Source organism: Lactuca sativa, chromosome 9 (genome assembly GCF_002870075.4).
Source record: "Lactuca sativa cultivar Salinas chromosome 9, Lsat_Salinas_v11, whole genome shotgun sequence".
Classification (NCBI taxonomy): Eukaryota; Viridiplantae; Streptophyta; class Magnoliopsida; order Asterales; family Asteraceae; genus Lactuca; species Lactuca sativa.
The window spans coordinates 82,992,133-83,136,311 of record NC_056631.2 but is presented as its reverse complement, the minus strand read 5'-3'; the positions used below and the strand labels follow the sequence as shown (position 1 = coordinate 83,136,311).

Genomic DNA, 144,179 nt, shown 5'->3' with positions numbered 1-144,179 from the left:
GTAATTTAATATTTTTAATGTTGGACTTATGGTGGCTATGGCGTGGTGATGGACTCCCACAACGTGGCCAAGGCCAAAGTTTCGTGGCCACTAAGCTAACCTCCACGGCATGGCATATATCCGCAAGGATGTGGCTGCTGTTTAATGGAAAACCCTAATCTGGGGTTTCAGCCTTTCTTTAAGGGAATATGATAGCTAGGGTTACCCACCCTCATGCTCAATCACTTTCTCTCAACCTCCAAGAGAGAACCCTAGCCCCCATTGCTAACCTTTGAGTTTATTGTGTGTTTGGTGGTGTTTTGAAGAAGAAGAAGAAGAAGAAGGCACCTTTGGGCTTTTTTTCAGCAAGAAACTATCTATATCCCTCTTATGCATGTTGTCGGACTCTTGTAAGTCCTCAAGATTCAATGTTTAAGTTACTTGTCTCAAGATCTAGCCCTTCTATCCCTTAATCTTCATGGTGTGAGAAATTGGAAGGTTTGATCTCATAAAGTTGGGACTTAATGGATCCATGTGGTTATTTTAGTGCCATATGTTCATATTTGCGGATATATGGAGTTTTTGGTCCCATGTTCAAGCTTGAGTTCCTTATTGCCATGTTTTTTTTACCTAAAATGGAAGGGACATGCATTGGGCATGCATGTCCATAGACCTATGAGTTTTTTGGCTTATTGGGTGTAGGAAACCCTTCTGGAAACTTTGTTTGAGCAACTCTAGAGATTGGGTGCTTAATGAGTGTCTTTATGAATTTAGTCACCTTTAAGGATTTAGGGTTTGGGATCTTGACTTATTGAGGTCTCTTAATGGTTAAAGTTGGAAACTTTATCCATCAAGGTCATAGGAAACACCAGATCTGAGCTTTGGAGCTCTTAGAGTTGTCGAAAAATGGCTTATGGATTAAGTTGCCCATACCAGTCCTGACAACGTGACCTTAGGTTGCCATGGTGTGGCGATTGCATACGATCCCGTCTGCTTTGTAGTTTAGAGGATACGGTGTGGTCAAGGATGGCCACAACGTGGCGACAAGCTGGAGCTTGATCTTTGAGTTTTGACCATTGACCATTGAATTTGACCATCTTTCACTTTAGGTTATTTAGGGTATTTTAAATAGTAGGTTGAGGCTTGGTCCCTGTGTGTAGTTTAGGTGACCCGTAGAGCAGTGATCAGTTTAGCTATAATTGTAGGTGAGTCTTCCTCGCTGTACTCGTGGGTCGAAGGCACCAATGTCGGCACTCTAGGCTATGTATCCTGGTATATAGGATAATGGCATGATGATTGAATGTTAGATTGGTAGATCTTTATGATTACCTATATTCACTGGTTATATGTTACATTGGTAGATTAGTATGATTATCTGCACTTATTGTTATTGGTTATCGTTGCATATGTCAATATGTTATTGTTTTGTTCGGTTGCGGCAGTCATTCTTTGTGCTGAAGGCCAACATACATGGGCGGTCCATTTGATATTTTAGGCCCAAGGGAGCTATCCAGCTTATATTGTAGGCTTACGAGTGGTCCAGCTTGTAGCTAAAGGTTTGGTGGCGGTCCAACCTAGTGATGCAGGCCTGGTTGTGTGCATTGTATTATGTTGCTGTGTGTGGTACTTTAGGAAAAACTCACTAAGTTTTAGCTTACAGTTTGGTTTTATGGTTTCATGTACATCAGAAGACAAGGGCAAGACGAAGGCGTGATTGTGCACATCATCCTGAATTTTCATTTGACTTATGATTTTGGGATACTCTGATTCATAGTCTTGGTTTTAACACTATGTTTTATGTAATTGTGGATTTTGGAATGGTTTTAAAGATGAAATTTTTGTCATGATTTTTGGAATATTACAACTCTTTCATAGTTGTTGGAACGAAAATAAAATTGCATCAAATCTTGGGTGTTTACGCTAAATAAATTGAATCGAATCTTGGGTGTTTACGTTGAAGCTTACAACCTTAGAGCGATGTAAAAACTTTTACGGATAGGAGCTCTTTTGTCGTCTCCGTGCAGTCGACACGGATTGACATCAACTACTATGAGGTTAGTTTTACTTTACAATTTCATATTTTAATTTCGTCCGATTACGGGAGAGTTAATTTGCTTCTACCCCTTTATCATAAACAAGATCTGATTGTGAATGATTGATCTGGTTATTAGAAAAACTCGGATTTATTATTCACAAACCTGGATAGAGATTGATGGGTCACCATCTTCGGTCGTCATCACTAGGTTGGTGGCTAGAGAGGGTATCATATCCGTCCCCTTCTAGAATATTGAGGTTACAAGCAGAGAATTATTTTACGCGCACCAAGTACTCCACATTGTTGATAACCACAGTCACATGATTAACAATAATTGATTCTCTTTTAGTACTTATGCACATTCTACCATAATTGATATTTACATTTTGATCATCTTCGATAAACAAAAATCTCGACACGTACTCATGATTTTTTTAAACGACTTGGACCTCATGCACACAGAGGCGACCCATCAATCTCTATGGAAATGATACGTTCATCGACAACAAAGTTCCTAGATAACTGGTTTAATATCTTTAAACACCGAAATGCATCTTGGTTCATAAACTGAATCCACAACCATAAACTTCCAACATATCATCATACAATCAGATCAGTAAACTCGACGTTTAAGAAAATTTTACACATGTTTATGATGTAGTTAACATCTCGTACCTTATCCAGGACTACCTTCGAGGAGTCATTGACTGTAAGGACATCAGTTTTTAATTCGACAGAATGATTAATTGAGGGGCTCGTTGACATTTTTCTTATTATTATACCACTCCTCACCGCCTATGTATAAGTCTTGTTTCAAGCACTTTTTTCTGATCAGAAGGAGCCATGATTCGATAGGTGTCCTCCTGTGATCTTCCCCTTAATTTGGAACCCATCTACCGCGAAGAGATCTACATATATAAATAAATCATTATTAATAAAAAAATTCAAATACGAGATCATCATAAGAATAAGGGTTCCAACGGTATCTCCTTTGTAGATATTGATTTTCAAATGAATTATTAAAGTATTTGCTTTTATAAATATTATAAGCAGAAATAAGTGAGACAATTACAAAATGACTTGTCAAAATAGTTTTTGCCAGCACTAGTTAACGCGCTTTTGAGAAATTATTCTAGTGTGATTTTTTAGAAAATGGCTACAGCTGGTTGAGATAAAATGAAAATAACGAACTGATCTATATCTTAATATCCAAGAAATATCAATCCCACTCGATCTCTACAAAGTACAAACCACGTATTCTTTTCCTCTAAATGAACTTATTTTGATCATAACCCTAAATTGACAGCCTTCGTTCTTAAACGATCTAATTTCGATCATATTTTACGAAATTACTGTAAATTACACGAACCGTCCATCATGAAAGTCTTACTTTCGGTCTTTATTTTTTAAACTAAACTCGGACCGTCCATCGTACTTTTAAAAGATATAGACTTCGTCCCTGATAGACGTTTTGCAACGGTTTTAATCTTTATCAAATCTAAAATGACCATATTAACCTTTATATATTTATATTCCAATTAACATAATCTTTTTATTGATTATTTATAATTTAAAAAAGATAAATATGTGACGCACCTCCTACTCAAGAGACAAGAGTGTGAAGACAAATGTCAATCCCTCTTTTATTCTTCCCTCATCTATGTCTAGAACCCTACCACTTTTATCTTTGTCAGAAACTCTAACCACCTCTAAAGATTTCAGTTCTCATTTCCGAAAGAGAATTAAATTGTTTTCTATCTTTTATAACGACAAATATTTATATCCACTAAAAGACAAAACTGCAAAAATGGTCCTTGTGGTATGCATTTATTCTCAGGTTTAGTCCAAACCTCGATTTTTTTGGATTGGTAGTCCTTTTGAGTTACTTTGTATGTGGAAAAGGTCCCTTGCCAAATTGAAATGACTAATATGCCCTCCTGGTATTTTTTTAATCTTTTTTCTATTTAATTTAATGTTTTATTAAATTAAAATATAAGGTCGCTCTCTCTCTCTTTATCTCTCTCTCTCTAAAAACCCATCAGCAAGAACGAAATCTACACATAAACACATACATAAATTGATTTTTGGGGATGAACATACTGAAATTGATTTCCAGAACAAAAGTTTCTTGAATTCCCTCTCTTTGAATACCTTGTGCCCTTATTCCTAATTCAGTTGTTTTGGTGCTGAAATACTTCATGGAGCTTGAACTGCTACCTCTAGTTGATGGAGAAACGTCTGAATTAGAGTTAGATTGACCAAAAAAATCTCCATCTTCACTTATGGAATGCATTTGCAGGTTTTCCATGCTGGTAGTTGAGCCCTAGTTTACAAAACAGGAGGAGCAAAGATCATGCTGTCGACAATGAAGGGCATTGGTGTAAGACTAAGAATTGTTCTTGCGATCATATATCCATCCCAAGAGGATCTGTGTAACCCTAGATGATTTTTGAAGTTGAGGTACTCCATATACCCATTTTCTTCGCCAAAATTACATCAAATCGGAATGGGGAAGGGACACCGACATCAGAGATTTGGGGTTATGTTACCTGTTACTGGTGAACTCGATGAACATTGATTCAACAAGGCTTGAACTCGATAAACCCTAAATTTGAAAGGATCGGACTCGATGACAGAATCTACAATTGGAGGTACCGATTGACACATATACAATATGGGATTTTGTTCCTGAAAATGTCTTTTGATGTTTAAAACAAGAGATATGTCTTTTTCAAGAAGATAATCGTTTGCATATCGTTTTAGGATCGCTAAAGGATCGTGTGCAAGAAGATAATCAGGTTTTTTTTCTGCGGGTATTTAGGGATGGATCAAAGAAGCATGTTTTGACAAATTTCAAATATATGACTGTAATGGAGATGATAATGTTTAGAAGAGGGTGTCGATGGTCTATATATATATAAGGTAGGCCCCTTCTTAATTTATTAATTATTAAAATAAATATATTAATATTAGATTTAAAAAGAAATGAAAGAAAAATGAAAAATAAATAACGCAAGGGTATTACAGTCATTTCACTATTTTGAGGGACCAAAAACGCAAGGAAACTAACTCAAAGGGACCATGAAGCCAAAAAATTCGGGGTTTGGACTAAAACCCCAAAAAAATGTATACCATAGGGACCATTTTTGCAATTTTGTCCCACTAAAATTATGACATGTGGCAATATTTCACTATTCAGTTATATTAGATAACTAAAAAAAATGGTGGAATGATGATACTTGTCATAATTTTAATAGATATAAATATTTGTAGGAAAAAAAGGTATAAAACAATTTAATATCTCTTTCTGAAATTATTTAGGGTTGTTGCATTGATAGTATTCGGTGCAATCTACATAAAAATCCGGCCAAAAGCAGCTATCCTTACCAGGCAACCACTTCCGACTCCGACAACCCTACTCTACTGCACCATCATTGCCAACTAGCCAAAAGCAGGTATCCCTCTCTACCTTTAGTTCTAGAACACACAATCACACACACACCTTCTTGTTTCTCATCTTCGATGATGATGTACTTCGATTGAGGTTCGTCGGTCTCTCTCTCTGACTTTCTCTATCTGTCTATCTATCTCTCTCTCTCTCTCTCTCTCATTTAACATTGTGGACGGGGAATGATAGGTTGACTTTGTAATGCATACAAGTTTAATTAGGTTCTAGTTGTTAATAACCTTTACTACCGTTGTTGGATCTAGGAAGACTTGGGTGCCTTCACCGTCTATTTATTCCCAAAGTGTGCATTCAAAATTTGATCCTTTTCTATCATATTCTTGTGTAATGAAACATTGGTATTACAACTTTCAGAGCCTAATATTTGTATTCTTTGAGATATGGATCCATTCTCTGGTAGCATCATTAGTAATTTGTTGATGATGGAATTTCCAATTTCTTATGTGTTACGTGAGACAAGCTCAATAGTTAGGATTGATATATTTGAATTTAACCATCAGAGGTGAGGGTGGAGAGTAGTGTTGGAATAGGTGGGTGGTGGAAGTGTCAGTGTCGGAATAGGTAGGTGTTGGTGGTGTGGGAATAGGTTAATGATGTGGAGGGTGAGGGAAAGCGAGAATGGGAGTATGTAAGTTAATAGGACCCACAAATCTATAAACCATATTAATTGACTTTCCTTAGGTTATACATAATAAATATAAATAAAGAAAGAAAAAAAATTGAAGGGGAAATATAGTCATTCCATTTCTAAAATGATAAAATGTGCAATGTTTGGTCCGAGTTAATTTTTAAAAATAGGATTGAATGTGTCTTTTGACACATGTATAAGGGACGATTTGTTTAATATATATATATATATATATATATATATATATATATATATATATATATATATATATATATACACACACACACACATGTTCACACACACACCCAACTTAAAAGCCTATACTAATTGAATGATTCATAGAAGTCAATAAGTTTATAAGAAAATTCGACATTGAGAATATCTTACTTTTTTGTCTCAAGTTTAACACTTTGTTTACAAATTTATTACCATTTTCATCATTTAACTACTCAATCGGGTGGTACAGTGACGTGACACGACGGCTTATTAGTTTTGATAGCATGGGATGTTGATATGCTATGTTGGTGTGTCAAAATTGATAAAAGTGACTCAAAAGAAACTAAGTTTTAATATTTTTCAATCTTGGCACTAATTTTTTTTTTTAATTTTTTGCTAGATTTTGAGTCTAAGAATATTAATATAAACTTCGATAATTCAAGAATCGTCATTGTAATCATGTTTCAAAATCTTTGATTATGACCCTATTGTATGAGGTATCATAAAATTTGATTTAGAATAATCCAACAATGATAATTCAGAAGTCAGACCACTTCAACCATTGTCCTTTGATTTTACTGTTGTTGTTATATTCTTATCGATCAGATCCTCCTCCGGCCGACTTCAACCATTGTCCTTTGACTGAAGGAGTCGATTTTGATTTCAAAACCACCACAAATTGTATAGTTTTAGGGTTTTCGTGATGCCCTTATGGATTCCTCCCACTCTTTTTCTATATCTACCATCGAGTCCATATCTATAATCCAAACATCAATGTGTTCCTCCAACATCAAGTTATGATAATGATCGAGACATGAAATTGGTTCTCCAAACAATTGTTTCTGTTTCCATCATTTTAATGTCATCAAGCGTGAATTCCAAGACAGATTAATCTCCTCTTGTTGGAGGATGTGTAAAAGGTAAACTTTAATCAATCTATGTCTTCCATAATCTAATAAAATGAATATGCTTCATATTTAAATTTGGTTTTCCAGTTCTATCTTGTTTATATATTTTTGGCTCTTCATTTTGGATTTTGTAACAATGAGTGTTATTTTGATTACCAAAATGAAATGAATTCAATTTAAATTGAATTGTGTGTGTATTGAAGGATTCGATATTTCTATGCATGATCTGTTGTACTCTATTAAGAATCTTCACCACATCCATCACGAGGAAACTGAAGGTATCAAACACAAATTATATGAACACATACTGATTTTCCATACGATTTCTCATGTTTGCATGTAGCAGCTTTTAGAGTAGCTTGTCCCACCTTGAAACCCCCAGCCCTTAAGCCTATGAATAGGGATACCCGTGTAACGTCCACATGGGGGTGTTTCCCTCTAACCCATGCAAAAATCAAAACGAAATTCGGTCTAAGGGTTAACCTTCCTTTTGTCGGGTAAGTCAAGAAGTTCACAAGAGCCTCTTTTTTGGTAGAAACCCCAACACGCCTAAATATGTCAAAGAAAACATCGCTATCTATATCATGTCTGTAGTTAAACCTCTGGAGTTCTTTATAGTGAACTGCATGCTCTCTGAAAGAGTCCAAACATGCCTTGCAGCACACCAGACACATATCGTCAGCTGAGAATATTGGGATTATGAGCCTATATTGATGGATAGTCTGATACTCCTTAGGAGACATATTTTGGCCAAGCCATCTATAGCGATAGCTAGTATAAAATCTTGAGCATGTGGTGCTCGTAAACACTGGAAAACTACTTTTTGTCGAGCCGTCATTTTGAAATACAATTCCATATCTTGGATAATTTTACCAAAAAGGGCACTCGCCAGTGTATTTTGGTATTTAAGGGGTGTCCTTAGTAGTAAAAATTTCTAAAGTCAATATTTGGAAGTTCGTAACAAAGAGAAACCAAGACACAAGCATAATAAGAATCCATACCACATATGTCGCTATCCCGTAAGATGTGGTCTTCCAACATCTCGCATTGGGCCCTTGAGGCAACAAAACCATATGATGAAGCATCTAATGTTGAGTACGAACCCAAACCACCAAACCTAATGGGTAGGGAAGCAATTTGTCATTGTATGTTGCTACAAAAAGAGCCACCACAAACCACAATGTCCTCAATCACCCTGCATAACACTTTGTCAAAGAACAGTGCCTCATCCTCCTCCATGTGAATGGTTTTCCACATCCACAGCCCAAATAAAAGTTCAGCATCTCGATGCCAATTCGAAAACCCCTCACAAAAGCATCCTACCATCATACGAGGGACAAAGAGCTTGATTTTCTTTATATTCATTCGAAGGCACAATTCTAGACCAATCACCATAATGATGTCCAACACTTTGGCCACCTCCTCCGAATCTCCAATACGTGTGTCGTCATCAAGGTACCATGCATGGAGAAGAAGATGCCAATTATCTCTAAAATTATGCAAGAGTGGGTGCAGCATAAGGGGAAAAAATTGGCCCTAATGGGTCTCTTTGTTAAACCATAGTAGTAGACGAAATATATGTGTCTCTTAGATACAAACTTGTTGATTGACCATATAAAAATTCTACACACAAGGATATAGAAGGGAACCTCAATCAGACCCCATGAAGTAATGCAAATCTATTCACAAGGTTAAAGGCATTTGAGATGTCCACGATAAGCATTAATAAACAATTATTATTATGGATATTGTTTGTGCTTGATTATGTTTTGTTGAATCAATGCTTCTTTATTTTAAATAGATATTTGTTTTAATAATTTATTTGATTATTAGTGCTTAAATATGTTTAGTTGAATTAGTTATGTAAAAAAACATCGGTTTTGAAATCTTTTTACTTTGCTAATGAAACTCGAACATAATAAAAGTTGATTTAGAAATGTAATCTGGAATATGAGTTTTACAAGTTTTAAGTATTAGAATATAATGTTTAGGATGAATTATAGCAAAATGAATAAGTGGCACATAATATATAAGTGTGGATATGATCAAATTTATAAATACATATATGGATAGGCCATGTACACATATTTGTATATATGCATAAACGTATATGGGCATGTGTATAAATGTATGTAGCACCCGTATTCTTAGTATGTAATTTATTTAGTCTTTTAACTATTTAATTTGCTTAAATTGCAAAATATAAAAATCTGGAGTTTTTATTTGAAAGCTTCGGGCGCCTTTAATAGGTTGCGGCGCATCCAGCTTGTATGCTGATGGCCTTTTTCTCGGAAATTCAGCCTATCTTAAGGGCACAAAATCCAAGGACTCATCATTTTCAACACCTATATCCGTCAGATAACACTCAAGTGAAAACTTAATATCCTCTCTCTTGTTATTGAGTATTTTGGTGACTTTTGTGCTCATTTCCTCAATTCTTGGTGAAGTATGAAGATTATGAAATTATCGTTGTTGTAGAGAAGTAAGTTCCATGTTTAGATCCAGCAAAGTTACTTCATTTATGGACATTTGTGAGTATAAATTCCATAAATTTCTATTTCATTTAATAAATATACCTATTTGTTGTATTATTTATTTTTATTTTATCCATTTTGATTATGTCCTTGGAATTTAAAACAACTCTAATACCTTTTGAACACATTGGAGTGTTCTTTGGACCTTTTGGACTTGGAACGTTGAGACCTTATGTGGTCCCTATAAGTCATGCCAGAGATATGGTCCATTTATTTATTTTAGAGGCTAAAAGTTTAGATCTTGGTTGTTGGACCATCATAATGGATAAAGTTGAAAACTTTATCCATTAAGTAGCATTTCAGAATCAAGTTTAGAAGTTGGAACTTTGACATAATGGATTAAGTCGAAAACCCTTTTGAAATGGGCCTAGACGCGGCATGTATTTTTACGGCGTCAGACACTTTTTAGTTTATTCTTAAATGCATCTGATTTAACATGGAAATCGTCTAATTTTTTATTTAGTAAGTCCCTGGCACCCGGAATAGGGTGTAATGCTCCTTTTGATTTGAGTGTTGACTTTTTGTCCTTTTAACTAAGTTTGACATTGGGTTAACCATTAAAATTTTGCGTCATAGACTAGGGTTTGACCTTATGTAATGTCTATTTGGTTCATGATACCGACCTTTATATTATTCGCGTGTAGTAGTGATTATCCAGTTTTCTATAAAAGTGAGTTTTATCATTGTACTATATAGAACATTAGGTTCCAATGCATTGCTTGTTAGTTATATGCTTATAAGCTTGTTAGTTATATATGTATAAATGTATGTACATATGTGCTTATATTGATATACATATATATGTCTTTTTAATAATATTCTAAAATATGTATTTTTATTCACTTTTTTAATATTTTCGTAGATTTAAAAAAATATATCGAGTAAATTGAAGACATGAAAAGTGATAATGTGAAGAAACATGACAAGCAAGGAATGAACAATGAAGAAATTATAGTTTTTTTCTGTATTTCCTTTTTATTTAATGTATGTATAGTCCAAAACATTTATACATTATTTTTTTTATAGATGGATTTCATTATTATTTGTGTTAATATGTTCGTCTTGGAAATATGCATATATTCACATTAAGTACACCTAGTAGTTTCATGTGGTGTTATGTATATACGCACTTTATTTAGGGGCTGTTTTGCAGGATCTGAATTTTTAAGATCTAAATTTTTAAGAGGTCTAAATTTCTAAGAGGGTCTGGATTTTTAAGATCTAAATTTATAATATACTGTTTGGTTGGAACATCTGAATAAATTTGAATTACGATGCTGAATGATAAAAATGATCATTTTACCCTTCTGTATAACTTTTGTTTATTTCAATGTTTTTTTAAAAAAATAATTGAACAAACTCTTTGAATAATTATAAAAAAATATATATAAACACAATACATAATCCAAATCAAACAAAAATATTTTAAAAGCCACCAAATAATACTAAAATTCAAATAAAATCCAAACATAAATATTTTCAAACATGACAAAAAAAACTATTCCCGTTTGTTCTTTCTAAAATTAACTGAACACTATCCTTTCGTGTTGATGCCTTTCCTATCTTGAATTTATTCATGTGCGAGATTCATTGCATAGATCAACATCAATCTTTGAAGCAATCCTATAGCCTTCTACAACACGAATTGGATGAACGTTAGGTTCCAACCATACTGAACAACTACAATTGATAAAAGCCATATCCATGTTACATCATGTAGAACAAAAGACCAATAAATCAAACCCTAATAAACAATTACAAGTAAAAGAAATCATGAAAAAAATAAAGAAATCACTCCATCTTCTTCTCCCCTGCAACTCTAATCTATGTAAATATTACATCTCAATTTCATAATTTTAGCATATAAAAAGACAATGTCATGATTTTAGCATATAAAAAGACAATTTCATCAGATGTAAAGGAGATAAACAAACAATTTCAGCAAGAAATACTGCCAACAACATCGTTACTATCAACATATCCTCTCAGCCTTACAACCAATTCCAATCTACAACCATGTTGCATGTTATGATCCTCCACTGATCAAAAGTTGTTGATGCCATGGAATACCTTCTTTCTCCTGAAATTTTATATCTAGTCCAAATAATAATGGACTTCCAAGCAACACACTTTTCATTGGATTCAATTCCTGGAACTGAAACCGGAGATTCAGAAAAAAAAAAAAAATAGCAACGGAAGGAGGGAGTAATTGATTTCAAAAATTCAAGGCAATTGATAAATATACACATCTGATTTCAGTTAAAAGAAAAGAGTAGCACAACTTGATTTCAGAAAAAATAACAAAAGAAGAAGGGAGCAATTGATTTCAGAATTTCAAGGCAATTGATAACTATACACATCTGATTTCAGTTAAAAGAAAAAGAAAAAATGAAGCAACACATCTAATTAAATAGTGAAAGAGATTACATAGCCAGAGAAAGAGAGAAACCGAAGAATTTACCTGCAGAAGTCATATAAGGTTTAGGCAATGTCGTCGTAGAGCAGGTATCATAGAGGATGTTGGAAACGAAATTGGAGGCGGAGAAGACACTGGCGGAGGACGATGATGGCAGAGTGGTAGAGTTGTCGAAGTCAATTCCGGAGGGAGGGAGCAGACAACTGTAGATAATAGAGGTAAGATAAGGGGTGGGATGGAGGAGAAGGAGCAATCTTGTCGGAGCCAAGCGTTGGAAGTCGTGGTGGGAGTTGATTTCAGGGAGGTCGACGCCGGAGGAGGTGATTGGCGCTCGACATCGTCACAGGTAAGAGGAGAGTCGAAGAGATAAGACACGATCTAAAGGGGGTGTGTTGTTTTGGAGGCGAGCATATCAGCGAGGGTAACAAAGGGAAGGACGCGTGCTTTTTATTTTTCAGATACAAGCCCAAGTCTGAAAGTTTAAGAGGTTTTAATTCATAGCCTACCAAACACTCTTAATCTGAATAACTAAGAGGTTGCGTCTTAATTTGTCAATTAAGAGGCTACCAAACAGCCTCTTACATATTATCGATATGTACTGGAATGCATATTAAAAAACTTATGTACATACGTGAACGTGTTATAAAATATAAATCATCACATATATGGAATGGCAGATTTATATAAATAAATACATGATAAGTAGATTTCATTTTTGAGGAATAGTCGACTGACATAAAATCAAATTTGAAAAGTATCAATTGGTATTTAAGTTTAAGAATATGGATTCTAAAACCAGAAATTTATTTTATTGAAAGAGATATTAAATATCATCATACCTTTTATTTCTACTTATATTTTTATCCATGTGAAATTGTGACAAGATTTATATTTTGATAAAATTAAGTATATCTTAAGACACTTGTCATCATTTCAAATGGGTAGAAACAAAAGTAGGAGGATATTTAATATCCTCCTACTTTTCTTCCAAATTATCTTCGAATATGTGCATATATATATATATATATATATATATATATATATATATATATATATATATATATATATATATATATATATATATATATATATATACACACACACACACACACATAGGGATAGGTTATGTTGTGGATCTAGGGATAAATGTGAACTTATCATTTTATTTATTTTAAGAAAGTAACTTATCCATATTCCATATTATTAAAGATGAAAAGACAAAACAGAATATTACCATATAATTAAAAGAATGGTAAAATTGTACATTTGCATTACTTTCAAATTAGGAAATACAAGTTTAAAAAGGAAATTTTCGGATTTATGGGAATATTTGATTATCTTAATTTTAAATTCTGATTTTTTTTAATTAATTCAATCTTAATTGATTAATAGAATGTCATAATATGTTTATGAATATAGTGTACATTCTTAAAGATTATTCGTATAAATATGAAATCAATTATTTCTTCTTAAAAATCCATTATTGGTAGAATGCAATATATAAAAATATTTTTTAAACTAATAAGATATCAAAAAATTACATTCTAAAAACTAGTGTATATCAAAACACTGAAAAAAATCATAAAAGATTATAGACTTCTATTATGCATTCTTGAAGAATGAGATAAAAAAACATTATGCAAGAATGTTAAATCATAAAATTCATTTTCTACCAGAACTAAAAATGCACTTTATTTGCTACTAGAATCCATAATGTGTGAGATCTTCTTTTCAAATCTAGAATGCACATAACAAAATTTATTTTTGCAAGCTCCTTTAATTCCAACCATATAAAATGGTTCACATTATATGATGTTGTTTAAGAATCCTAAACAAATGAACCATTTTTCTTCTAATTAGAAATAAATATAATTAGAAATAAATAATGCAATTATATACATACAAAAACATTTTGATATAATACATCTACAAAAAGACATTCTAACCGAATACATTATAGAATGCATTCAAATTTCACAAAATAAACTTATTTTAAAACCCTTTTTAATGTATATAAGGAGGAGTAGCTATCAAATCAAAATCACTAAACGTTTTTACTTGTTAAAAATTGTAACACAATTTCAAATTGCAAAATATAACTTATAGAAAAAATTAGTTTTCTAAGAAATTTAATATGATTATGACCTTTTTTTTCTAAAGAGTTAACTTCACTAAGTCATAAAAATTTACTTTCCATCGATCTGCATAATTTTTATGATAATTTAAATTTCTAAAGAGGTTACTTTATGATCATATAGTTGATATTTGTAATCTCATTAATTACCGATTCATTCATTACTTGGAGATCAATCGATACTTATTATAAGCCTTATGTAGAAACAAAAAAAAGTATAAAAGACACTGATGCTCTTACACAAAATCAAACTTTGGGATATATATAAAAAGACCAATTCTCCTAAAGATTTGATCAAGATACTAACATCAGGTAAATCCAAGTGCGGTTGAAGAGATAGAAAGTTGATTTCATATGGGCATTTAGTCGAACATAATAATTTCTACAGATTATTCTTGTAATTCCATCATTCTGGATCATGAAAGCTATAATCCAAAAGAAAATTACACAAAGTTAAACATTATTACATGTAAATGACAAAAAGATCATTAACTCAATTTAACAATTTACTAAAATAGCAAAAAGATTACTAAGCGATGAAATGGAAGACACTTACTAAAGCCTATTTGATAACACTAACATATTTTTTGTTTATTATTTAATTCTTTTTGTAATGTAAACAAAGTTGTAATTCTTTTGGATAAAAAAAACCTCACTGTTTTTCATATATTTTTATCGTGTATTTTCATTTTATGCTTCTATCTTATTTTTCAAAAAATAGTGATGTTTTAGTTAAATACGTATTTGTCTAAAACATCACTATTTTTTAAAAATAAGATAAAACATAATACGTCTCTCTCTCTCTCTCTCTCTCTCTCTCTCTCTCTCTCTATATATATATATATATATATATATATATATATATATATATATATATATATATATATATATATATATATATAACAGTTTATTTGAGACCATTAGTTTTTTTTGTGAGACATGTGAACACAATCGTAACCACCCATTATGAAGATCAATAAATGAAAAAAAAACAAAATTAAATAAAAATCCAAAATTTCTTTTACAAAATATTATTTTCAGCATTAGAATTATCCAAAAAAATAAAAAAGACTTTAAAAAAACATAAAAAAAAATTATTGTTTTTTAGATATACCTGAAATATTCTAATAAAACATTACACTATAAATATTATAATACAATTATTATAATGTTAGAGTATTTAACTACTCTACTAAAATTGTTAGATATTTTAAAATATTTTAATATTCTACTAACTTTGTTAAAATAATTAAATGTCATAATATTCTACTAAAAATGTTTCAATATTTATAGAATAATATTCTAGCAGAATATTCTAACATTCAAACAGTTTTATTTTAATATTTATACTGTAATATTCTATTATAATATTTCATGTATATTTAAAAACGGTTTTTTCTATTTTACTTTTATTTTTATTTTGCATCAAATAAAAGACGAAAATAACATCTAACTTTTAAAGAAGAAAAAAAAAATCATTTATTTTGCTTTTTGGAAATGTAAGTTTTTGATCTAAAACATAAGTGAGTAGGATTGTCTCCTCATGTCTCACAAAAAACTTATGTTATTAAATGAACCTATATATATATATATATATATATATATATATATATATATATATATATATATATATATATATATATATATATATAGGGTTAGGACTAAATGTGAAACTTAAATATTGTGTGAGTGTAGGACTTAATATGGACCGTTGGATTAGAAACTCTAAAGGCTAAGAATGGGGGATCAGTTAATTAATATGTCAAATATTCTTTAATCAACTGACTGATTAAATCGTGTATAAGGGAAATAATTTCATTTTGTAGGAATTTAAATTATAAATCGCCAATTAATCTGTGTATGCTTCTATTTTTTTAAATCTACTATCTGTCATTCCAAATTTTTAGGAAGGCATGGTGATGATCTGCTCATGTGAAGATACGTTTAACCAACCAAGAATCATGATATCAGTACAAATACAAGAATCCTCCACCACATTTTTTTCATATATTCTTGAAGAATGGAACCATATATGTAATGTAATTCATTAAGGTTTTCGTTATTTTCGAGTGATTTGTGTATTTGTTGACTAAATTTGAAGAATTTTGATCGTTGTTGTCATTAACTTTGATTAAATCGATTAAGGTTTTCGTAGTTCATATATGTTTTTTTACTATCATGTAATCTTGAAGAATATAAACCAATTCCTGAAGAATTTGATTTTTTTTGTTTTAAAAAATATGTGATGTTTTGTTAGCAATCGGTTCACATACACAATCAAATTACTTTGTTTAATGATAAAAGTAATATTTCTTTTTAATGTTGCGTTGTTTGGGTTAACATGTTTGTATAATTTATTAAATTATTTATTTATTTATATTTTTTTAAGAACGGGTTTTGTGAAAGATAAAATGATTGTACAAGATATATTCTTCAAAAATATGTATAGATAATTTGTTGTAAGTAGTTTTTTCATGTTCTTTATGAATTATGGATATGTCAAAGTAATTTTATGATAAAAGTATGAATGAATGAGAAGATGCTCCATATATTCTTAATGAATTTGACTATTTATGTACATCTTTTTTCACTGTGAAGGTTGAATGTCTAAATGTTTTTTTTGTTCATAATACGCATATGCTTTTTTTAATAACAAGCTCTAGAAAAGAAAAATCATATATAGAATACATATTATTTAAGAATATTTGTGGTTACATTGATAAAAGTAATTTTCTTCACATTGTTTACACATTATGTAGATGTCACACTTATGGTTTGGTAAAAGTGAGGAAAAAATGAGAAGGAACATCTTATATTCGTAAAGAATATAATTATTAGTTTAATTCACATATACAAAAAGAATTAACATTTTTTATCAATTAAAGAATGATTTTATTAATCTATTTATTCTTAAAGAATGTATATGTTTGTCATATTATTTTTTTTTTCAAATTATAAGTTGACTATGTTAAGGTTTTTATCCACGTATTCTTATAAATTGTGGATTAATTTGGTATATGCTTAAAGAATGGTAGCGGTTGTTTCATCCATGCATTACACATGATATATGCCAAAATGTGATCAACAAAAATAACATTCTTTAAAAATAAAGACAATTATGGGTCTATATAAAAGAAAAGTAAAAACATGTAGAGCTAGAGGTAGAAGATGATGCATAATGGTTAGATAAAAAAACATTAAGATCAAAGGTAATAGGGAATAAAGAAGGGGCAATTAAAATAATGAGTGATCTGTTTTTTTTAATATAAATTTAAAAAAAAAAAAATAAAAAATAAGAATATGGAGAGTCAAAGATAGAAGGCGATGAATAGTGGTTGAGTAAAAAAACTAAAGAACTAAGGTAGAAGGCAATAAATGGGAATGATGAAACTTGATATGAATAATTTTCATATATATAGGAATAAAATATTAGGTTATTAAATTAATATTATTGAATGTTCCTAATTTACCTCAAGATGGTGATTGGTCCAGAATTGGTTATGCACTCACACAATAACTAAGGTTTATATATGAACCTAACTCTCTCTCTCTCTCTCTCTCTCTCTCTCTCTCTATATATATATATATATATATATATATATATATATATATATATATATATATATATATATATATATAAAGGACGAATGACCAATCCAAATCATTGGAATTTAAAGCGATTAACGTCGTAATAAATGATTGTAGATTTGTACTTTAGATGCATGCTCCTGACTATAACAAAAACTCATTTTTTTAAGTTTTATTTTTTTATGCCATATTTTTTGTCGATAAGAAAATGAATACAATATTTTTCATGGTTTTTCATTCTCTTTAAGTAGATATGCATATTAATACATAAAAAATGAACTTATTTTAATAGAAAAAACTCACATCGTTTTTTTTTTTTTGAAAAGTTAAGATCTACTTTTATCAAAAAAAAAAAAAAAGATAAAATCGAAATACACAAAAATTGTTATTTGTTGGTACTCTTTTGATATAAATTCATACTGATGTAAAAAAAATAAAAAATAAAATCTACTCCGTTTCGTGTTGTGAATGCTGAAAACTAAATTATATGTTGTTAAGAGTTACAATATTAATAATTGGATTTATAGTACGAATAATAGTAATTCAGATTCACATTGTCAATCCTGAAAACTGAATTATATATTGTTCAGATTTATAATGTGAATAAACTCACTTGTGAGTTTTACCAAATTTATTTTCAAAAAAAAAACTAACTTTTGTTTTGTTACTTTTTTATTATCTAGGTTTAGTTCTTATGAAAAAGTAAAATAAATATATAAACGTTTGTAATTCTTGATATTATTTAAATAAGCATTCATATTGATCTATAAAAAATATTTTTTTTTTTAACTGTTAGCTCTTATTCATATTGTGAATCTATTGAAATCCGAATGATATTAAGTTCAGATTCACAGTGTAAATAATAGTAAGACACATTCACATTATTAATTTTGAACATAAAATTATATATAATTAAGATTCGCAATATAAATAGATTCATTTGTGGATTTTATAAAACTAATTTATAAGTAATCAAAAAGTTAAAAAAAATTATAAAATTACAAGGAATATACTTTGATTCACATGAAAATTTCATCTGAATTTATTTGTGAATATAGAGGTCAAATAGTAAGTAAGAGTCACATTGTGAACACGAAAAACTAAATTATTAGCAGTTTCGATTCACAGTGGTGAGCTTTCGTATATTAAAAATTTCTTTTGAAAAAAGTAAACCTAAATATTAGGGAAAACAATACACCTATGTAAATTTTTTTTAGGGAAAAAATTTTTGTTTTTCATATATCAATATCGATGTCTATAGAAAAAAGACAGAAAATTATGAATTTTGGTATATTTAGATAGATTTTCGATAAAAAAAACATGGGCTAACGAATTAACGAAAAAAGTAATTGAGTTTTTTTGGTATAAACCAAAACAGATGCGTCCAATGTAAATATCTATAAACATTTTCTTGGTTGTTGATCATCTATATATATAGTTAAAACACAAAATAAAGTGAGAATCTGAAAGCATTAATTTTATGTTATTATTATACTATTAAGTTTTTATATGTGTGGTACTATAATAATTTCAAATGTAGATATTTATATATCGTTATTCATATAATCATTGTTAAATAACTACTTAAAGTTATATATATATATATATATATATATATATATATATATATATATATATATATATATATATATATATAAAAGTTACAGCTATTTATAAAATCATAAAAAATACTATTCTTAATGTTGGGTTTTAAGTACTATAATGTTTCTATGGTGCACATACAATCCTAGATGCTTTAAATCTAAGTTATCTCTAATTATACATAGAATTCCATTTTCCAAAGCATATACCCTGACTAGCATGCAATTGGATATGTACAACATAAAAACTAGTTAGAAGAATGCCTCTTATTTGTAGTTTGTAGTTCTTAGCCTTTCAAAATCTTATTACCTCAAATGTGATGCCTCTAATGAGTCACAAACACTAAAAGCAAGAGGAGGCTTATAAGAGAGAGGTTAGAGAGCACAAAATCGGCTAGGGTTTCACTATCTCATAGAGTGGCCGATTTTTGTGAAGCTAGGGGTTCAATTTATAGTGTGGAATCCTTAGGGTTTCATACATAAACCCTAATGTAACCTAAGCCTTTAAGTATTCCAAAGATCCATATGATAGACCCTTTGGACTAACTTTCCATGGACTCATACATAGAATTAGCCCATCCCTAATCAACATGAATCATTAGCTCAAACTATAAATATCACTGATTTGCCTAATCAGACCTTGTAAATTTAATCAGTCTCTTTTGATCACTAAATTAATTCTAAATAAATTCCTGATCAATACTAATTAAATAATATGATTTCTCAATTAGTATATTATTCATATAATATATTAATAAATCACAAATAACCTCTTTCTCAAATATTCACCTTGTCAAATTGCTCCGGTGAAGGCAACTCAAAAGGACTATGCTACTATCAGGTCAAGTACATATCAATTATAATCATGGGCTTAGACACCTAATCCAATAGTCTCCCACTTGCATAAGTATAATAACTATAACTGCCAATGCAACTTTAAAATCGGATTAGCAATTATAGCTCTCAAAAGCCGTTGCCAAACTCTGACCTAGTCAATGACATGTCCTTTAGATAAGGATCATATAATCCTCTGTTCTACAAGATATCGTGTGGACAAAGACATGGAATAAAGTCGTACTCATTGTCCAACAGTTTGTTTCCTGATTTCTGATTTTTTTTACATAGAACTTAATTGAACACATCAATTGAGTCCTGACCGGGCCCGATACATAAGTGAAAAAAAATCATCGAGGTACCCAAGATATCACTTTTAATCCTCTTAAGATAAAACGAACAAATAAACTTCGACTTATATGCTTGTACTAATTACTTGTTAAATTACACACAACAGCACGTTTTATAACATCAAGTCACTGATGCGTTTTCGTACTATCAATGCACAACCAACTCATAATCAACAACTCATATATCTTGGTTTGAAGACTATATGATATTATCATCTCACAATCACTCGTGATAAATTCCATGAAGTGATTCATGTGAGCGTGGGTTTAAATCCAATACTCAAATCTTATTTAAGGAGCTCTTATGAATGTTGTAGCAAACTTTTTCTATGTCTAAACACTTTCACTACAAGAAAAAGACCCTTTTACGACGCGCAAACAACGACACTCGGAGATAGATGTTACGCAAAAGAGAGTAACGTTAAATAAGTGTCATCTCTTCAAAAAATTTAAGGATTTAGGTCGCGCATTATTGCGTGCCCTTAAATTAGTGTCTAATGTAAAAAAATAAAAAACACGGAGGGCACTTTAGCTAAAAGGTGCGTCGTCTATGAATGTCGTTTTATATTTTTTTAAGAAACGCGCTTCTCACTTCTGCTTAGAGGGAAAATGAAATCCCCAAATTTTTTAAACCCCCGCCTTCTTCTCCCTCGTCTCCACCCTCACCCACATCCATTGCCTCCAATCCTCGTTGCCTCTTCTAGTCTCAAACCCGATCCTCGCGTTAAATGGTTCAGTGACTGCAACTCCTTTCGATTGTAGCGCTGATCGACAACTACGACTCATCAACCGTCAATTGAAGCTACCTGTTGAACAACTCCTAATCGAAACCTCAACCTTCTCGTCTCTCCTTCCCCCAAAATTTTGAACATCCTCCTTCCTCTTCCTCTGTACTCTCTACACCCGCTAGATCGATTTCATTCTCTCCCTTCCTTCTCTCTACAAACCCCTTCCTCTACAATCGACTTTCACTCCTTCTCTATGCAAACCCTAATCAGACATAACGCATTTGCAATGGTAATATCTTCTTTCACAAAATAGACGATTGACCGAAGAACTAGGGCTTTTGATGAATCATGCATTACCAATAACGATAGCTACCCATCATAATTTGTGTTTTCTCTTGGACTCCACCATTCTAACATCGCACCACAACAATGATTCAAGCCACGAATCAACAGTTTTGAGTTTTTTGGCTTCAATTTTGAAGGTACGTAGACATGATTTTAAAGTTCTGAACTTTTTTCTTTCCTATGCTACCACTTCCCCCCTTTCCTTTTTATTTCACTCTCCTTGTAATTACAAATAAATTGAGATAGAGAGTCGGTCTATCGATTAATCAACCATGGTGGATGATTTGGTGTAACTATCACCTGCTATAGTTTTTTGAATTTTTTTGTTCGAACAATGCATGCCAACTGTTCGTTGAATTGCTCAAACGAAACTTCCATCACAAAAAATCAACTGATGGTCTACTTTTTTGTCCAGATTGCCCAGAGAGTGAAATATTAGCCGTTGGGATGGCACCTTATGCTCATCTGGCGGTTTATAAAGTATGTTTTGGTCTAGATTGGCCAGAGAGTGACATCTTAACCGGGCTTGATGCTGCAGTAGTTGATGGAGCTGATGTGATATCAATTTCTATTGGAGAAGAAAACATGCCTTTTTTTCAAGACAGCATTGCAATAGCCTCATTTCAAGAAAAAAATGCCTTTTTTTCCCAATGTAATGTTCGGTAAACTGATGCAAATCACCAAGAGGATGAAGGGCCTTCAATGGTGCTTTGTTTATTACACTATGGTAGCGGAGATGACGGTGTTGTTGATAGCCCTAAACAATAGTCATCTTAAAAGAAATTATCAAAGAGAAAGGTACGTATCAGTTCTAGAGTTCTTATATAAAATTAGGTCAGCTGTACCCTTCTTATATAAAATTAATGAAATTTAAAAGCAAGCCATAATATTGATTTTGAAATCGAGCACCAGATTTCGGAATATAGCCCTGCCTGTTACCATTAAAATTTACCCCTGCTTCTGATTTTTTAGCTTCCTGGTCAGGCCGACTCATAGAACTATTCCCCACAAACCCTTTGACTTCCGAAACATCACCCCCATCCTTGTTCTTTCCCATAACCTTGTTACTTTTCCAACTTTGCCCCTGTTCAATCTTTGAATCATTAGACTTTCCTTTCATTGGCTCAATATTCCCATAATACCCCTGCCCATTTTTACCTCCTGTCTTCCCACCTCTATCAAAACTAAATTCCAAATTTTCCTGATTATTCCCATTATACCCTTGATAGCGAATTCCAGCAGAAGCCCCAGAATTTCCAATTTTCGGATAATTCCCTTTTTGCCCCTGCTTGCGGTTTCCAGCAAAAACCCCTGCACCTTCATTTTTCGAGAAATTCCCTTGATGCCCCTGACTCGAAAACTGTTTTTCCCCCACTGTAGCTTCTTTTGACAACAAATTTCCATTATTTCCTTTGGTTTTCTTCACCACATCAACAAACCCATCATTTTGTTCCTTAACTTCTTTAGTGCTGGCAAGAAGCACTTGCATAAGATCCATAGTAGCTCCTTCTTTTCCTTTCTCTATTTTACTTCTCTCCTCTTCTTCTTTCATCTGAATAGCAGTAACATCAATCGAGATTAGTGGAAATTGGTTTTTATTTTTTATAGTTATACTTGAGAAAACCTTATATGTTTTTTTTTATTTTGTGAAAATTAATTCCAGGTGAAAACAGAAAATGGTATGTTGTGTTAGAAAATGACAATCATACCCTTGGTCACAGTAGTCTCATATCATTATTTCCATTCTCACCTTCACTCCAATGCCCATTATTAGAAGAAATCAATGAGCTCCTTGCCAGCTCACAAATTGATTCTGTTTTCCATCAGATCTATAGTCATATTGTAAAAATCATACCTTGAGCTATAGAACTCAAACGGACCCCAAACCAGTTCCCAAAGTTCACAAATTGAGTTGGCTAACTTTCTTAAGCAGCCCAACTTCACTGGTAAGGACTTTATCTATGTGCAAGAATGGAATCTTTGCTGTTAGGTCTGATCCGGGTCTGTTCTGATATGTCATTTTGTTTTCATCATTTATAAGGCTTGGAAAAGGATCCAGAGTGATTCCAAGTTTCTATATGTTCCTGATATTATGAATTTAAGATCTGGAGCAGATGGGGTGTTATTTCCAATTATAAATTGGTTAGAATTGATCCAGACTCCAGATCAGTGGGCAGTCACCAGCTTTTACTAGTGTTGTGATTGTCCATAATGTGAATTTTATATCCGGAGCTTGGGAAATGCTTTTCATTCAATTCCAACTCTGAGACTTTCATTTGTATGTCCTTTACTTCTCTGAATTTTGGTATGGACGAATTCTACTCACAAGTTGGGTAGAATTGGCCAACCTCACTTGACTGTCTTGTTGGAGATAGAAGTGATACACCTTTTTGTAAAATTCATATTTAATTCATCCTTTGGAGTTAGAAGGAGTTCTTTATAGTTCTGGAATCCTGAACAATCATAGTTTTCTATAAAATTTAGTTAAAGCTATGTTTCTGTTTTAGATTTTGGAGTAAATCCGTTTTGAACAGCAGGTCTGTTTTAGAGACCTTGCTGTGATTACTCTTTTCTCAACTCATAGCTTCATTACTTCTCCTTTCTAACCTTTAGTCCTTCTAAGATGGATTTTAAAAGTTTAAAATTTTTGCAAGTGTGCTATTGAAAATGAAGATAAACCCAATTGTGCTACTAAAAATGAAGAGCTTGTTCAGGTATCTCAATTTCCAGACATACCCTTTTGGGTTTTTCACTTTCCTGAAATACCCTTTTTGATCTTTTACAATTTCCAAAAATACCCTTCTTGGTGCCTAGGAGTTACAGTGTTACCAGTTGCAGTTGTAATATATATATATATATATATATATATATATATATATATATATATATATATATATATATATTACAACTGATAATGATAAGAAAACAAGGTAAAGGTTGGAATATAGAATGAAATGGAATGGAATGAGTCATTCCATTCCATTTCTTCCCTCTCTATTTTCTCTCTCTCTTTTATTCTAATGATCAAAGTTCTTGTTTTTAATATCAGTTTCCCTGTTCTCTTTTATACTTGATGCACCTTTTATTTGCAGGCTTGGCCTGTGCGTACTCCAAGGCCTGTTGCTTTCAAGCTTGTTGCTGATACCCCTCTTCTTACTGGACAGGTAAGTTTCAAATCTTTTTGTTGTGGATTTCTTATAGTTTCTTTTTGTTGTGGATTTCTTATAGTTTACTTAGCTTCTTAAATCAAAGAGTATAAAGCTTTCCTAATGTGTTCTAATAATTAAGAAAACGGTGTTTTTTTGAAAAATGCTTCTCAATTTATCTTATTAGGAAGAATGGAGAACAGGCCTCAAATCATATGTTTTTTTTTCCAGTAACTTCCACTTCCTTCATGGGTTTGTAACAATACTGATGGACTTTGCTATTTTGTTGTATGGTGTATTACCTTGGATATAATTTGTTTTTATAGTTTTCTCTTTTTATTTAATTTAAATTTGGATATAAGTTTGTAACACATGGGATTTATGATTGCAGCAAACAATCTTTCTTTTCTTTCCAGACATGATTAAAGACATGTTTTTGGCTGTAGTTATTGGACCACCTGTTGTGGTTGCCATCATTTTGATAGTACAGGTATTATTCTATCTCTGAGAAATTTCATTTGCCATGTCATCAAAAGCTGCCAGATGGACTATTATCTTTCATGTTTGAGTTGGTTCTCAACTTGTAGAAGAATAACATAAAATATTTTGGCATCTGAGTGTAAAAAATAATATTTGAACTCATAAGTTCCTTAATAATACTTTATTGTGTTACATGTAATTTATTACTTACTCATAATATATAATTCAATCTGATTATTGATTATATATTATGAGTAAGGAGAGCATTCTAAACATTCTGGAAACTTTAAAAGAAGAGGGAAATAGGGTCTTGTTCAATGTTTTAGCTGTGTTTGCTCTAAGGGAGATCAACTTATCAAAAGTAAGTTATTGTTTCACCCTTTTATTTAATATTTTTGTGATTGAATGAAAGTCTTAATGAAAGTAATTGACAACCCTTTCTCTGTAAATGATGTTGTGATTGTGGGAGAGGTGTTGTGTTTTTCTCTGTTGCTAGGTAACCTTCTCAACAACAACATTCTACTTAAGCAGGTGAGTAATCAAGATTAAGGGAGACTTGTAATCATGTTTGACATTCCTTTCCAGTAAGAAACAGAGTTGTATGATTATTTGTTAGTTTTATAGAAATGTATAACCCATGTTAGCAATGTATTATTTTTGTTTAACATTTGAATGATTCTTTGTATGACATTACAATTTGTGTAATTTATTTTATTTTTTGAGTATGAAATTTTATTTTATATTATGCAATGGATTGTATTTTTTGTATATGGTATTTTATTTCTATTATGAGAAATTAAATGCAAATTTAATTTAAAAATTAATAAATATATAAATTTATTTTTTTAAACATTTAAATTTACGATACGCAAAAATGTGTGTCATCTTCATTTATGACATGGCCTTTCTTGACAGGGGCTTTCTTGATACGCATTGCGTGTCATTAACACGCGCGTCGTAAGGTTACGACACGCGAATGCATGTCATCTTCCTTTATGACAGGGCCTTCCTTGATACGCATTGCGTGTCGTAAATGTGCGTCGTAATTGCGCGTCGTAAATGAGCGTCGTAAATGCGCGTCGTCTATAGACGACGCGCAAAAGCGCGTCGTCTCTCTTTATGACAGGGCCTTCCTTGACACGCATTTGCGCGTCGTCTGAGCCTTTTACGACGCGCAATGAGCGTCGTAAAAGGCCTTTTTTCTAGTAGTGTTTAGACAATCTACAAGCCAATTCATGAAAGTCTTGTCTCAATACCTACTTCCAAAGTATGATCGATTGTGGATGGTTTGAATAATCTTATTATTCTGGAAGTCAAAACATGAAAAATGAAACAATAGTAAACAATTGACACAAGATAGTAACTTTACTCATAAATAAAACTCCTTTTATTTAATCATCAAATGTCAATTACATTTTATCTATTACAAGTTTCTAAATAACTATCTAATCATTAAAACTAATATCATCCTTTAGCCTGATACTCCTAGCGTGTTGCAAGTGCTTAACCCTACTCAGTCCCTTCGTAAGGGGATCTGTTGGGTTCTCCTATGACGATACCCTCTTCAATACGAGGAGCCCTTCTTCTACTCGATCTCTTATATAGTGATAATTTATGACGATGTGCATGGATCTGCCATGATCCCTTGGTTCCTCGGTTAAGGCGACCGCACCCTCGTTATCACATAAAATCTCCATAGGCTCCTTATAGTTGGTACAACCCCAAGGTCTCCGATGAAGTTCTTCAGCCATATTACCTCCTTCGACACTTCGTTGGGTGCTATGTATTCTGCTTCGCACGTTGAATCAGCTACAGTCTCCTGTTTGGAACTTTTCCATGTTACCGCTCCTCCATTTAGAGTAAATACCCAGCCCGACTGAAAGCGGAAATTATCTTTATCGGTCAGAAAGCTGGCGTCACTATACCCTGTCACTCTCAAGTAATCACTCCCACCGAGGGTAAGGACCTAGTCCTTAGTCCTTCGAAGGTACTTAACAATGTTCTTAACTGCCGTCCAGTGTGACAACCCGAAATTTTCTATCCTGTACAGTCAAGCACTTCATTGAAAGTCTAACTTACTCCAGCTAACGTTTAGCAAGGTTTAGAGCCCGTTTGAGCCTTCTGATCTTTCAAACATCAAAGTATGGAGTGTATAAGTGTGTCAGTTGAACTTAGAACCCACCAATCAAGCTTTAAACCCTCTAATGAGGATTTTACGACCATGAGACCATGATTTTACGGCCGTAAACTCCATGCCTATATAAGAAAAACTTAGCCATTTAGATTCATTCTTGCCATTTGAAGCCTAGAACTCGGGTTTGCTCTCAAGTATCATCCACATTCCATCCTTAGATCATCAAAGCTGTAAGTATTCTATCCCTTGATTAGTTGATACACCTTATTAACTAGCTTCATTCATTGATTTCATCCATGAAAATCATGTTTGTTTAGATCTTCAAGAAACACCAAGAACACACATTAGTGTTCTGGGGCTGTGAACACCCTTTCAAGCTCCTTTATTGTAAGTATTCTCACCCTAATGTGTTATAAGGCTATTTCCACTTCTTATTCAACTTGAAAACACAAAGAAACACAAGATCAAAGGCGTTTATGGCCAAGGCATGTTCTTGAGCCGTAAACCCTAATAGATGGGGCAAAGTGAGCCCTAGTCCCTTCCTTAGCCTTGGATACTAGTCTAGATCACTTCCTTGAAGTGTTTAGGACCTTAAACATCAAAAAGATCAAGAACACATAGAGTTTAGGGCCGTAAACTCATAGAGAAATGGTCCATGGGCCGTAAACTCTATAAGGTGGTGCCATTGTGCCACTAATACTTCCTAAGGCTTAGACTTGAAGTAAGAATACTTCTTATTGACTTATAAGACCTCAAAACATAAAATGGTACTTAATACCATGATTTTACGGCCGTAAACTCATGAGTTGTTACCATTTAGACCATAAAACTCCTTTGAGATGCCTTACACTCCTTAGATGCAACCCTAATGTACTCCTAGCACTTGAATCAAAGTGTTATCTATGTTTTAGAGTGTCTTTACTTGATTAATTAGTTGTTAATTGACTAATTGGATACATATATGTATTATTATATGATAACTAGGATCCTTGTGTGTGCTCAAGTCTTCCATTAACACTTAGCATCCTATACCATCCGTTCATCCAAACCACTCACTACAGGTGAGTTCATACCCCTTAACCAACCTTTTGAATGTTTTTAAATGCTTTTATGGGGGGAATACAAGTTGAATCATTATAGTTATTATATAAATCATATGCGACTAATAACTATCAAACTGTGGATTTACTACACTTTTAGTTGTTTTACCAAGCAAACACGTTTTTACATGTTAAACTCTTTATCAAACTTGTTTTATATACTAAATCTTTCCTTTCAAATTATGTTACAATTGTGTTTCAAACAAAGAGTTCCTTATACTTTAAACCGTTTATATCAAACAAACTGCTTTTAAATCGTTCCTCAAATGTCTTACAAAACTTCTTTTCAAACATTTATATTGTCAAATGCATGTGTATATATATATATATATATATATATATATATATATATATATATATATATATATATATATATATATATAGTTATGTAAGTAATGTTCAAAGGATTTAGGACTGCTAACTCGCTTTAATTCCTTTTCCTTGTTTGGATGTGGCCTTAGGGTATCAGTTATTTGTCCGAATGTCGTCTAAATTTTAGTTACATATTATTTATGCATATGTAGCCATAAAAGTTCTAGTAGTCAGTTCAACACCTTTGGGTAGCAAGGGCATACTTTCATTCAGTCATATACATACATTACTAGTAACTATAATAAGTATAGTTTAGGATATACTAATTACTATTCCTAGTACAAGATATCACACAAGAGTCAGTTCATTCATGAGTCTATACATATATATTACATAATATATGAAGAGATACTATTACATACTATATAAAGAGATACTTTTACATACTATATGAAGAGATACTATTACATACTATAGGAAGAGATACTATTACATACTATATGAAGAGATACTTTTACATACTATATGAAGAGATACTATTACATACTATATGAATTGATACTAATACATAATATATGAAGAGATACTACTACATACTGTACGGGACTGAGCATCCTACACCTGGCTGCTTGCTACAGCGGGGCCTGTTCATCGGCGGATGTTCTCGGTTGTACTGTTCGGCGAGTTACCACGCCTTGTTTATCCTAAAACAAAGGGAGACGGTTTCAATGATTATATAATTTTCCCTATTACTTTTATCTTGTGACACACTCACATAAACGATGAGGTAGACTAGATTTTGATAATAATAGCTATATAGGGGAAAAACCTTCATTTTTACAAAGGTTCAAACCTTCAAAACAGCCAAGTCTTGGTAGAAGACTACATTTTATACTAGTAGGAAATATGGGATTTCTATGGTTTTCATACTTATACAAACTTATTCTTCAAACATTTACAAGTCTTTTCTTTATAGTTTTACTAGTTAATGAAACTAAAATACTTATGAATTCACCAGCTTAAATGTTGTTCTACGCTTTCAAAATAACTTGTATTCTCAGGTCACCAGTAGACAGATATGATGACTAGGTTTTGAGAAGACAGAGCAGCCAAGACTCATCTTTTATTTTTGATTATTTATTATGGTGTTTTATTCTATGAAATAACACACTTGTATTAAAATTATACTATAAATTCAATGGATTATGTTGTTGCTTGTTTCCTACTTTACACTGTTGTGATACTTTACATGACGTCCTCCACCCCAGAACGTTTCCGCCATTCTTGGTTTTGGGGTGTGACATCCAGTGAGCTTTACCAGGATTCCCTTGATATTGACTAACCATGCTCAAAGAAAAGGCTGCATCAGGGGGAGTACATGTCATAGCATACATCATCGAGCCAACTTTGGAAGCATATGGTATTCAACTCATTTATGCTATTCCGGCATCGGTACTCGGACTCTGAGTCTTACTCAGTTTGGCATTGCTCTGGATAGGCAATTCTCCTTTCTTGGAATTCTCCATGCTAAAATGTTTCAACACCTTATCCAAGTAGGTACCCTGACTAAGTCCTATTAGTCATTTACTCCTATTTCTCAATATCCTTATCCCTAGAATGTAAGTAGCTTCTCAAAGGTCCTTCATAGAGAAACACTTTACAAGTTAGGACTTAACCTTCTGCAGGGTTGGAATGTCGTTTCCTATGAGAAGTATGTCATCTACATACAACACCAGAAAGCTAACTACACTACCACTAGCCTTGACATACACACAAGACTCATCCTCGCTTCTCGAAAATCCAAACTCTTTAACTTTCTCATCAAAACAAAGATTCCATCTGCGAGATGTTTGTTTCAATCCATAAATCGATTTCTCAAGCTTACACACTCTATTAGGGTACTTTGCATCTACAAAACCCTCTGGCTGACCCTTGTAAACATCTTTAGCCAACTTTGCATTTAGGAAAGCGGTTTTGACATCAATTTGCCATATTTCATATTCAAGAAATGCAGTTATGGATAGCATAACCCTTATAGATCGACTTGATTTTGGCCACTGGGGAGAAGGTCTCGTCATAGTCAACTGCATGAGTTTGAGTAAATCCTTTTGCAACCAATAGCGCCTTATATGTGTGTACTTTCCCATCCATGTTAGTCTTCTTCTTGAAGATCCATTTGCACTCTACCGTCTTACGACCAGATACATTGTCAACCAAGTTCCAAAACCTATTTTCATACATGAACTGAATCTCGCTGTCCATCGTCTCTTTCCATTTTGTAGACTCGGGGCCTTTCATGACTTCCTTGTCGTTAGATGGCTCGTCCAAATTTATCAGTGTACTATCACTGATAAACATATCACCTTCTGTAGCAATATGAAAACCATAAAACTCCAGTGCCATTGTAACTCTACTGGAACATCTAAGAGGTAATGACTCGTCAATCAGTTCAACAGGAGTTTCATCCTCGGGTTGAGTGTCAGTGTTAGAGGTTCCTTCATTTTTTGATTCTTGAAGCTCTTCAAGGTCAATTTTCCTCCCACTGTCCTCTTGGCATATGAGTTCTCTTTCATGGAAAACACCTTTCCTCGCAACGAAGACAACATTCTCACTCAGTCTATAGAAGAGATATCCAAAATATTTTTGTGGGTAGCCGATGAAAATACAACGCTCACTATGAGGTTCGAGCTTGTCTTGAGTCTCTTATCTTACGAAAGCCTCGCAACCCCAAACCTTGATGTATGCTAATGAGGGAACCCTCCTTGTCTACATTTCGTGAGGTGTTTTGGCAACCTTCTTAGTTGGGACTAGATTAAGGATATGGGCGGCAGTCTATAAGGCATACTCCTAGAATAATATAGGTAACGAAGCTTGACTCATCATGGAACGAACCATATCCAATAAGGATCGATTGTGCCTCTCAACCACACCATTAATCTGTGGTGTCCAAGGTGGCGTCAATTGTGAAAAAATTCCACATTCCTTAATATAGTCGTGGAACTCGATACTAAGATACTCTCCACCTCGATCAGATTGGAGCATCTTTATCTTCCTGCCCAACTGATTCCCCACTTCTTTTTTAAACTCTTTGAACTTTTAAAAGGTTTCCGACTTTTGCTTGATTAAGTAGACATACCCATATCTATTGTAATCATTAGTAAAAGTCACATAGAAGCGGTTAGCATCCCTTGTGGTGGATCTAAAGGGTCCAGACACATCGGTGTGTATGAGATCCAACAAAGCCTCACCTCTTTCACAAGTACCGGTGAAAGGTGACTTGGTCATCTTTCCAAGCAAACAAGATTTGCATGTGTCATCCGACTTTATGTCAAATGAATCCAACACTCCAACCTTTTGGAGTTGGGTTATGCGCTTCTTGTTAACATGTCCAAGACGACAATGCCATAAGCATGCTTTGTCCAAACCATTGGACGAATCAATATGAAATACATTATTTCCTAAGTTATCTACAACCATCACAGTTTCATATATACCATTACAAGGCAATGCTTTAAAATAAAAGATACCATTATATAAGGCATTAATAGAACCAAATTCATTATTAAATGAAAATCTAAAACCTTGTTTCTACAAACCATGAAAGGAAATAATGTTTCTCGCCATATCGGACGAGTAGCAACAGTTATTCAAATCAAACTCTAACCCACTACTAAGAAATAAAGAATAAACTCCAATCTTGGTGACATGCGACGCTTTCCTATTCCCCATGATCAGGTTCATCTTCCCGTGCTCCACATCCCTACTTCTTTTTAGTCCCTGTAAATCAGAACAAATGTGAAAACCATATCCTGTATCAAGGACCCAAGAATTAGCTTGTTATGAGTTATTAGACACAATAGTGTAAATACCTGTGAAGGTGGGCTTTATCTTCCCATCCTTGATATCTTGCATGTATTTGTGGCAGCTTTGTTTCCAGTGTCTTTTTTCATGACAATGGAAGCACTTTGCTTCCTTTAGATTGGAAGAGGAGTTAGCAGTACCACCTTTGGTCCCACTAGAAGAGGATTTGTCATGGGACTTTCAGTTGTGACTCTTAGAAGGAGCCTTCCTCTTCTTCCCTTTCCCATGTCCAATTGCCAGGACTGGGGAAGTAGCAGTAGTAGGAGCAGGAACAATAGATTTGCCTTTCAAACTACTTTCAACATTTCTCAATAGGCCTTGAAGCTTGCTTAGAGTGGCCTCCTCCTTGTTTATATGATAATTCATTCTAAACTGATCATAAAAAGGAGGCAAAGAGTGTAGAATAATGGCAAAGGCCAACTCTTCATCAAAGTTGACATTCAACTTCAGCAAGCTGTCCACAAACCTTTGCATCTTTTGCAAGTAGGCTATGATAGACTCTCCATCCTTCATTTTTGATGTTATCATGGAGGCAATGATTTCATACCTTTCCTGTCGATCACTTTGATGATACCTTTCCATCAAGTCTTGGTGCATCTCTAAAGGATAGTAGTCCTCATAGGACTTTTGAAGTCCAGCTATCATAGTGGCAAGCATGATACACGACACCTTTGTCACGTCCTTCTCATGAGCTCTATATTCAACGACCTCTTCAAAAGCAGCAGTTGTTTCATCTACCTCCTCAAGCTCTTTATCGAGGACATATTCTAGGTCCTCGTAACGAGTGACCATCTGAATGTTTCGAATCCAGTCATTGAAATTCGATCCATCAAAAATGACCCTCCCACACAAGTTCATGAGGGAGAAAGATCCGGAGGGGTTGGAGCCAGAAGCGGTATTGGAAAACATCTAAAAAGAAAGAAAAAAATTTGATTAGATAAGAATCCCTAACATAACAGCCAAATGAAATATTAAGTCTAGGACCTAACAAAATATTTCACAATTCGGAAGAGGAATGTCGTAATCCAATGATAAAATATTTGAAGGTAGGTAAATGACGATTTACCAATTTCCACCATGAAAAACAAAAAAGAGTATTAAGTTTTAAATGAATTGAAATTCATAGATTCTTTTGAGATTCATTGAACTTTTCAATGACATGTTTAAATCTCGATTATGGCCTTTAAGTTTGTGATTGAGATACTGAGGATCACAAACAAGGTGTGAATAACCATGCAAATGTGCTTGGTACTCTTGATGTCATTTATCACCTAATGAATGTGCCGGTTAACCACACACGCTCCATTGATCTATGACAACCATCAAGCTACACTTTGCCACCCTTGCTAGTCCCATATCTTTGTGTCGGTTAACCAAACACGCTCCACTAACGACTTGGCAAGGTGCAAAGTGCAATTTCATGGAATAGCATTATTTTCACATTTTTCCTAAAGTAACATAGATATGGAATTTATAAAACATTTAGTTACTTTATAATTATCATTATACTTTTTAATGAGAATTAATGTCCTATCCTACATGTTTGGCTAACGACGCTCCACCAATCAAGGAAGCGGTGGGTGAGAGATGACACCCATTCAACCACCATTTTATAGGCAGTTTCCTTATCCCCCCCCCCCCCCTTATAGATCGACTTTGTGAATGAGGCCTACTAACGGTAAGACTGACTTGTCTTATACATACATACATATATATATATATATATATATATATATATATATATATATATATGTATAAGTATTAAACTTTTAATGTTATAATAGTATAAGGGTTGAATTTTAAACTTTTAAAATTCTAGGGTTTGGAATTTTAATGTTTCATAAATGAGACTTCTCAAATTCCAAAACTTGAGGGCAAGTTTTGAAACTCTTCAAAACCTCTTGAATTCCATAACTTAAGGAGTTAATGTTTCATTAATGAGACTTTTCATATTTCATAACTTGAGGACAAGTTGTGAAACTCTTCAAGAAACCTTTAGATCAAATTTAACTAATAAAATTATCATATAATTTATTATTTACCAAATTGATCTAATTTAACTCACATAGCAAGGCAATTCAAATCAAATAATACAAATAATCAACTTATTATTTTAAAATTTGATAATTGTATTTTAACTGAACGAGGATAATCATTACCATATCAGAAAAAACAAATTTTATGATACAAAACAGTTTGTGGTAATGATCATAATCCAATTCTGGCCAAAAAAAACTCGAAAATATGCAAACAAAAGATCCTACTTGTTGAGTGCATGAACTGGACTCTTCGAGTTGCTAGTCTGTGAGTGAACTCGTCGAGTCAGGTAGTTGGACTCGTCGAGTCCATCAGTCGGAGGCCATAAACGTGACTGTTTCAGCTTTGAAAATCAACCAATGCATCAACATAATAGAAAACATCCTACGCTTTGATACCACTGTTGGGATTTAAGTACCATAACACTCCTATGGTGCACACACAACCCTAGATGCTTTGGATCTATATTTCTCTAATTATACATACAATTTCATTTTCCAAAGCATATACCCTAACTAGCATGCAATTGGATATGTACAACATAAAAACTAGTTAGAAGAATACCTCTAGTTCCTGGCCTTTCAAAAGCTTAGCACCTCAAATGTGATGCCTCTAATGTGTCACAAACGCCAAAAACAAGAAGAGGCTTATGAGAGAGAGGTTAGAGAACACAAAATCGGCTAGTGTTTCACTATCTCATAAAGTGGCCGATTTTTGTGAAGCTAGGGGTTCAATTTATAGTGTGGAATCCTTATGGTTTCATACATAACCCCTAATGTAACCTAAGGCTTTAGGTATTCCAATGATCCATATGATAGGCCTTTTGGACTAACTTTCCATGGACTCTCACATAGAGTTAGCCCATCCCTACTCAACATGAATCCTTAGCCCAAACTATAAATATCATTGATTTACCTAATCAGTCCCTGTAAATTTAATCAGTCTCTTTTGATAATTAAATTAATTCTTGATCAATACTAATTAAATAATATGATTTCTCAATTAATATATTATTCATATAATATATTAATAAATCACAAATAACCTCCTTCTCCAATATTCACCCTGTCAAATTGCTCCGGTGAAGGCAACCCAAAAGGACCATGCTACTATCGGGTCAAGTACATACCAATTATAGTTATGAACTTAGACACCTAATCCAACACTTATGTTACTATTTTTAGTCTTTTTATATGAATTTCTCCATCCATCCATCTATCCATATGCAGATGGTTCATATAAAAAGACTAAAAAAATAGGAACACAAGAACATTATTTTTTATGTTTTCATTCTACAATAATTTTCATATGTAACTTTAAGTAATTATTTAGCAAGGATTATATGAATAATTATATACTCCCTCTGTCCCAATATTATTATCCACAAACAAAAACACACAGATTAAGAAAAACATTAATTATCACTAATTTTATATAATAAAATGACAGTTTTGTCCTTACTTTGCATTTAACGTTCCATTAAATGCTTAGTTGGTTAAGTAATAATGATGGAGGTATTTTGATAAAAATGTTATTTATTTTTAGAAGTGGACTATTATTTTGAGACAAACCAAAAAGGAAAAATGGACTATAATTGTGGGACGGAAGGAGTATTAATATTTACGTTTAAATTTATTATAGTACACCACATATAAAAGATTCATATCATAATAATAACATAAAAGTAATCATTTCAAATTCTCACTTTATTTTGTGTTTTTATTTGAATATATATATATATATATATATATATATATATATATATATATATATATATATATATATATATATATATATATATATATATATATATATATATATATATATATATATATGAACTCAAAAATTATTGAAAACTACCGTGAGAATGTGCTTATGTTAGATTGAAAAAATAAAATATGGAGATTTGATTTTATTTATCGTCAATACCTCATGATATTTTATGTCGTTTTAGTAATATGTACTAAATATTGGTACTTTTCGAATAAAGTTAAAATGTTGGAGGGCTAAAATAGAAAATTAAAGGGAAAAAAAGGAAATTCATAAATTCGGACGTAGCTTCACGCCACTCTCCACCGCTCTCACCAACATGGCAGTTTCCCATTGGCTAGGCCTTTTTTTCCACCTATTTCCTTTCTCGGCCATAAAATTTTTTTGCGGTTTATAAAAATCTAGAAAAACTAAAGTTTTTAAAATTTAATTATGTACATAATGAGCATTATGAAAATTTGAAAAAACAAATATTTTTTAAGTCTATATTTTTTGTAAAAAAAATCCAGAAAAAAAACTTCTCAAAAAATCATGAAATTTTAAGATATATTTCTTCTCTATATAATAGTGACTTTGTAAAAAAGATTTTTTCAAAATTAAATTTTTAATTTTTCATATTTTAATTTAAAAAAATATGAATTTTAATAAAATGTCACGAATTGTTTTGTTAAAAATTCCAAAAAGCAAATGATAGACTTATTGGTAACACTATTTTGGTGAGTTCCTAAAAGAAAATTTTCAAAAATGTTATTGTTAACATTTTGTTTAAATGGTTCCAAATTTTTATAAATTATAAGACGTCAAAGTTTTCGTTTTCCTAATTGAAAAACATTTTTAAGGTATATCATGTATCATATATTATGAAAATTTTGAAAATAAGTTTTTTAAAATAAGGTTGTTTAAAGGGAAGTGATTCGTACGTAACAGTTTTTTGCCATACACAACAATTTATTCATTATATAGTTGTATAATACAACATTTTAAAACACCAACTGTTGTGCGTAGAAAAATCTTATTGTGTACGGATCAATCTCTATATATATTGGTCGATTATTATGGGTCTACTTGAGTAATGAGTTTTTAACCACATAATTGTAGTTGTATAAAATATTTACCAACTACTTGTAGTATTTAAATTATTTACCAAATAATTGTATTTCATATTTAAAATTAAATTAATTAAACAAATTGATCAATGACCCTCTTCTTTTCCCTCATCCCACACCTTCATTATGTTATCGTTGCTTTTGTAGTTGGCCTCCTTCCTTCTTCTGCCGCCCTTCCCTCACCTTCACGCCTTCTCCTACAGTCGTATATATTCTACTCTCTCATCGAGTTTCAATGGTATCTCCCAATCCACCCACCTGCTCATTCATCTCCTCTGTTTTGATGGTCATCAGACTTAACTCTCGGACTAATGGCTCCACCATTGTGGTGATCAACAGTGCTTCAGCTACTTCATGTGACAAGTCTAGTTTCGGTGATTAGAATAGTAGCTAAAAAGTACATAAAAAGCGTCGTAACATCAAAATCATCTATGTTGTTTTTTTACATCGGTGGCAGAGATAAAAACAATGTAAGCGAGGACAATCATCTATATGTCTGATGTTATGCTTTACATCAATCATAAGGTGAATTGGTAGTGAACCAGTCAACTTGTTTGATTTTAAATTCTAGCAAGAAATATATGTTAGTGAGAACAAGGAAGGAAAGTACCATATAAAAAATTTCCATAGAAAAGTTATTTACCAGATGAGGTTTGTAAAGGAACTTGAAAGCTATGAAAACCTTAAATTAACTTCTTTGGTTGTTGATCGAATGATCGACATCAAATCCCATATTTTAAGCTCCGAAAATTGGGTTCATGAAGAATTGTATTTATAATTTACCCTTCCATTGTTATCTATGCATTAAACCAAATTCATAGTTCATACGAATTTGACAGGAATGGTTACGGTGGGGAGAAGAAACTAGAAACACAAAGATGACGTGGATGTCTAAGTTAAAAAGATAAGACTTACCGAAGAAAATGAAATTTACTAGATTTTGGTAATTAAATTTTAAAGTACTATATATCGGTAAATACTTTTACAAAATACAATCCCTTCGGACAAAACTCCTTGAGTAATAACTATTATGTTAATAACATCTCATTTAATGCTCCTTACAAAATTACTTTTTTTTTTCTCTCACATGCCTTTTTGAGACCAAGTTTATCAATATGAATCCATTTCCATTTGAGAGATGAATCCATATTCACATGGATCCACTTCGGACCACTGAATCCATTTTTGAGATACCCATTTCCGACTCCCCATGATCCAAACCAACCCATTTGAATCCAAATTAATTTTTTTGTCGGACACATCTACGTCCCCTCGGAAACCTTCATCTTTTATTAGCATATTTTTTTTTATATTGTTCGGTCGATGCAAATTATACTTTTTGTTCGGACTCAAATTTAGATCCACTCAACCGACACTAGGAGTGAGCATTTGGACCGGCCCGGACCGAACCGGACCGGACCGGCTCTTGGACCGGACCGGTTATGGAGAATTTTGTGGACCATGGACTGGACCGGATGAGTCGTGTCCGGGTCCAGGTCCGGGTTTTCCGGTTTGTGGACCCGTTTGGACCGGTACAGCTTTAATTGCAGAGTATAATAAGTAATCTACATTGATGTATAATATTATAACTTGCAAAATTAATATGTTTCCGTTTCATGCCTAACTAATCTACATTGATGTATAATATTATAACTTGCAATTTGCAAAAATTAATTTTCCAAATAAAAGCAACTAACATATAAATCAAGTTCACCAACAAAAGTTAAATAATTTTAAGACAAACATACAAAAGTATTACCGTAACAACAAAAATCATAGTTAAAACTTTAAAATCAATCAAACTAACAAATTTCATAAACTCAGAATCTAATCTTCCATTGGCCTCTTCCCCATATCATTGTCATCCATATGTAACATATTTAAAGCTTGTGCAATCTCTACATAAACACAAATGAAAATGCTGTTAGTATTTAATAAAAAGTAATAATTGTATAAAAAAAGAATAAAAATTGTAATTTTTTTACCCAAAGCTATATCATCATCATTCAAGATGTCACCAACGTTGTCAACTATCGGATTTGTAAACTTTATCACCCAATCTTGGGTGCATAAAAAAGCTTCAACTATCAATGTCGATAAACTAGTTTGATACTCACTTACAACTGTACCACAAGTGCTAAACGCGGACTCGGAATTATAGTATAAAATAATACTAAAAAGCTGAAATATTTCAGCTTTGATAGCTCTACTTTGAAGGATTGTAACTCAATGAATATAATACCAAAATAAACAAAATTATAGTCTAAATTCATCTACAAATTGTAAACTAAATGTTGGAAAAAACCGTAGGTCAATCCGACTTAAAACGAATGAGTTATGGGTGTTTAAAAAACGTCACAGATTATAAAATCTTGCTAAAAAGCTGAATTTTTTCAACTTTGATAGCTCTACTTTAAAGGATTGTAGCTCAGTGAATATAATACCAAAATAAACAAAATTATAGTCTAAATTCATCTACAAACTGTAAACTAAATGTTGGAAAAAATCGAAGGTCAATCCGACTTAAAACAAATGAGTTATGGGTATTTAAAAAACGTCACAGCTTACAAAATGTTGTTGAAAAGCTGAATTTTTTCAGCTTTGATAGCTCTACTTTGAAGGATTGTAACACGGTGAATATAATACCAAAATAAACAAAATTATAGTCTAAATTCATCTACAAACTGTAAACTAAATGTTGGAAAAAACCGCAGGTCAATCCGACTTAAAACGAATGAGTTATGTGCATTTAAAAAACGTCACAAAAATCTTAATCATGTCCAACCGGTTCTAAACCCGGTAAAAACCGGACCGGACCGGGAAAAAAACCGGACCGGACCGGCGAGAAATCTTAGAACCGAGAACCGGCCCGGGGGTCCAAAAAAACGGTCCGGTCCGGTCCGGTCCACCGGTCCAAATGCTCACCCCTAACCGACACAATTTCTTTTTTCCCATTTGATTTTTATTTGACCCCCTTTTTTTAAAACTCATTTCTTTTTTGGATCCACTTTTATTTTGTAATCCGAGGCTATCTCCACTCCATTGTTCGGATCCCTCTTCATTATTAAATGGATTCACCTCACGGATCCACAAGAATCTGACCAACATTCATGACAATTGCTTTTGTTTTTCACGGATCAAATCCATTTGGATTTATTTTGAGACGGATCCTATTTCGGATTCACATCAATCCGATTAAACAAATTACAACTCAATGTCGGATTCACGTGTTTCTTGCTTGGACTCAACGAATTTCCGAGATCCTTCATTATCCGACCCATTTGTTCTCAAACCCATCCCCAGTTTCCAGTTTTGGATCTAATCTTGGATTCAGACAATCCAAATTCAATTTCGGTTCAAATGAATTCCGCACTTTTATTATATCCAAACAATTTTGTTCATTTGTTTAAAACCAATTTTTTTATATATCATTTTTTAAAGCAATTTCTCTTTCATTTAAAACCAATTAATTAATTCATTTTATTTTTTTCCTCAATATTATTTTTTATTTTTTTAAACTAATTATTTTTTTAACACCAATTTTAGCCTCGTGGTTCAAAACTTCATTATTCTTGCTGATTTCGAATGAAGACACCGTTATCTTAGAGATTATTACTTGTGTGTTCTTCATTCCATCGAGCAACTCGTATTTGCAGCTTCAAATTTATATGCGTCAGAGATTCAAATCCACATCTTTCTTTTGGAAACTTGTCTAATGAGCAACACTTTCAGAGGTTAGATCTTTTTCGAGGATCACATTTTTACTTCTTTTTGACTGGTTACATATTGTTTCACCATTATTCAGATCAATTAGAGGTCTAGACATGTTCATTACGACTTTGGCTGACGATTCATTGGTCACGCTTTGGGAGTTCGGGTTTGCATTTCAGTTATCAGCATTACTTCGGTTCAGCATTATGATTCTTCAGCAGCGAATTTTATCATATATATTCTACAACGTTTGTTCAGTTCGGAAATACATCACCAAGTCTACCAATGACCCGAAAAATAATATCCTCGTTTTTACGGATAGATGCTCACATCAAGGGGGAGTATGCGATGCTCCATCATATTCGACATATTCTCTATCACGGTTTAATGATTAATATTTATCTTTATTGCATGGTCGATCAAAAATAAGGGAAGAATCATGAGCATCCATTATGAGTTTATTATTAGAGTTTTGAAGTTAGATACATTTAAAGACGGAGATGGATTTAGTAATGTGATGTGGTCTCTGATTTTTTATCTTTACAAATCGAATTTTTGGCATTACTAAATGTCCTTCAGATTACGATTATTCAACTTAAGACTCTACATGTTGGGATGTCTCATTTGTGTTAGCATCCAAATCAAATTTTATGATTGTCCGCATTTGGATTAGCGATAGTTTGAAGATGAAGATTATTTTTGCAATGTGACGCGACACTTATTTTTTATCTTCCAATCAAAATTTTGTCAGTGTTAGACTATGTCTTCGGATTCACATTATTTATCATTCGGACTTTACTTTGGGATGCTTCAAATTTTAAGCAGTTTTCGGAACACAATCTACTTCTATCATTCCTAAGCCTTGTAGAATTTGATTGAAGGTTTGCTCAGTTAAGGCTTTCCTAAAGATATCAGCTAGTTGATCAGCAGATCTCACAAAGTGAATTTCGACATTGCTATCCTCTATGTGATCCTTTATGAAATGATAACTCAGTGCTATTTGTTTTTCTTGGAATGTTGCATTGGGTTACGACAAATGTGAATAACACTTTCATAATGATAATATAAAGTGATTCTCTTCATATTAATCTCGTAATCTCTAAGCTAACTTTGAATCCAAATTACTTGATAAGTACATGAGGCGGCTGTGATATACTCAGCTTCAACGGTAAATAAGGAGAGACACGTTTGTTTCATGGATTGCCAACTTAGGAGTTTTCCATCAAGAAATTGACATCCTCCAGTTGTACTTTTATGATCAAGACCGCGTCCGTCAAGATCAGCATCATAGAATGCTTGCACAAAGAATCTTAAGTTGGTAGGGTACCAAATTCCGAGTGAGGTGGATCTTTTAAGATACCGAAGAATTTTCTTCACTATAATTGTGGTTCACGACGATTTTCTTAAAACCTGGCATAATAGCAAACATCAAGGATAATATCTGGCCGACTCGATGTTAGATACATTAAAGATCCAATCATTTGTCGATATAAAGTCATCTCAGTTGTATGCTTGTCCAAGGACGGTGCAAGATTTGTTCCGAATGCCATGAGAACCTTGACCTTTGAATATCCCACTATTCCAAATTTCGCAAGCAAGGTTTTCGTATAAGCCTCCTGGTTGATGAATATGCACTATTGACTCTGTCTAATATTTAAATAAAGGAAAAAGTTAATAGGACCCATTGAGCTCATCTTAAAATTGGTTTCCATCAATTTTCGGAATTCAGTAGTTAATCTAGGATTAGTAGACCTAAAAATGATATCATCAATATAAATTTGGACAATCATCAGATGGTTACCATCTTTCTTATGAAAGAAGGTTGGGTCGACCGAGCCTTGTTTAAATTTGGATTGTTTTAAGAACAGAGTTAGGGTTTCCTACCATGCACGGGGAGCTTGTTTTAAGCCATAAATGGCTTCATCCAAAATATAGAAATGATTTGGATATTTCTCATTTACGAAACCTGGTGTCTGTTCCACATAGACCGTTTCTTCTAATTCACCATTCAGAAACGCACATTTGACATCCATTTGATAGATGTCGAATTTTTTGTGAGCTGCATAGGTAAGGAAAATGCGAATAGTTCTAGCCTTGGAACCAATGCGAATGTTTCTTCATATTCCATGCCTTCCTCTTGGTAATATCCCTTAACAACTAGTTGTGATTTGTTTCTGATTACATTGCCTTCTTTGTCAAGCTTATTGAGAAATACCCATTTCAAACCTACAACTGATGCATCCTTCGGAGTTGGAATCAACCTCCAAACTTTATTACGCTCAAACTCAATGAGTTCTTCCCGCATTGCTTGCACCCAATCAGAATGATTGAGAGCAATCTTAATAGTTTTTGGCTCAAACATGGAAATGAATGAATTAAACAAGCAAAATTCCATTTTGGAAAACAATACATTCTGATTCGCTTTTTGTTGAGCTCTAGTGAGAACACCAAAAGAGGCTAAACCAATCACTTGTGATTTAGGATAATCTTTGGTCTACTTGGCCAACGGAGGCTAGTTCAGATCATAAGATGGATCTAATTCTGCATTTACATCTTTGAATTCCGACTGATCATTTGAGTCATTATTTTCGCTCTCATTCTCCCCTGGAATGGTGCATGTGGCTCTACATTCGGAATTAGGTTCTCCCGCTAGATTGGAATGTCTTACTTTACTTCGGAGTTTGAATTCTCCCCCTGAACAGGTGAACCGGATGTGGAGGTTGAAGTAGAACCCTGCCACTGAACAGGTGCATTAGCAAGTTATCGTGAAGGTGTAACTTTAGAGCTCCTCGTAATTTCAGAACCACCCGATGTAGGTGGCTCATTTCCAAGATCTTTTGCAGCATCATTAATGATCCTCTTTAATTCATCTTCCTTATTATCTGGGGCATTAGATTCTGAAGAGATAGTCTTTCCTGGTTTCTCAAACAGGTTCATGAACTCCTCGTAAAGATTTCATTGATTAGTCTTCATCGGATTTGTCATAGGAAAATTTTCCTCAGATTGACAATCCACCTTCTGATACGTCTTCAGATAATTGTCATCAAAAGTGACGTAATAGGTTGCTTCTATCTTTTTTGACTTTTTGTTTAGAATCCTATATGCCTTCGAAGTAAGAGAGTACCCCAAAAAGATCCCTTTGTGTAACATCCTGTTTGAAATACAGTGATTAAATAATAAAACTGGAACCCCAAAAGGTAAATTTATAATTTATATTAGTTTATGATGGCCCTAAAACCAATAATATTTAGCGAGATGTTGGTTCGGGAAGTCAAATGTCATAATTTATAATATTTGGGGTTAAAACGTAAATTCTGGATTAGTTTGTAAGGAATTATGAAGGTTGAGGGCTATTTAGTAAATTAGGGATTTGATATAAAAGAATTTATGAAGACCGGGGTTGCATGGTAATTATTAGGACTTTAATTGAATAGATTTTGGAGGATAAGGGGCCAAATGGTAAATTTTGGGCTTAGTTTGAAAAGAATGTGTAAAGGCAGAGACTATTATTGTTAAAAGATGACCAAGTTTGGTAAGACACTGGACTTGAACTCGTGTTATTTCCCTCCCGTTTTTAAGACGCAATACCCTAAACCTTAACCCTACATCCTTATACCACCAGTCGTCATCACCATGTGTGGCATCTTCAGCTGCCGCCTTGAGAAGCTCCAAGACTGCCGCATGCCACCTCACTATGGAGCACCACCACCCTAGATCTACTGCCGGAGATGTCGTGGCAGTCGGATAAACCATCGAGAACCATTGGAGTCGTTGCAAACGGCTGGAGAGGCCACCGAGACAAAGGAGAAGGCTGTGAATGATGGAGCTGAGGCCGTGAACGACTGGAAGGCTTCGGTAAGACTTAGCCATGACCTATTTATCCTGTCTTTCATCCCTTATGGTTCTACAAAGTCGTCATCGCCGTTCCTGTTTGCTCCGATGGCAACAGCCGCCGAGTTGGTGGTTGGGAACCTCGATCTCGTGTCATTTATGCATCTGTGTTGCTGCTATGAGTCGAATACGTGAGTGTGAGTGTATGCTTTGGCCAGAAAGCAACCGCCACCACCGTGAGGTGGTGGCTGCCATTTCTTTTATCGCCACCAGCCACCATGGGACGGTGGCTGTGTGCGTGATGTAGTGTGTGTGGGCCTAGTTCAAAAGATTTAAGTGAGAAACACTTAACCCTAATCGTCATTTTATATGAAACCCTAATTTCACTTGGGTTTATTATTGGGCCTTTCTATTGGGCCTTGATGATTGGTTTATTAAATGGGCCATCCAAGATCAAGCAAATGGACCAGAATAATTAATGGGCTTTGGGGTAAGCTCCATGTAAAGGGTTTGGGCCCAATTTGGAAAATTGGGCCATAGATGGGCCATAGTTTGGGACTTAATGATCATATGATGTTGGGCCTTAGAATAAGACCATGTACAGGCTTAGGCCTAATTTGGAAAATCGGGCCATATGTTGGGCTTTGATTCCCAGTTGACTTTAGGCCTATGGATTGGGCCTTGGGCTTAAATAAGCCGAGCTTGGGGGTAATATAATAATTATCCAAAGTAGGTGTTTATGGTTATGTAGTGGAGCCCAATTATAAATTGGGTATTGTTTGATGTTGACAGTTCGGGAATCTGTCATCCAGCAGCTGGGGTTGAGTCCGCGGGACTTCAGCAGTGAGGGATTGAGTCTGCGGGACTTAAGTAGTGTCAGGTGAGTCTTCTCACCATACCAATGGGTCTAAGGCACCAAGTTCGGACCATTTTATGATACGTGGTACACTAGTTGTAGTGATATGTGGTATGCTAGTTGGTTATATGCTATGCGCTATGATATTTGTTTATGTGATATTTGCATGAAAGACCATGGGGAGCCCATGGCACTTGAATGTAAGACTGTTAAGCATGTCAAACCCAACAAATAAAGGGTACAAATGACTCCTTAAGCACTACTACTATGCACTAATAATGTAGTACAAGGTAAGTAAGGTCGATCCACAGAGACACGGGACAAGTGTTTATACCTTTTTGTGTAAGGTACAAAAATGGTCACAGAATGAGGGGAATTTATAAGCAATGATTTAAACTATAGAATAAAGCAATAAGTAAATGATTGATTTAATGAAGTAGATTCAAGATTTGTAAGGACTCCAACTCCATGCAAGACAAATTAGCAATGTGATTCCAAGGATGAAATGATATTTGTTCAATTCTATCAAAATTGGTACATGGAAATGCTAACAAGATCTAGCACCTCCCATTCACCACATTGATTAACCAAAATAAGCTCTTTGATTAATCCTAACCTTACCAATATAATCTAAACAAGCTCTTAGAATTAGGTTGAAATATTGCATTAAACTTTATGTGGATGTTCCCAACAACACTCAATACTCCTCATAAGCTCGGGAGCATAAGAATGTGAGAATAAGATTTACACTAAATTCATTCAATAGAAATCAGTTTGGTGCTTGTTACCTAGTCCAATTTACAAAACAACTACGGATTTTGCAATTAGATAACTTGAATGATCTAACCCTAATTCAAATGGCCAATAAGAATCACAATTAGAATCAAACATTCGATTGAAACAAAATCAAATTCACTAGATAGAAAATTGAAAGAAAACATCAAGTCATGTGATTGAAATCACAACTAGAAGCCAAGACATAAAGTTGGAGGATCTAGCGTTCTAGCCACTCATGACTAGAACAAGATTACAAATCTAGAAAATGAAATTAAAGTTCTTACAAAATGAAATCAAATGTTCCCAAGTGTTAATCAACTTCAAAATCCTTAATAAATTCTCCTTCTCTACTCCAAAAGTCGACCCCCCTAAGTAAAAAGTCGGTTCCCCCCTTTAAGAATGGTGAAAAACTGCTTTAAAACCCACGCTTACGTTTACACGGCCCGCGTAAATTAACACTGTCATTTACACGACCTGCGTAAATGCAAAAATATACTGCGCAGAAATCTACGTTTACACGGCCCGCGTAAACGCAAGGCTTGCATTTACATGGCCGTGTAAATCTATGTAAAGCCAAAATCTTCATTTCTTTGATATCTTGCTCCTCGGTGCTCCGCAAGTCCTGAAATTTTATCCGCAACTTTTATTTACCTCCTCCAACAATATCCTACCTCCAAAAGTCCATGAAATATCACAAAAATGTGTGAATGAAATTGCCTCATGAAAAATCCCGAAAAATATGCAAAATGCATGAGTTTAAACCTAAATGCAATGCACTTTTATGGATAAAAACTACAAAATGAATGCATGAAATGCACCTAACAAAGACCATGTGGGTGAGCCCATGGCTTTTCCGGTAAAGAACATGGGGGGAGCTAATGACACCGGATGTAAGACCATGTGGATAGCCCATGGCTTTCCTATTAAAGACCATGGGGGAGCCCATGGCACTTAGGTGTGAGAGCATGGGGGGATCCCATGGCATCCTGGAGTAAGACCTTGGGGACACCCATGGCATCCGTATATGTTTATATGCATGACTATGTGATTGATATGGTTATCTGATTGATATGATTATCTGATTGATATGGTTTATGTAGCTGTTATAGCTAATGTGGATTATGTGGTTGTGAGGATTGTGTGGGGTATGCTCTAGGGAACTCACCAAGCTTCGTGCTTATGGTTTTCAGTTTTGGTTTCAGGTACTCCGTTTTCAAAGGAAAGGAGTCGGCTCGATCGCAACGCATCACACTATGTTTTCCGCGCAGGAGATCTTTGGGATTACACTTTGATATTATTTTATGATGACTTGCTTGATTATTGACACACTTGTTTTGAAATGAGATATTATTATGACTGTTTTATACTGATGGTTTTATGTAATAACTTAATTAAAACGAAATTTTTATCCCTGATTTTTGGGTCTTTGCACTTTTTCTGCTTTCACATTAAACTTGTTCCGTTGCTCTTTAGAATTGAAGATAAATCACCTGGAACCAAAGACGTGAAAGAACTTGACATTCGGTTTTCATTTATGTAGAATTTCATAAGGAGTGATTGAAAATCTTTTATTGATGATAAATCGATTCTAAGTGAAACAAGCAGTTCCGATAGCCTCAGCCAGAAGTAAGGTGGAAGGTTCTCAAACGATAGGATAGTCCTTGCAGCGAAGTTATGAGCAACTCCTCAGTGACTCCATTTCGCTGAGGAGTGTAAGGAGCAGAGAAGTTATGAGCAACTCCTTTCTCAACCAAGGATTCTTCAAACACCTGGTTTTTGAATTCCAAACCGTTATCACTGCGAACATCTCGAACTAGCTTTCTCAATTAAAGCTCGATTTGCTTGATGAAATGCTTAAGCTTGGAAGTTGTATATGATTTATGTTTAAAAAAATAAATGCAAGTTAATCTGGAAAAGTCATCAACAATAACTAGAATGTATTTGTTACCACCAATACTCTCAATGGCAGAAGGACCACAAAGATCTATATGTAATAGTTCAAGTGGCTCGATCACTTTCGTGTTGATGATAGTCAAATGACTCTTCCGACTTTGCTTTTCCAGTTCGCATGCTGCACACAGATGTTCCTTCTCGAACTTCAGAATAGGATGTCTTCACACAAGATCACCAAGTCCGAGTTTGTTGATATCCTCGAACTTTAGATGTGAGAGCCTTTCGTGCCATAACCAACTGTCATCCTAAGATGCTTTCGTAATGTGACATCCCCGATTTCACGGCCAGAAAAGACAGATTTTGTTTATGCTTTATAAAAATCAGAGTACTTCTTTTAATAAAAATGTTGCGGAATTTGTTCCCAGAAAAACATGATAAATACGTTATTAAAACATTTTCGAAGAAACATATTTATTTCATTTTAAAACGTTTGGGATGTCATCGTTAATACAGAAACATAAGCATAAACAGAACTTACAATTATTTACACTAGTGATCTACATCTCTTTAAATCTCTCAGTCTAATGTCACTTCATATCGTCACCTGTGATATAAATAAACTGAGTGGGTCAGGTTGGGAAACCTGGTGAGTACATAGGGTTTTCAACCCACAATAATATAATTATTATGTTTAATCATCAAACAGTTAACCCAATTACCCATCCCCATTATCTTCTTAATTCTTAAGGATCTACCCTAAGAATCAGCTATTTCTTGTTCATTCATTCCTAAGGAGTATCCTAAGGAATAGGTATGAATTCCATTGTTGTAAATGACACATCTGTCAAGCACAATCTGCTAGTTCTGTCACTAGGGTGCAACTACCAAAATTGTGACATTCTCTATGGAGCGCATCTGCCGAAATAGTCCTTTAGGCGCATCTGCCGGGGTTATGAGGTTCTCTATTAGGCGCTTCTGCCGGTAGAGTCCTTTAGGCGCTTCTGTCGGGTTTTATTGACAGTATCGTTTTTGAGAGTCCACTCGCAATACATATCAATGGGTTTTTAGAGTACACCAGTGAACACGTCATTCACAACACCTACAGGTTGCGAGCCTGCTAGTGTTCCACTGAACTGTCTAGAATAGTCCATGGTTGTCATCCATACTCTGCTCAATGACGGGGCCATCATTTAGGAAAAAGGCTTCTCACATCGTCCACCTCTCACCCTCACCTTACGGTTTATTTCACCTCTCAACTCATCATCCAACTCATATTTCATCTATTACATCTACCCATGTATTACCCCAACATTTTCGTAGATATAAAATACATATACAGTTTAAATCATTTAAAACATGTATAAAACCGTTCACCGAACATAGACAGCAAGTAAACAGACAATGTTCACACATAACACGTAGTAAATACTTCATATCTATGTGTAAGTTGAAGGGGACCATGCACTCACCTGAAAAGTGATGGCTCAGCACTCGGACAGCGCTTCGATACTCTCAAAACGATTTTCCTTCGATAAAACCTAGTACCAATACCACTAGGGTTTAGACTAACGATAACCGCAACAAATTAATTAGTGTGACTATTATTAAGCGTTAATAACACTCAATATAACTCATAATAATAGCCCAAATAATTATTTTAAGGACCTAATAACATTCCTATAATTATTTGAAAGCTATATTAAAAATTGCATAAGCGTAGCACACTTACAGCGAATTTTATCGAAAACCGGAACTTAATTGGAGCAGCGTTTCGAAACTGAAAGGCTCTTTTTCTCGGGACTCCGGGAGCCTCAGGGCTTCCCTCAGGAGCTAGGGGTTTTATCTAGGGCTTAGGGGGGTTTAGAGGAGCTAGAGAGAGAAAGTTTAGAGAGAGATATGAGAAATGTGTGTGAAATCCGGAGCACTTTGCACCTCTATTTATAGTGTGACAACCCGAAATTTCCATTCTGAACAAACCATTTGAAGCCAATAGAAGTAGAACAGTTACAGTGAAAACTCAGATTTCGAGTATAAGTTTGACAGTTTTCAGGATCTTACACTTAAGGAGATATTAGGAGAGTGGATGCACTAGGGTTTTGTGCAACACTGTTATTCCAATACTCTAGGATATTAGAGTTCATTCCGAGAATAGAAATATTTTCTGCCAAAAATCCCAGGACTATATATAGAAAACTGAACCAAATAGTTCATTAGTTGAATTCCAATTAGAGAAAAGCCAAAATTCTCTCTCACGGATCTTCGGGTTTTTATACCAAATCGTGAGTAACTCTTTCTAGTAGTGTTAGAAAGCTTTAAATGTGTTCATAATATAGATTACATAGCTAAATCATCCGATTTAGGAGGTTACTCCCCAAGGTGTTCTTAGGCGGTAAACTCCCGAAACCAAGCCTAGATTGTCCCCCATGATTTGTAACTACCTTGGACTTGTATAAGAGTGTGTTAGGGACATGAAATCAACCAAGAATCACCCAAGTTTGGGAGTTCACGGCCCAAGAATATCTTAGGCCGTAAAGTCCAAAAAGAATGCTCAAATGGTGCTTTTAAGGCACCTAAGGCTTAGAATTGATTTTAGACATGTACCCTAAAGTGTTTAAAGCCTAGAAAACATAAGGAATCACAAGTATAAAGGAGTTTACGGCCAAGACAAGTTCTTGGGCCGTAAACACCTATAAAGGGGTCAAATGACACCCTAACTCCTTCCTTATGCCTAGAACCCAAGATAGATCATAACCTTGAAATGTTTGAGACTTGAAAACACCATAAACACCCTCCCAAGGGAGTTTACGGCCGTAAACTCCAAGGGAATATGGTCCCAGGGCCATAAACTCCTCAAAGGAGTTAATGGGAAGCCCAAACACTTGTTTAAGACTAGAAGCACTTCACCACTAGAGTTGTATTAAATCTAAGCTTCATTTAGAGACTTTGTTGAGAGTTTACGGCCAGGAGTTTACTCCCCTGGGCCGTAAACTCCAAAATATATGGCCATTAGACCATAAACTCCCATTAGGGGCATTGCATTCCTTTGTTGCAAACCATTAGCCTCCTAGCACTTGACCAAAAGTGTTTTCCTCGCGTTTAAATGTTTATACTTGTATAATTAGTGTTTTAATCACTAATTATTTATATACATATGTCTTCATATGTAATTAGCATCATTGTGTGTGTCTAAAGTCTTCACTTGACACCAAGCACTTGTCCGATCCTTCCTTATGATAACAGTCCGTTCAATTCCAGTCACTTACTGCAGGTGAGTTCATACCCCTTAAATAATGTTTTAAACTATTTTTAAATGTTTTATGTGGGGGGGGGGGGATACAAGTAGAATTACGCTAGTTATTATATCAATCACATGTGATTAATAAGTAGAATTACGCTAGTTATTATATCAATCACATGTGATTAATATGCAGCATTCAAATGATTTATTACACATTAGCCGTTTTACCAAACAGTTTCCTTCAAATGATTTTTATAAACATTTTATATGTTTTAAACTCCTTATTACACTGTACATTTTACTCTGTATATCACATTTCAAACTTATTTACAATTGTGTTCCAAACAAATGTTTCCTTATACTTAAACTGTTTTATCAAACCTATGCCTTCAAACTGTTTTATTGGTTGACATCAAGTCGATCTTTTCTGAAAATAATAATTATGTTCAAATGTTTTACAAAACTTATTTATGCTTTTATATTATAAATTGCATTCCTCTATATGTATAGTTATATAAGAAATGTTTAAAAGACTTAGGAAGGCTATCCACCCTATTTCCTTTTCGCGCTTGAGATGTGGTCTGGTGGGATATCGGGTACTCGTCCGAAGGTCGTTTAAATATTAGCTATATAACATATGTACATATATAGTCATAAAAGGTCCTTCCAGTTCATCCCATGCCCTTGGGTAGCAAGGGTATACATCCATGTCCATACGTACAAGTTAGATTACTAGTAAACTACCATATGGGTAGTTTAGGAAGATACTAGAACTATTACTAGAACACAATATCATACAATGAGTGAGTTCATTCATGAGTCAATACTTTCTAGAACATTACAGTACATTACTATACATGCTAGATAGAGGGAGAACACACATTACAGCTAGCACACGTAGAACATTATAGTACACTACTATACTAATACATGATCACACTTACATAAGTACAATTACACGATCACACTTACATGAGTACGCTTACATATACTTAGAACAGACGCCACTAGGTGCTATAGCACGGAGCCAGTTCAGGATCTAACTATACTGATGAATCACAATGCAATTGTGATAGTTATATCAAGTATACATGATCATAGTAATGTGGATGCTCACGGCTTGCATACATGCAGTGGTCGTGGGTAGGTCCCAAAATCCCTTTGATAGGGGAGCATATAGTCTGGGATCTAGACATCACAATATACCTTATCCCTCAAATAAGGCAGTTGAGTACCGATGTAGTTATTTATATCAAATACTACAGTACTTGGAAGTATTACCCTAGATTTAAGGTAATAGGTACGGTTGTAGTTTGACACTACACCATAGTACTATTTCTTTTCCCATTACATTCACTTCGTGAATTTTCACACGACGCACGGTAATGTAGAAACTATATTTTGATTAATGATAGTCAGATTTGGGAAAATACACTCTCTTACGTGAGCCATACACGCAGACACTAGATGCCTTGGTAGAAGGATACGATTAGTAGGAAACATAGGGCTTCTTAGGATCATACAAAACATTTTTATACCTACAGTTCATATACATTTTTATACTTACAGTTCATATACATTCTCAATACTTACAATTCATATACATACAAATACTTACATACAAATTAAGACACTAAAATACTTATGATCTCACCAGCTTCAAAGCTGATACTCGCTTTCAAAATTACTTGTATCCTCAGGTCAACATAGACAGGTACCGATGCAAGGATTAGGGAAGATGGAGCTTGTTGAAGACTCATCTTTCATTTTGATTTATGCTTTAGTGTTTATCAAAATTTGACAGAATACACTTGTATAATAATTATATTATTAATGCAATGGATGATGTTGTTGCTTGTTTACTACTTTTCATTGTTGTGATACTGTACATGACGTCCTCCGCCCTAGAACTTTTCCGTCGTTCTTGGTTTTGGGGTATGACATATAGTGCAAGACTTCGGTCATTACGCTGGGCGTAGGGAGGCTACGTGGGGCGTAGTCCTTGGATAAGAATGCCAGCTTCGCACCAGCTGGCTCGCACCTATTCTCGGACCCGGACAAGATCAAGTACGCTGGGCGTACCCAACTTCGGACGCGGGGCGTAAGCGAGACTTCGTGGCGATCATCGGATGCGAGGCGTGATCAGCAAGCAACGGTCCAGATTGTGCCACGTCATCGATTTAGCAACAAACTTCGAAAATTTCACTCTCAACTTCTAAAAATCATAACTTTCGTATACGAGCTCCGTTTTTGACTTTCTTTATATCCACGCGAATGTGGGAAAGTACTCTACAATTTTCGTTTAGACTCTGTTGGCTAATTTTGACCCGATTTTAAATTTTATATTATTAACGGGCCGGGACAGGATTGGTCCGTTAAATCCTCATAACTTCTTCATCCGACGTCTGTTTTCGCCCATCTTTTTCTTGTTACACTAATCTTAACGAGATATTCGATTCTCGTTCAGGTCGTGTCGGCTAAAAACCGCTCAATCTAATATTCGAATTTCGGGCTATACACTACTAGTCCGAAACTTCGAAAAATCATAACTTCTTCATACGAAGTCTAATTTGGGCGTTCTTTTTATCGATGTTCTTAGTTTAACTTATTCTACGACTTTTGTTTAGATCGCTAAGGCTAAATCTTTCTCTATCGTAAATTCACTATTTACGCTTCCCGGCGTCGTGCCGGTTCCGTCATGAAACTTCGACGGGTCATAACTTCTTCGTTATAACTCGGATTTCGGCATTCTTTATATGTACAGAAACCTTGTGACATATCCTACAACTTGGTTAAGATTATTTATTCTAAATAATCTTTTGTCGAAAAGTCATTTTCGACCCCTATTGCCTCTAAATTGTCTAGCCCGGATCTACGGGCGTTACGATTATCTCCCCCTTAGGATGATTATGTCCCGGAATCATCAACGAAGCAGGGCTCGTATAATGACTCCATACGTCATCTCTTCATCGTAGGTAATAATTATAACTTCTATATTCCTTCAAGTCCATCTCTCAGACTTATTGACTATAAGCAGTACTCGATCGTGCACCTGCTCTTTACCTCTGGTTAGACTCCAAATTATGACCTACCATCATGCAATTCACGTTTAGACTCAGGTCTGTTAGAGTCAAATTCCAGAATGGAATATTCCTTCCTTCATGGTCTAATGTGATATTATCACTTTTTAACATGTAACATTTCTAGCTACCAACTTCTTTAAAAACGAGCGCGATACTTCTATTGATCACTTTGATTTCAATCGTTTGGTTTAAGTCGGACGCTACATCAAACTTGGTTCTCTGAACCACATAACCTACTCATCGTTGTTGGACTCAATGTGATATGACCACTAGGTTTGGGATAACAACAATCTTCTTAGTCATTACCGAAACAATGGTAACGACATACTTGAATAAAACGAAATCAATTACTAGCTTCTTGGTAACCTTGTGACTTTCCCTGATCCAAGTGTGAGTCCTGTGCTTCCGGTAGTATAGGCCTCTACTACCATTAACACCTACTCATACTCGTCCCAAGTATTGTCCCACAGTTTCCCAAGTCACCATCACATAACAACTTAACACATCAAATATCAAAACGAAGGTTTTATTTTATTACTTGAAACGATTACATGGGTGTTCAAGTTCACCTTAGATTATGCCTCTAATAGGTTACATCATATGACATTATCTATATGGCTTCTTCATAACTCGATCTCTATATATCCATCCTTACTCCTGATTCCTTGCATCGTCAGCTGCTTCGTCAAGGATCATTTGAAATGCTCTTGCCTTTGGTTTTGGCGGCACATTTGGCTTTGTAGCCCCTTCTCTCTTTGGGCAATCTTGCTTGAAGTGCCCTTCCTCGTTACATTCGTAACACACCCTTTTGTTGAATTTACACTCATTGGAATAATGCCCATGCTTCCCACACTTGAAACAAGTCACCTCCTCACCACATTTTCCAGAGTGTTTCTTTTTGCACTTCTCGCACCATCTTTCTTCACTCCCTCCTCCTCTATAATTCCTTGTACTGGATTTTCTTCTCTCATCGGGCTTCGCAGACCCCTCAAACTTCCTATTTTCGCCAACCTCGGTCTTGTTGGCGGCTCTTCCTTTGATCATCTCCTCAACCGACTTGGCAGCCCAGATAGCTGCCTCCAAAGTAGGTGCCTGACGCAGTGGCACCGCGTACTCCCATGGAAGTCCTTTTGCATACTTGTCAACTTTCGTCAGCTCATCCGGAACAAGACGTAAGGCAAAATCCATCTTCTCTGTGAAGTTGTTGTTGTATTCATCGACAGACATGCTTCCTTTCTTCAAGGTAAGGAATTGGTTTTCTAGCTCGAGTAGATTTTGGGCTGATCAGTACCTACGTTAGAATTGCACCATAAATTCTACCCATGTCAGTTGCAGGGGCTCATTGGGGCTCAGAGTCTTCCCCAAGGTATTCCACCAACATACAACGCCCCCTCGAAACTGACGCACTGGAAATGTGGTTTGTTGTTTTCCCTTGCAACCGCACGTCATGAAAGCTAATTCCATCTCCGAGATCCAATCCATGACCTCGATCGGATCCTTCTTTCCAGTGAAAGTCGATGGCTTGCAAGTCAGAAAATCCTTATACTTGCATCCATTCCTCTCGACTTCGTCATCTTGGTTGTTTTGTCGAACTATTGGTGGGTTGACTTGACCGATAGTCCCACTGTAGTTTCCTTCCTCAGTCTGCCCTTCGTTCAACTCGGGCTGCTCGACCTGAATGGTCACTTCCTCTCGATTTTGCTGGAGCAAACGTCTGGTTTCCTCCATTTGACGATCCAACATCGCTTGGATCATTGCTTGCACTCCGGCCATCGTTATTGGCTCAGCAGTGACTACCACAACCGGTATTTGCTCAATCACTGGGGGTTGGTTTCAGTTCCCATTTGCATTCACGTTTCCGCTACGTGTTCTTGCCATCTTGATCTATACACCGAATAAGGTGAATCTAGACCTTTACTTAGGATTGACGGTTAAATCATCCTTATCACTCCGAAACGTTTATATGCTAGTTCTAATATCGTAGTTAAACGCTTAGAATCCTAAACACATAAGGTTTCCAGATCCGGTCGGCAACAGACCATAGATCCGAACAAATAACAGCATATCAGGCACAAGTATTTAGCACATAAAAGCATTTTAGGCAAAATTCCTAAAATAATCTAGTGCTCACACCTCGCAATCATCGCATAGCATTCTAAGTTTAAGTCTAGAAATAAATCCATATTCCTAGTTCGCTTAAACTAATGCTCTGATACCAACTGTGACATCCCCATTTTCACGGCCAGAAAAGACCGATTTTGTTTATGCTTTATAAAAATCAGAGTACTTCTTTTAATAAAAATGTTGCGGAATTTGTTCCCAGAAAAACATGATAAATAAGTTATTAGAACATTTTCGAAGAAACGTATTTATTTCATTTTAAAACATTTGGGATGTCATCGTTAATACATAAACATAAGCATAAACAGAACTTACAATTATTTACACTAGTGATCTACATCTCTTTAAATCTCTCAGTGTAATGTCACTTCATATCGTCATCTGTGATATAAATAAACTGAGTGGGTCAGGTTGGGAAACCTAGTGAGTACATAGGGTTTTCAACCCACAATAATATAATTATTATGTTTAATCATCAAACAGTTAACCTAATTACCCATCCCCATTATCTTCTTTATTCTTAAGGATCTACCCTAAGAATCAGCTATTTCTTGTTCATTCATTCCTAAGGAGTATCCTAAGGAATAGGTATGAATTCCATTGTTGTAAATGACACATCTGTCAAGCACAATCTGCTAGTTCTGTCACTAGGGCGCAACTACCAAAATTGTGACATTCTCTATGGAGCGCATCTGCCAAAATAGTCCTTTAGGCGCATCTGCCGGGGTTATGAGGTTCTCTATTAGGCGCTTCTGCCGGTAGAGTCCTTTAGGTGCTTCTGCCGGGTTTTATTGACAGTATCATTTTCGAGAGTCCACTCGCAATACATATCAATGGGTTTTTAGAGTACACCAGTGAACACGTCGTTCACAACACCTACAGGTTGCGAGCCTGCTAGTGTTCCACTGGACTGTCTAGAATAGTCCGTGGTTGTCATCCATACTCTGCTGAATGATGGGGCCATCGTTTGGGAAAAAGGCTTCTCACATCGTCCACCTCTCACCCTCACCTTACGGTTTATTTCACCTCTCAACTCATCATCCAACTCATATTTCATCTATTACATCTACCCATGTATTACCCCAACATTTTCATAGATATAAAATACATATACAGTTTAAATCATTTAAAACATGTATAAAATCGTTCACCGAACATAGACAGCAAGTAAACAGACAATATGCACACATAGCACGTAGTAAATACTTCATATCTATGTGTAAGTTGAAGGGGACCATGCACTCACCTGAAAGGTGATGACTCAGCACTCGGACAGTGCTTCGATACTCTCAAAATGATTTTCCTTCGATAAAACCTAGTACCAATACCACTAGGGTTTAGTCTAACGATAACCGCGACAAATTAATTAGTCTGACTATTATTAAGTGTTAATAACACTCAATATAACTCATAATAATAGCCCAAATAATTATTTTAAGGACCTAATAACATTCCTATAATTATTTGAAAACTATATTAAAAATTGCATGAGCGTAGCACACTTACAGCGAATTTTATCGAAAACCGGAACTTAATTGGAGCAACGTTTCGAAACCGAAGGCTCTTTTTCTCGGGACTCCGGGAGCCTCGGGGCTTCCCTCGGGAGTTAGGGGTTTTATCTAGGGCTTAGGGGGGTTTAGAGGAGCTAGAGAGAGAAAGTTTAGAGAGAGAGATATGAGAAATGTGTGTGAAATCTGGAGCACTTCGCACCTCTATTTATAGTGCCAGACTTCGGTCATTACACTGGGCGTAGGGAGGCTACGCGAGGCGTAGTCCTCGGATAAGAATGCCAGCTTCGCACCAGCTGGCTCGCACCCATTCTCGGACCCGGACAAGATCAAGTACGCTGAGCGTACCCAACCTCAGACGCAGGGCGTAAGCGAGGCGTGATCAGCAAGCAATGGTCCAGATCGTGCCACGTCATCGATTTAGCAACAAACTTCGCAAATTTCACTCTCGGCTTCTAAAAATCATAACTTTCGTATACGAGCTCCGTTTTTGACATTATTTATATCCACGCGAAGGTGGGAACGTACTCTACAACTTTCGTTTAGACTCTGTTGGCTAATTTTACTCAATTTTAAATTTTATATTATTAACGGGCCGGGACAAGATTGGTCCGTTAAATCCTCATAACTTCTTCATTCGACGTCCGTTTTCGCCCATATTTTTCTCGTTACGCTACTCTTAACGAGATCTTCGATTCTCGTTCAGGTCGTGTCGGCTAAAAACCGCTAAATCTAATAGTCGAATTTCGGGCTGTACACTGCTAGTCCAAAACTTCGAAAAATCATAACTTATTCATACGAAGTCAGATTTGGGCGTTCTTTTTATCGATGTTCTTAGTTTAACATATTCTACTACTTTTGTTTAGATCGCTAAGGCTAAATCTCGCTCTATCGTAAATTCACTATTTACGCTTCCCGGTGCCGTGTCGGTTCCGTCGCGAAACTTCGATGAGTCATAACTTCTTCGTTATAGCTCGGATTTCGGCGTTCTTTATGTGTACGGAAACCTTGTGACATATCCTACAACTTGGTTAAGATTATTTATTCTAAATAATCTTTTATGGAAAATTCGTTTTTGACCCCTATTGCCTCTAAATTGACTAGCCCGGATCTACGGGCGTTACACGTAACAACGCGAATGTCTGGCTTTCCTTTAATAGGATTCAAATTCAATGGGGACATCTCGCCTTTTCTTTTGGATTTTAGAAGCATTGTCTTGGACTTTTTCTCTATTATTTTGGATCCCTCATCATTGAATGATACGTTCATACATGTAGTTATAACCAATTGAGAAACGCTTATCATTTTATGTTGTAGGCCTTCCACATATGATACCTTCCAAATGGAGAATTCTCCATTCGTGATCATGCCATATCCTTTGATTTCTACCATAGTATTATTCCCGTATTCTACGTTGCCTCCGTCCTTCAACAATCAGAATTCCCTCAGCTCTTCTCTCCTCCCAGTCATGTGACGCGAACAACCACTGTCATTATACCATTCCGAGTCATACTGTTTGACACGAATCACCTATAAAATTCAGAGAGATTCAGGAGCCCAAAGTTGTTTGGGACCTCGTGAGGTTTTCTTAGGAACAGGAAAAGTTATAGCTTCTTCAACCAAGTAAGATCTCTTTATCAAAGTGGAATTCTCTTCTTTCGTAATATTGACACAATAATCCTCTTATCTTTGGGATTCTTTTCATTAAAAAGATTTTGTCTTTTTTTAGATTCTATATGTTGCCTAGCAACCTTTTTCATAAACCTCTTTTCCTCCTTTTTCAAATTTGTTTCAGATTCATTGAAGGAAATTTCAGGTTCCGAAACAACTTTTCCTTTGCCCTTAACATCTTTCGATGTGTAGATAGATTTTGAAAAATTCGGTTTTGGCTTTTCCAATGATTTTGATTGTTTTGAAAATGATGGTTTTGGAAAAAAAAAATTGGTTTTGAAACCAGTGGAGTTGAAGACTGTGGCTCTGAAAACGATTTGGGTTACTGATTTGAAGAAGAATTCACATTTCGATTCGTAGATGTTTTTGGGTTAACAGAATTAGAATTTTTAAATTTCCAGAATCGCTTTCTTTCTTTTCAATTTTTCTGATATCCAACATTTAGTTGACACTTCTTAGCAATGAATTCCTCAGCTGACTTATGAATGTTAGCCCTAGGTTTCTCTTTTCTAGCAGGAATTTCAGTATGTTCGGAAGATGTTTCACTTGGGGCATTTTTGGTGCCGCTCGGACCAACTTTATCATTGTATGGGTTAACGCAATTTAATGGTTTTGCGACATATCTCCCTTTGATTTTCCATGAGGTCATTTTGGAAAGACCTTTGGTTTCATCAGAGTTATCGATTGGTCCAGACCAAAAGAATTCATCGCAGCCATCTGCAATATCATCATCTACTAAGGACATCAATTCGGCTGTTTGATTTTTGTCTAGTCCAGTTTTTACAAAAACTTGATTAGGGATCGTTTGCACTTTTGGAAATATTGTAGCTTTTGCTTTTAAAACATCTGAACCCTTATTATCAACAACACGAACATATTCAACTGAGTTTTCAAAAATCAACTTTTTCTTTGGTACAGACTCATTTTGCACAAATGTTGAACAATCAATCTAATCCTCTACATAAATCTCACTCATGTCATTTTCATCAAATTCAGAAACATTTTCAGCATTGAAAGTGTTTTCCGAACTCAATTTTGTGCATAAAGAGTCAAATTTTTGCACGGTATCATATTTAATATGTTCTTTATCATTTTCATCCAACATTTTCTTTAACATGCTTTTATGTTCTTTGGATTGAATATATGCTTCAATTTTGTCAAGTTTAATTTTGTAAGATTCAGATATATCATCCGAGGACACGATGGATTCGCACTTATAGCACTCTGTATCGATTTCCTCCTCTCAGTTCGAGAAAGTGTAAATTCATTTTGTGTATCTTTTTACCTATTTCACAATCAAGATGCAGTTGAGTAATGTTAAAATACAACCGCTTCGCAATCAAACAAATAATATTTTGTTGTTTTAAAAGAGCTAAAACTTCTCTTTTTAAATAAATAACATCATTTTTGATCTACTAAGCTCTAACTCCAGCTTCTCTATCCGTATTCTCCTCTCTTCATTCTTATTTGTTATCCAGCTAATTTGATCACTTAGGTTAGAATTGCTTAGACGATTTCTTTTCAAACTATCTCTAAAATTTGAGAAAGTATAATTTAAATCATCTAAGTCAGATTCGTAATGTGAGACGGGAATATTAAGAGATTGGAGTATGGATTGTACCTTACTGATGACTTTTTCTCGCATTCACTGACCTGTTCAGAAACAGGTCTTGCAACAAAATAGTTGTTAAAGGCCTGACCGCTATCAATGACATATCCTCTCTGCTCCGAGACATCACTGTGAACCATCAAACATCTTCCCTCGTGCTCAGGGACTCCAGACTTTACTATGAAACACCCACCATGCGTAGGTTTCCGAACTTCCTCGTCTTCCTAATCAGTTGACCCGACTTCCACACGTCCAAACTCATCATCATCTTCCTTCACAATCAAAGTAGGCTTAGCATTATCAACACTCTTCTTCTTTCTAAGCTCTTCTATCTTTTGAAGATAGTAAGCTTCATCTTTCCCTTCTTCCTTCTTTTCACTTATCCTTCTTGTAATGCACTCTTTGGCAAAATGGTTCTTGCCATGGCAGTAGTTACATTCGTACCCAGAGTCTCCTAGTAGCTTTTTCTCTTGTTTATCTTCATCCGTTTGGGAGATTTTGAAGCTTTCATCTCTCGGCTTTTCAAAATTGTAGTTTCTTGCTCTGTTTTTGCTTTTGAAATGACCAAAGTTCTTTTTGGTGAATCTTATCAGATTATAAACCATCATAGAATATTATTCCTTGGTAAATTCCAAATACGAGATGTCAGATTCTGAATCTTCTTGCAACCTTTTTACCCTTCGCAACAAGGGTCAACGATCCCAAGCTAGAGACAAGATTAACATCTTTTGTTACTTCATCTTCGTAGGACCTCAAAATTCCCACCATCTAGTATGGTTGTATGTTTTAGAAGAACCCTTGAAGGAGAGTCTAGAAAGATTAATGATGTGTGCTCATGTGAGCACGTGTATATTTGATTAGAAAGTTAAGTAATGGTAATGAGTAGTGACTTGGGAACTTTGAGATAATTCCTGGGATGAGTACATGCTAGTTCGGAAGGTGGTGTGTACTCATACTATTTAAAGCACAATATATATATGGGGATCAATAAAAGTCAAAGAGGTAAGTAAGGTGTTGGTAGATGGTAAATATTATGTTATGGCACTATAGTTCATTTGTAACATATTTATGTCTTTATCGATCTTATGGTTATAGTTTGTCTAGATGAGAATGATTTTGACATGTTCAGGCCCAACTAGCCATGATGGTTGGGTCTGGTTTGTGAAAACCTACATGACATAGTTGATTCTAGGATCTCGAGGACTTTATTCGAGGAAGTACCAGTTCTAGTCATGGGACTCTACAATGAAGCGATTACGATGGCCATCATGAGGATTGCAACTTTGTCGGGACAGTCAGCCAATGATTATTGTGGTCATTTTGTCCGATAAGGTTATATTTTATGTCAATGCATATGTGTTCAAAGGAGAAAAGATATAATTCTTTGTAAATCATTTTCATCTTACAACAAATGGATGTTGGAAAAATGGATTGTTCTGTCTATTTGGTGGCCGAGGTAAAGACTAGGTCGCCAATCAATTCGTCGCCCAGTTTTGAGAAGAGTGTGTGTCCTCATGGTAGATTGAGTATATAATTCCATGGTCTAGACTGGAGGTCTGATAGAGGAAAAAGGATTTTGTGCATGGTCAAGCACCACTAGCAGCTAAGAGACTCAAGACTATTATTGCTCATTCGTAAATCAGTGTGGTTATAGTTATTACATCTTGTGTGAAACTATGTGTAAAGGGATTTATTGTGCTTTTGTATAAAGGTGTTTTGAATGTGTTTAGGAGGATACTTACAAGCAATATCGTAAGTAAGGTGAGAAGGAAGTATAATCTTCTTCACAATCAACTGAATCAGCACAAGGGTGGTGTAGGACTCAACACCCGTCATGGTGGCTAGTATGTTTTGGTATGATTGTGGTCTGTTATAATCTTGTTGATCCTTGGATTAGTTGATGTAATTCGACGGACTCTTATCCTCTCATAGTTTTTCAACTCGTGAGCAGGTTGTGCGACAAGATTCCTTATTGTTTGGGAAAAAAATCGTGTTTCTGTGGGAGCATTGAATCATTGGAAACATTCCTTAGTTCTTTCAATTGCAGAACACCATGAGAGGTTAATTTACAAAGGATTAGATTTTTAGCTTAGTCCTACTACATGTTCTTGTTTAATAGGGTTCTAGAGTGGAACCATATAATCGATGGACTATGAGATTCTATATTAGCTATAGTCTTTGAGAATCAAGGATGGGAATTGTGCGTTGGGAAAATTCGGGGATTCGATGTTGTGGTCGCTAGTCGGCGGTAGCTCGAAACCTAAGGGGAGAACTGAGTATTCAGTTTAGTAATCAAACGACAGTTCGACTTTCGGTTTCAACTAATGGGTTTTCTAGGTAATAAAATTTAACATGTGCCGGAAAAACACTTAAACCCTTACGTTTACATGCAACCTAGAAATGATCTATGTTTTCTCTATTGATAGCAACTAACAATGGATATCAACAAACCCTAGGAGAGAGGCTATGAAATTCAAATTCATATAAAATTCAGGTTCCATACCTTTTGATTATTATTGCAAATAATCAAAGCATAAAATTCATTTGTCTATGTGGTGGAAGAAAATATTTGCCAAAGGACCCTATTTATAGCTAATACGAAACCCTAGAAACATTAATCTACCCTAATAAATGAAAATTATTTTGCCACATGTTCTTCTCTCATAAAATTAGCCACATGTCATTTTGTTATAATTTGAGATATATTTATTTTCCATTTGTTATTACTTTAATTTTTATTTTCAATATATCATTAATTTAGTTTCCATAAATTAAACCTATCATAATGACTATTAATTTCAAATTTCAAATTTTAAATTTTAAATTTTAAATTTCAAATTCAATTTCAAATAAATTTACAGTTTAAACCTTTATGTTTAACATTTTGTTATAATTAACCCGTTTAGTACACACTAAACACATAATTTTAATTTATTTATTTTTTGCATGTTTTTTTCTCATAATTTTTATTTATTTCAATTTCAAATTCAAATAAAATTTCTATTTAATCGTTCGTACTTAATATTTTGTTTTAATCAATCCGTATAATATACGGGTCTCACAACTAGTTTGAAATAAAAGAATATTATTTCAAATATGGAATTAACTAGTTTCCTAATTATCCATAAGGAATACTCCAAAAGCCATAAAAACCCTCCTTACTTTTGTTCAAGGGGTTGGAAGGTTCTAGAATACCTTCTTGTACAACTATTGAACAATTAAAGCTTCAGTCCTTGCATCTTTAATTAATCCAATTAATCCTCAAATTAATTTCAATTAATGTTTAATTAATTATTAACCAAATAAGACTATTTCAGTTAATATATTAATCATATAATATCTTAATAAATCATTTATTTAATTTTCTAATTACTCTATTGATTCTATAACAAATTAAGAAACCAGCACCTTCCTCCGAAAGTCATCCTATCCAAATACTAATTTTAGGAGGAACCTAAAAAGGACTTTGCTTCTAATAATTCAAGAATATACCAATTTATTTATTGGGTTAGATACCTTAATCCAACATTCTCCGACTTGGATAAGTCTATAACTACAATTGCAAGTATAGACTTGAAATAAACAGCAAGGAGTACATTCCAATGTCATAGCCACACTCTGATTCAAATTAGCTATTTGGCCATAATATAAGTGATCAACTATTCCTTCGTTCTTCAAGATATCGTGTGGACACGAGACATAGATCATAATTAATCTCATTTTCCAAAATTCTACTGCCCATTTTCCTGATTTGTGAAAACTTGATTGGACTTCAAATTGAACATATCAATTAGTCCTTGTTGGGCCCAACACTATATAGTCAACCACAAATCATCGAAAGGTCAAAAGATATTGCTTTTCTTGTTAAGGAAAAAGGAATGACCTACATTGATTACAAGGTCATACTATTCACACATCAAATCACAAATGGAATTATCCTTTATAACATCTAGTTTCGAAATGCGTTTGAGTAAACCAATGCATATATGATCCATAAACTATGAACTATTCATAATTCACACATCAAGTCACACATGGAATTACCCTTTAGAATTATTTGTGACAAGATCCATGAAGTGATCTCTAAGCGTGGGTTTATCCAATACTTCAAATCCCAGTTTTCAAAGTACTCATGAATATTGTAGAAACTCAAATTGCAATGTCTTAACCGTAATCGAAAATATACAATAAATTCATGACAGTCTTAACTCACTACTTACTTCAAAAAGTCTGAACGAATGTGGAAGTTTGAATAACTGATATTACTCAGGAAGTGTAAACATGAAAAAAGAGACACAAGAATAATAATTGAATAAGGTAGTACATACTCATAAATAATTCTCAATTATTTATTACCAAATGAATTACATTTATTTTTCTACACGTTTCAAACATATCACCTAACTTCTAAAACTAATATCGTCTCTTAGGCCTATTCTCCTAGCATGTTGGTAGTGTTTGAATATGCTCATAGCCTTTGTGAAAAGATCTAAAACATTATCTTCTAATGATACTCTCTTCACCAGAAGGTGTCTTTGTTGTACCCGATGTCTAACTTAATGGTACTTTCTGTCGTTAGTCTTGATCCGACCATGATTCTTTGGTTCTTTCGTCAAAGCAACCACGCCTTGATTATCACATAACAGTTCCATGGGTTCCTGAATAGTTGGAACGACTCTGAGATCTCTGATAAAGTTCTTCACCCAAGCCTTTTCCTTAGATGCTTCACTCCCTGCAATGTACTCAGACTCACATGTGGAATAATCCATTCTGTATTTTTTGGAACATTTCCATGTAATCCTCCTCCATTCAGTAAGAATACTGTGACATCCCCAAAATCTCGGCCAGAAAAGACCGATTTCATTTATGCTTTTTAAAACATTTTCAGAGTAAATCCGTTTGATTTTAAAAGAGATGCGGAATTTGTTCCCAAAAACAAAACATGATAAAATAGATATTTATCAAAATATTTCATATAGAAATATGATTTCATTTCATAATCAAAAGTCGGGATGTCATGTTCCGATACAGGTCATAAAGCATAAACGATATCATTACAAGTCGTTCATCAAATATATACATATACAGACTTGTAAACAAAACAACTTGATGATTCGCCCATCTTAAGCTCTTGCGCCACTTCCTGTAATACAAATCAACTGAGTGGGTCAGGCTTGGGAGCCTGGTGAGCATATATGGTTTTCAACCCACAATAATTATATTTAATTTCAACAATCCACAATAAACCCGATTACCCATTCCCGTTATCCTCACTTTACGTTCCTAAAAATAACGTCTATTATAAGGAACTTATTTCAGGATTTTCATCGGGACGGACATTACTGCAGAGGGGCTTCCTCAACGATAAGTGTCCTAAAGGCAACCATGTGGGGGATAGAGTACACCGGTGAACACGTCGTTCACAACACCTACAGGTAATGAGCCTGCTAGTGTTCCACAGGACAATCTAGAATAGTCCGTGGTCGTCATCCATACTCTGCTGAATGACTAGAATAACACCAATAACACCGAGGCCTCTCATCTGTTTATTACACACCAATTATCTACCCATGTTCTACCCAACATATTAGTAGATAAAAATATACATTTTTATACATTGTAAAAAAAAACTGTATAACATGATTTAATCAATACATATTCCACATAACAGATGAGGCATACACACAAATCACGTATTTCGTAGAGAATATACATTCACACATATAACCACAAAATATATACACGTAGTACGTATTTTATATCAAATACTTCATAATATTGCGTATTGAAAAGGGACTATACACTCACTTGATCAGAAGATGATCCGACAGTACTACGGCTTATAGAAGTAGCGTCTCTTCGTAGATCTGGAAGATCTTCACAAAAACCAGCTCCTCGCGGGCAGGGCTTCGGCTCGGGAATAACGCTCTTCGGGATCCTCGGGGATTCGGATCTTGCTTCGGGGCTCGTGAATAATACCGGGGCTTCAGGGTATAATCGGCACGCAAATCGAGGCAAAAAGGCTAGAGAGAATGAGGAATTTGCAAAAGAAAAGAAGCTGCTTCGGACCTCCTTTTATAGCCTGATCCTCGGGGTTACACGGGGCGTAACTTCGGGGGTACGCGGGGCGTAGTGCTTCGCAGATCGTCAGCGCTTACGTCACCGGTCCATCTTCGTCATTGCATACGACTCACTACTCCGTAGAACTCGAGTGCCCTACGCTATACGCGGGGCGTACAGCAGTACACGCTGCGTACTTCGGATAGACCGCCTCGCTTCTCTTCGGATAATATCGGGGTTAAATTAAAATAAATATTAAATATTTATTAAAACTTCAAAAATTCCTATCTCCTTCAAACGAACTCCGTTTTCGACGTTCTTTATATCCACGCGAATGTGAGACTACGCTCTACAACTTTCGTTTAGACTCCGTCGGCTAATTTTGACTTTTATTTTTATTAATTATTTTTAGAAGGCTCGGACAGGAAAACTTCGTTATTAAATCATAACTTCTTCGTCCGACGTCCGTTCTCGCCTATCTTTTCATCGTTTCGCTACTAACAACGAGATCTTCGATTCTCATTTAGATTGTTTCGGCTAGAAATCGCTCGATCTCAAATCGAGTATTTGGGCTGCATACTGCTACGTCAAAACTTAGAAAAATCATAACTTCCTCATACGAAGTCAGATTTGGGCGTTCCTTTTATGCACGCTCTCGGTTTAACGAAATCTACGACTTTCGTTTAGATCACTAAGGCTAAATATCGCTCTATCTTAAATTCATGATTTACGTCACTCGGCGTCGTGTCGGTTCCGTCGCGAAACTTCGACAGGTCATAACTTCTTCGTTATAACTCGGATTTTGGCATTCCTTATATTTCCAGAATCCTTGTTTCAACCACTACAACTTTATACAAAGATATCGGGCTTATCTCACACTTAAATTTTGACGCTTATTTTATTCTTAATTCATTAAATTATAATAATTAAGAAAATAAACACATAAATCACATAATTCACAAATAATACATTTTTATTATTTCAAATTGGGGTTACAATGGTTAACCTAGACTATTACATTGCTAAAATGGCAAGCCTAGAAACACGGGCGTTACAAATACCAAACCAGACTCCGAACAAAGGTTATTCCGGTCTGTTTGAAAACCGACATCACTATAACCGCTCACTCTTAACGTATCACTGCTGCTAAGAACTAGGAACATGTCTTTCGTTCTTCACAGATACTTAAGACTATTCTTTACTGCAATCCAATGGGCTCTGTCTGACTTTCCCGAAAATTGACTAACCATGCTAAAAGCATAAGACACATCAGGGCGAGTATAGGTCATTATATACATGATCGATCCTACAGCCAAAGCATATGGGACTCGACTCATGTCCGAAATCTCTTCATTAGTACTTGGACTTTGAGTCTTACTCAACTTGATGGTACTATAAATGATCAATTCCCCTTTCTTTAAATTCTCCATACAAAAACGCTGAAGTATTTTATCCAAATATATACTGTGGCTGAGACCAATAAGACGATTATTTCTATCTGGATGAATTCTTATTCCTAGAATATAGGATTCTTCCCCTAGATCCTTCATAGTGAAACACTTCTCAATCCAATACTTAACTTCTTGTAGATTTGGAATGTGGTTTCCTATAAGGAGTATGTCATCAACATACAAGACTAGGAAAGTCACTATACTCCCACTAGGTTTGACATATACACAAGACTCATCTTCACTTCTAGAGAATCCAAAATCTTTGACATTCTCATGGAAGCAAAGATTCCAACTACGAGATTCTTGTTTCAATCCATAAATGGATTTCTCAAGATTACGCATCGTATCAGGAAACTTGACATGTACAAAACCCTCTAGCTAACTCATGTAGACATCTTCATATAGTTTCCTATTAAGGGAAGCGGTTATAAGATCTATCTGCCAAATTTCATAAACATGAAATCCAGCTATAGCAAGTATAATCCTGATAGACGTTATCTTAGCTACTGGTGAATAGGTGTCATCATAGTCAATCCTTTGGGTTTCACTAAAGCCCTTTGCATCTAGCCTAGCTTTATAAGTGTATACTCCCCATACATTTTGGTCTTCTTCTTGAAGATCCATTTGCATCGGATTGTCTTTCGACCAACCACATGATCAACCAAGCTCCATACCTAATTATCATACGTGGACTGAATTTCACTGCCTATTGCCTACTTCCGTTTGTATAGCATCCACGCCTGCCATTACTTCCTTGTAGTTAGTAGGTTCATCCAAATTTACCAATCTACGATCATTGACAAACGTCTCCCCATCTGTAGTAATATGGAAACCATAGAACTCTGGTGGCATGCTAAACCTACTGCAACGACGAAGGGGAATGACATTTCTACTGGCGGAGTCTTTCTTGTTGCTTGTATGTTTACATGCTTTGTTTGGTTGAAATAGACATGTTGGGTTGAAACATATCCGTTCGGTTCAAATATAACATACCTGTTGAGACATACTCGTTGGGTTAAATAGATCTATTTTCTTGGAACATAAATGTTTGTTTGAAATAGAGATGTTGGGTTGCAACATACCTGTTTGGTTGAAATAGAGTTTTTGTGTTGAAAAATACACGTTCGGTTAAAACAGATATGTTGCGTTACAATAGACTCATTACTATTATGACTAGTTATGCGTGCTGTATTTGATATTCTAGGGAGCTCACTATGTTTTGATTTACATTTATGGATTAAATGATTTTCAGGTACTTCACTGGATCGTGGGAAGGTGAAGATGTGACTACACACACATCAAAAGCTTTCATATCTTCTGATTTCCATGATTATTTTATTATACTATGATTTTGGGGTTATAACGTTATTAAAAAAATTGGGTTTATTTCGAGTATGATATATGAAAGTGGCCTTTTATCTTTCTTTAATATTGAAAGTTTTATTTTGAAAATCATGACGTAAAAACAATAGATCAATTATATGTATTAAGTTACATAAATTGTATGTGTCTCTTTTTATAGTTAGAATACTTTTAATATGACTGGATGATCAATTGAATATAATGATCAGATGGTTGTTATTCGGTTCGTCGGTTCACTCCTGATATATAGATATATGAGTTTGTTCTAAAACTAACTGACAAATGACATGAAGAGATAAGGAGCAGAGTAGCCTCTCCTCACTCCGATCCTACACACCCTAAACTGCATGACCGATATTGTGTTTTGGTTATGGTTCCAAGCCCCACACCAGCTTCCCCACAACACTGCGCTTAGCCTAATTAGCTCATAGCAGAGTATTAAATAATTGGTTGTGTATTGCAATTGTAGAATATATATAATTTTAAAACATAATTATATATAGTTTGATCTGTTCCTAGTAAACAAATATTTTAACTCGAACAATAACTGTAACAATATGTTCAACAAAAAATGTATTATACATGGGGCTGGTATATGAATTTTTGTAATACCCACTCGATATCTTACTTGATAATGTAGTTGACCAACCCTGCCTATGATCCAAAAAAAGTATAGAACCGTAACCTCTGATAGACCGTTTCTTTTTTCATAATTATACAACAAGTAGTGATGTGACATATACGTGATGTCCCCCAACAAGCCCAAAACATACCATCATCATGTTTGGAGAGAACATGTTGGAGCATTGGTTTAGCTCGAGCATATGTTCCCCTAGATGGGGACATAGAGGGTGAAGAGGATCTGTTTGGGCAATAACACATATGGTGGTCGAAAATAGTTGGTAGCATTGATGGTGGACATTAATGGTCATAAGAAGTAAAGGGACGGGGAGGGAGGGGGGGGGGAGGGGTGGGATCCTACCATTTAATACTTGGATTGTCACTCATTTGCTTAAATCTTGCATGTTTTGTACCTAATGTGCATTTTTGTTGTGAATGTAGTCTATGCCAGATCTAAAATTACCATAATGTCCTTTGTTTATTTCTTTTCCACTTAATTTAATGTTATTCTTTTTTAATCTAAAAAGAGGGTAAACCTATCATCCCAACCAACCCTACCCCATTTGTTTATTCACCAACTCTTTATTTGCCTCCTATGAACTCACTCCCCTTAAAGTAAAAATATGGCCATCGAACCACCACCCAACACCACTACCAGAAAAACATTTAACTAATACCACCATCAAAAAATGGAGTAGCACCACCATAAATCTACACCACTCCCTCTGTCTCGTACACCTAGATCTATACGACCACCACCAATTTGTTTTTGAATCAGAATTGGAGTTGTAGGCAATGAATATTGTTAGAACCAGACACCGATTCTACCTTCTCTCTTATCCGAATCTTCTTCATTTTCTATCTTCTTCAAAGTCGTCGTCGTCAAACTATCTAGGGTTCAACATCACCTAAATCATCGTCGGCTACATAACTTAGTACTTCAAATCTAAGATGGCCACCGCCTAGGGTTTTGAACCTCCACCGGTTTCATGTCAATTTTCAATTTTAGGGTTTCTGATCGAGCACTACCACCACCGGTAATCTCTGCTTCCATCATGTGTCTTCGTCACAATTGGAGTTCGACCGATGTTTGAGGTTGTACATTGTGGGCAAGAGCTATACATCGTGTGTATGTGTATGAGATCAGTGCGTGTGAGACCGGTTTTTAGTTGACTCAACACGAGGAGAATAGATGGTGAATCAGAGGCGGTGAGACGAGTTTGGAACCATAATGAGGTGGAGGTAGAAAGGTTGTCATGATTCACCTGAGGATATTTATCGAAGGCAGGATCTTTCTATTGATGATCGAGAGGAAAGGACATTGGGAAAATGGAAGGTGAAGGGTGGGTAGGTGGAGATATTTATTTGATTTTTTTCTTTTTTTTTTAATTAAAAAATGATAGTCAGAGCAGTCCAAACTACTTTTAAAAAATAAGGACTAAACATACGTTTTGACATATGCACAAGTAAAGAATAATGTAATTAACCAAAGAATGTAATTACAATCCCTTAAACATAAAATGAAAAAGATGTTTTATATTGGTAATAAGGTCATTTTACAGGGTCAATGACAAAAACCTAAAGAAATCAATTGCAGGGACTTATATGCAATAATATTAAAATTTGGATTCAAATAGTAATTTTTGATCAAGTATAAGGACTATTTCATAGTTTACTATAAAGTTATTGATACGTGCTCTGGGTTGATATATGCCTTTGTTTATGTATAGGTATGATTCTCTGCATGATTAAAAAGTCACGTGAGTTGCTCTTCTGGGAAAGTACATTCACATGTGTCATTCCAAACAAATTTACACAAAGCATAAAGTTATGAAGTAAGACAATTTAGTGTCTGTGTCGACGTAATTGATATGTAAAGACTGAAGTGTCATTTAGATTGTGGGTAACTTATTTCGTAGACCGCTTCTTGATTTTAGATGCAAAAAACCTACAAACTTTACGACTGCCGCGTGCAATCAAGGTAACTTGTACCGTTCTATTTTAGAAAACAATAAGTAAATTTCTGAATCACAATCTTTCAGATTTATCTACTAAAAACACTCATCCACTTGTAAGGGTTTTTTTGGAAAAAAATGTTTTTTTTTTTTTTTTGGTGTGGTTTTTCGGAACTAAAATGACTTTATAATGACTTATTGAAATAATAGATGCAACAGAATAAGATAATATTGACTATCTCTGTGTCATAATCAATAAAATACATGAATATTATTTTACTAAGAAATAATGAATAAATATTGGGACATTCATCTTAAATATTATTAAAAGAGAAACCTTATGACATCATCTTAAATAATCTGGACCATTGATTGCATTTCAATCTTATTTTTTCACCCTTAGATCAAATTGTTGACATCATCTTCTTTATATGGAATGTATTTAATTCCAATAAATGATTTCCAATCATCAATCAATAACTTACATTCATTGAAATGAAATGTATTTAATTCCAATAAAAGTTTTCCATATTTTACATCTTGAATTTTCAGTTATGAAGATTTTAATATGGTCAATTTTAAAAACATATTACTAACAAATCATTTCAATCAAGCCTTAATATCAACCATTAATATAAATCCGTTTATATTAGTTAACCATTAATATAAATCTTTTTTTATTAGGAAATCATTAATACCGAAAAATCATATTCAAATTATCAAATACATATACGATTCATCAGTGAATTTGCGACTCACATTTATTTTCAATCGTTTCTTTTCTTCAAACCTTCTCCTGCAACATCGTTAATATTGCTTATAACTTACATCATCATTCTCTGCTATAAACATTCGCTCTTGTGCGCTAGAAGGTCAGTACCTTCTTTCGCTTTTTATATTTTTTTCGATTATTTTTTGTTCCCATATCAAATGTATGTATTCATATATTTCGGTTTTCTTTGTCACAAATTACATGAAATCAGTTAACTACTTTTCTAAAACTTTTCAAATAAACATGAAAAGATATTTGGTACCTATAACAAAACAAAAATTAACTATATTGGGAACTGACATTAATTACGAAAATGTTACTTTTATATATTAGAGATAATTATGATTTTTTTTTAGTTTTTATGTCATAAGAATCCGGTTAATTTTGACATGATTGTAAAATATCATTGAAATTATTATGTTTTTGTATATCATATCAACCCACTTTTTTTTATCTTTATATAATAACAATAAAATTTATTAATTTACACAACAAACATAAATATTTCAAATTTTGTAATATTATTATACCTTACAAAATACAACTCCCTCCAAAATAAATGTTCGCCAGTAATTTCATCCATAATTTCAACAAATTTAAATTTGTATTTTCTTTATATAATTTTTTTTAATGATCTTGATTTTTTTTCTCCAAAAGTATATCAAACATTTACGTCTTAGATAATCCTGCCCTATTATAATTGTTATTTTCCAAAAATATATCCGTTTAATGAGGAATTTGATATAATAAAGGAAGTGAATGTTAATTAAAATGAGATATATATTCCATAATTATTACATGAGTTTATTAAAAAAAATTAATATCAAGGTGTAAACATTAAGCATTTTTAAAGTGAAATTTTAGAATACATACAAACGATGATGTTGTATAATGAAATATAAAATTGAATAGACTGAAAAAACAAACACTATTAAAGCAGTCAATCTTGAAAATAACATAGTTATGAAAAATTATAAAGTAAGATAAAAATTATAAGATATTAGGAGATTTGTAAAAAGTACATTTAGTAAAAGCGTTACTGTTATTAGAAAAAATAAGACCGTTAAGATTAGTGAAAATACAATATATAAACTAAATTATCACAATAGTAATGAAATGTCATTATTTGATATTTCATGTAATTGAAAGATATATCAAATTACATTGATTATATACTAAAATTATTCAAAGTTGCGCCACAACTAATACAAAGTTATTGCGAACACCAAATAAATAAGAACAAACATAAAAGCTAGCATTTATATTCATAATCAATTTAAAATAAATCAATCATGATTTAGAAAAGAATCTCCATTGATGATATACTAAAATTAAATCTATATAACATTTAACATTTTATAAATTATATTACATAACTTTATTTGAATAAATGAAATAGTTGTCAATATTTAATGCAATAGAAAAAACGGTATATTGGTTATTAATATATGTTTAAATTAGGTAACATTATTATGCAAGGAGCGTCTAATTAAAATGCTTATAAATATATAAATATCATAACTATATGAGACGAGGAAACTCGTTCAACTAATAAAACAAAAAATAATGTCTACAAAGAGATCTTTCAATGATTATATATATTTATCGTTTTCAATGTATTTTCTACACATTTCAATAATACCAATAACCATATTTTTTTTATAATAATTATATAATATCTATAAACGATTATATATTTTTTTATACGTTTCCCACGTTTAACACGGGCTATGTATTAAATGAATTATGGGTTGAATTTCCAAAAAAAATAGTTTATATTTAAAAACATCTTTTATAAAAATTATATTAACCAAAAAATAATATAAGTGATATTAACAATAAAAATAATTTACAAACGCGGTGGGTTTATAAAATCGATCAATGAGTATTTAACAAAACATTATTCTTATTTATCTCTTATTTGATCAACTGTTTTTCGTATGTAAGTTTAATACATAGCAAGTACATAATATTATTGTTAATTCTTGTACTTCATATAAAGCAGGCTAATCGTGCTGATGCGAGAGCTGGGGGCCAGAAGGGCCGCACTTGTGGTAAGTGCGGCAAGAGTCACGAGGGATCATGTCGGGCAGGGATTTGCTACAAATGTGGCATGGAGGGGCACATGGCGAAGGATTTCCCCAAGGGGTTTGTAGTTTGCTTTCACTGCAACCAGACCGGCCATTGGAAGGCCGTGTGCCCTTAGTTCATTCAGGGATCAGCTCAAGGTTCTGCTCCTACTGCTTTGCGTACTACTGATGGTCGGCCGGTGAAGGTCGACGCTCTGAGGGCTCGTGGGAGAGCTTTTCAGCTGACAACGGAGGAGGTCCACGCAACACCTGATGTCGTGGCTGGTACGTATTTCCTTATTTATTTTATTTTGAGATTTATTGTGCTTATTCTGTGTTGTATTTAGGTACTCTTCTTGTGAGTTCTATACCTGCCTTGGTGTTATTTGACTCGGGTGTGAGTCGATCCTTCATGTCCTTAGCTTTTAATCGTCACATCAGTATTCAACGTGAGGCGTTGAGTTGACCTCTGAGGGTTTCTATAGCTGACGAGCATGTGGTTTTTTCTACTAATGTATTCTGAGGATGTGTGCTAGAGATTTTTGGTGTTGAGTTTTCGATAGAACTAGTACCTATGGCGATGGGTGATGTTTATGTCATAGTGGGCATGGACTGGTTGAGTTGGTTTGGAGCTATGATCGACTTTCAGTGTTAGATGCTTACCATACGAGACCCTAGTGGGGGAGTGCTTATAGTGTATGGCGAGGGTACCAGATCTGGACCAGCTTTCTATTCTGCTGCCAGAGCGAGACAGAGTCAGCAACAGGGTTGTATGGGCTTTTTGGTGTTTGTGATGGATATGCGGGTTGCTACAGGGAGGCCGACTTCTATCTCCGAGGTTCAGATAGTGTGCAAGTTTCAAGATGTTTTTCCAGAGGAGTTGCCAGCAGTGCCTCCTGAGAGGCAAGTGGAGTTCCGGACCGATTTGGTTCTGGGTGCGGCACCTATTACTAAGGCACCTTATCGCCTTGCACCTCCAGAGATGCAGGAGAGATATACTCACAGCTCCAGGAGCTGCTGGGGAAGGGGTTCATCAGACCGAGTAGCTCAGCGTGGGGAGCTCCGATCCTTTTTGTCAAGCAAAGGATGGTTCACACTGGATGTACATTGATTACCGAGAGTTGAATAAGTTGACGGTCAAGAACCGTTATCAACTTCCGAGGATCGACGATTTATTCAATCAGTTGCAGGGGGCATCTTGGTTCTCCAATATTGATTTGAGATCTGGATATTATCAGATGAGAGTTTGCAAGGAGGATATTCAGAAGACGACCTTTAGGACTCGTTTAGGCACTATGAGTTTGTGGTGATGCCTTTCAAGCTCACCAATGCACCGGCGACATTCAGGGACCTCTTAAGCCGAGTGTGTAGGCCTATGTTGGACCGATCGACGATCGTGTTCATTGATGATATTTTGGTGTACTCGATAACCAGAGAGTAGCACGGGGAGCATCTTAGAGAGATTCTTGGAGTATTGAGGTCGGAAAGGCTTTATGCCAAATTATCCAATTGCGATTTATGGTTACGAGAGGTCCAGTTCCTGGGGCATCTTGTTAATCAGAATGGGATATTGGTCGACCCGGCCAAGATTAAGGCAGTTATGAGATGGGTGGTGCTGAGATCCCCGTCCAAGATCATGAGTTTTTTGGGTTTGGTCGGCTACCCGATTGACCCGGAATGGTGTTACTTTTGTCTAGGGGCCCGAGCAGCAGGCCTCATTTGAGACTCCTCACAAGATATTATCTGAAGCCCCAGTGTTAGCCTTCCCAAGGGAGTGGAGGACTTGTAGTCTACTGTGATACATCTATATGAGGATTGGGTGCAGTGTTGATGTAGAAGGGGCATGTTGTGACATGCCCATTTTCACGGCCAGAAAAGACCGATTTTGTTTATGCTTTATAAAAATCAGAGTACTTCTTTTCATAAAAATGTTGCGGAATTTGTTCCCAGAAAAACATGATAAATACGTTATCAAAACATTTTTGAAGAATTGTATTTTATTTATTTTAAAACGTTTGGGATGTCATCGTTAATACAGAAACATAAGCATAAACAGAACTTACTAGTGATCTACATCTCTTTAATCTCTGAGTGTAATGTGACCTCATGACAACACCTGTGACATAAATAAACTGAGTGGGTCAGGTTGGGAAACCTGGTGAGTACATAGGGATTTCAATCCCACAATGTTATACCATATATATAGTTTAAAACTCACAAAATATACCATTTCACCATATATATAAACAACTCTTATCCCACCCCGTCGATCCTCACAACGAGACTATCCATATTCTCGGACCTAAGATTAGCCGTTTTACCTAATCCATACTCCCGGATCAGAAATGAACGACTTTACCTAATCCATACTCTCGGACTAGGGACAAATGACTAATCCATACTCTCGGATTAATGATGAATGATTATGCCTAATCCATACTCTCGGACTAGGGACAATGACTATGTCTAATCCATGCTCTCGGATCAATGACATATACTAAAGTTCTATTCTCAGGGTATAAGTCACTCGTACACGTAAGAAAATACTACCCAATATTCCTCATAATTAATTTAGGTTTACTCTTTATCCTAAATCATCATATATAATCAGGTATGTTCTTTAACATGTATTTCAGGCAACATCAATTAACTCGCACATAAACATATAATTAATACTTCAATCAATACTTGTATTAAAATCATGTTCATGAAAGGGACTATGCACTCACCTGGGAAGGTGGTGACTCGACACTCGGACAGCACTTCGTTACTCTTAAAACAACTTCCTCGACAAAACCTAGTATCATTACCACTAGAGTTTAGTCTGACGTTAACCGCGACAAATTAATAGTCTAGCTATTATTATTATTATATAGGCATTAAATAACACTCAATATAACTCATAATAATAGCCCAAATATTTATTATAAGGTCCTAATAACATTACTATATTGAAACATAAGCTATACTAAAGATAGCATAGGCATAGCTTACTTACATCGGGTTTTCTCGAAAAACCGGGCTTCGCTGGAGCAGCGTTCCCGATCCGAAAGGCTCTTTTCTCAGGACTCTGGGAGCCTTGGGGCTTCCTTCGGGTGCTAGGGGGTTTACCTAGGCTTTAGGGGGGGGGGGGGGGTTAGGGAGGCTAGAGAGAGAAACTAGAGAGAGAAAGTGAGTTTGGGAGGTGTGAAGAGAAGGCTAGACCCGACACCTCTATTTATAGTGAAAATATCTGATGGACTCGCCGAGTAGGTCCATGTGGTGGCCTTCTGGTGGTGCCACGTCACCCCCTATCGCGTATCAGCCTTCGAACTTAGAAAAATCATAACTCTCGCATATGAGTTCCGTTTTTGACGTTCTTCATATCCACGCGTAGGTAAAATCCAGATATACAACTTTCATTTAGACTCTGTCGGCTAATTCTCGACCGATCTCAAATTTAACAGTAGGAGGCGTTTAGACTGTTAAATGACCGCGAAGAATTCGTAACTCCTTCATACGGACACCGTTTTCGTCCATCTTTTTACTGTTGAGTTCCTATTAATGAGATCTTCAATTCTCATTTAGGTCGTGTAAGCTAAAAACCGCTCGAACTAAAATTCGAGTTTCGGGTCGTGCACTGCTAAGCCGAATCTTAGAAAAATCATAACTTCCTCATATGAAGTCAAATTTGGGCGTTCTTTTTATCGACGCTCTTAGTTTAACATATTCTACGACTTTCGTTTAGATTGCTAAGGCTAAATCTCGCTCTATCGTAAATTCACTATTTACGCTTCCTGGTGTCGTGCCGATTTTGCCGTAAAACTTTGACGGGCTATAACTTCTTCGTTATAACTCGGATTTCGGCGTTCTTTATATGTACGGAAACCTTGAGAACTATTCTACAATTTGGTTAAGACTATTTATTATAAATAATCTTTTGCCAAAAAGTCATTTTCGACACTTATTGTCTCTAAATTGACTAGCCCGGATCTGCGGGCATTACACATGTGATAGCTTATGCATCGGGGCAGTTGAAGAATTTGATACAAGGTATCCTACACATGATTTACAGCTAGGGATGGTGGTGTTTTTCCTCAAGATCTTGCACCATTATTTGTATGGAGTCCAGTGTACCATATATAAGGACCGTAAGAGTCTGAAGTACCTCATGGATCAGCCCAACCTGAATATGAGACAGAGGAGATGGTTGGATGTAGTGAGAGACTACGACTGCGAGATCTTATATCACCCAGGTAAGGCTAATGTGGTAGCCGATGCCTTAAGCCGTAGAGTAGAGAGTGCACTGATCCCTGACATGTGTATGAGGATGACAGTGATGACTCCAGTCCTAGATACCATCCGAGAGGCTCAGGTGGAGGCTGTGAGGCCCGAGAACCTCAAGAGGGAGCGAGTGATCGTATAGGTTTCTGATTTTGAGATGAATAGTCGGGGGCTTATTACTTTTCGTGGGTGGATTTGGGTGGCCTATACAAGTGAAGCTCGATGTATACTGATGGAGGAGGCACATAGATCGAGATTCTCGATCCATCCAGGAGCCATTAAGATGTTTTTGGATCTGAAGAGAGATTACTGGTGGCCATGTATGAAGAAGGATGTGACATGGGTAGTTGAGAGGTGCTTGACCTGTCACCGGGTTAAGGCGGAGCACCAGCGTCCACATGGCCCGTTACAGCCTTTAGAGATTCCCCAGTGGAAGTAGGAGCAAATTTCCATGGATTTTATCACCAAATTACTGAGGACCACACGAGGTGTCGACACGATATGGGTGATTGTGGAACAGTTGATGAAGAGTGCTCACTTACTTGCTATCAGTGAGAGCTCTTCCGTAGAGAAGTTGGTCGAGATTTATGTGAGAGAGGCGGTGGCTAGGCATGGAGTGCTGACATTGATAGTGTCAGATCGGGATGTGCGTTTTACTTCCAGGTTCTGGAAGAAGTTCCATGAGGAGTTGGGAACCCGATTGCACTTCAGCGCCACATACCACCCACAGACAGACGAACAGAGTGAGCGGATGATTCAGACGCTGGAGGACACGCTGCGTGCATGTGTTATGGACTTCGGAGGAAGTTGGGACACTTATTTACCCTTGGCTGAGTTTTCATATAACAACATCCATCATTCCAGTATTGACATGCTTCCCTTTGAGCTGTTATATGGGAGGAGGTTTCGTACTCCCATCTGTTGGGGGGAGGTAGGGCAGAGGGTTATGGGTGGCACTGAGATAGTGCTCCGGACGACTTAGCAGATTCAGTAGGTCAGACGGAGGTTACTGACAGCACAAAGTCGCCAGAATACTTACTCAGACCGGCGACGATCCGAGCATGAGTTCCAGGTTGGAGATTTTGTCATCCTGAAGGTATCCTTGTGGAAAGGGGTGATCCGATTCAGGAAGCGGGGAAAGTTGGGTCCCAAATTTATCGGTCCTTTAAGAGTGTCTGCCAGAGTGGGGAGGGTAGCTTACCAGTTGGAGCTACCTGCAGAGTTGAGCCAGATTCATAACACCTTCCATGTGTCTCAGTTGAGGAAGTGTGTGGCCAATGAGACAACAATGCTACCCTTAGAGGACATTTAGGTTAACGCTAGCCTGAATTACATTGAGAAACCGATAGCAATTTTGGACCAGAAGGTTAATACCTTGAGGGACAAAGAGGTGCGACTGGTTAAGGTGCAGTGGGAGCACCGCAGGGGATCCGAATAGACTTGGGAGCAGGAGTTCAAGATGCGCAAGCAGTATACAGAGTTGTTTCCGAAGCATGACTTCGAGGGCGAAGTCTGATTCTAGTGGGGGAGAATTGTAACATCCCGACTCCTAGGTATAATATTTATATATTTATTTTTGGGATTGAATGAGTGATTCAACGAGTTGTATGCCCCGACTCATCGAGTAGAATCGGATTAGTCACGTGGGTTTAATCACCAACTCGATGAGTCCGAGAGCCGACTTGCCGACTTGGTGCTATGCAAGGAAACCCTAAATCTTTGGGTTTATGTCCTATTTAAAGGGCCTTAAGCCTTCTTTTCCGCCTCCCTTATCACCCTTGAGCACTATGAAGAACCCTAATCGAGTCTTAGCTTGTTGTTTGAGAAAGAGATGCTATATTGAGCATTTTGGTGCACCTTGAGAGAAGAAGAGGAAAGTATCAAGGCTTGGAGCAAGGAGGGATGTTTGGATCTAGAGGTTCTTTGAGGATAGCTTCTATTTGTGGTAAAAAGATGCTATCTTGATCATTTTTCTTGTGAGATCTTAGTTTGGGGAGTTCTAAGGCTTTTCCCCATCCATCTTGTGTTATTGAGTCCCTTGAGCATATCTTGAGGTTGAAACCTCAGACCTGGATTGTAGGAGGTTTTGTGAGTACAAAGACCCAAGCTTTATGGGGCTAGAGGCAAGCCTTTGAGCATCAAACCCTTGTGGGAGCTTGTATTGGCATTATGGAGCAAATATGCCATGCATGAACGTAAAGATAGAAGCTTTACATGACATTCAAGCCTTGAGAGACTAGATCTAGGGTTTGGAGTGGTAGATTTACCTTAAAACTTCTAAATGAGAATACATACTGAATGGACTCGACGAGTCGGCTGGGGCTTTCCCGATGAGACTGAACACGCAGTAACTCGAAGAGTTAACGGGTCAACTCGGCGAGTTAAGTTGGACTTTCATGAGGGTCCTGAGGAACTAAAGCGACTCAATGAGTCGCATAGATGTACTCGACGAGTTGGGTCAACATGGATTGTTGACTCGAGTGTTAACTTATGTTAAGTTTAGGGTTTGGTCAAACTTGAGGGATAGAGGTCATGGAGGGGTAAAATGGTCTTTTACCCATCCGAAGAGTTAAAGAGGGACTGTCATGAGTTTATTTAGAGTTGTAAACTTTAAGTGTTAATTAGAGATGCTTATTACATATAGGCGAGGGTTAGATTGTTCGAGGAGTATTCAGTTTCCTTGCTTGCTTACGAGGTGAGTCTTCTCACTATACTTACCTAGAGTGGTAACCTTTGTTTGACCGGAGGGTCTTGTATCCTTATATTGAGTATTGTGATATTAAGCATTATGTCTTTGTGATTTATGTTGTGTATTATTCTGAACTTGTTGAGTTAGGACCGGAGGGTCCACCCGTGTGGTGGGACCAGAGGGTTTCACTAAGACACATTGACCGGAGGGTCTTATTCAAGTATAGCCATGAGATGTGTGTGGTATTTTGGGGAACTCACTAAGCTTTGTGCTTACCGTGTTACGTGTTTCAAGTACTTCTCAGGATCATGGGAATGTGTCAACTTAATTTTACACACACGAGTGGAGATAAGATTTGGAGGATCCTGGATTGTGTTTTGAAAAATTTATGAACATGTGTTACAATAACTAAATAGTTTGGGGTTTTTGTGATTGTGATAGTGAAATTAATGTGATTTTTAAATGAAAATTTTGTTTGGAAATTTACGGTGTTACAGAAAAGGGTGGAAAACATAGATTTTCTAAGAAGGGTAAGAGGATATCATGTAGTTTGTGCAAAGTGGAAGGACATAATAAGAAGACATGTCCAAATGTTGATAGGTCAAGACCAAACAAGTTACCAACTAGGGTTAAGAGGACTAAGGCACCAAAGGTAAATAAAAATTCTTATTTATTATTTTTTTATTTGTTATTAATTATGTTTCACTTAAAAGGGTGAAAATGTGAAGAAAGGGACTACACAAGTGGCAAGTAGTAGTAGGACAGGAATGGATGGTTGGGATACACATGGTAGTAGGGTTAAGAGGACTAAGACAAAAAAGGTATATACGAACTCTTATTTTTTTATTTGTTATTAATTATGTTTCATTTAATAGGGTGAAAATGTGAAGAAAATGATTGTAGAAGTGGTAAGTGGAAGTAGGACATGAATGAAATGTGAGGATACACGAGATACTAGGGAGAGTGGGACTATAAAAGTGACAAGGGAGAGGGGCAATGTTGTAATTCCCTAGCTTAAGAGGAGGAAAAAGAGTGAAAGGATCGTCAAGAAAAAATTGGCAACCCATGTATAGGAAGGAACGAAGAGGGTAACACTTCAGAAAAACCTGTCAACTTAATGTAGTTTTTGCATGGGAACTGCATGGGATGTTTCTTTTATTATGTTGTAAAAACATGTTAGGATGTTTGTTTTTGAATATTCTATGTCGGAATTGTTATGTAATGTGTTACACTCACTTTGGTTATTAATATATTATCTTCTGGGATCCAGTGTCCTTTGTCTCCTTTTTATGTATTAGATGGTCCCTTGTTTCTTGTCTCTCCTGGAATTGTTATGTGGACCATGCTACTTAAAAATTTGCTTGTGGACCATATAACAACTCATGCATGATATTATATAATTATTGGACTATATAACTTGCATTCTATTGGGACCATATAACAGTTCATGTAGTATATTAGCAAGGAAAAAATGTTAAAATACAATAGGAACCATGCTTTCTATTATAAAATTAGTCCATACAAAAGGTGTCACACGACCATACCTAATGGGGCTAAAATACATTGCATATACTAAATTGTCTAAAGGATCATCATTTCATATACCACCATTACACCATCAAACAACACTATACACTGTGCATCACTTACAAGAGCTTTAACTTGATTTCAAAATACCTAATCACCCAAAAGAGCATCCCCATATCCACCCTGTTCCAAAAAGCACTTATACACCATGACCCAACATCTTACATCATCGTGACCAGCTTAAAGTACTTGACCACAAACAACAAGCAGACCAGAGCAATCAAAACAACCTTTTTTTTAACATCTTCTTCAACCTTTCAATCTCAATGAGTAGTTCTTGGATCCTAGCTTCAACAAGTTCCTTCTAAGCTTTCCTAAGAAGCTTGTGCTTCTCCACCTTCTTCTACAACTCAACAAATTGACCATTCAGACAGAGATAGTAGATTCAACTCACGGTTCTGGCAGTCACTACAAAAATCTCTAGGGACGAGACTAGACATGAGTACCGCTTACCATCCACAAACCGATAGTTAGAGTGAGAGGACCATTCAGACTTTGGAAGATATGCTAAGAGCTTGTGTGATCAATTTTGGTAAGGCATGGGATACCCATTTACCACTAATCGAGTTCTCATACAATAATAGCTATCACACTAGCATCAAAGTTGCTCCATTCGAAGCCCTCTACGGTCATAAGTGCATATCACCTCTGTGCTAGGCTGAAGTGGGTGACACGCAACTAGCTAGAGGACAAATACCCGACAACACTCTCACGGGCCCAGAAATCAAAAGAGAAACGACCGAGAGGATTGTCCAAATCCGGGAACAACTAAAATCTTCAAGAGACAGACAAAAGAGTTATGCGGACAAAAGACAGAAGCCCTTGGAATTTTAGGTTGGGGACCGAGTACTATTGAAGGTCTCTCCCTGGAAGGGATTAATACGTTTTGGAAAACATGGGAAACTAAATCCAAGGTATACATCCTAACTTTCATGTGTCAAACTTAAAGAAGTGCTTGTCTGATGAGACCCTCGTTGTTCCTCTGGACGAAATCGAAACCAACGAGAGTCTCCACTTTGTAGAAGAACCAGTAGAAATCATGGATAAGGAAATAAAAAGAACAAAACAAAGGCGCGTACCCATTGTGAAGGTCTTCTGGAATGCAAAGCGGTGACTTGAATACACCTAGGAGCACAAAGATCAGATGAAACAAAAGTACCCGCATCTTTTCCCTAGTCCATAAATACTTATCTTAGAATAAATTTCGGGACGAAATTCTCTCTAATGGGGGATGATATGACAACCTGATAATTCAAATCAATGTAATGACCTAAGTCGAGTATTGTAATCTATTTTGAATTAACAAATAAATAAAAATAGCATCAGAAATGAAAATGCTCAAAAGTCTCAATTGGGATACATAAAGTAGTAGATATCATAACAAGGTTTTCAGAAATATAAAGAACAGAAAAAACCGAGTTATAACGAAGAAGTTATGACCAATCGAAAATTCGCAGCAAAACCGGTAAAACACTATTAAGCGTAAAACGCGAAATTTCAATAAAATACTTTTTAGCCTTAATTATCTAAACGAATGTTGTAGATATCATTAAACCATGAGCATACATAAAAAGAATGTCCAAATCTGACTTCGTATGAAGAAGTTATGATTTTTCTAAGTTCCAGAGTAGCGGTAGACAGCTAAAAACTCGAAATAGAGATTGAGAGATATTTAGCCGAAACGACCTAAACGAGAATTCAAGATCTCGACAGTAGTAGTACGATGGTAAAAAGACAGACGAAAACGGACATCGGATGAAGAAGTTATGAATTTTTAACGGCCTTTTCCTGTCCCGACCTATTAAAAATATATAATTAAAAATAAATTCTAAATTTGCCAATGAAGTCTAAATGAAAGTTGTAGATTATATTTTCACCTACGCGTGGATATAAAGAACATAAAAAATGGAGCTCGTATGCGAAAGTTACGAATTTTACAAAATCGGGGCACAAAATTCGAGGCTGGTCCAAGAGGGAACGCCCTGCGTTCTTCGACCAGAGCCATCCCATCGTCCATCAGGTCCAAAATATGTAAGCCATGACCTCACAGAGGAACACCCTGCGTTCCCTAAAGGAACGCCTTGCGTTGGTGGGGCCTCCCAACACTATAAAAGGTAGGCTAGGGTTCCGGGTTTAGTTGTTTTTCTCTCAACTCTTTCACTATCAAACACCTCTTTAGTCCCTCTAAGCTACCTAGAATCCCCAGTATCACCACTAGCATACGATGCAAGTCCCGATGCCCCCGAGATTTTCTAGAAAACGACTTCCTCTAGTCGAAGTGATGCCCGAGTTTAGTTTCGTCTTCATCAAACCGCCACTTCTACCAAGTGAGTTCATACCCCTATATTTTCACGTCTTTTCTATGTTTTAGGGGGGGGGGGGATACAAGTGAAACACAAGAAAAACTTATGTTATAATGTAAATCGTTACATACAGTTTCAAATACTTTATCGACATTTTGTGTATAAATGTTAAATACCCAAAATAACATTATTATAAATGTTATAATTTACATGCAAAGTTAGTAACACACTAAGGTTTATTATGCAAATGAAATACATTTTTGGAAAACTATAATAGGTATAGTTTACGAGATATTAATGATATTTTACACTCTATAAACACTATAGAAAGGAAATACTTATACTTACAAGAACAATGGACTTTTCATACAAAAATCTACTTGATACAAACTTGGTGAGACATTTGACTTCACATAGAAAACGTACGCATTTTAAGTCTTGTATTATATACCATAATATCTTATAGGGAGAGCGTGATACTTGTGTATAGATCTATACGAGACTGACAATCCCGCACCTAAACTGTTAGCTACAGTTGGACCGGAAGGTCTGGGGTGATAAACGTCAAATCATTCCAACGCATGAAGAACGTTGTGACATGTAGTCTGCGTCAATAGTACGGTTATAAAACTCACATGAAGTATTAAAGCATTTGATTTATGAGGCTATCAAACGCCTTAGTGATTATATATATAGACACACACACACACATATATAAATCTACTTACACTAATTTCGGTATGGAAAATACTTATACATTCCGATTTTTGGAACTTTTAAAAACTACTATTCATTTATGGAAGATATTGGATTTTCTAGAAACAAACTCAGTTACTTTATACAAAAAGGCATACAATTCTTATACAAAAATACTTATGAATTCACCAACTTAATTGTTAACACTTTTTCAAAATTACTTGTATTTTTCAGGGATTCAGTAATACAGGTATAACAACAGCTTTTGGGGAAGGAACGCTAAGGCGTCAAATTTCAAACTTATTATATCATCATAACGTAATTTCTTTTGAAACATGTATTACAGTCAACAATGTAACTTTTTAAATTATATTTATGATGGTTTGTGTTTTGCTTTCTTTACTATTTACTCAACCTTTATGATACTAAATGAAGTCATCTGCCCTCGAACGATTCCGTCGTGCTGGTTTGGGGGTGTGACACTGCGACACGAATGGAGAAGTCTCATTCCACATTGATTGAGCTTCACAATCTATTACAAACAACTAAGGTAGGAATTAAGAAGTCTCATCCCAATAGTTTTGCAAGGGCCCCTGTGATGGTTGTCACACCCCGCTAAAGTGGAAACATGACGCGTGGCAGTATAAAGGGTTTCATAGCAAAAGTTAAAAGACAACACCAACCATAGTATTAAAAATCATTACAAATTTACAATGAGTTTGAACAACTTTTAAAAGAAATTACAATGAAAATTGGAATACAACACATGCGAATACTCCTAATAGTGTAGTGTCCCTAAGTGCCATTTACTCGATGATTCCTGAAAAAACATATAAAACGAGCGTCAACTATAAAAATAGTTAGTGAGTACTCACAGATAAAAAATAATAATAATAGTATTGGTTTCATGAATCGAAATCAAAGTTTTGATAATCGTTTCCATAAATAGAAATATATTGCAAAAATGGGTATTAAGTTTGCATAAACAAAGTTCGTTGTTTTAATGAGAAACAAAGTTCATTGCTATAATTAATAAACAAGTTTATTGCCAAAATAAATAACAAGTTTGTATGCGTATGAGCAAACAATGAGTTCCCAACCAAGCCTATGACCGATGCCCTATCAAGATCTATGCTTATCGTTCCATAGATTATATGGTATCATGCAATCCAACAATCGGGCGAGTGAGGAGTTGTCAATTCCTAATAGCACTATCCATAATGACCATTGGCTCAAAGAGTTAATGGTTGAAGTAAAGTGTAAGGGAAGGGACTTAAGACGATAAGTTCTCATGTTTCATGTTGCATAGACATACATAGAGAAATATAACAATAAAATAGCAATCAAGTTTGATACAAATCAATTTAAATACAACGAACAAATAATAGTTTTTCGGACATGCTTTTCCACCCCAAAACATAAAAACCGAAAATAGGGAGTGCGTGAATACTCACAATATGCATTGAGATGATGCAAATGGTGCCTTCAACTACGAGCCACTTGTACCACTATCGATTCCTACATGATGTTACACACTAATGAGTCTCTAATAGAAAGCTAACACTAGTATATTTGCTACTACAATAGAATTATGTCAATATTGTGTCAAAATTTAATATGGATAAGTTACAAACATTTTTCTGAAATGGTGAAGTTTTATAACTCATGTAATTAAGACAATTTTGGATATTAATTTTTCAGATTTTTGTAATATCAATTGAGGGTATTTCAAAATATTTAAATGTGTTTTAAGCTCTTAAAAAGCCAAAATATTATCAAATAGTTTTTGAAAATTCTCAAACTTTTCATTTTGATTCTAAACACAGTAGAGGTCTTCCATAAATTTTCCTTAAAATTTTTGATATGATTAACTATGTTTCCAAAATTTTAAGCCTTCATAACAATATAATATTTTGAAAAATAGCATCAAAATGATCAAAATTCCGTAACTTTTAATGATACTGACATTAGACATACTTAAGCTGGGAAAAATATAAAAATAGATATCTAAACTGTTTAACCCAACTTTATGATTTTTATGCATTTATTCTAATAAAACCTGAATTAAATAGAAAAAAGTTTCCAAAATTCCCCAAACTTTTTTTGATTATTGTTACTAAACATTTTTAAGTCGGGAAAAATATAAAAACAGATTTCTAAACTGTTTAACCTGATTTTATAATTTTTGTTCATTTATTTTAATAAAACATGAAATAAATAGAAAAAGCTTTTCAAAATTGCCCAAACGTTTTGAATTATTGTTATTAAACATTATTAAGCTGGGAAAAATATAAAAATTGATTTATAAACTGTTTAACCTGATTTTATGATTTTTGTTCATTTATTCTAAAAAAAATTGAAATAAATAGAAAACTGTTTCTAAAATTGCCCAAAATTTTTGTGACACTTTTAATATACGTTTAGAAGCTGTGAAAAATATAAAAGATATTTTTCAATTAGTCTTTGTATTTTTCTTTGTTTTATCCTCTTAAATAATCATTAATTGGAGAATAATTATTAAACAGTTAAAGTAAATTACCAAAATTTTTGTAAACTTTATTTACAGTGTAAATAATCTGCAAAAAATCCCAATGGTGATTGTTATATAGTGTAATCCGATTTTGTGGATTTAAGTGTATTTAATCTTATAAAATAGATGAAAAATAGCATACTGAATAGAAAAATAATCCAAATTTTAATTTAGAGTTCTAATATATTATAAGATTGTGTGGTAAATTGTCATGAATTTTGGATGAGTAGAAATACTTTTCCCATTATTAGTCCATTATAAATACAAAAATAGGGGAAAAATAGGAATTCATGATGAAAATGTCTGGAAATATTGTTTTGAGTACTCCACATTAGGTAGGAGCTGCGAAAAACCTTATATAGCCTTTTCACATTCCTTAAAGTGGGTTTATGATTTATTTGAAATAAAAAAAATGAAAATTTGCAACCATAGCAACCAGTAACAAAAATTGATGAAACTCACTGGGATGTCATCATTTACCTTAGGGGTCATCCATGAATTTACCTAGGATTTATAGATCTCAGAAAGTATTTTATATGAGTTATTGCCTTAATTTATTGCAATAAATATAAAAATTCGAGAAAAATGATATATTTTCTAAAAATTTGTAGAACATCTCATTTTGTTGATGAAATTCTGGGAAAAATCGGATTTAATCAGAAAAGTTGTTTTATATACTTTTTGGGTATAAATCCTTTTTGAACATATTTGAAAGCTTTTAACAACAAACTTTGATCATCAAGCATCTAAGCTTGAAGATCATCACATGCATGTTGTTTTGAAGACCATTAATGATTTTGAAATCTTCAAAAATCATTTTTGAAAGAAAACTTAGAGTGCATGTGGTGATTTTCCACAAAAACATGTAGAAAAGTGCATTTTCATGATCTTGACTTAAGTTTTGGTAATTGGATTTCACCATTTACAACATGCATGTTGTTTTTGAATGAAATCCTACCACCATCATTATAAAAACCGTGAGTGTATGTGTGTATGTTTATGTGTTCATGATCGTTCATTAGAATGGAGTAGAAGATGGAGAAAGTGCAAGAAATCACAAAGTTATGAAGGAAAAAAGTGAAGGGATAATGAAAATTTTGTGATTACCTCAAGAACAACAATTGATGATGAAGGTTTTGATTGTTATGAGATTATGTTTTCTGGAAATTTTCTTGGTTGATGGAGAGAGGAAGAGAAAATAGTGGTGGTGGAGTGTGAGAGAGAGGAGAGTGAAAGACAAATGAAGAGGTGGAGTGAAGAATGAGTGAAAATGAGTAGTATATGCCTTTTGAGTGTGAGAGAGAGATATGGGGAGAGAGGGATCCGAATTTTTGAGGTATAAAACCCTCTTTCTCTTTTACTTTTATAAAAATTTCAATTCTTTTATAAAAATATTAAACTTTTTATAAAATATACCCCCTAAACTACTTTTTGTTCATGAAACCTTGATTTTTGACTTATAAATTAAGAGTGAATGTTAATGACTTCAATTTTATTTTACTTGATTATATTTCCTTGAATTTAATTATTTTAAGATAATATTATAAGTTTCATAACTATTTTTATAGAATTGTTGATGTTAAATTTTATAAAATTTAGGTTTTAGGGCTTTTAGGGTTTTGAGATTTAATAAATCTTTGGATATCAAAATCCATAGAATCTTTGAGACTTCAATTTATCTTATGGTATTATAACTCTTTTTATAGTTATAAATAATGATTGTAACTTATTTTATCGGTTTATTGGCATTCTATGTAGTGATTCCGATATTCAAGCGAAATTGAGGAATCAAGTATACTAGTCCTAGTTTTCAACTCTGACTTAAGTTCCAACGAGACTAAGACCTAATTTCTACCACTAGGTCAAGTGCATGATGTTTGTATATGATTCATGAAAAGGTGTTTGAGTCAAAGAGTTACCTAAATATGGATATTCACTACAGTTAAGTAGTTGTAGAATTCACATATCAATGTGAAATTTCATTTGAGCTGATTAGCCTGATGAAGTCATCAAAAAAGAGAAGGCTGGCTAGAAGATCAGATCAATCAAGCTATCGAAGAAAGCCTAAGATTGAAAACTCAAAATGGTTCTCTTAACCCTTTCTTCAAATTTTCCCCTCTCTGCCCTGAGGGAATCGTGCATGAGCATCATATGGTGCCTTATATGAGCGATGACCTTCCAATGTCGAATGTCTATCAACTTGATATATCAAGATTTCCATATGCATGATTCTACACCAAGTTCTCTCTGCTCCATCCGAATAACGATGCTAAAACCATTGTCCGAACAGAAAGATAAAGGTTGGACACACTTTATGTCACTAATACACTTCCTGAAAAGCAAGTGCTGTCAAAACGAAGGATTAGTCAAGTCAGTGGCTGTGGAATGAAAGTGTTAAGCAAATTCAGATTGGATTGTCACCTGTATAACTACTATATCTATCAGAACTTTAAAAAATTCAGATTGGATTGTCAAATCGATATTGATTTCCCAACCAACAATTCCAATGATGTACTCATGGTCTTAGATCGTCTCAATGATAAACATGATTGTGAAACAAGCATTGGAGCCTACAATGCAACATTGTGTTTTCTAAAAGAGTACACCACTAAATTCGGATGATTTGACATTGAACTTTCTCCTTTATTTAAAACCGAAAAACTCCATGATCCAGTTGACACGTTGCCGAAAGAGATCAATGATATTGAGATACCTATAAAAATATTTAGGCATTATTTTAATACATTTTAAGTTATATTTTGGTTAATTGAAAAGATATTTAATACTTATTGAGTTAAATTACATTTTTCCGCTAAATAGGACAATCTTGTAGAAAAAGGACCAAAAGTGACGAATATTGGAACCTTGAAGGACTGGAGCTGAACTGGGAGCTTAATGCAGCTTAAAAGCAAGAAGAATCAAGCAAATACACCACCAACGATGTGGAAAATGAGCACCACGACGTGTTTATAAGGAAATCCTCGATAATTTATGAAAGATGGCTTCATGACTTGAGAATCAAAGCCTCACGAAGTGAGAAGCAAAGGTTCCAAAAGATAACTATGCGGAAGCAAAAATTCCTTGTCAAACATGAATTAAACATTACTCACAATGCAAGATCTCAATATTCATGACGTGAGGGACGTTTTTAAGGAAACTATAATTAGCCTCTGCCACGTGAGGGGGTTGGATCTGATTTTTTGGAGAGATATGTTGGAAATATTTTTATGTGATTGTCACTTGAAATAAGTTGAGTATTGACTTACATTATCTAACAAACATTATCAAAATGTTTCAGGTTGGAAAGATCCTAACGATTCAACACGTGTTTGAAGAATCAGATTTTGGAGTACTTGAATTTAACACAGAGCACTAGCTGAACATGGATCTGCTGTTGTTGACATGGAGCACTTTTTGAACATGGAGCACTTGAAGTTTACATAGAGCACATGTTGAAAGCAAGTTGGACCATCATGATGGCACATCTAGATTATATGGGGAGCCTCAAAATATTGAGGGCTCATCAGAAACATTGTTGGCTCATCCACAACTCTACGGCTCAACAAGAGGTTGATGGATCAAAATGAAGACTTGGTGGCTCGTCTTAAGTCAATGGATCAACATGATCACGTTTATGGCTCAAGAAGATTACACATGATACATCATGTACAATGATGGAACGTTCAACTACTCAATGGAACATGCATTCATTGGTGGTCAATCATGAGCACCTGGTTGCTCACCACAAGCTCAAAACACATTCCAACACTCAAGAAACAACTCAACTTGATCAATAGCACTTTTGGAAGTTAATGACATCTTAGAAGACCATGGAGAAACATGATGCTCATGATGCTCATCACACTTTCAATATTGATCAAGAAGGCTCAAGAGTATGAAGACTCAAAATATGGATGGAACCCTAATGGAATACTAATGGAATTAGAATATTCCATCCATTCTCCGTTATGCAGGGTAAAGGTGTCAACTGATGACTAATTCATGATGACATGTCAACACCTGATTGGTCAAGCCATGCCATGGGCATTTCCAAAGCTTATAAATAGGCCCTTTGAGATCTATTATAAAGCCGCTCATTCCCTGCTCTTCCTGCTCGTTCTGCTCAATTGCTGTTTAGACTAGTTTTTAGAGAGCCACTTAAGAGTTTTAGTGTGTTTTACATCGAAACACTTGTAATTGAATTTTGATGAATATGAGACACATTTGAATCATTGATCTTAAGGATAAAAACATTTTGCTATTAACTTGGTTGATTCATGTGACAATTGTGAAATTTAAGTCATTCGTCGGCTTAAACACCTTTGCATAAATCATAAACACACCTCATACGTTTGACCTAGCAGTAGAAATCACATCGAAATCATGTTGAAACTTGGATCCAACTAAAATCTAAGACGAATATACTTGATTTTTATAATTCAAGTGAATTGTTCAACTACGGTAGAGAATGCCAATACCCGAATTACAGCGAAATACAAACATTGCTATAATTAAAAAAGGGTATGAAACCCTAAAATAAATTAAAATCTTCTGATTTCACTTCATTATGTAGTTAAATAGTTAACAATATTCCAAAACCCTAAAATAATTATGAAATTTTTAAAAATCAATTCAAGTTAATTAAAACTAGGTAAAATAATAATTATTATTTCTTTTCAAGACATTGTCATTAATTCACTACAAGAAAAAGAGCGTTTTATGACACGCAAACCACGAAACTCATTGATTTATGTTACGCAAAAGAGAGTGATATTAAAAAAGTGTCATCTCTTCAAAAAATTTAAGGATTTAGGTCACACATTATCGCGTGCCCTTAAATTAGTGTCTCATGTAAAAAAGTAAAAAACATGGAGGGCACTTTATGTAAAATGTGCGTCCTCTGTCAGTGTCGTTTTATATATTTTTTTAAGAAATGCACGTCTCCTTAGAGGGAAACTGAAATCCCCAAAGTTTTTAAACCCCAGCCTTCTTTTCCTTCGTCTCCACCCCGCCCCTCACCCACATCCACCGCCTCCAATCATTGCTGCCTCCTTTAGCCTTAGACTGCGCGTACTGTTCATCTTCTAACAAAATTGTAAGGGATCTAAAGATTTTTCAAAAGGATGCTCTCTACAAAGCTCATTAAATCTGCTCACTTCCGCTCACCTCTTACCTCCGGAGACCTCCGCTCAACTCTTCCCACTGGCGACCTCGAGCTTATCTCACCTCACCGAGACTACGACGACTGATTAATTTTACAAGCCTTCGTTTAAGTGCCAACCATTTACGACTCCTCACGCTTACAAGAATATCATTTAGGGATCGTTACATTATGCCTATGCCAAACTTACAAGGAGATTAAGGGATTTGCGACTTATCCATGTCTCCATCTATGAACTAGTGAAGCCATATATAGATCTGATTCAAGCATCATTTAAGGTATAGATAACCTTTCCTCCTCCATAAATCAACGTGCAAGTTGTCTTCATTGTTCCTCCCATCAGGTAAGTTGATGGCCGCTCATTCTCGATGATCTGTATTCTCTCTCTCTCTCTTTCTCGATATTTCTTCCCCATTCTCCTTTTTCTGTTGAATGATGTTTCTCTGTTTAGAAAACTTCAATTGATTCCATAAATTAGAGGTCCACTGGAAGTCAATCTTATTTCCAAGAGATATGATGACAGGTTTCAAGAAGAAAGATGGGACGAAACAACCAACATCTGATGTTGAAAGGTTGTATTCATTTTATGATGTTGCATTAGAGAATAATCTGCCATCACTAATATGCAATTGTATCATTTTACTCCCACGAAATAGAAAACATTTCTCTATTAAAAACTAGTATAACCTCTTAATTTCAAGTTTTGTTCTTCTTAATAGTCTCCCAACAGATATTACAAATGTTAGTATGGGAACATCAAGGAAAGATGCTACAATAATTCTTCTTAATAGTCTCCCAATAGATATTACTGGTTGATCAACTGAAAAAAGGAACTGGCATAGTAATCCTTCTTCCCCCACAGCTATCAAAACTAAACACAAGAGGCCAGCTTCACCTCACCTCACCTACTAACTTTTTTATTTGTTTTACTATGTAAGAAAACCTTATATTTTTTTTATTTTGTGAAAATTAATTCCAGGTGAAAACAGAAAATGGTATGTTGTGTTAGAAAATGACAATCATATCCCTGGTCACAGCAGTCTTATATCATTATTTCCATTTTCACCTTCACTCCAATGCCCATTATTAGAAGAAATCAATGAGCTGCTTGCCAGCTGCTGCAGCTGGAAGTTGGTCTGATAATGAGCTCAAATTGTAGAATTTTTCATTTTTTCTTAGCTACCTGTGATTTCTGAGACTCAAAAACTTTTTTCAGATGATGAAGTGGGGAATAAAGCAGCTGGGGGAGTAATAAGTTCGAAATTCGATTGTGTTTTTATAAATCCTTCTAATAATAAGCCAATCATATTATGAGGTAATTCAAATATTTCTTCTGTTATATACGTGCTCATATTTGATCTTTCTACTACAAGACTTCTTAGTTCATGCATTGTCATTTTCTCAAAGATGTGAGGAACTAAAAGCTTTAATAATATGATTGAGCTTTCCTGTGATCATAATTATCAATATAATGAAACAAAAAAAGTTAAATGCAAGAAATAGAAATTGAGATTATTTTGAAAATTACCTGCCATAAAAAATCTTCAACTGCATGATTAGTTCCAAGAACAAAAAGTATTTTTTCAGCTTCAATGAAGAAACCCATAATTACTTAATCAGTAATAATGTCACATATATAAGGCATTCCAATTAACACCTCATATAACCCCAAAGTACTTCCATGTGCAAATGTGGATGCAATGAATACTTGTTTCTTATGTTCTTAATAAAAATCAGTTCATTCATATCATAAAAATCAGTTCATTCATATCATGCGCAAATGTTCTTAATAAAAATCAGTTCATTCATATCGTAAATCATAAATGACAATGCTCAAATCTAATGTTCTTTCTGCCCTCAGACTTTCTCTCCTTCACCAAGGTACGCCATTTTCTTTCTTTTATTCTATTTACTTTTTTTCTTTTTAGAATTTTTTTCTCAACTATGAAATCTGTGTTGCTGTTATTGCAGGGGAGCATTGTGCAGGATTTTGATTAGGAAATGGAGAACACCATAAATTCCAAAATATCAAAGCTTTTAGATATGTCGGCAGCAGGCATGACTCTGATTTTTATCATTATGTTTTGCTGATTCACATTGACTTGTTAACTAAATCATGGGAATGGATGTGTGCAGTTTCACTGTGGGAGTGGAAGAGTGTTAACTAAACCTTTTTTTTTGGGGGGGGGGGGGGGTCCATCGAGATCGGTGGGTTTAGGAAGAGTCCAATGATGATGAGACACCTGGCAGCTGTTGGCCTTGAAGATGCTGCTTGGAACCTACTGTTTCATAAGGGCTGGAGCTAAACAGTCTGATCAAGTTGAGAAAAAAAAATTATATTTCTAAAAGGCAATTTACAGAAAAAAAACATTATATTTCTAAATGCAACTTATATCTTTAATTGTTTTTTTCTTGTACGATTTTGTACTTCCTAGCTTCTATTCTTTACTTCTTATGATTATACTTGCCATATTGGCGTTTGTTGCTGAGGTGGAATTTTGATTAAATTATGTCTTTTCATTGATTTTATTTTTGCTTAAAAATTTTATATCTTAAAATATGAATTTAACAAATTGCAGTTGTTTCTAGCACGCACGCTTCAACTTGAGAAAACTAGCAAAGTTGCAAATATTCAATACCTTGAGGTACATAAATGTTTCAGAGTTTTTTATTTTATTATTTTTGTTTACTTTACTTCTGGTTGAATATTATCAGAATGTCACAAATTATGTTACATGAATTATGATATGATGGATGGTTTGTTTGTGCACAATAGGACAACAAGGATCTATATGTAGAAGAAGTAGCTGCTAAAAAAGAAAGAGAGAGACAGCGAATGCTTAGACACAATGAGATTTAAGATGAAATGGTTGACTCATAGAAGACAAGACTAATTAATATAAATGAATGTAGCTAATTTTCCTTCAATTGTTTTCATTTTGTTACTACTTGTGATGTGGCAGGGTGTGATTCCGCCTGCTACCTAGGATCCTTAAAATCCCCAGAAAAACTAGTAAAGTAGATGGCTCAAATTTTTCTCTAATTGTGAGGTAAGCTGAGTGGAGGTTACACACACACACACACACAGAGAGAGAGAGAGAGAGAGAGAGAGCTTATTTTTCTCTAATTATGATTTGACAGTGATATCTCTGCTTTGGATAAAGACAAAGCATATGCCCAGATTCACCTTACTGAACTCAGCATTCATTAGGTACGTTTTATATTCATGTCATTTCATCTGTCTGATTCCTAATTTGTAGTTTTTTGTAAGTTGTAAGCATCGACTTAAGGAAATGTTGCCATTTTCATGTGACATCTCAAGGTTCAACTTGATGAACCTTGAGACATGGATGGGCATATCATCATACTTCCATATGCAAAAAGTGAGGCATATCAAGTATTTACCTATGGATATTAAAGTTATCATAGATGGGCTTAATGCTACCCTAAAAATATAGTTACTTGATGAACCTTGAGACATGGTCACCTGTGAAACACATATTGTCCTTGGACCCACTGGATGTATGTGACATATTTAGAAAACTAGCATCATTTCTTTGTTTTCTGAACAATTTCTTTTGCCATGCATTATGTTCAAGTTATCAAGTCTTTATTTGTGAAGGTGAACACATTCAGAGGACTCACCTTAAAAGGAGCTTCAAAATCTGCTAAAGTGTATGGAGGGCAGTTTATGGGACAGGTATGAATATCTCTAAGTTTTAATTTGGATTTGCTAGCATTACACATAGTTTTTGGTGATTATGATAAAATACATGAATACAACTTGTTCAATATTGGATTTGCTAGCATTATACATAGCATTACACATACTTTGCTTCAAATGTTGGATGATGGAAGGTTGACCGATGGTGATAAAGGAAATGGAAGAAGCCGCATGAAATAGATTTTTTGTATGAAATACAAAGTAGATTAGATAAATGCAAATTTATATATTGTAAGAAATAGAATTGTATGACATTAAATTTTATGTTATGGATTGTATTTTTTGTATATGATATTTTATTTTCTATTATGATACATTAAATGCAAATTTAATTTAAAAATTAATAAATATATAAATAAAATTTTTTAAACATTTAAATTTACGATACACAAAAATGTGTGTCATCTCCATTTATGACATGGCTTTTCTTGACAGGGGTTTTAATGATACGCATTGCGTGTCATAAATGCGTGTCGTCTATAGATGACACGGAAAAGCGCGTCGTCTCTCGTTATGACATGGCCTTTCTTGACGCACATTTGCGCGTCGTCTGAGCGTTTTACGACACGCATTGCGCGTTGTAAAAGGCTGTTTTTCTAGTAGTGATTCTAAAATATGGATAAAACCAAACATTTTACCTAATAAAATGATTTTATAAAATTGGAAGTATAATTCTATAAAATTTTATAAATTTATAAAAACAAAAGAGTGAGAGAGGGAATTATGCCTCACAAAATTTAGCCACCCCACACTCTCAAATATCTCTTCACATTCCCTCAATCATTTTACTCACTTCTACCCTCCATCTTTCTCTTTCACTCTATCCTACACTCCAACACAACCATCACTCATTTTCTCTTAAAACCCTCTCTATACTCACAAAAATCATTAGAAAAGTACACTTCTCAAGCACCAAATCGTCATCATTTTAAGTTCCTCTTAAGGTAATCATGAATTTTACTTCATTCTCCTTCAATTTCTTTCGAAATTTTACGATTTATGTACATTTTTCTACTCCTACACCATTCTATAAATATATTATGAATCATATATTCATACCAGCAATTTTGATGATTATGGTGGTTGAATTTAACACAAAAACAACATGCATGTTGCAAATGGTGGAATCTCCATGATCCAAACCTATGTTAAAATCAAAATAAACCACTTTTATACAAGTTTTGGTGGAAAATTCATAATATTAACCAATGTCGTCTTTCAAAAAACGATTTTTAACCTTTTCAAACTCATGCATGATCTTAAACCCACATGCATGTGTTGATCTTCAAGCCTAAGATGATTGATGATCAAAGTATGTTGTTAAAATGTTCAAGTTGATGCATGAAGTGATTTAAATCAACCAAACTATCTAAAACTCACGAATTAATTCTTATATAAGTGAATAAAACAAAAAAAAAATAGTTAAACTATTTGAAAACAAACTTTGATATTTTTCCTAGCTTATATATGTTAAATAACAGTGTCACAAAATATTTGGATAATTTTATAAAAAGTTTCCTATTTATTTCGATTATTGCTATATTAAATACACAAAAATCATAAAATTACGTTAATCTATTTAAAAATCAAGTTTTATATTTTTCCTAGATTATATATGATGAATAGTAGTGTTACACAAATTTTGGATAATTTTATTAACTGGTTGCTATTTTTCATGAATTTGTGTTGGTTTGAGATATTAAATATAGGTAAAATACCTAAGCGTATAAAAAATTCAACAAAAATTTTATGGAAGTCCTTGTCTATAATTAGAATGAAAATGTAAATTTTAGAAAATTTTAAAAACATCGTGTAGTATTTTTGGATTTTTAGATTTTAAAACACCTTTAAAAGTGTTAAAGTACCCCATGATTAATATTACAAAAATCTAAAAAATAACACCTAAAATTCTCTTAATCACAAAAGTCATAAAATACCAACATTTCAGAAAATTAGTTTGCAAATACGAAAAACGAAACTCTTAGAATAAAGTTTTGGCATGTCTCTATATGTAGAAATTAGTATATTAGTATTATATTATTTTACACATGGAAACTTACTAGAGTGTATTGCTATCATAGGATCCTGGTTGTAAGACGTGTTGGTGTATCCCAAGGAATCACTTGTACCTTTTGAAGAATCGTGAGTATTCACATCCCCTATTTTTAGTTTTACGTTTTGGGGTGGAAAATCATGTTATAATTATTTATGTTCGTTGTATTTATTTTGACTTGCATAAACTTTGTTGCTATATTTTGCATGTATGTGTATGTTACTTTAATTCTTGACGAATGTATCGCGGTTAAGTCCCTAGAATCATTTGACAGAACTTATTAACTCTTTTGAGCCCGTGGTCATTATGGATAGCACTATTAAGAGGTAGACAACTCTACACTCGCACGATTCGCTTGAGTGCATTTTACCATATTTTATACACTATGCTTGCGATACACATAGTAGTCAATATGGCATGATTTGGTCATAAGGCTTGGGTTTTGAACTCATGAATGGAATCCTTATGCACATGCAAAACTTGTTTACTCGTTTTAGCAACAAACTTTACTACCCATGATAATATGAACTTGGCTTCTTATTTTGGCAATGTACTCCGTTTCTCATGACGATAGCGAACTTTGTTTATGCAAACTCACTTACTCATATTATCAATGTACTTTTATTTATGGAAACTTCCATCAAAACTTTGATTATGATTTATGAAACCATTATTTTTGTAAACCTGTGAACTCACCAAATATTTCTATAGTTGACGCTCGTTTTACATGCTTTTTCAGGAAATAATTAGTAAGTGGTCGAAAGATTCATCATCATAAGTATGCTGCATCAAGTAGAAAAATGCTTTTGTGTTTTTAGTTTTTGAACAATGATTTTTATTTTGAGACTTGTCTTGGATGTGTTTTTTTTATGATTATAAACTATAAATGTTTTTATGATGGTAATGTATCTTTAACTTTTGCTATGAAACCATTATCATTGTCATGTTTCGTGTTTCTGCTATAGCGGGGTGTAGCAATTCACAACTCTTTATTTTCCACATTACTTGCCACTTGACAATTTTGAAACTCTGTTTTATAATTTTCAACAACTGGACTCTTCTAGTCTAAGGTTCAATGAATTTTCTCAGTTCTTCAGTTAGTATCAGAGAAACTAAATTTCGCATCCCTTCAGTTGGTATTAGATCTCATGTGATCGACTATAAGACTTAGAAAACTTTTCACAAATATATCATTTTTTCAAGTTTCAAATAGTATCACTTGTTCTCAATGAAAAGTGTGAATCAAAACCAAAATATTCTCTATTCAGTTTCAGTTGCAAACAGTCTTGGCGCAGGAAATCATGCACCTATCCGTGTGCCAAGTGAATACTCTTCAAGGGCAGATCGCATCAAGTACTACCTGGAAGGTCGTGAATCTGACATATGGATTTTCATTTCCACTAGGAAACATACTCCAAAATTTATAAGAGATACCAAAGTTTCTGAAGCTGATGTTTCTCCAAAAACCTCTGAAGTCATTTTTGGATCTGTTTCTCCTGCTGCTCAACTCTGTGAAAGAAAAATCAAGAAATTTAAGGCTAAGGCAATGCAAGAACTCTTATATGGAATTCCTCATGACATCTATGAGCAAATTCCTAATGAAGATAATGGAACACCATTAAATTTCTGGAATGCACTCAAGAAACAGTTCAAGGGAACTGACAAGATTCATGCGAACAGGAAGAAAGTCGCTTTGTTAGATATGGACAACTGAAAAATGTTATCTAATGAAACTCTCTTTGATTCATATTCTAGGTACAACATTGTTGTTAACATGGTGAAGAAGCTCAAAGGCGTAAGATTGCAAGAGGATTTCAATCTGAAATGCTTAAATAGTTTATCTCCTAAATGGGACACAGTGAACGTGATCATGCTACAAGCTGCAATAAACCTGAATACTATGTCTTTGTTTGATCTGTACACTGGACTTCAACAACACGAGCCTAAAGTCAGCAAGCTGACTCAAGGATCTCCCTGTGATAATCAAGGAATTGTCATAGGATATTCAACAACCATGGCAAATGATTCTCAAAACTTGATTGCACATCATAAACCTATCCCAAACCACTTTGCTGACTAGTTTTCCAACCAAGGATATGTAGTGTATCCTTATCAAAGTTCATGTATGGCTCAAAAGTACAATTAGAATCCCTACATGCCAACTCAATAACCTCTACAGATAGCAAATGGGTATATGGAAAATCACCAGCTTTCATTGGAACCCCAATGCAATCTCCTCAAATCAATGACAAAAAGGAGTATGAAGAATGCTTGGCACTCCTAACCATGTTCAATCCAAACTTCAAGAAGTATGTGAACAAGCCAAATGGGAACTTGAGAGTACAAAGTTATCAACAACCCCAACACTATCATCTAAACTCTGGAACTTCCAAGTAGGGAACAACAATCAACATCGATATAAGTCTCAAAACACCTCCATCCAACAGAAGTAAAATTCTGAGAATTTAAATTCTGATTCTCAGAGGTCAAGCATAAGAGTTCATGATACCAACTCAAAGTCTTATGATGATGATGAAGTGATTAGGTGCCACAACCAAGGTGAAAATCATTTTGTTAAAGATTGCAAAATGAAGAGCAAGAAGGTCGAAGATGAAGCATACTACCTTCAGAAATTTGAAGAACTCAAAAAATAAAAGGAAAAAGCTTTCATGGTCAAGGAAACACGATGTGTGGAAGTCTGGGAAACTGATGATGATGCAAATTAAGTAGAAGAAATAGAAGCTTACAAGAACTACTTCTGTTTCATGGCTGATGATGAAAAAGGGCCTTCTCCTCTCCATCAAAAAGTGGTTGAGAAGGTACTCTTCATGCTTCGTGATAATTATTTAAAAATTGAGCCTTTTTTAGATAAAATTTCCTGCATTTCTGAAATAATCAAAGAATTTGTCGCCAATGCCGAATATTGTGTCAGTTACTACAAAGATGAACAGACCGCCACTCAGTTCAAAACTCCATAATTGAAATGTAAACTGGCTAAGTTTGAAAATGACATTGAAATCAAAACTGAGGCACATCTTATGTCAGTTGAACAATATGAAATTGTATTGAATCAATGTTACATCATTGAAAAAGACAGTTGTGAGATGTACACCCAACTCAACACAAAAATAATAGTTATAAGGCATCCAAAACCCTTCTTGAAGAAAACTCACATGTAGTTCTCTCTAGACCAAAACCATTACGGGTCAAATATGGTCTTGGTTATGATGAAATGAACAAACAAATCATGAGTCCCAGTACTCAACCAGAGTTGTTGCCATGTGATCTAAGTCTCTTCACTGGAGGCAATAAGGATCAAGAAGAGGTGGTAACTTACAGTCTTGATGTAATCACCACTTCAATCTCAAGTATCCCATTCGAAGTGACATCATCCCATGATCTTCCAGACCTGAATGCTATGTCTAACTCTCCAGTTGAATATTCTCTTAAATGTCCCACAATGGAAAGTTTCAATTCATAAGATGCCACTTTTGAAAATTTTGATATCTTTGGCTCCAAATCTAATGGAAAACTACCCAAATCATATGAGTCAGTAGGATAATCCAATACTGGACCAATTGGATTCTATAGTAAAGAAACATTTCCATCTCTTAATGCTTCAGTCTCTGGAACAGACGAATTAGGCTATAAATATTCAAAGAAACAAGGATAAACTTTGTAAAAGATCTTGTGAAAGGAATACGATTGTTAAAACCTGATAATGATATACATTGCGTTGCCTGTGAATAAGGAAAAATTTCCAAATCACCACACAAAATTATAACAAAACATAGTGTATCTGAACCTCTTCAGCTTATACATATCAATCTGCGTGTTCCCACTATAATTCCTAGCTTAAGTGGTAAGAAATACATTCTTGTGATTGTTGATGACCACACCAAATTCACGTGGGTGTACTTTCTGTGAAACAAATCTGAAACCACCAATGAGCTAATTAACTTCATTCGCTATATAGAAGTCAGGATAGGTAAGCCACATAGAAGGCTGAGAAGTGACAATGATGGTGAATTGAAGAACAAGACCTTAGATAGCTTTCTTGTATCCAAAGGTATAGATCACAAATTTTTTTGCACCCTACACTCCACAGCAAAATGGTGTAGTTGAAAGGAAAAACCGGACCATATGTGAAGCTGCTCGGTCTATGTTGATCTTCGCAAACCTACTACAATACTTATGAGAAAAAGCCACTGCAGCCTCCTATTTCACTCAAAGTAGATCCCTAATCAACAACAGGCATGAAGTCACTCCTTATGAAGCAATGAACAATAGGAAGCCCAACATCAAATTATTTCACATCTTTGGTTGTCGTTGCTACATCAAGAACAATGAGGATAAACTAGGAAAATTCGCACCCAAGGCTGATGATGATATCTTTCTTGGATATTGCTTTCATGTTGCATCCTATAGAGTTTTGAATAAGCGAACTAGAGTGATAGAGGAAAGAAGTGATGTCACATTTGACGAAAGCTATGTGAGGGTTTTGGATCCAAACCATTTTGGTCCTCAAATGGTAGGACCTTTTTATATATTGCACCAATCATCACTTGCTAATGCTTCTACTCCAGTCCATGCTATTAAAGTAGATTTCGAATTCCTCTTTCCAACTCAACCCTTGGCCCTAGAATCAGAAAAGCTCACAAAGACACCTTCTCCCAATCTCTCTCAAACTCATCAACCATCAAAGGACTCCAGTTACACCAAAGGTCAAGTTTAGGGGGATCCATCTTCGAATGATTCTATTCCTAAAGGTCTTTTAGAATCTTTTGAACCATCTACCCCAACCTCCCATCATCAATATGGACCATTCGTAACACCAGTCATTGCATCTGTTGAAGGGGAACCACCTTTGGTTGGTTCCATTCTTAAAGGTACCTTACAATCCTCCCAAAAATCCACTCCATGGTTTCAGGGGGAACCACCTTTAAGAATGGAACCAACCAAAGGTGATGATTGGTGTTATGAATGGAACCAACCAAAGGTGATTCCCCCTCAAAAGATGTAAGGTACCTTTAAGAATGGAACCAACTAATTTATCAAAAGGAACCTTTAAGAATGGAACCAACCAAAGGTGATAATTGGTGTTATGAATGGAACCAACCAAAGGTGGTTCCCCTTCAAGTTCTTTCACGTATACTCCATCTATTGAATTCAAGCATGCAACGGTTAAGGGGGAACCACCTATTTCAGGTAGTTCTAGACACTTTCAAGATTGTCTTTTTGAGGAAACATTCACTTCTGACCACCTCCCTCGTCTAAAAGAACCATACGAGACAGTTTTCTCTCCTCCAATACTAAAGGAAACTCGTCTTACAAAATGGAAAAAGGATCATATAGCTGAAAAAATCATAGGTGATCTAGATTCTGGAGTAGTGACTTGTTCAACAACCAAGAATGAATATCTATACACAAGCTTTCTATGATGATAGAGCCCAAAGGAATCAAATAGGCTCTAAAATATGCAGAATTGGGCAAAATCAATACAAGAAAAGTTAGCTGAATTTGAACGCAACAATGTGTGGGACTTATTGCCAACATCAAAAGGAGTGTCAGTTGTTGGTTCAAGATGGGTCTATAGAAACAAGAGTGATGAAGATGGATTTATCGTCAAGAACAAAGTTAGACTGGTTGTCAAAGGCTACTCGCAACAATAAGGCATAGACTATGATGATACCTTTGCAACAGTTGCAAGAATAGAAGCCATTAGGATTTTCTTGACAATTGATGCACATAAGAACTTTAAGGTTTACCAAATGGATGTACGGTGTGCATTCTTGAACGGCGAATTCGACAGGGATGTCTATGTTTAACAAACTCCTGGATTCGAAGACCAAAATTGTTGGATTAGATGTCTATGCCCATAACTATTATTGGTATGTACTTGACCCGAGAGTAGCATGGTTCATTCGGGTTGCATAACACTAGGACAATTTGTGAAGATGGACTCTAGAGAAAAGGTTATATATGATTTATTAATATATTATAAGCTCTAATATATTAATATGAAATCATATTTTTTAATTAGCATTGATCAAAAATTAACTAGGAATTAATTCAGTGATCAAAAGAGACTAATTAAATCTATAGGGACTAAATACGGTAATTAGTTATATTTATATGTGTTGGGCTTATGATCCATGTTGGACCAAGTTTATGTATGAACACATAAAGAGTTGGGCCACATGAACCATGGATCATAGAACCCATGGGTATGGATTTGGGTAATACCCATGACCCTTGAAATCCTACATATAAATACATACTCCATAGCCTAAAAATGCCCACTTGTAGTCCTTGGAGGTGTTTTTGGTCCATGGAGATTCTCTCTCAAGAGCCACCTTTGTCCTAGGTGAGTTGTGAGCCATTTATGGTATTCATACTTTTGGTGCTAAGCTCTTAATGCCAAATACAACAAGGTTTCAAGCTACATAAGAGGTATGTCATCCTAACTAGTATTTCATAGTATTTATGTCATTTGTATGCTAGTTATAGGCTTAATGTTTTGAAACACTATTGCATGTATAATTAGAGAAAACATAGATCCAAAGCTTTTAGGGTTGTATGTGCACCATAGGATGTTGTAGTATACAAAACCCAACAGTGGTATCAAAGTCATGAGTTGTTTTCTATTATATTTGATGTTACTATTGGCTTTTGAAGCAACAAAAACTAATTTTCTGCATTCTGTCAGCAGGACTCGCCGAGTCCACTGGGTGACTCGACGAGTTGCTTGAAGATTGTCTTGGACTCGTCGAGTGCATCAAGGGGCTTGATGAGTTGGCAGTCTTGCACGCAAATTTTCGAGTTTTTGGCCTATTTTGGATTAGGATTATTACCACAAAATCTTTTTGTTCATAAAATTTAATTTTGATGTTGTGGTAATGATTATCCTCATCCAAATAAAGGATAATTGTCAAAGTTTCAAGATTTGTATTACTTTATGTGATTAGCTAATTTCTTGAAAATTGTTGATGTGAATTATTTTTACTTCTGAGTTTAATATAGATCATAGAAAAATTGCTTGATTATTGTGTTAATATGTATATTTGATCTTAATGGTTTTTATGAACTCCATAAGTTGTCCTCAAGTTATGGAAAATGAAGAATTTTTTCCATTTAAAAGTTTATTAAGATTCATAGGTTATGAAAAAAATGAAAGGTCTTACTTTTAATGTCATCATAAAATAGTTTTATGTCTTCCATAAAAACCATATTAAACTCATAATTTATGGAAACCAAAAGTTTTTGAATTGTTCAAATCTTTCCCTCATGTTTTGGAATTTGTAAAGTTACCCCCCCCCCCCCCCAATGTATACTTTAATTCCAACCCTTAGAATTTTAAAGGTTTAAAATTCAACCCTTATACTATTATAATATTATAGGATATATATATATAGATGTATGTATGTATAAGAGTAAGTCAATCTTACCGTTAGTAGGCCTCATTCATGAAGCCGGTGTATAAGGGGAGTATAAGGTTACTGCCTATAAAATGGCAGTTTAATGGGTTTCCACACTCACCCACCGCTTCCTTGACTGGTGGAGGGTCATTAGCTGAACAGGTAGGAAAAGAAATTAATTCTCCTTTCATTAAAATTATAATGATAAATATAAAGTAACTAAACTTTATTAAATTTTCAATCTTAGTTATTTTAGGAAAATGTGAATTTGGTGCTAACCCATGAAATTGCACTTTGCACCTTGTTAAGTCATTAGTGGAGCATGTGTGGTTAACCGGCACATTGATTAGGTGGTTGTAACATTAAGTGTGCCAAGTTAATTTGCATGGTTATTCAGTCATTGTTTGTGATCCTTGGCATCCTAGTCACAAACTTGAAGGGCACAATCGAGATTTAAACATGCCATTGAATATTTCAATGAATCTCAAAAGATCTAGGAGTTTCAATTCATTGAAAACCTAGTTAAATTTCATTTTTCATGGTGGAAATTGGTAAATCATCATTTACCTACCTTCAAATATTTTGTAGCTTGGATTACGGCATCCCTCTTCCAAGTTATAAAATATTGTGGTGGATCCTAACCTTAATATTTCACATTAGGTGTTATATTAAGGACTTAAATCAACTAAACTTGAATTTCTCTCTCATAGATGTCTAGTTATGACAACTATGGATAAAGCTATCCTAATGAAGATGATATCCCAAATGGAGATCAAGGTGAAAGATTAATCCCTTTGTTGTGCATTAATTGGACTGGAAATCATACTTCACCTCCTCCACCTCCTCCAATTGTTCTCCCCAACCCACAAGTTCTTGAATAGTTCAATGTCACTCAATCCCTATTGGCAAGCAGTGTCTATATGTACTCACATCATGGAGATGAAGTCTCATATTGACAAGATGGGAGAGTTGGGTGTCGAAGTCTCAAGGAAGCTGACTGTTGACTGGCTTCTTCAATCGGTATCCGAGTCATATAGTGAGTTCATTAAGGACTACTATGTGACAGACCACGACATGAACCTTAATAATCGTACCTATTTGGTTGTTGCTGCTGAATCAGAAATGATTTGGAGCACTGGTAAAGCAAATTTGATTGGAACATCTACTTCCCAAACTTTCATGGACATTGACAATGGAAACACTGGAAGTCCATAAAAGTCTTCTCTTCCCAATGGAAAGGGAATGGCCCATAGTCAACCCGGTTGACCAAATGGTAAAGAGAAAGGATAAGTATGAGATAGTCATATGTACCATTACTTTAGAGTCCATATGTTTCTATTGCCAAAGGAAGGGGCATTAGTTGCGAAGCTGCCTATTTAACTGAAAGTTCACTAGGATGGTAAAAGTCAATAAATTTGACTATGCTTCAGGTGAAGTCCACTATCTAACTCTATTAAGTTCCTATTTGGATATTCTTATTATATGATGTGACTAGGTCGCATTTTGATGTTTTGTAGAATCAAAAGAAGGAGTGGAAGCTTAGAAGAAGAGTATGTTGAATCTGATCGCGAAGATGGATTTCGATCGCATGATTCGAAGATCAGAATATTGAGCTGCTGCTTAAAAGTTATAATATATTGCTTAGGAATAGATAACAACATAGTTTTCATATTTATTTGCATCGTAAGGATAAGTTTTTCCGCATTTTAAAATAAAAAGAAAATTTTTGATTTAATTTATTTTATGTATCCTCACAATGCGATTTGTGAAAATGGTTGCTCATATGATTCCATTGATAGCAATACTGGAAAATGGATCTGATTCTTTCTTCTATGGTAGTGTCATAATTTAGCAAATAATGAAAGATTCTTATCACCCAAGTTTCAGTTGGATTGAAACTTGGAATCATGCAACTTGTATTGTGTGATGAATGAGAATTTTCATCTTTGGGAAATTAAGACTAACTCCTTGTTCATATGTATATATGAGTCAAGTGAAGGATTAAGGGATCGGGTACACTTGGTTGTGCACTGGTCAAATCCACCACAAAGATCAATAAGACATTTCATCATGATTTACTAAAGTTTAGTAAATATGGTTATGCTTACAAGTTTAAGTGTAATTCTGAAACATTGAAAAAGTTTCAATGTATGGCAGAATGAATAAGAAGAATCAAATTAGGCATAAAGATAAAAGTTTCTCCAATCTGAAAAGATGGGAGAGTACTTCAGTATCATGCTTTATGATCATATTAAAGATTATGCAATGTCATATCATAATTGATTCTCTAAGGACATCTTAGTGCATTTGTATGGATAAGAAGAGGAATCGTGAATTTTTGAAATTGTTAAATCAAAAGATGAATCATGCTTCGTTCCAACATCAAGTCTTAGAGTTATACTCCAAGATTGTAACTTGAGTGACATAATCTTAAGAAAGGTTTATTAAACTTGTCAAATGTAGAGTAAAATATTTTCTACTCTTGTACATTTGAAATTAGTTAGTTGTGATGTCTTGGATAAGACAAAACCAACTAAGACCAATTATGTGAAGTGTTTATCTTGATAAGAATCCGCACTAACTCCTGAATATTTGTTTTGTCAAGGAATGGTTCTTGACAAAGAGAATCTTATATATCAAAAGGTAAGTGGGAGTCTTAAAGATCTTGGAATAGTTTCAAGAACTAATCAAGAGTAAACTTATTATCAATTACTAGCACACGACTTGAGGTTTGTAACCTATTGTGTTGACATATCCTTATTTTTGTGCCATTCGAATTGGTTGACTATGTATGTGAGCTCTATGAGTTCTCAATGGTTTGCATAACTTGGAAGAAATGGTAGGCCCTTGTGCTGCCAGGTGGCAAGAAATTAAGAATTGAACAAGTTCAGTCCATATGAGCTTGGATTTGTCACTAACCTTGTCTTGTGTTTATGATTTTCACAAGTTCATATGGATAGGAACACATACACTATAAAAATTTAAGTGTCATAAGGTTTCTCTCCGAATCATGAAAATGATGGTGAGGAAACGCTTTCACTAAGTAGATTTTAAAGGATTAGAGTTGGCAGTTGTATAGTTGCATTCTCAAATTCGATTATGATCATGGAATACCTTTTCATAGTTCGAATTGTGAGAAATGGCAAATAATTTGAACATTCGGGACTTATTAGTTTAAGTTCTGAAAGGTTCATACACACATGTGCTATTTAATGTGAAAAGTATATGGGCTTGAGACGTCTTGTAAAGACTTATCGGAGCATCAAGTATTAGAAATCTAAACTTTGGAAAGAAAGTTAACAAGTATTGATTTCTAGAAGTCCAGCTGATTTCTGGATACATGTCAAAGCTAGTGGGAGCATAAGTGTTATGCTAATAAGGATATAATCATCATGCTAGTGGGAGCATGATTATTATGTTAAGTAATGCAAGTTAGCAATGTTAATTATAGAAAAAAAATTCAATTTGCAAAGTTACAGGGTTTGAAAAGTTGTTTGGCTATAATTAAGGGAGAGGAAATTATACTTCATCCCAATTCTAAAAGCTTAGATTGAGATTTTAATCGAATTTAGTCAAGTATATATATATATATATATGAATGCTATGTTGGAATGGTTCAACATAAGGAAATTCTATATATGGAAATGTTAATTGCGTTCTCAAAATTCGATTATGATTACGGCATCCCTCTTGATAGTCCGAATTGTGAGAACATTGCAAATAGAAATAGAAATATTATAGCAAAAGACTAGTCTAGTATCATGTCTTTATGTGAGACATCATAAATCGTGTCCAATATGCTTTAGATATAGGATCGATTATATATGTTGTAATATTCATCCGTTCTAAATTTTCCAAATGCCTAGAGCATTAAGAGGGAAAAGGACTAGAACTAGATGTGACTAAAATGATTAAGCAATTGTCGAGGACAATCTGATGCTTACCAAATATTGGTTGCTCATGGAAAGTTGGAAGTATAGTGTTAATTTTGGAAGGACCATATTGACATATTCTGGAAAGAGGAAACTCTTGTTCAGAAGTGATAGTAAAAATGGGAATATGGAAATGTTTCCATAGGTGGAAGTTATTCATTAAATCTGCATAAGATTAGAAAACTTAATGCAAGAGGGATGTTCAAAGGAATGTACTTTGAATGTGAGATTTCGTTTCCATGGAATTGCTCTCCATTGGAATACTTTGTAATGTCTGTAGCCAAGTCTTGGTGACTTTTGTGCATGTTCATTACAAGAGGATCATTGCGTATAAGTTTCGAATCTAACAGATTTCAGTAAATGGCAAAGAATCTTGTATTCTTACATTTATCAAAAGGATTTGGAACTGTGAAATGAGCATCATTGAAATGTTTTCAATTGATATATTCCACAAAGAAAGGACCATAGGTAAACAGAGTGTGCATGTTTGGAACATGGCATAACTATCGTTTTAATTCAAGTATAAAGTTGATTATTCGATACATTATACAATGAATAATGAGTAATCAATATGACTAAAAAGTTTTGGGGTCATATAGGATTAGTATTATTCTTGTGTTTCACTTTGCATGTTTTGCTTTCCCGAATAACTAGGTTATTCAAACCGTCCACAGTCGATCATACTTTGGAAGTAGGTATTGAGGAAAGACTGTCATGAATGGGTATGTAGTTTGTCTATGTGTTTTAGATATAGCTGCAGTATTCATGAGTACTCTTGGAATAAGATTCGAGTATTTTGATTAATCCCACACTCATTTGAATCACTTCATGGATTTTATCACGAGTGGTCATGAGACGATAATATCTTATATTCTTAAAATGGAGAGATATGAGTTGCATTCTACAAGTCACATAGATCCAAAGCTTTTAGGGTTGTATGTGAACCATAAGATGTTGTAGTATACAAAAGCCACCAAAAAGTTCCCTTAACATTACTATAAGCTTCAAAAGGATGTGTATGAATTGAAGAAAGCTCTAAGAGCATGGTATGGAATATTGTCCAAGTTCTTGGAAGATTCCAAATTTCAAAGAGGTTCTATCGATCCCACTCTCTTTAGGAAATCCACAACAACCATCTGATTGTTGTGCAAATCTATGTCGACGAAATCATATTCGGTTCAACCAGCAAGGACCTTAGTGATGACTTTGCTGAGTTTATGAAAAGCAAATTTAGAATGAGTATGATGGGTGAGCTCAACTACTTCCTAGGTATACAAGTTCGTCAATCTCCTAAAGGAATCTTCATTGGTCAAGACAAGTATATCACAAACATGTTGAAGACATACTCCATGGAGAACGCATCAACTGCAAAGACACCAATGTCTACTTCCTACAAGATTAATTTAGACCTTGATGGGAAATATGTAGATCAGAAGCACTACAGAGGAATGATTGGCTCATTACTGTGCCTTACAGCAAGTCGACCAGACATCATGTTTTCTACATGTCTGTGTATACGCTTTCAAGCCAATCCAAAGGAATCACACCTCATGGCAGTCAAAAGAATTTTCAAATATTTTAAAGAAAAGGCTTATCTGGGTTTATTCTATCCTTCTAAAGGCAACTTATATCTCCAAGACTTTACTCACTCAGATTATGGAGGAGGCAAGCTCGACAGAAAGAGCACTTTTGGTAGCTGTCAATTCTTAGGAGACAGATTGATTAGCTAGGCTTCAAAGAAGCAAACATGTGTTTCAACCTTTACTGTTGAAGCTTAATAAGTTGTTGCCACCAGTTGTTGTTCTCAAGTGCTTTGGATGCAAACACAATTGAGAGATTATGGATTCAAAATGTAACAGATACCTATATATTATGACTCTAAGAGTGAAATTACAATCACTCACAATCCAGTCAACCACTCAATGACCAAGGACATTGATATCTGGTGTGAGTTTCTAAAAGATAATATTCAGAAAGGTCATATTGAGCTTCATTTTGATCCTACAAATGAAGAGACTGCAGATGTGTTCACAAAAGCTCTGGATGAATCCAAGTTCTTACACTTTCTAGGATGACTTGGCATGCTTAATCCAGATTCTCTAGGCATTTGAAGTTGTTTGTTCAAAAAGTTTTTTTTAAAGAAAACTCCAAAAACATTTTACTTTTTCTTTATTTTACACAAAAGAAAACTCCAAAAAGATTTTCTTTCCTTTTTATTTTACACAAAAAAACTCCAAAAAGATTTTCCTTTCATCTTTACTTTACACAAGAGAAAACTACAAAATGATTATATTTTCTGTCTTTTGTTTTTACTTTAAACAAAAGAAAACACCAAAAAGATTTTATCTTTCATTTTTTCTAGGATAATACAACTTGTTATCACAACTATGCAAATGAAGAAGGCTAGTTGCTCCACACTGTAATGAATTTTCAAAAAACTAAATTTGGTGGTTCTTTAGTTTGCTTTAGTACACAACTAATATTGGTACTTTAGTAACCATTAGCAAGCTTCATTGTTATAATCTACTTAGAGTTATAACATACATCAGGTACTAATATTATGGGGGATAGTGTGAAGCGATCTCTAAAGTTTAGTTAAGCAAATATGTTATAGTATATTTGTGGCTTCCCTATCCTAATGACCTCATGAGACAAAAACGCGAACTTGTGTAGTTTGAGGGACATAAAAAGTTTTGCTTTGTGAATATCTATACCTAATAAAAAGCCTCCCCGTTAAAACAAAGCGAGTCAAGTTCCGAGTTTACCTGTTTAATTTCTACACTTTGAGTCTAGTTATATATTCAATAAGTTATAGTTCAGAAGTGGAGTCAATCTGTGACCTTTGACACTCGATGAGTATTCCCTCCGGGGATATTTATATCGATCCACCTAATTATAAAAGCTTATATGGATGGGAAGAACTAGCATTTAAAAGTGTTTCGTAGAAAGTCATGGACTTCATTAGTGACCTAAGCAATTCAGAGCACTCCAATAAATTTATTAGAAAGTCACGAACTAAAGTACAAATAGAAATAATACTAGAAAGCATTTGCTTGTTTACTTTGTCAAAGTTGGAGTAATGAAAAAAAAAACTCAAAAATTAAAAAATAAATAAATAAATAAGTTCTACAAAAATATAAAGAAGTGTAGTTATATTCTTGGGTTAATTATTATATATGGTATTTTTCTTTTAAAGTCGTGTCACATGGAATTTGGTGATACCTTTTTAAACAAAATGGGTAAATAAAAGGGTATAGGTGGTAGGAATGTAAAAATGAATGTTGTTCAAAATAAGTTGGGAACATGTATGAGGATTGTCAGTATTTAGCATTTAGGAGTTAACTAGGCCTTAGACACAAATATATGCATTGCGGTGAGACATAATTGGTGAGTTTAAAATTAGGTTATTATGTGTTATATTAATGAGTTCAGAACAATTAATAATCAACAAAGGAAATTCTATACAATGCAAAGTGAAAGATTATACACAGAATTTAGTTGCTTGATACATCTGTAAGTGATTGTAAAATAATCCACAATGCTTCTAAATTTTTCATCCTTCTAAGTTTTAATGTTTTCTTAAGATTATTTCTTCCACATACACACACTTCACCACATTTTACTATTTCCTTCCCAGATTCTCTATCTACATACACACACATCACAATAGAAGTTATATTATTTACACCCCGCTCCCGAGTTGAAGCAAAGAAAAGAAAAAAAGAGAAAAAAAAGTAAGGAGGGAAAAAGAAAGGAAAACAAATTTGTCTTTTTTTGCTACCGAGTTGGAGAGAAATGGAAGGAAAGTTAAACATTTTATTCTTTTTTTTTCAAATCCTCCCAAATCAGTAGGAAAGTTAGGAGGGAAAGTGATCCTTCCATTTCCTTCCACTCCCTTCCTTTAATGAAACTCGGGAGCATCAATCTCTCTTACATTCCTCTCATTTCCGCCCATTTCCTTTCTTTTTTCTCCTTAAGTCGAACTCGGGAGCGGCATGTTAGTGTTTGATTTTCATACTTTCTGTTTAACTTGTGCCTTAGAATCTAGGTAAAGTAGCTATGTTAGATAGAGAGTATCACTTACTTGATCATGGAACATCCTTAGCTAAGTGGAAAGTCTTATGACAAGTGAACCATCATCTTCAAGAAAACCCTATGTGCTTGTCTTGGTTCATGGAGCATTCTCATATATAACGAAGAAGGAAAGGATCAGAAGCTTTACAGGACATTTGTGAACCATCTTGGACCAACTGGAAGCATCTTGGAGCAACTTCATACACTTGGACCAACAAGGAACAACTTCAGGTATATGGATCAAATTCGGAGAAACTACATTCAACTTGGAGCATCTTAGAATCTCTTGGAGCAACTTCACTAACTTGGACCAACTAGAAGTACCTTGGATCAACTTCACCAACTTGAAGGATCTTGGACCATCTTCATTCAATTTGGACCAACTTGGAGCAATTGCATGCACTTGGATTATCTTGGACTATCTCCACTTCCTTGGACCAACAGGACGCATGATTGAAGCATTTGCATTCTTCTTGTACCATCTTGGACCGTCTCCACCAACTTGGACCATCTTCACCAATTTGATCACTAGAACCATCATCGACCATCTCCACTAACTTGGATCAACTAGATGTCGCTTGGACTATCTTGGAACATCTTCACTAACTTGGAGCATGTTCAAGAACTTGGAACATGTTCAAGAAATTGGAGCATCTTCAGCCACGTGATACATCACGTCCATATGGATCAGCATGTCCACATAGAACATCACAAATGTGTCATGCACTTTTTTAATATGTCATGCACGTTTTTAATGGAATCTATACGTCTCACTTAGGCCATGAAAATTTCAAATCTGTCATCACATTTTTAATAGGTCATGTACGTTTCAAATATGCCATACACATCTTTAAGATACTATCCATGCATGTGCCACCTTTTCTTTCTTGGTTCTCAAGTCATGATTTTCTCGCTCGCGACTTAAGTTGACATTCTCCTATTTATACTTGAGTGTCACCCAAGTCTTCTGGGCCCACAAGTGGGCCCATGCAAGCCCTACTTTGGCCTGTTAAGAAACCCTGGAAACCTTCACCTATAAATACCTCACTCCTATTTCTCAGTCTTGTTTGCACTAGGAATGACAACGGGGCGGGTTCGGGGCGGGGCGACATATCCCATACCCGAACCCGATATTTATATTTGTCCCCGAACCCGACCCGAAACCCGACGGGTTTCTTATCGGGGCGCCCCGTCGGGGCTAAAAATATCCCCGAACCCGACCCGAAACCCGAAACCCGATATAGACCCGAAACCCGACCCGGAAATGGTGGCAGAAAAAATTAGGAAAACTACAATGAAACAATTGATAAATTAAAACCTTATAAATGCTTAAAATACAAATAAGTTCTTAACATAAGTGAACCAAATAGAAATTACTAAAGTCTAATATCGTAACTAAATTCATCACAATAGTGAGAAATTGGGAATACGTGATGGGATTGAAGGTTAGATTCTTCGGGTGGCTGAAATGGGTTAGAGGGATGAAATCTCATTTTATATATATATATATATATATATATATATATATATATATATATATATATATATATATATATATATATAATTTTTCGGGTCGGGACATGCATACCCCACTTCCTGACCCGAACCCGAACTAAAAACCCGATAATGACCCGAAACCCGACCCGAAACCCGATAAGAGTGACCCGACCCGCCCCAAAATCTTCGGGATTCGGGTTTTCTCGTCGGGTTTGGGTTTTTTTGCCATCCCTAGTTTGCACACTCTCACAAATTCTTGTTCTCACACCCATTTGGAGCAACTTGGGTTTAACTTCTCACTTGGAGCAATATCGAGATTTTTTGGAGCAAAATCAAACATCTCATTGAGTTTGGCGCAACTTTGCATCTACAAGAAGTCCTTGGCACAACTCCTCTCACTCGTAAGGAGCCTTGGCGCAACTTTGGTCTTGCCTAAACTCTTCTCGGCACATCTTCTTCATGTGCCACACACTTCTCCTCTTGCGTCAAACCACTATCTTCTTGTGCCAACCTCTCTAAAGCCAACATCCTCTCTTGGGTATTATCAACACCTTCGCACGACACGTGGATCAACTTCCCCCTCGCAAGAACCGTGGCACAACCTCCTCACTCGCACACAACCTTTTGGTGCACCATACATCTTCATCATCGATCATCAAGCCATCTTGCACATCTTCATAACCAAGATCACACTTGCACCAACCTTTCTTCCTTCGTGATCATCAATCAAAAAAACTTAGGATACCATCTTCTTGCGCCGTCACATCTTTGGAGCAACATCACTTGATATCAAATACTCTAAGTGCGCCACATCCTCGTTACATGCGCCACTTCCATTTTTTTTGGCTCAATTGCACTCACAAGTGTGCCATCATGTTTCTAGGTGTGTCACCTTGCCCAGCAAGTGCCCCATCACACCCTTGATGCGCCATCTCATAAACCCATAGAGCACCTTATTCCCTTTGTCACATCTTCTCCTTAAAGCTGTTGAAATTTTGTTCCTTGGCGTAACATCAGCCAATGGCGCAAGATCCTCTAGTCGATCGTATCTTTGGCGTATCTCCACTCCTCTATCTTGGCGCAACTTCCTATCTTGGATAAGTCGATCGTATCTTTGGCGTATCTCCACTCCTCTATCTTGGCGCAACTTCCTATCTTGGATAATATATTGGCGCAACTTCAATACTGTCATCATCTTGCGCCATCAAGAACTTGCGCCAACCCTAGTGCCGCCTCTTTCCTTTGGCACAACGAGTCCTTGCAACATCATCTAGCGTCGACTCGTGATCAACAGGTCTTGCCCACATTTTTTTAATCAAGTCTGATAACCACGAGATCATCTTGGGCAATATCGAAATCACATTGTTAAACCTACGTGCGCCATCTGCTACGATTTCCTGATGCAACCTCGACTAACTCATGATTTCTTGGCGTAACTTGCAATACCTTTGTCCATCTCGCATCATCGACACAAAACTCTTGCGCCATCACCCAACCCTAATCAGCCATCTCCCACTCAGGTACGCCATCTTCTTCATGAGAGCATCAATGATTAATATAGAAGCAATGTTAATTTTTTTTTGTTCCTCGCGTATCATCCTCAAGTGCCTTTCTTCATTATCTCAAGAGACACACACATCGGTGCAGGCTTTTCTTTTCTTTGGTTGATTCATTATCACTAATCACTAAACATATCTAAACCTCACTACATGTTCGCTCAAGCCAACTTGTTGAAAATAGTTGGTAGACCTTTGAGACTTCGCTGCTTCCCGTCGAACATCTCCAAGAGTACACTCTATTTTTATTTTATTTTTTTATTTTTTTTGCTTCGATCTCAACTCCCAACGCACAATGCCGTACGATCACCTACTGCCAACGCATCTACTGGAAATTGACCTAAGCTCGACTCAGTCATCAGCTGACTTGATTCCTTATAGCGTCTTTTTGGCAGCCTCCTCCTCTTGCTCCCTTGCTTAGTCGATACACAAACACACACATGCACACAACTGATTATCCATCGAGTTTTTGTTTTTTTAAGGCTTTTCATGTACGATTGATCACTCTAGCAAACACATTGCAGATTAAGCCACAACTGGAGCACATCTCCAACCGTCTCACCATCATTCTTTGGAGAACGATTCAAGCCGGAAGCAGTAAAACTCATTTCGAGCCAAGTGATCACAACCCCAGGGAATTCTCGGCTTATGCATGACTACTTAGCACATCCAAAACCACAGTAGTCATCATTCTTTTCTTTTTTTTAATATTGTTTATTTATTTTTATCTTTTTGACCTTCGATCCATACATATGATCTTATGATCGTTTCTTTTTTCTCTGTGAATCCGATACATCATACCTAAGCATCACGTTTATTTTGTGATTGATTTTTTTTGGGACATGCGATCAACATCGCTGTGGTTATCCTATCTCTCATGGTGCACCATCACAAATCCCGTACACATCAAATTGATACCCAAGTGTGGAATCATCTCACCCATAGCACATCATCTGTTGCTTTGTTCCATTCCGTAACACAGTTGACCATTGGAACACTATGACTTCCTTGAGCATGCAAGTTCATTGGTATCAGCCTCATGAGCACTCCTTGGTCTTTAGCTCAAGTAAGAAATCAAAGCATGTACCTTTGAAGAACCAAGGATCAAGATGTTTTTTTGGGGCAGCACTCGTTTTTAGTTCGTTTTACAAAGGGCTTCATGTTGATATTCTCGACAACGCCCTTTTGTTAATGTGTAGAATCAAGAATTCACAAACTTTTTTGTGACACTTGCGTGGTACATCTTTTTGATCTTTTGTGACGGTCCTGCTGTCACAAAAGGATACTACCCATAAGTATCAGAATTGGGCTCCACAAACCTTTTGTGACAATTTGTTTTCTTTTTGCGACACTTGCATGAAGCATCAAGCCAACATGCCACCTTGGGTGTCGCAAAAGGTACACTCAAATGGTGGTAATAAGAAATCATACAATTTTTTTTTCTTCACGTTCACACACATGCACATACATGCTGCATTAAATTTGTTTTTTCCTCTCATACCGTTCTTTTTTATTTTGGTTTTCTTTAAATTTATGGATATCATTGCGTGTTTGGCAAAACTAGCTAGTGGCGGGTAGCGGGTAGTTTGTAGTTTGTAGCTTTTTGTTAAAAGCTAAATGAAGTAGCATTTGGATTTGGAGCGTTTTGATTAAACTAAACGCTAGAAGCTTCTAGTGTCAAACGAGAATCTCTGTTTAAAACGGAGCATTTTGTCAAACGCTAGAAGCTAGAAGCTCTCAAAACTCCAAAATGCTTCATGCCGAACACGTTGTTGTAGTTGGCTTTTGGATCAAGAACCATTAAATCTTATCTTATTTAAATTTCAAAGTTTTTTTAAGGTGCCTAATCTTTATTATATCTTTAAAAAGATATCTATAAAAATTTTTTTTTTTTTCAAACATATTTCGAAAATATCATTTATGATAATAATAAAAATTATTCTTGATATGCTATAGTCATTTAAGGACAAGACTCAGCAATTTTGTTTTATCATAACACTTGTTGATACAAAAAGTGACCCTCTTAAACTTAATGATTCGCAATCGTATTTTGTCTACCGTAATTGGAGTTGCTACCGCAGCTGAAGTTTATCTACCAAAGTTGAAGAAGTTATTTTGTGAACCGTAGTGAACCGCAACCACTACCGTAGTGAAGAATGATGAAGACTTTTAGTTACGTTAACTAACTTAGCGTATTAGCATAGCTTTATCCAGTGAACCTTGTATGGTCACATGATTCAGTAGAATATTAGTTGTTTATTTCAGATGTAACTTTTTGGGACTCTACAAATAGAGACTCCCTTCATCATGTAATTGTATCTCTTCACGATCTTTTGAGCTAATATTGAAATACGAAGATCATTCTCTCATATCTCTATGTTATCTATTATCCGAGATCCTCTTCATCTTAAACTGTTGACATTTACTAACTCGTGTTTGAATACAAACCTTGTTACGAATCAGTTTGATGTTTACTTGATATAACTTGTTGTCATTTATATTTCCTTTACATTTCCACAACTAACTATCTAACACTTCTAACTTATTATTGTTGAGCTAACTTGATCCTTCGAGATTAACTTATTCCGCAACTATTACATCGTACTAACGTTTGTTCAAGTGTTTCTCAAAAGTTTTCTCTCAACAATTGGTATCAGAGCTAAAGTGATTGTTGTTTAAACAAAACTCTAATTTTGAAAAGCTTTATATACCACTAAAGCTCATTCTTGAAAAAAAAAATGAAAGAAAAAAAAAAGACAAAGGAATATGGCACAAGCTTTATCATTGAACGTTTCCAGCAGTGTCGGAGGCTCGAACAGAGCACCGATACTTGTTGAAAATGAATACCACCATTGGTCCTAAAGAATGGAAAAGGTATCTAAAGAGGCTCGGTAGAGACGTGTGGAGATCTGTGGAAGGACCCCATGTCCCTGTTCTTACTCCTGTTCAAGCAGATGATGCTCAAGCACGACTATGTGGAGGTACAACCGCAATGAATCGACCAACCAAAGATGATCTTGACAAAATGGAAAATGATGCTATAGCCTTCCATGATATCTCTTGTGGTGTTGCTCCAGATAACTTTAACATCATCATCAACTACAAGTTTGTTAAGGAGATCTGGGATGTGCTCAAGAAGCTCTATCAAGGTCAGAACAAGCTCACGATAAGAAACTCACCACAGTCCTCAATGAGTTTAACAACTTTAAGGCTCTTACCGGTGAAAGTATTGACAATTCGTTCAAACGGTTCAATCTCATCATCACAAGGTTATCAAATGTTTGTACAGTTCGAAGCAACCATGAAACAAACCTACAATTTCTCAACGGTTTGGGAAGACATTGGTCTGCCGCAAAGATGATTGTGTAAGGGAATAGAAAGATTCATACGTTGTTCTTGTTCAAGTTATATGGGGAACTTCAGGCACATGAATCAACTGTGTTGAAAGATTGTGCAGATCACGTGGATGGACCACTTTCCCTGATAGCTCAAACCCCACAGAACATTCCCACAGAATCACCCTACCCACTATAATATGACAACCCACCACAGTCATATGAGGCTGATGTTGAAATTGATGACGAAGAAGAATTCCAGAATGCCATCGCCTTGGTTAGGCCGCAATTTAACAAGTTACCACCACCATCATTTCGTAAAAATCTGTAGTTTACCAAACCACATTTTAACCACAACTTCAATCTGCAGAATAACCACACACAGTATTCTCGAAACCCTCACCATCCACCGCAACCACATAATGCACAACATTGCAAAGAGGCACCTAGTCCAACAAACCATCTGACTCTGGTACCTCAACTGAAGAGAAACATGAAATCATTATCTGTCACAAGTGTCATAAAGAGAATCACTTTGCCAAAGATTGCAAAGCAAATATGGTTAAGGAAAAGGCATTCTACCTTAGAATGGCCTAATAGATGGAAGAAAAAGAAAAGGCAAGAGCATATGTTGCTCAGGTGAGGGATCATCAAGTGTGGTCATCCAGAGATGAAGACGAAGAGTTTGACAACAACTAGAGGAAAAGAAAAATCTACATGGTTGCAACTGCTAAAGAAGATGGATCGACGAATTGGTAGAGGAATTACTGTTATATGGACAAAGACGTCACCCTCAGCATCGTCGAACAGGTAAAAATTATGATCCACTCTAATAATTTCAGCATGCATGATTGTAACCATACTTAGAAAGACTTAATAACACATGTGTTTCCGTCCTTTTAGATTACAACAAGGCCATTGACAAAAAGAATATAGCATCCCAACAGCTATATCATGTGAGTGGAATACTTAAGGATAAGAGACTGAAGGTTTCCATGTTAGAAAAGGATCTGTTATTAGAAAAGGATGTTAGGATATTGAATTAAACCTAGTTAGATATTGCTTTAAATCAACGGGATCTTGCCCGGAGAGAAAATGTACGTTTGAATCAATTAATAGAAAAGTTTTTTAATGAAACTGAGGCAATTGAAAATTTGGTTAACAATGGGACCGTAGATAAAACGTCTAATTAGGGATGGTCCAATGGGTACTCTACCGAAGAGAACTTTACTCCCCGGTTCAATGTTCATCGTCCATATGTCCCACCGGATCGTGAGTTTCATTACCCAGTCAATGACAAAACATACCCCAAAGACATAAGATGTTATTTTGGTAGACTTCACGAACTGAGTAACAACTGTGTCATCGAGGAAATTCTTCATGAATCCTCGGGTAATCCAAGTGATCAATTACCCATCATTGGCACAATTTTCCCCGATTATCAGTCATCTTCGGATATAGATGAAGAAATCATTGCTAATGAACCAAAATTCGTTGTAAGTTGCCTATCCTTACCTTCCATAAAGTGTCCCAACAAAAAACCATCCTTGACATACTCTACAATAGTCCAGTCATCCATATTGTAGACCGCAACTAAAAGCATAGTGACTATTCAACCCACTCTTCATGAATTACCAATTGAAAATTTTGAATTTGGAAAATGTTCTCAGAGTCCTGAACTCTCTAGTTCGAATGATTCAAGTCCTCTTTTTTCAAATTATTCAAAGGTTTTCAAGAAACCGCAGTTAAATATTTATGATTGCGTTTCTCCAAAAACTCAAGCAAAATTGGCTTTCTAAAAAGAAGTTAGGTCCCGAGGTAAAAAGCGGGAGACTGATTTCAAAAACAAAACTTTCAAACAAGCCAAGTTTTCAAATCAAAAGAACTATGAAAAACCCACTACTGCCAAAAATCTTTCAAAAAATTACGACAGTCAAATGATCAAACAAAGAGGAATGTACAATGACAAAAACCTTTTCAAACACTCCTGCAAAATTCGAAAAGAAGGCCACGTCTTTTCAACAATATACCTTAAACAATCCAAAGTAGAAAGGTATTTTAAAATTCCAAAAGAATGTCACGTCTTTTCAAAATTATTCCTTAAACGATCCAAATTGGAAAGGTATTTTACCAACTCCTAAACTTTCAAAATCACATCAATATGTCATCAGGTCAAAACCTAGGAGTTCACGTGCCAAAACTATTCCGAGTCCCAAAGGCTCTGCAGCCAAATTCCACCCACGTCCCATTCACAAATCTCTAACCACACTCTCTAGACCATTGACCAAGTATGGTGTCTGGATAAATGAGAAAAATCTCTCCTTTGGATTTTATCTGCTAAAAATGTCTCGTCCAACCCAACCTCGTAACATTCCAAAAGTTGTGAAACACTCAAGACTAGGTTTGAAAAATGACATGCAACGTGTTCCTAAAATCCACGTGGATGCATTCAGTAAGAAAGTTTCTCATGTGTCCCCAGGATCCGAATTTGTCTGGGTGCCCAAACTAACCCTTTAATTTTCAAGCAATGTGCAAGGAGGAAAAACAAGAGGAGTGGTTAATTGATAGTGCCTACTCCTTGCACATGACCGGAAGGTTAGAATACCTTCGCGACTTCAGGCCTATCTATAATGGTGGACACGTCACCTTTGGAAACAATGCAAATGAAATCACCAGAGTTTACGGTGTACTAACCATAGGAAGTTTTTCAATTCAAAACGTCGCTTGCGTAGAAGGCATCAAGAATAATTTCATCACCGTAAACCAACTATGCAAAGCTGGTCATCAGGTTGAGTTAGATAGTGAATATTCCTACATAATGAAAAGTGATAGAAACACATGCTTGATAAAATCCAACGAAGAAGGGACAATGTAACTTTCGGATGTCTCATTGATCATTTGCAAACCGCAAATGTGTTTCCTGTCAAAAGCAGTATCTTAAATCAGTTGGTTGTGGCACCGTATGCTAGCTCATCTCAACTTCAGATACATCAACAACTTGGTCACTGAAGAACTGGTCCGTGGTATCCCGATCTTAAAGTATAGTAACGATAAGTTGTGCTCAGCTTGTGAGTGTGGAAAGCAAACCAAGGAAAGTCATCCTCTGATTATTGATTCTTCAATTGTTGAACCTTTATAGCTACTTCATATTGATCTATACGGTCCATCTACCATAACCAGTCTTCATCACAAGAAATACATTTTGGTTATAGTTGATGACTTTACTCGATTCACTTGGGTCTTCTTCTTGAGACTCAAATTTGACACACCGCAGATCATGATCAACTTCATAAAAGAAATAGAGCTCCAAATCAAGCAATCAGTCAAAAGGATAAGAAGTGAAAATAGAACCGAATTCACTAATCAACTCTTGAATAGTTTCTTGGTTCCCAAGGGCATCACTTAGAACTTTTCAGCTCCCTACACACCTCAACAAAACAGAGTAGTAGAGCGAAGAAATCGCACATTGGTCGAAGCAGCTAGATCAATGTTAAACTTTGTCAACCTTCCTCTGCACTTCTGGGCCAAAGTAGTGGCAATTGCATGCTTTGTTCAAAACCGAAGCATCATTTGCAAACATCTTAACAAGAATCTGTATGAGGGTCTCAACAACCGCAAACCCAATGTCCGATTCTTCCATATTTTTGGATGCAGATGTTTTGTGATCAACAACAAGGATCACCTTAACAAATTTGCACCAAAATCAGATGAAGGCATTTTTTTTGGCTACTCAACTAATAAGGTGGCCTATAGCGTTCTCATTAGACGTACAAGACTGATAGTCGAAAGCTTCGATGTCAAGTTTGACGACTATTATGTCCGCAACACTGCTTCATCGACTGAAACAAAAGCTATCCTAGAAAGTGATATCCCAGCCTCTTCAAGTCCTTTGAACATAGTGGAAATCAACTATGATGATCTTTTTTATCCTCTAGAGACAGCTCATCTCTCCGAAATCCTAGTGTCTTCGGTAGCCCAACAACAACATATTGAGGTATCTAGTCCAACCTTGATTGAAGATTTGTCACTCAATACTTCCACCTCGCCGGTTGAGGGGGAAAGTTCAACTTCAGATCAAGTGACAACCATCGAGGTTCCATTACTAGAAGATACAGCTCCGGTTTTTACTCGCAGAGTCACTATCCAATCAAATGCTTGTTCAGACTCTGAGGATGAAGAAGTTGAGAACATCGACACAATATCATATTCAAGGATTATCACTCATTCATCAATCCAGGGGGAACTGATGTCTTTGGTTCAAGGGGAACCATATTTGTTTCAAGGGGAACTCCCATCCTCAATTCAGGGGGAACCTCCTTCAACAACTGCAGTTCAAATTTCTATAGGCCAAGATACATTTACAGGCTGCTCCAAAGTCGAGGGGGGAACTAGCTTCTCCAACCACAGAATCCTCTGATGTTGAAGATATTCCCTCAAACGCACCCGCAAATCACCAACAACCTCGTCTTCACATTTGGACAAAGGATCATTCACCGGTTCAAATCATTGGAAACCCATCTGCAGGTATCCAAACTCAATCCTTTAGTGATTTAACTAACCTCTGCCATTTATGCAGCTTTCATGTCCTCAGTAGAGCCTCGAACCATAAAAGAATCACTTATGGAGCCCGACTGGATCACCGCAATGCAAGAGGAGTTAGCTGAGTTTGAGATGAATACAGTGTGGAAATCGGTACCGAAGCCATGAGGCCACATAATTGTCGGTACAAGATGTGTATATAAAAACAAGCTTGATGAGTCTGGTGCAGTGGTGAGAAAAAAAGCTCAACTATTTGCTAAGGGGTATAGTCAACTTGAAGCTGTTAACTGCGATGAAACATATGCCCCCGTAGCCATAATGGAAGCAATACACATCTTCTTAGCGTATGCGACACACGAACATAAAAGTGCATCAAATAGATATAAAAAGTGCCTTTATGAATGGAGAACTGAAGGAAGAAGTTTACCTACAACAACCTCCAGGCTTTGAGAGTTTAGAATTTCCAAATCATTGCTACAAGCTGGAGAAAGCAATATACAGTTTGAAGCAAGCATCAAGGGCATGGTATGAGACTCTCTCTGAGGTGTGATTGATCCCACTTTATTTAAAAGGGAAAATGGTAATCACTTGATGCTCGTCCAAATATATGTGGATGATATAATTTTTGGATCAACGGATCAGAGTATGGTGAATGATTTTGCTAAGGTCATGACAAGTAAATTTCAAATGAGCATGAATAGAGAGATCAACTTCTTTATAGGACTTCAAGTGAAATAAGTCCCTCAAGGGATATTCATTCATCAAGAAAAATATACCACTGAGCTGCTGAAGAAATTCTCAATGGACAATTATTCCTAAGCCAAGCTCCTGATGGCCTTTGGATACAAGATTTCAGCTGACCCTACTAGAGAGTCAGTTGACCACAAAACCTATCGAGGAATGATTAGGTCGTTGATGTACCTTGCCGCAAGTCGATAGGATATTGTCTTTGCAATAGGCTTATGTGCTTAGTACCAAGCTGACCCTAAAGTATCTCTCTTGACCACAGTCAAGAAAATCCTCAGACATATAAAGGGAAGTAAAACGTTAGGCCTCTGGTACCCTGCGGGAAATGACTTCAGCCTTCAAGCATTCACAGATGCGGATCACGCAGGATGCATATTTGATCGTAAAAATACTTCGGATGGATGCCAATTCTTAGGAGGAAGACTAGTCAGTTGGTCCACAAGAAAGCAGAAGTGTATTTCTTTGTCTACCGCAAAGGCAGAATATGTGGCCGCAGCCAGCTGCTGTTCCCAAGTTCTTTGGATGAAGACTCAACTCATGGACTACTGTTACAGAATGTTGCGGGTGCTAATTTATTGAGATTCAGAGAGTATTATAGCGATTTCTCATAATCCTGTTCATCACTCTAAGACGAAACACATTGAATTACGGTACCACTTCATCAAGGGGTCACATCCTCAAAGGTAACATCGAACTCTTTTTTGTACCCACTCACGAAGAAATAGCTATTATTTTTACTAAGGCACTTAATGCTACAAAATTAAATGGTTTTCTGGAAATGCTAGGAATGGTGAATCCAGACCCGCAATTCTACTTGAATTGATAGATACCACAGACTTCCTCTAGTCTCCAAGTGTTAAGGAATTGCTTCTTTTCTTTTCAAATTAAATCTTGAAGTACTCTCTTCATTGTGGTTCTAGAATAATATATTCCTCATATTTATTTTCAGTATACCTAGTATACCGCAATCACATATGATCAATATATTTTTATGGGTCTTTTATTTCCTTTATTTCTAACCTTCATGATCAAGTGTTCTTTCAGCTGATACTACCACAGTCTTACTACTTTCTACCGCTGTCATCTGAATCCTATCGTAGTTGCAATGAATGATCCCGCAGTCATAACTTCATAAATGTTGTGAAACGTTGTGTGATATTTAATGGACTTATATAAAAACACTCTTTCAAACATGTATTTTTTCGCACATGACAGTGTCAGTCCTGTCTCAAATTACTTTCCTTTAATGCGTTCCTTTTTTGTATAAAAAAAATGAACAATTTTTCCCATAAATGAAATCTTATAATAAATCTTTTCCTCAACCAGTCATATCACCCGTCTGTTGGATGTTAAATCCGTTTCCGCTTCCCCATTCTTCACAACGGATAAAACGACTCTCAACCCCACATTCAGGTGGCGTGTGATAATGGTACTATTAATGCAATAAGTGTTCCTCTTTTCCCGGAAACATTTTATTTTTGATTTATTTTAATTGTGGCTGGTAATGGTAAAAACTCAAGGTTTTTTTTAACTTTAACAGCTATAATTAAATTATTCACAATGATTTTAGAAATCCGGAGGTATAAAACCCTTAATTTTGCAAGTTCTCTAAAAAAAACCTTTTTAGCAACAATGGTGAAGTCTGGAGCTACAAGGAAGCAATCAACAGCTTCAGGCTCTGCTCGCCCAACTGGTTCTGAATCCACCATCAAGGATCAAACCCCATCCATCGCATCAAGCAACTTCACGACCATTTTCGAAGATCATCCTTCATATAATGAGGCAAAAAGGATGATGATCAATTTTCTCCCAAAAAACCCACTGTATGGCGTGTTTAATGCTTTCGTTAATGTTTTTCCAATGGCGTTTTAGTCAAGTGTGGTTTCTCTTCTTTTCGACCAAGCCACAATTTACAAGAAGTTCATCTCAATCTGGTGGATGAATCACTGGTGGTGCTCACAAAAGAGAAGTTTTTGCGTTCAATCAATCTTAGGGTTCTTCCTTCGATGAAATTTTACTCCCCAAGCTCAAATGATGTGGTATCTACTCTGTACCAAATGGGTTACCAGAAAAGGCTCAAAGGAATTGGCGAATTCAAGAAGAATCAGCTTCCTACAATTTTGCATTTTGTATGCCATTTCATAATCAGAAGTCTTTCAGGAAGAACGGGTGGACATAATAACATGGGAATCAAGCTCCTGGAACTCGTCTAGAGAATCTACACTCGGAACGCCGTGAACTATGGTCAAATCTTGTGGGACGACCTTTTGCATTACATTCCCAAGGAAGCTCGAATATAAAATGCAACCAAGCTTACTTTTGCTTGTTTCTAGTCACTTTGCATCTTGGATTTGCACAAGGAGGCCAAGCTGGATATGGGCAACGACACAAACTTGTTTTCCACTCGCGATATGAAAAGGTACACAGTCTCTAAAGATCAAACTATTTTCTGGCCCTTAGACAATTACCAATGTATATCTTGGAGTCCTTTGGACTCTCGAACGATGAGGTTGCCGATCATATTGTGGCTACGAGTGGTATTGCCCCATACCACTCTTCCCCTCCCAGACCGAGTCAGTCTACTGCAACACCGATTCCTTCTTCTACAACAGCTCCTACCACAACACAGGTCCCCCCTTACCGCACACCAATTTGTTCAACCCAAACATAAAAGAGTTAAGTCTCTTGTTACTTCCAGGAAGACCCCAATGAAAATTATGAAAAAGGGAGCTACTCCCTCTAAGAAACACAAGTCCAAAACTGCAGAATCCTCTGTTGTGGTTCATCACTCCCCCTTTAAGACTTAAGATCCCCCAATTAATGTTACAGATGATTCTCTACACGAATATTTGAATTCAAGCAATGTTTTTAGAAGGAAGAAACTCAAACTTACTCCCATTCAAATCCAGATGCGTACCACGACTAATATCGCGTTCTCTCAAAAAACTCTAGTAGTAATTGGAGCCACCGGAGGCTCACCAGTTCACACCCAATCTTACCACTCAGATATAGTAAGTGCTTTTATTTCATCTCATCATGGAGGCCCACCTCCAATCGGATCCCAAGTGGATCCTATTGGTTCGAGTCGCTCTAAGGTCTCCAAGGCATCGCACTTGCACTATTTTGAGCCTGAGGAGTTGAAATCCATTCTTATTCGTGTGACATAAACATTGAAAACACCTGTTGCACCACTGGGCACTTCTTCAGCCCTAGCCAGAACTGAGTCTAGGCTAGACTTGACTTTACGTCAAGGAGACCAAGGAAGCTTAGGAACTCCTATTCCACCACCATTACTTATAAGTGGTCTAGGTGTGGGGAGCACAATTATAAAAGGAACCACGAACCCGAGGGACACCTCACCGCGACAAGGATTTGACGGATACAACACGAATGATTCTTGGACTCAATACCATCCATGTACAGTGTTCGGACTCAAGAAATTTGAAGCGTTTAAAAGGGAAGATCAAGCAAGGAAAGCACAACAATTCCAACAACAACAAAAAAATAGAAGTATATTTACAAAGTTGCAAAATACTGGGTGGACTCAATCAACAATGCCAAAACCATCCATGATATCCTTTCAGTTCAACAAAGGATATCAACCATGGAGGCAACGATTCAAAAGGCTCAACGAATGGAGAATCTTGTTGGAACTTCCAAACCTCCCCTAACTGCGGAAATTCATGAGTCCGACGACGACGGCACCGTAACAGAGATAAGCTCAGGTCCTATGTTCGGATTCGATGACATTGATCTGGATGATGTTCAACAACCTCCACAATCAGAAGAATTCATGATGGTTTTTGAAGATGAAGAGTCGAGTGCATCCCAACATTCCACTTCCAAACCAAAAGCAAAGAAGAAGAAAAAGATTGCAGTATCAAGAAAGGAATTTCTCTGTCTCCAGGCCAAAGTCGATTAGATCCTGGCCGCAGTCACAACTAAAGAACCACTGAATACCAAAGTTCCTACACCGCAATTTTTAATGGAATGTGTGGAAACTCTCGAGACAGGGGAAAGGATGCATGCTCAAAGGGTTAGCCTCAAAACTGAAATGGGAATCAGAGACTTGGATAATCGCCACACTTCTAATCACAAGGAGTTCCTCTCCACTGCGGAAAAGCTCATCAAGGAGATCACGACACTGAAGGATGAATTTAAACTTTCTCTTGAAAAACAAGCCATTCACTCCAACAAGTTGGTCGAAGAAACTCACAATTCTTACGAATCCAGTCTTGCGGTCCTACAAACCACCATCAACGACTTACAGAGGTCCTTAACTGCTAACTCAAGTGTTGATGCGATCTTGCGGCTTACCAAGGAGATCTATCAATTACTTTTCAACAAATAAATTCCCAACAACCAGAAGCTCTGTGAAGAAATGAAGTCTCAATTTAATGAAACTTTTTCTAAAATTGATGGACTTAAACAGTGGCTTGAGGAGCAACAAATTGCTACTTCCTCAAAAGGGGAAAGTGAGACTCCTCTGCATCTCCATCATGAACAAGGCCCCTCTCATTCAAAAACTCCTTCAATTAATCAAAATCCTCCAAGAATCCAACAGACTCCTTCCAAAGAACAAGAAAAACCTCCAACTCCACAACCATCTCCACAAAAAACTCCACCGCAACAGGATCCTCATCAATCTCCACATCAGACTCCCCCGCAATTCAAAAATTTGGAGCCCACAATATCCTCAGATCACACAACACTACTAGAAAAAAGGCCTTTTACGACGCTCATTGAGCGTCGTAAAGCGCTCAGACGATGCGCAAATGCGCGTCAAGGAAGGCCCTGTCATAAAGAGAGATGACGCGCTTTTGCGCTACGCCTATAGACGACGCGCATTTACGACGCGCATTTATGACGCGCATTTACGACGCGCGGTTATGACACACATTGCGTATCAAGGAAGGCCCTATCATAAAGGAAGACGACACGCATTTGCGTGTCGTAACCTTACGACGCGCGTGTTTATGACACGCAATGCGTATCAAGGAAGCACCAGTCAAGAATGGCCATGTCATAAATGAAGACGACACACATTTTTGCATATCGTAATTTTAATTTTTTTTTTTAAAAAATTTATTTATATATTTATTAATTTATAAATTAAATTTGCATTTAATCTCTCATAATAGAAATAAAATACCATATACAAAAAATACAATCCATTGCATAATATAAAATAAAATACCATATACAAAAAATACAATCCATTGCATTTAATTTGTATGTATAACAAAGACACATGTGTTAAACTTGTTACCATTAACATCTAATCGTATGGACTCGAGTGTTAAACTTGTTACCATTAATATCTGATTCATAAGTCCTTTCAACAAGATTGTTACCTGCATAAATGAAAACAAACATGAACATTAACAGCCCAGCATGCTTAAGCCTCATCAATACAACAAAGGAGACAAAAGTAATGTAATAAGCCAAACATTAAAACCAAACATTAATATAAGAGATGGGAAATCTTTTACCTGAATATAACTAGCACCAAACAAACCACCATTTCCAAGCTGGAATTGAGTCCGATGCAATGTGACTAAAAAACACAAATCACTCTCAAATTTCACTTACCCCTTTCACTTTCACATAACACCAATCAACCTACTTATAAGTTGCTAATTATCTGTAAATAAATGTGAGTACTGAGTACATTGCTATAACGGGTAAAGAAATGCAAAAAATTAAATAAATTTCATTGCCCATGTTTATAAACTTGAAACAGTTTTTTACCTTGAGAACATGGGAGAAACCTGATTGGTAAATGGAATAGCATGCTATCTCACAAAGATCACATGAACTCAACTTCCAGACCTGTATTCCTCCACCAAGGGTTCCTTTGTGAGATGGATTTGTAAGGGGTCATAAGTAGATGTATCCAAAAGATTGCCTTAAGATATTATTGGAATCACTTCCACAATATTTTTAACTACATCTAATTTTTACTTAGAAAAACAATCCATACTCAAATTCCTCAAGATAGAAAGTATGCATATACAAACAAACATCAAGGCAAAGAGTGAGTAACTTGGAGTTGATTGTATAACAGATGCAATATTGCAATTCTAAGGCAAAGCCCAAACTAGAAATCCTTTAACAAGGAACAAAAACAACATTCTTAAGTTGCTGGTGGCTTAAGCTTATTATTAGAAACAAGAAACGACAACATGATACCTGTGGCAAAAATTCAACACCCTTGGCTTATGTATTTTCTACATAAAAGAGTACGACAGTGAAATCTACAACAATATTATATGAATCTAAAACTTCACACTACCAACACTTTGCTCCAAAATTGTGATCTAACAACATTCTAACTACAACAATACTTCACAATAACAAGACACAAAGAAACCAAAAAAGAAGGTGGTGTATATGCATTACATCAAAACAATGATACCTTTATAAAAAAAATGGCCTCATTTCCTCTTCTTCTTGCTTTTAGTAGCTCTCACCATCCTTCTTCCATATTTATCACCACCACCAGACCCTAACGAAAAGCTTCCTCCACCAGCATTGAACTCTACACTAGATGACTGGAAAGGATTCTGAGGTAGCACTTGGTTTGGCTGGCCACCAAACGGGAAAGGAGCCGCCGCTTGTGGTGGGGCCGGGGTGACTGAACCGAAGATGAACTTTTTTTTGGCTTAACCCATCAAATCATTTTGTGTAGAATAAATCAAGATTAAGTTCTTAACCCATTAAGCCCATTAAGTAAAAAAAACCCCTTAATCTAATAATATATATAGTATGTAAATGGATGTTTCTTTTTCATTTCTTGTATCTAATAATATATTAATATATACCTATGTATTAATAATTTGGATATAATGAACAATTTAGAATTAAATTCGATTTTGAGCAAGAAAATGACCTTCCTTGGGGACGTGTAGTTTTTTCACTATTGTCCTTTGGTAAGCCTGTTTCTTCATCATCATCCTTTGAGATAAGAAAACAAGGATCATGAGTTAACAAATACTAAAGCTTCATCACGATTACAAATTAGTTACTTAAGCATATATACGTTCATCATGTTTTGTTTGTGTTGCTTGCTGTCAAAATATACATGAAATTTTGATTAATAAGATAATTTATGTTAATAAACTTAAAAAAAGAGAGAGAGAACAGGCTCAGGTGAAGAAAATTGAAGAACTTACCAATTTCAACTTTTTGAGAATATTATCAACATGTGTAGTATCAAATCGCCATTCGTTTGGCTTATCTAAACCAACACTTGTTTTGCATTCAAGTTAGTGGCAAAAAAAACAAAAAAAAACTTCATTTATACTTTCATACTGTGAGAGTGTGAGGCAAAATCACAAAGCAGAGACTGAAAAAAAATGTTGGCCAGCATGTCTAACATTGTGCTTATTAAAAGAAATCACTTCAGTCGAAACCATGGAAGATAGACAAAGATCTTGTAAATGATGTAATGCATCGTCTTTATACAGATTTACCTGAACATAAATGATGACCACTTGAAGCATATCTTTTGGAAGATAACCAGTCACCCAATAGATAGTTGTTTTCACATTTCCTAGATCTTTTTTGTGAACCCAACAAAATAATAAATATACAGCAAATAAAAATAATAATCAGTTGTAGCTTGGTATACCTTTTTACATGCAGTTATCGGATCATCTGAATAAAATGGAGGTTATCCAACAAGCATCTCATACATTATTGCACCTAGTGACCACCTGCAACAATAGTAATAGTTAAAAACAATCATGAAATAAAAGAAAATGAAAAAAATATCCTCAGCAAATAGTAATACAACACTAACAGCAAATAGTAATACAACACTAAAAAAATCAAACCAACAATCGTGAAGTCCATGTCATGTATAAAAAAGAAATTGTATTACAGGGGCTAAAAAAACCAGACCAACAAATAATATTAGAAGATTTCAGCAAACGTGGGTCTGGGATCCTAATCAGACCATACCTATAAGTTTATTTCTTCTAACTCATCAAACATGGAACAAAAGGAAAGGCATCACGTTCTCGTTTTTATTAATAAGGCGTACCAACAAAGAAATTTTCCCAGAAAATCATTTGTCCCATGTTCTACTTCCGTTCTCCCCTGTTAATCTGTATTTTTTTCATCTTCTGTACCTTGGTAATTTCCAGATTATATTCTTACAGGAGCTAGTCGCACTCTAGGGCTTGTATTATTGAAACTCAAAGGCCTAGAAGATAAATTGTAAATTATCGAATTGATCCTCACAGGCATCAATATTTGGTAATCCTTATCAAATTAGAAGTCATGATATAAAGAAAAAGGAGAAATTAAAGGGATAAATATTGAAAACATAAAGATACATGTGAATATAATCAAATGAAGCGTTTCTCACTTCATAAAACATATGTAAGAGGTGCTAAAGACTTAATAATATCTGGGGAATTTCATCGAACACTTGGTGTTCATCTAAAAACCATTGAAAGACAAAGGTAAATTGCAGAAATCAAACACATAAATAAAAAAAATGGAGTATAGGAGTTGATAATTCGTTGAAATATGAACAAAAACAGAAACAATAGAGATGCACAATGGATTAACATAATAAATCGAGAAGTAAAAAAAACAGATGAACATAAATCGATTTAGGGATGGAAGTTACCACTATGAAGGCCTGATCATGTTTACTCCTTTCTCTCTCTCTCTCTCTCTCTCTCTCTCTCTCTCTCTCTCTCTCTTCTCGTTAAGCTACTGGCGAGACTTGGTTGGCGACCCCTTTGGCAGAAGATAGCGGGAGGTGTTTAGCGCCCTTAGCGACCCATGACGACCTTCCTAACGACGCCCACTCCTTTGAGCCTGATAATCATATCGAGAGTGCTAGATTCAGATTCGCTTTCTATTCAAAATGTCCAATTTTTTTGCTGGATACGGTCCAAATTTTTACATAGGAGCCACCAAATCATTCAAAACTAGAAAAATATATGTGAAGAAACAAAAAAAATAAAAGCATTACCTAGGTCTCTAATGCAGAAGTTTCAAAGGTGATGACGAGATGTAATCGGGAAGTTAATGGAGCAAAGTTACAGTTCTTTGTCTGTGTGTTTTTCGATTAATCTTTGGGGAATCTGAAACAAATGAGAATCAAGATTTGCATTCCTAGTATTTAGACTTGAGAGTATAATTAGGGCTTTTTCTAACAATTTCAACATCGAGTGGGAGATATGGTGGTTCCAGTAGGTAGAAGTAAGTGAGGGAAGAACTAGGCAGCAGTCAATGTCGGGAGGGGGAAGGAAGGAGTGTCCATAATTTGGGCAAGAGAGAAAGGAGAAAAAAAGGAAGGCGGGGTTTTTAATTTTTTCAGAATTTCATTTCCCCCCACTGTTAAAGGATGGAACGCGCGTTCCATTAAAAATTATAAAGCGACATCCTTAGACGACGCGCGTTTTATTATAGGTGCCCTCCGTTTTTTTTTTTGTTTTTTTGTTTAGACACTAATTTAAGGGCACGCAATAATGTGTGTCCTCTATTGTTAAATTTTTTGAAGAGATGACACTTTTTTAATGTCACTCTCTTTTGCGTAACATAAATCAATGAGTGTCGTGGTTTGCGCGTCGTAAAAGGGCCTTTTTCTTGTAGTGCAAATGACTCACCGACCACACTTCAAAGACAACGCGACTGGAGGGTCGCAAATTTTGCAGAACAAATATGGAGGGCACATGGATTTGATACAAGCATGGATGAGTCTTTAATCAATTCTTGGGTAAACCCTACCCGAAGGCTTCTAGATGATGATTATTCACCAATCCTAACTTACGTTGATCCTCCATCTGATGGTTATTAGGACATATACCAATCTCACCAAACTCCAAGTTTTTCCCTATTTTTTATCCTTTTAATCTCACTTTTCTGGATGATCAAAGACTTCCCCTTGAGTTCAAATGCTTAAATCAGTTTCATGCCAAGCATGGTATTGACTTTGAAAAGATCTGGTCCAATGACAGACCAGAAGGGGTTAAGAATTACAAAGTGAGGAAGTTTATGAAGACTGATTTTGTTTGGTATACCCTCACCAGGAGAGGAGATGATTACATCATAACCCAGGCTAATTTCCCCTACATAAACCCAAAAGATATTTTCTTGATTGCATGAGTTTTTTAGATCAAAGCTGGAAGACATCTGAAGATGAAGATTGCTTGCGAAAAAGCTTGTGAATTTCTCAAAGCATTAGTATGCGATTTTGGGAAAATTGATTCCGAAGTTCATCCTGTTCTGGCCAAGAAGTTCAACTTTCAAGACTTCTAGCTTGCACCAAGATTTACTGAAGGTTATCAAGACATTTCACTCGGAGTAACAAATTATCCGGAGTTAGGAGTTGTATACATGAAATCCAACAAGGATCTTAAGTACTTTATTCTTGTAACTACAATGCACTGGTTGACCAAGAAGCAACTGGATACCACTTTAGCTTCGGTTCAGAGATCCAAGAATACAACTAAAGAGGTAAAGTTTGAAATCACCCAAAGAATCCAGTGGATATGTGAAGTAAGGAAGTTCTGGTGGATCATTATCAAATTCCTTGAACTCAACAAGTGAAGAAGAAAGTTTAACAGGTTACTTTTGGGGGAAATTGTTAATACAAAAAGTGACCCTCTTAAACTTAATGACCTACAATCATGTTTTGTCTACCGCAATTGGAGTTGCTACCGCAACTGATGTTTGTCTACCGAAGTTGAAGAAGTTGTTTTGTTAACCGTAGTGAACTGCAACCACTACCGCAGTGAAGAATGATGAAGAATTTTAGTTACGTTAACTTACGTACTGTGTTAGCATAGCTTTATCCAGTGAGCTTTGCATGGTCACTTAAGTTAGTAGAATATTAGTTGTTTATTTCAGATGTAACTTTTTGGGAGTCTATAAATAGAGACTCCCTTTTTCATGTAATCATACTTCTTCAAGATCTTTTGAGCTAATATTGAAATACAAAGATCATTCTCTCGTATCTCTATCTTATCTATTATCTGAGATCCTCTTCATCTTAAACAATTCACATTTACTAACTCGTGTTTGACTGCAAATCTTGTTACGAATCAGTTTGATGTTTTCTTGATATAACTTGTTGTCATTTATATTTCCTTTACATTTCTGCAACTAACTATCTAAAACTTCTAACTTATTATTGTTTAGCTACCTTGATCCTTTGAGATTAACTTATTCTGCAACTATTACCTTGTACTAACGTTTGTTCAAGTATGTCTCAAAAGTTTTTTTCTCAACAACACTCGTTGATACAATTTATGTAACGCCCGTAGATCCGGACTAGTCAATTTAGAGATAATAGGGGTTGAAAACGAATTTTTGACAAAATATTATTTAGAATAAATAATCTTAACCAAGTTGTAGAATATGTATCAAGGGTTCCGTGGAAATAAAGAACGCCGAAATCCAAGTTATAACGAAGAAGTTATGACCCGTCGAAGTTTTGCGACGGAACCGGCACGACACCGGGAAGCGTAAATAGTGAATTTACGATAGAGCGACTTTTAGCCTTAGAGATCTAAAAAAAGTCATAGAAAATGTTAAACCGTGAGTGTCCATAAAAAGAACGCCCAAATTTGACTTCGTATGAGGAAGTTATGATTTTTCTAAGATTTGGCATAGCAGTGCACGGCCCGAAACTCGAATTTTAGTTCGAGCGGTTTTTGGCTTACCTGACCTAAATGAGAGTTGAATATCTCATTAATAGGAACTCAACGGTAAAAAGACAGACGAAAACGGAGTCCGTATGAAGGAGTTACGAATTCTTCGCGGTCATTTAACAGTTTAATCTCTTCCTACTGTTAAATTTAAGATCGGTCGAGAATTAGCCGACGAAGTAAAAAGGAAAGTTGTAGATTTTATTTTTACCTATGCGTGGATATAAATAACGTCAAAAACGAAGCTCGTATGCGAAAGTTATGGACGAAGCTTAGTCTCTACTTTTTGAGCGCGACAAATTCGATACAGTTTCGTAAATCTGAGATAGATTGAGAATTAGCCAACAAGGTCTAAATGAAAGTTGTAGTACTCGTAAATACCAACGCGTGGATATAAATATCAACAAAAACGGAGACCGTATGCGAAAGTTATGAACAAAGCTTAGTCTCTACTTTTCGAGCGCGGCGAGTTCGATACAGTTTTTGTAAATATGAGATAGAAGGAGAATTAGCCGACGGGGTCTAAATGAAAGTTGTAGTACTCGTAAATACCAATGCGTGTATATAAAAAACGTAGAAAACGGAACTCGTATGCGGAAGATACGGACGAAGCTTAGAGACTACTTTACTATAAAACTCCTATAAATAAAGGGTGAACTCATCATATTTTCTTCACACCATAAGCCTTTCTTTCTCTCTCTAACTTCTCTCTAGCCTCCCTAAACCCCTCCCAAGTCTAGGGAACCTCCCTAGCATGAGAAAGAAGCCTCGGAGCTAGAGCCCGACGGCTCCGAGAAGAAAAGTTTTCGGCTCGGAAACGCTGCTCCAGCGAAGCCCAGTTTTTAATAATAACCCGTTGTAAGTGAGCTACGCCTATACTATATTTAATATACCTTTTATTTAATTATAGTAACATTATTAGGACCTTAAAATAATCATTTGGGCTATCATTACGAGTTATATTGAGTGTTATTTAACGCTTATATAATAGTAATAATAGCTAGACCGTTAATTAGTCGCGGTTAATGTTAAAACTAAACCCTAGTGGTATTGATACTAGGTTTTGTCGAGGAAAATTGTTTTGAGATAACGAAGCGCTGTCTGAGTTTGGAATCATCACTATAACAAGTGAGTGCATGGTCCCTTTCATCTTACACATAGATATGAAGTATTTTATATAAACCACATGCTATGTGTGCATATTATCTTCATACTTGCTATCTATGTTGGATGAACGATTTTATACAAGTTTTAAATGATTTAAACTGTATACGCATTTTATATCTACAAATATGGTGGGGATGACATGGGTATATGAATGATGAGAAAGAAAAGATGATGTAAGTAAACATAAGCAGCTATAGACTTAGTGCCTAATAAATAACACTGGCAGCTATGGACTTAGTGCCTATTGGACAAACACTGGTAGCTATGGACTTAGTACCTGTTAGGAATTGGTAGCTATGGACTTAGTACCTACTAGATAAGCACTAGTAGCTATGGACTTAGTACCTGTTAGGAATTGGTAGCTATGAACTTAGTACCTACTAGATAAACACTGGTAGCTATGGACTTAGTACATGTTAGGAATTGGTAGCTATGGACTTAGTACCTACTAGATAAACACTGGTAGCTATGGATTTACTACCCGATGAATAAACTATAGCAACTATGGAATTAGTTCTTTACGAACGAGCATTGGCAGCTATGGATTTAGTGCCAGTCCTATAACCCCTGAAGCAAAGGACTTCGGAATAAACGAATGCAGGATAGATGACTCTTAGGATAGATCCTTAAGAGTAAGAAGATAATGGGGATGGGTAATTGGGTTGATTGTTTGATTGTTTAAACATAATAATTATATTATTGTGGGTTGAAAACCCTACATACTCACCAGGTTTCCCAACCTGACCCACTCAGTTTATTTATATCACAGGTGTTGATATGAAGTCACATTACACTGAGAGATTAACGAGATATAAATCACTAGTGATAATAAATGTAAGTTCTGTTTATGCTTATGTTTCTGTATTGACGATGACATCCCAAATGTTTTAAAATGAATAAAAATACTTTTCTTCGGAAATGCTTTGATAACGTATTTATCATGTTTTACTGGGAACAAATTCCGCAACATTTTTATTAAAAGAGGTACTCTGATTTTTATAAAGCATAAACAAAAATCGGTATTTTCTGACCGTGAAAATGGGGATGTCACAATTTAGCAAAATATCAAAGTTTTTATTTATATTTTTAGTTTGTAGAAAAAGATCAAGTCCTGAACTAGTACACAAGTCATTTAATAGTGCGAGTGGTTTTTATTTTTTGATGTGGACCTTTCTAAAACTATCTTATTAAATATCTACAACATCATAAAATAAGAGAACCACCCCATAAAATAGTTTTGTTAGTGCGGTTTCCCAAAATCGCACCATTAAAGCATTTTCTAACGTAATTTCCCAAAACCGCACCAAAAAATAATGTGGAAACCGCACCAAAAAGCAATTACAACCACCTCAAAAAATTGCTTTGCTAGTGCGATTTCCCAAAATCGCATTGTTAAAGAATTTCCTGATGAGGTTTCCCAAAACGGCACCAAAAAAATAACGTAGAAACCGCACCAAAAAACAATGACAACCGCCTCAAAAAATAATTCCCACTATAAAACATTGAACCGCACCAAAAAACAATTTGCACTAAAAAACATTAAACCGCAACATTAATCTTTCCACTATAAATTTCATTTGGATTTTTCATTTTCGCGAGGTCCTTCCAAATTTCATTCAAAATTTTCATTTTCAAGCAAGCTACAAGTTGGTCGATCCCTCGAATTTTTCATTTCCCTCCTATATTTTCCTTTTCCACCTATATTTTCAATGTGCTTCGTCCGCTCGTGAAAAACAAAATTCCTCGCAATTTGTATCGCACTTTTGTTATCACGATGCAAGGGAGTTGATGAAAAAATGTGAACTCTCATATCCACAAGTAGCAACCGTAACCATATAATCTCATATGTAGTTACAGCCATAGCACGATATTCAACCTCCATGGAAGATCTAGAAACAACTTCATGTTTCTTACTCTTCCATGAAATAAGAGACTCTCCAAGAAATACACAAAATTTGGTGGTGGATTTACGATCACGACGATCGCCATCCCAATCACCATCACTATAGGCACGTAACTCAAGAGAAGGGAAACAAGAGGGTCTGAAACTGAGTACCACGAAGATATCTCAGAATACGGAGAACAGCTCTGCAATGAACAGATGTAGGAGCAGTAACAAACTGACTGAAAACATGAACAACATGAGCAATATTTAGACGAGTAACTGTGAGATAGACCAAACTTCCCACAACAGTGCGATAAAGATTCATATCAGACAAAGGAACACCATTAGTAGGAGAGTATGTAAGGTCCCAATTTGAGTGAATCAAACCAGTGATCAAAACAAACAATAACAAGAATGAGTAAAAGAATAAGATGATCAAGCAATGCACACGTTCATTCACAAAAATTTCTAGTACACCTTGAGTTACACACAATTGACCGTAAACACTAATGATACGTCAATTTTTTTAACAGACTTTGACACATACTATATATATGGAATGACTGGCCTTGCTTTCTTTCTCATTCAGCCTTCTGCCAACTCCTTTCTGGGTCAGACATTTCTTACCGAGTTAGATGACTAAAGTTGGATTATCAAACACATTTTGCTGACCGAGTCAGCTAAAAACATCTGACTTGACTCGGTCAGACGCATATCAAACGGAGTCTAACTATTTACCCTAAGTCACTAAATAAGTAAACCTAATTGCTAATTTTTTTTAACAAAATGAAAAATAATAGAATTTTGGAATAACTTAACAAGGCTATTTGTTATACCCACCATATACCACATATGTGGTGGGTGCCACATCAGCACCACATTCCCCTACCACTAACATAGGATACCTACCACTAACACACCACTCCACATCATTATTTTTATTATTTTTAATTCAAAAAATACAATAAAATTATATGTTTTTATAATTAAAAAGCATTCATTTTTTTAAACTAGTTTTTCATTAATTACAAAAATAAAATTACAACCTCAAACTA

The 144,179-nt window shown here is 35.3% G+C and overlaps 1 protein-coding gene across 1 annotated transcript; it reads left to right on the top strand.

The window, feature by feature from the left end:
- The first annotated feature begins 113,896 nt into the window (after window positions 1-113,896).
- On the top strand, window positions 113,897-114,382 carry LOC128129032 (uncharacterized mitochondrial protein AtMg00810-like). Its single transcript, XM_052767744.1, has one exon. It carries the CDS (start codon window positions 113,897-113,899, stop codon window positions 114,380-114,382), a length of 486 nt encoding a protein of 161 aa, XP_052623704.1.
- Window positions 114,383-144,179: the final 29,797 nt, after the last annotated feature.

Excerpts from the sequence above, each read along its gene's own strand:
- LOC128129032 (XM_052767744.1), top strand. The coding sequence starts at position 113,897 with ATGGGTGAGCTCAACTACTTCCTAGGTATACAAGTTCGTCAATCTCCT.